The 139,109-nt window shown below is 43.3% G+C and overlaps 1 protein-coding gene across 4 annotated transcripts; it reads right to left on the bottom strand.

Annotated features, from left to right (window-relative positions):
* Window positions 1-19,887: 19,887 nt before the first annotated feature.
* On the bottom strand, window positions 19,888-129,239 carry TNRC6B (trinucleotide repeat containing adaptor 6B). Of its 4 annotated transcripts, none has more exons than XM_073644340.1 (24): window positions 129,115-129,239; window positions 126,446-126,529; window positions 122,987-123,082; window positions 71,169-71,256; window positions 59,975-60,344; window positions 53,204-55,624; window positions 48,650-48,808; window positions 47,829-48,004; window positions 46,674-46,748; window positions 46,154-46,199; window positions 45,878-46,026; window positions 44,774-44,944; window positions 43,189-43,314; window positions 42,961-43,092; window positions 42,622-42,720; window positions 38,439-38,601; window positions 38,056-38,181; window positions 37,179-37,355; window positions 36,026-36,172; window positions 35,428-35,511; window positions 35,089-35,325; window positions 30,155-30,225; window positions 29,917-30,056; window positions 19,888-27,465 (listed from the first exon to the last, which is right to left on the bottom strand). In XM_073644340.1, the coding sequence occupies exons 3-24, from the start codon at window positions 123,019-123,021 to the stop codon at window positions 27,096-27,098; spliced, it is 5,562 nt and encodes a 1,853-aa protein (XP_073500441.1). In that variant the 5' UTR covers window positions 123,022-123,082; window positions 126,446-126,529; window positions 129,115-129,239; the 3' UTR covers window positions 19,888-27,095. The 4 variants fall into 4 exon arrangements, with proteins under 4 accessions (XP_073500441.1, XP_073500443.1, XP_073500439.1 ...); XM_073644342.1 differs by having other exon boundaries at window positions 129,136-129,231; XM_073644338.1 differs by lacking the exons at window positions 122,987-123,082; window positions 126,446-126,529; window positions 129,115-129,239 and adding an exon at window positions 104,706-104,994.
* Between the last annotated feature and the right edge of the window lie 9,870 nt (window positions 129,240-139,109).

Raw genomic sequence — 139,109 nt, 5'->3', positions numbered from 1 at the left:
TAATAAATAATAATAGGGGTATTTAACTTTGCAATATAGCAGGGATTAGCTTAAAAAATTGTTTTTCGAGGTCAGACAAAAAGGATTAATAACCTACCTGAAAGCTGTTTATAATATGTTGAGGGGTGCAGTTTTTAAAATGTTATGACTTTTGGGTGGTTTCCAATATATAGGACCCCTAAAGTCACTTCAAAACTGAACAGGTCCCTATAAAAATAAGTTTTGCATATTTCCTTGAAAAAATTACTGCTCCATTTTTAAACCTTCTAAAATGCTAACACAATAAAACAACACTTTACAAATGGTGCTGATGTAAAGCAGACATGAGGGGAATGTTATGTATTAATGTTTTTGTGTGGTATGACTATTGGGATCAAAGGGATAATCATTCATAATGTGAAAATTGCAATTTTTAAAAAAAAATTGTCAAATTTCTGTCAAAATACATCAACCTCAATTTACCATTATTATAAAGTATCATGTGTCACAAAAAAACAGCCTCAAAATCAATAGGATATGTTGAAGCATTCCAGAGTTCTTACTACATGAAATGACACATGAGAATGGCAGTATATAAAGCGCATATATGTATATTATAGATTGTCCATATTGCTTACTGCCCACCTAGGACTCTCACTAAGGACAGATCATCCTGTATAGAAGAAGGGGGAGGCTGAAAGCCTGAATGATTGATCAAAAACGTCCATAAATGCAGACAGAGAAAAACTGTACTATTAAGATTCATACAGACAAGTGATGGGATAAAAAGACACATATGAAAGGTTAATATGTGAGAAAATCAGCACAGTAGGAAGAAGTATACATATGTATTCAAAGTCTTATCTAATCTCCCATGTAAATATATAGTTAAATCTTTGTACATACATGTACAGAGGACAACGTGGCTTCAGACTGACCATCTAGACTTAAGTATAGGCCATAGCAGCTAAAGCATAGTGCAGCACATAAGAGAGCTTTGTAGTTAATTACCTGCGGCAAGTGCCAGCCACTGAAGAGTCCCCACCCTGTGTGCGTCAACCCCGATGCGTGTTTCAGCACGAGCCTTTGTCAAATGACACATCAGATTTCAAAAATTGGTCGGGTCACTAAAGGATTAAAGAGGATGTCCACTACTTTTACACTGATAGCCATTCCTTAGGATAGGTCATCAACGTGTGATCGGCTGGGGTCCGACACCCGCCACCACCACCGATCAGCTGTTATCGGTGTCGGTGGCTGGAAGTACTCACTTGTGGAGCTGTTCCATCTTCTGATAGTGGCTGCCGCAGGGTACTACACATCCGCCTCCTATTGATTTGAATAGGAGGCATATGTGCAGCACCAAGCTTCAGCCACAACAAAAAAACGGCCAGCTCCACAAGTGAGTACTTCCAACCGCCGGCACCGATGACAACTGATTGGTGGTGGTGCCAGGTGTCGGACCCGCACCAGTATATGGTCTCACAAGGGGTCTGAGGATCTAATCTCGGTACCTAACGGCAGTCAGGCTACCTCTGACAAGCACATGGAGGTGTGCGGCCCTCCAAAGAAATGCCACCCCACACTATTACTGACCCACTACCAAACCAATCATGCTGAAGGATTTCACAGGCAGCAGATCGCTCTCCATGGCGTCTCCAGACTCTGTCACATCTATCACATGTGCTCTGTGAACCTGCTTTCATCTGTGAAGAGCACAGGGCGCCAGTGGCGACTTTGCCAATCCTGGTGTTCTGTGGCAAATGCCAAACGTCCTGCACGGTGTTGGGCTGTGAGCACAACCCCCCTCTGGACACTACGCTGACAGACACAGCAAACCTTCTTGCCACAGCTCGCATTGATGTGCCATCCTGGATGAGCTGCACTACCTGACCAACTTCTGTGGGTGGTAGAGTCCGTCTCATGCTACCACGAGTGTGAAAGCACAACCAACATTCAAAAGTGACCAAAACATCAGCCAGAAAGCATTGGTACTGAGATGTTGTCTGTGGTCCCCACCTGCAGAACCACTCCTTTATTGAGGGTGTCTTGATAATTGCCAATAATTTCCATCTATTGTCTATTCCATTTGCAGAACAGCATGTGAAATTGATTGTCAATCAGTGTTGCTTCCTAAGTGGACAGTTTGATTTCACAGAAGTTTGTCTTACTTGGAGTTATATTCTGTTGTTTAAGTGTTCCCTTTATTTTTTTTGAGCAGTGTATTTTTTTTATTTTCATGGCTCCATGTTATAAACTTCTGTAAAGCACCTGGTTAAAGGTGCTCACCACACATCTAGATAAGTTCCTTGAGGGGTCTAGTTTCCAAAATGGTGTCACTTGTGGGAGCTTTCCACTGTTTAGGCCCATCAGCTAATTATTCAAGCAAATTTTACATTCAAAAAGTCAAATGGCGCTCCTTCCCTTCCAAACCCTGCCGTACGCCCAAGCAGCTGATCAGCCCCAATGAACTTACCACCCTGCGAACATTCTTGCGAATGTTCCCTGGGTCAGGTGACCATCAGCTGATTGATGTCAGCGCAGGTCCTGGAAGCACAGTATGCTGTGCTTCCAGGACCTGCTCTCAGTGTACCGCTGGACACCGGGCTGAAGACATCGCCACCGGGGCCAGGAGTACATCGGGGGCCGCTGGACGGGTGAGTATAGAGGTTTTTTTTTATTTATTTATTTTTTTACTACCGCGGGCACATGGGCTTCGAAAAGCAGACTACTGCTCCTCCCATCCACGCTGCTCTTGCTGTTATCAGCCAGAGCGGCGTTCAGATGAAAGGAGTAATAGCCTCCTCTCCCTACCCGGGTACCACCCGCCGCAAATTCACGATTATTGACTGTCATTGAAACGCAGCAAATCCGCATGTATAGATATTATAACTGCGGGTTTGCTGCGATTCAATGCAAGTCAATGGGTGAAAATTCGCCGCGGAATCGAGCAATAAATGGTCCTGCTGCGGTTTTTGTCACAATGGTAATCCGGAGCAGCACATCCGGATTACCATTGTTATACATGGCAGACATATTAACAAGCGGTTTTAATGCGTTTCCGCAGCGGAAATGCATTAAAACCGCATCGTGTGCACATAGTATTATTGCATTTAGCTTGGCAAGTAAATCAGATTTCCTTTTCTAAGAGCAAGGAATGGATTGTCATATTCCTCATCAATTGAACAAATTAAAATACTGTCCAATATAATTTTTCTAGTATCCACTACTTTCAATGCCCTGCAGAGCTGAATTTACTCAACTAAGTGTCTTTCGCAATGATCAATCCCTCCTTACGGTTGTACTGGAGATTCCCAGAACTAGTGGTTTCAGCATCCATGACATGTGTGATATCTGCCATCACTATACGGACAATAATAACAAACATCACCTTCCTGTCGGCTGTTTCTTCCCACTCCGCGCAGAAGACCATATGATCAAGGCATACAGGACCATTTTTTATCTTTGCACTTAAAAAGTGTTTTGTGTCGCCATTTTCCGAGACCCGTAACTTCGTTTTTTCTGTCTAGCTTTGTGAAGGCTCAATTTTCATGTGCCAAGTAGTAGTGGGGTACATACGGAGGTTTAATCAGTTTATATTGCATTTTAACAGTAATAAAAGTGTCCAGTTCTAGTGATCAATGTGGGTCCCAGTGGTCAGACCCCAAACAACTAAAATTTATTTTCCATCCAGTCAATAGGTAATTACTTCAGTCTACTGGAATATCCCTTTAAGGGCTTATACAAACGACCGTAATTTTGGTCCGAGTGCGATCCATAAAAACATCGGCTCTCACTCGGACCAATGTTAGTCTATGGGGCCGATATTTTCCTCGGACTGAGATGTCCAAGGAAAAAAAAAATCACAGCACACACGATTTGCCTTCTATAATCAGATGACACTCGGCCATTCAGGTCTATGGGTCCGTGGAAAACTTCGGACCTCACTCGGATAACATCCCCGTGCGGTCCGATTTTCACTGAATACTGAATGGAGTAGTAACCTCAACATGGTAAAATAGAAAAGAAACGCACAATAATTAACTTTTTTTTTTTTTTAACCCTTTGCCTCTGTTCACATGTCCATCTATCTTCCCCGTTTAGAGGAGACAAACTGAATTGCCGTCCTCAGCATTCTTGCACAGGACGCAAATTCCATTTATGTTTCGTTTGTCTCTTATGAATGGATTGTACACAGTGCTTAAATGTAAGACTAGGGCTACATCGACTTTGGCCGCGACACCCTTGGCGTTACCAAAGTTGCAATGCTATACAAGTGAATGGGGTCACATCCAACAGCGGAGTCCAATTTTTTGCTACTTGCTTTTCAGGGCAGTGTAGGTGTCACAATGCGACCCCATTCACTGCCATAGTGCAGCGATATAGCAGCAGCACTAAGTGATGATTGGTCGCACCACAACTGTAGCAGGCAAAGTCACTGTGTACACTAGCCTTAATGAATTTGAAGGATTAATGTAAGATAAAATCTTTGGTAGGTTAGAAGCAATGAAAAATGTACGTCTTGAATATTAAGTTCACCTTTCATTCAATAAAACTCCCATGGTTGTTATGGATCAACATCCCCCTTGGCTGTATTTTTCTATAGGCTTTCTCTTTATCATATTATGTATGCATAATTAGTAAGTTCTCTTCACGCTTGGGCTTTGCATTCAAGACTTCGTCCAACATTTTAGGATGTCTATTGCTCAGGGGATCTACACAGGGATGTGAAACTCAAATACACTGAGCGCCAAAATTAAAAGCTTGGACAAAGTCGCGGACCAACCTTGATATTTATTAAACTCGTCTACAATTAAGGAACTTTTTCCTTATCAAATATAATGAACCTTTACAGATGGAAACAAACTTAAAGTGGTTGTCCCACGAAGAAAGTACACTTCAATAGATTTTACGAGTCAAATCGCAGGACCGGAGCATTGGATAGTTCCTTGGGAAAAGGGGCGTACATAGAAATCATGGGGCCCCATAGCAGACGTTCTAATTGACCCCTTTCAAACACCCCCACCCCCAACAAAAAACCTTAATAGTCGGTGGGGTCACAGAAAAGCAGCTTTCACAACTTTGCCGGGCTTACTAAGCAATTGTCATCCTATTGAAGCCCCTAGATTGCTATTTTATTGCCCCCACAAAATATGATGCCAATAAAAGTGCCGCCAAACACAGTATGATACCCTCAGTGAATTCCTCCACCAGCGAGTTCCTCCAGAACCATACACACGGACAATATGATGACTACACTGTCCTCCAGTCTAGTGGGCCCCCACACAGTATAATGGGCCCCCACAGTCCTCCATACAGTATAATGGGCCCCACACAGTCCTCCATACAGTATAATGGGCCCCACATAGTCCTCCATACAGTATAATGGTCACCACATAGTCCTCCATACAGTATAATGGGCCCCCACACAGTCCTCCATACAGTATAATGGGCCCCCACACAGTCCTCCATACAGTATAATGGGCACCCACACAGTCCTCCATACAGTATAATGGGCCCCCACACAGTCCTCCATACAGTATAATGGGCCCCCACACAGTATAATGGGCCCCCACACAGTCCTCCATACAGTATAATGGGCACCCACACAGTCCTCCATACAGTATAATGGGCCCCCACACAGTCCTCCATACAGTATAATGGGCCCCCACACAGTATAATGGGCCCCCACATAGTCCTCTATACAGCATAATGGGCCCCACACAGTCCTCCATACAGTATAATGGGCCCCCACACAGTCCTCAATACAGTATAATGGGACCCCACACAGTCCTCCATACAGTATAATGGGCCCCCACATAGTCCTCCATACAGTATAATGGGCCCCCACACAGTCCTCCATACAGTATAATGGGCCCCCACACAGTCCTCCACGCAGTATAATGGGCCTCCATACAGTATAATGGGCCTCCATACAGTATAATGGGCCCCACATAGTCCTCCATACAGTACAGGGTGGGCCATTTATATGGATACACCTAAATAAAATGGGAATGGTTGGTGATATCAACTTCCTGTTTGTGGCACATTAGTATATGGGAGGGGGAAAACTTTTCCAGATGGGTGGTGACCATGGCAGCCAATTTGAAGTCGGCCATTTTGGATCCAACTTTATTTTTTTCAATGGGAAGAGGGTCATGTGACACATCAAACTTATTCAGAATTCCATAAGAAAAACAATAGTGTGCTTGGTTTTAACGTAACTTTATTATTTCATGAGTTTTTTACAAGTTTATGACCACTTATAAAATGTGTTCAAAGTGCTGCCCATTGTGTTGGATATAATCACCATGCGGGCCAGAGTTTGACATGTAGGAATTAAATAGTGTAAGGACACATGTATGACATTGACAACTGTAGGGTGAAATTATTAAAAACATACAGCCTTGTATCAAATATATCTTAGACATAAGCACAGTATAAAGGCAAAAAAAAGAAATGTTGTCCTAGCCGTGCAGTTCTATATCCTAGTCACCAATAAGATGTGTCATGCTACAGCAGTTATTGCTTGCACTAAAGTTTTTGATGCGATTTTTGTTAGTTTTCAGTTCAAAATCCATGTTTCCCCACCTCTCTAACTTGCGCTTTCTATTCATTTTAATTAAAAACCCACATTGTAGTTTATACAGAAATTTTTGTTCACAACTTCGGCCGCAAGTTTCTTGTGGTACTGTGAGGAGCCTGTGCTCGGTGGACTGCAGCATCTCCGGACTCGTTTCCCATGGAACACATCTGGGCCGTCATCATTCGGCAATTGCAAAGGGAGCTGCCAGCAGTGGATCTTGATGATTTGCTGTCCAAGTGAGTGCATTCAGCGTGGCAGAGTATCCCAACAGACAACTATTAAATAAGCTCATTGATCACTGCTAAGACGTTTACGTGCAGGAGTTTACTTTTTATTTTTCTTACGCGATATTTATTTTTCATCATTTGCATGTTATTAAGATAGCTATCCATCCACTGATTTGTAGAAATTCCATGACTTTTCCTTCTTGGTGTTGCAAATTTTAGTTACTATTTAATGAAAAAAATGGAGCACATGGCGAAGATCTATGCATGGATGCTACTGCATGGTGCGTCCATCCAGCAACGTATTAAGGATTTTTAAAAATTTTTTTTTTTTAAATAGAAACAATGATCCTATAAGAAAATATTACTGGAATAGCCTTCAGATGAGTCATGTATACAAAATACATGGCACTTAAAAGTACAGAATGGTCCCATATACGTCTATGATATTACGACTGTGTACAATAATGGTCATGTGCAGAAAAGTCTTGCTGTAAATTGAAAAAGTTAAAAAACAAACATTTTTTTTTACTGGGAACAAAATGCATATGTAAACGTCAACTTATTAAGAAATGACAGGAGCCAATTTAATTAATGCTTTAGCAGCCAAACACATTTTAATAGACTTTGTATTCCAAGAACCCGCCCAAAAAATATCTTGTCGTAGTTATAATGTGAAGCAACAAAGTTGCACATAATACAATCAAATGTTTTTTTAAAACAAGAAAAAAAAAACTTGTTAAAAGCTCCCACATTTGTCCCCTTTGAAAAGTTAAAAAAAAAAAAAAAAACCTCAGTTTTCAGAAGACTCCACATGTAAATCCCTTTTCTACCAGACTCGCCCTTCGTATTAGGAGCCGCTGGTAGAGAATGGATAAATATATAACATCTGACAGGTATTTTGAGAAGTTACACAGACATTAACCAAAGCATCCAGAAAAATCCTGGCAACCCCACCCAATTCCCAATAATTTGGGTTGTTTTTTTTGTCTCTGAGTCATATGTAATGATACAGTACCAGCTGCTGCAAAACACGAAGAATTGTAAAATAATAACTACAGTCTCAGCTTATACACAACTTATAGAGTTACACATTTTTAGCTTGCAGGAACTGACGAACATAAATTTTCCTTCTTGTAAGTACCACAATACTATATAAGATTTAAAACATTGTCTACAGAAAACAAAACAAAAAAAAAATACAAAAAAAACAGAGGGGAACGCTGTACTAGATGGATATGCTGAAATGTGATTACTGGAATTGGAGTCTAAGCAGGAAAAATAATAAAATGATAAAAAAAAAAAAAAAACACAAAACATTTACCGTACACCCAACAATTCAGCCTGAGGACGTTAGATGATGTTGAAGAACCTGATTTTGTCAAAGAGTTTATTCGGCCAAGATTTGGCATAACCAGTAAAGGTAAAGCAAACAGCAACTTTCCCATTTAGGTTGCAGTGTCTAGAGCCGGCCATACACACTAGGTAGAAGCATTGTTCAGCTTCTGGATCTCATAGATGTGCTTGCTTGGATCGGCGGAGCATGCATGTTGTATACTATATAAGATCAGCAGCTACAAGACATATCTGGCTCTGCTTTTCTCCACATGAACAGGCGTGCTCGAAAAAGTTTATTCTTGATCTTTCTAAAGCAAAGACTGGAGGCCAGTCAGGCTGCCCCCTACACAGCACATCTGCCAACCAGTAACTGATGTATGGCCAGCTGAAGGCCACGGCTACACTTGTCATTCAGCCTTGACTGAGGTTATCCATCTTGTCCGCCCATCAGGCAGGTAATTGAGCAGAAGTGACCCTGACTACTAGGAGCATAACATATTCCATTTTTATCTGACAGTCAAGTCCTGAGCAATGTAAAATAGTGGAGGGTTGTCCTGTTACTTTGACAATGATGAAGTTGCCGATGGTGCAGTCTACATAGCTTGAGCCCTATGCACCGTTGTGCCAGATCGGAAGTTTCTGATATTACAATTCATGTTTATGGACAGATTTTTTTTTTAGGACTTTATTAGTTACCCTTTTCCCTGCATAGGAAAACTTGCTGGACATTCCACGTTTGGAAGCAAAATGTAGCGAGAGATCATGATGGTTAAGCATTGCACGTAAAGAACAGCCAAGGTATCGGAGGCCTGGCCATTGCTTACCGATCAAGACCTATAATGCTTTGCAAGATAGAGCAGGGCGTATTCAAGTATTAGTTTAGAACACTGAATTCTAGAAATCTGCAAATCTCTCGCCGCTCAAATATTCTGATCAGGCAGCAAAATATTCACGGGAACAAAACAAGACAAAGATGTGGAGGGTGAAATTACATTCTGACCAGGTATTTCTGTTACAGGTGCAAGACGTTACTGTAACCTTTCGACGGTGACAGAGGCACTGCACACATCTATTGCATTAGCTTTCTTTTAGCTATTGCAGTGGACCCATAGTTGTGCACACCTAGTTTATGACTCCTGAACCCTAAAGCCTCCCAAACCTGCCAGGTTTAGCCGACAGTAATGATTTTGGCCCTGGATAGAGGACTGCTGATCCTTTTGGTGTCTTAGCGATGAGCAGTTGCCAGAAATATCCTGGCAGCGACTCTCTCGTAGAGAATGGAAGATAGCTGCCGGCCGAATCAGTTAAGGTATATTTGTCTTAAGACTCATGAATCACATCATAGATAATGGGAAGGATATATCATGATTAACTGTGGCCTAGAGATCAAAATAAAAACCTTGCAAAGAAGGAATTTCTAACATGTATCGGTTACCTTAATATACGTAACTCTTGAAAATAATTAAGACATTTTCCAGATGGCGCTCCAGTTACAGACTTCACAATTTCAACATCCAAGCATCTACGCAGATTTCAAGATACATTTGGTCGGAGAACGAACATTCAGCAGTAAGAGCTCAAGAGTATAAACAGGTCAGAAACCAGTAACTGAATGAAAAGCTTCCATTAACGTGCTACCTTTGGCAACAGCAGGAAGAAAGGGGGGCACATATTAAATAAGGACTAGGAAAGGATGGTGCTGACCTGATGCACATTTATGGATTGTAAACAATGGACAGTCAGTTTTAATCCAATCCCTACCCCCATCATCGAGTATACAAATGTCTCTATTGCAGCTCCCTAAGGCTGTCGATGGTTGCAGAAATGGTGAAGCATTACAGAACAGAAGCCCCCTAAAAATGGCTTATTTGAAAACTCGGTGGAATGACAGCAACATATCGAAGATTACAAAATAAAAGAAAGACACCACACCATGTTTTAAAATAAGCATTACATTTCATGGTCTGCTTATCTCCTAACACTAAATGGCCGGGAAGGGGGACAGGCGGGATAATGGCTGGGAAGGATGGGGGGGGGGGGTCAGACGGGATAACGGCCGGGAACGGGAGGTCAGACGGGATAACGGCCGGGAACGGGGGCAGACGGGATAACATGTTCAAGTCCTAGGACTACCGGCCAACAACAGAAAATAATGTGGCCTTTACTCCAAATCTGACAAGTGAGACATTACAAGAGGAATTTATAACAATACATTTACATCATTTTTTTTTCTTTATTTTTCATTTTCTCCTTTTTTTTTATCTTTTCATTTTTGCTTATTTTGGTTAGTTGAGAAAGGTCCAAGTAACACAATTACGCACTATAAGAAACATTATCCCTCTTAAAACGCGGAGGATTTTTTTTTTATATTTGTTCCCTTCCTTGTCGATCTGAAATTTAGTTCAAAGCTCAGTACCCTCTTATAGGCGCAATCTTATAAAAATAATATATATAGTGCATTTTATTTTGGGATAAAATGTCAAATTTCAATAGCTTCAAACACCTATCTGATGTGATAAAATCCTAACAATTGCTTCAAAATGTCTAGAAGTTTGGCAAAATTGTACAGAATTTTTGATTCATAACTTCAGGTACGTGTTCCATAGAGGAATCTTCTATGGGTTAAACTAATAATTACATTTTTTTTTTATTACCAAAATATTCACAGTAGTTAGGCTAGGGATACATGTCCAATATTGGACAGTAGTGTTACTCTGCCGTACAAGAGTAATTCAACATTGTCCCCCACCAGGTGGCATCGTGCCGTGGCCATGACATGTGGAGGCACTCTGCTGCGTTGCCATCATGCGGCATACCTCTAAACATGCCTTGCCATGTAGCCCCAGCCATAATGTATTGCAGTTGAGCAATCCATTATATATTTTTTTTCTTCACTTGAGTTATAAAAATAAGTCATCTCAGACTGCAATTCTTGCATAAATCTTTAATTTACTAATGTTTTTTTTAAAAAAAACCACAGTACCAATAATTTAGCTATTTTACGAACAGGAAAAAAAATTTTTTTTTTTGCTATCAAAAACCTGTAATCTTAGTTTTACTTTCATTAATAGCAAGCAAAGCAACCAATTGTCATCCAATCCAGGACCCTCATTTACTTTTACAAATGTTACATTTTAATTACGACCGTAAACTATAGCATTTTACTAATATTCGCGATTAGAAATCTGTGCTTTTCTCAGATTCCTAAAACACTGATGGAAACAGAAAATCTAGGCAGCCTAAAAACAGCAGACAGACAGTTCTGAGACTGCAAATACCCCCTCACTCCTATCATCTATAGATGGGAAAAATGGGACCAGGTGCTATACAGTAAGATATGGAAGAGTTTAAAGAGAACCTGTCGTGTTGAAAATGGTATTTGATCTGTAGGCGGGACGTTATAGAGCAGGGGGAGCTGATCAGATCAATATATATGTTTTTGTAGGAAGTGTTGGTAAATCTTGCATATTAGTCATTGAAATCCCTATTTGTACATTAGTCCAGAGGGCGGTCCGATCACAGAGTAGGACCACCCCCTGGACTTATAATATACAAGCTATTAGTGTTGAGCGAGTATGTTCTGTTCCGAGTATGCTCGGGCCGAGCTCCGAGTAGTTACAGCTGCTCGGTGATATGGTTGAATCGCTCCCGTGTGCATGATTTGCAACTGTTTGACAGCTTTATTACATGTGAGGAATGTGTAAGAAATAGACATTCCTCACATGTATTAAAACTATCAAACAGTCGCAAATCATGCACACGGGAGCGATTTAACCTTATCACCGAGCAGCTATAAATACTCGGAGCTCGGCCCGAGCATACTCGGCGAAAGGGTTAATAGAACATACTCGCTCAACACTACAAGCTACACTATTTCTTTTTCAGTAAAGAAAGTAGAATCTGGCTCTAATGAACGAAATTCTTTATTCACATGGATGTAACAATGTTAAAGATATGTCAGTGCAATGTTAGAGCTATCTTAACATGGAGTTTTATTGTATGTCCTCTGTGTTACATCCTTGTGAATAAAGAAGATTGCTGTTTGTTAGAGCCGGATTCTCCTTCCTTTACTTTCCCAGCACGGGCCATGGCAGAGCAGTCATCTGAGCACCAAACAGAATAGGATTGAGTAATGGTAAACCGAAATACCTCCATTTCTTTTTTCAACAAACCTATACATTATCCTGCTCAGCTTCTCCTGCTGCTGTTCACAGATCGGACTGCATATAAAACGTGACAGGTCCCCTTTAAATTTGCATATGTATCCTTAAAGGCAGATTCTGGGACCAAGTTATAAAATGGACTTACGCCAAACATGTCCCCCTCTTTAGCGTACGTAATTGAGCAAGCTTGCCATACTTTCTTCATCACTTCCATGGAGAGAGTCTTGCAGCTACCTCTACTCGATGTTGCCGCCTAGCACAATGGGTGTCCTCTTTCTCCTGATAAATGTGTCACACAGAGGGTAGAACTTATGTCACATGCCCAAGATAAGTCAAATGTCTAAAGATTGGAGAACCCTTTCAAGAAGTACAAACAGATGTCACAAAGTTACAGCAGGATCAAAGACGTGTATACAATTTTAGAACCGCAGACCAGAATTAGGAAATTAACCACCTTCACATAATGAACAAGAAAACAGATGCATGGCTTATAGGTCACATGGGGAAAAAAAGAAATCCTTACAGGCATCAATGGAAGATGCATTACCTTCATTACTGATTAGGAGATAATGAGAGGTGATAAGCAATGTGCAAGACAACGTGGGAAAGCAAAGAGAGCGCCGCGGGCAAAACACTGGACAGTTACTGGAGGAAGAGACGAAGTCCTGGATAAAGCTCCTACACCCGCTACTGGAGAGGGTAACACCCGCTACAAGAGGGGGTAACACCCGCTACAAGAGGGGGTAACACCCGCTACAAGAGGGGGTAACACCCGCTACAAGAGGGGGTAACACCCACTACAAGAGGGGGTAACACCCAGCTATCAGATCTGTAAACATTTTGGAATGAGGTAAATACTTACAGCCGTTACTTGTTGCAAATGCCACAAGCGTTTTCAGAAAGCTCTTTACTAAGGACTCAAGCACGCCCATGGACAACCTTAGCAGCAGACACACTTTTGGACTATAAGGTAGCGCTACAAATAACGGCCATCTTGCACACTGATGACAGTCCTTCCTAAAGCAGACCCTTTATCTCCGTAAGGCCAAATATTGAACGTGATTGCAGGGGCCATCAGTGATGATGCTGGTACACTGATGGCATGCACACCCTTTTCAGGTAAACCTTGAAAATGCAATAGAAATAAAGGGGACACACAGACAATTTCAAAGTACAGCGGTAGACAGATTTTTCAAGCACTTTAAATAACACAGGCTTCATCTCAAATCAAATCCACTTTCCATAAAACTAAAATAAGTATGTTTATTAAAGGATGTATAAAACAAGGGTCCCTGTGACAACACTTCCTGTACTCCGATCACTTTTTTTTTTTTTTAGATTAGGACCATTTGTTTTGTCGTAACCAATCGGATTCTTACAAGTAACAGAAAAATAAAAGCGCAAGTCCTGATTGGTTGCCATGAGTCCAATGATTACTAACAGACAGTCAAGGGACAAAAAAAAGTTAAAGTAGAAATCTAGGAACAGAGGCTTTTCTTGCAGAAGGCTCGTACATTCAAGATCTTATGAAGCAGGAAAACAAAATAACTTACATTTTTTTTTATTATAGACACAGGAAAATAATGTTATGTTCCCATGTACAAAAACACAGCTTTTTTTTCCTACTCATGTTTATGCTTGGATTCTGCACTTACAGCTGATTTTTTTACATGTGGTTTTATCATTAGCCTATTGAGAAAAAAAAAAAAGCACAAAAAAACACACAGGTCAATAGTATCTTTAAATGCGCACTGGGAACAATGAGCTTTGATGAAATCCACATTGCTCCAGCTGTTAAACGCAGCGCACTTTCTCCAACAAAAAAAAGAAGTAGCGTTTATTCTAAGTGGGAACATGGCATTAGGGTACGTTTCATGCAGAATACTGGATGAGAGGCTCAGCATGGATATTAAATTGCAGCATGTCATATGTTGTGGTTTTTCACAGTGGATTTCACCTTTTTTATAATGCATACAGTGAAATCTGCTAGAAATGCACAGTGATATCTGTGACAGATATGATATGCATGTAAAGCACGAGAATTTTGGACAGATTCACTGCAGATTATTTCCACTCCATTTGTTCTGTGTGATGATATCCTAAACATCCAACTTCTGGTATTTACATTTAAAGGGGTTGTCGGGCACTTTTCTATTGATGGCCCACCTTAGGGAGAGGTGGTCAATACCTGATCGGTGGGAGTGTGACACCCGGCACCCCTGCGAACCAGCTGCTCCCGATGCCAGGCAGAAGTGCTCAGTTGTGGGGCTGCACTGCAGTCAACTATATGGTGGCCGCGGCCGGGTACTGCAGATCTGACCCCCTATTCTAATCAATGGGGACGGACGTGCAGTACACGGCCGTGGACACTATATTGTTGATTGAGCTGTACATCTCCGCAATTGAGCATTTCCACCGGCACCAAGAACAGCTGATTGGCACCCCCACCGATCAGATATTAATCATCTATCCTAAGGGTAGGCTATAAATGTAAAAGTCCCAGGACACCCCCTTTAATGGTTAGCTACAAATTAAAGTAAAAATTTAGATGCACTGTCAAATTGAAGAGGAGAAACTTTCAGTAATGCGGAAACAATAGGAGGTGGAGACGTTCCCCAGTTTGATAACAGAGGTATACAGGACACAGTCTCTGCCAGCCGGTTTACGAAAACTAGCAAAATCTGAAAGGATGCAAATTTCCAAATAGTGACAGGTAGTTTGGCTCTTTCAGGGGATCTGGATCATTTGGTTCTGCTCATTAAGAAAAGACAGTTCTTTTGGATCCTTATTAAATGTGTGTTCAACTGCAGGTGAACATATATTTAATATAAAATCCTGTGTCCGATGCGATTGAAACTCAGCAGGGTTAGGTGGTTTTTCATTGCATCCGAACATCGTCATTTTAACCTCAGTGAGAGCCATTCACAAACTGCAAGTGGCACTCGCTGTGTTGGATCGGTCGTGAATTACCCATCACCATTGCCAAAGATCTAGAGAAACAGAAGAACAAGGTTAAGGAAGATCAATCAGACAAGTATCAAATAGTATTTATAGTATGGTTGATCACTAAATGTTTGTCTGTTTCCTTCCGCACTTTTAGAAGACATTATTGCTGTCACTCTTTAGAACTCACAAAAACATACTAACGCAAAAAATTGAGAAAATGTGTTTGTTCGCCTTGTACATCTAATGCTGGTTACATACAGGAATTAGACACCTGGCCATTGATCAGTCTCTAGTCTGATAGAAGAATGGATTTAATCTGATATGAAGGGATGACTTCAGAAAAAGTTGCAAAACTTTGTATCACTTTTGCATCTATCAGTTTTTGTATAGTGTGTAAATGTATTGTGATGCTATTAGTTAAAAATACTGCTCCCCGCTCTCTGGCCAGCTTTACCCATCAAGTCTTTATTTTAAGATATTTACCAAATTTACTTGCACAATAAATCACCTTGTGTTACAGATGTGGCGCTCGTCAAGTTAATATTTGTGACGCACTTTACTGTTAACATAGGGTGTGCCTACCAGTGATGAGCACAAGTGCTGGTTACTAGAGTTTGTCTAGGGTGCTCAGGTATGCACCAAGTATCGTGACATGCTCCAGTCCCCGTATGTTTCACGGCTGTTAAGACAGATGCAAACCATGTGGTGATTGCCTGACGTACACGAACAATTCCCGCATGTTTTGTGGCTGCCTAACAGTCGTGAAACATGCGGGATGGGGGGTTGAACATGTCACTCGAGCACCCGCGATACTTGGTGCATACCTGATCACCCTAGACAAACTCTAGTAACGAGCACTGCGCTAACATTTGGGGTGATGAATCCTGCTGACAGATTCCCTTTGAACAATCTCAGCTATAAGAGGCGGCCTGTCAGCATAGTGCTGATTCCAACAGTCCGTTCTGAATGCATCTCATCAAATGTGAACAGTGTGCAGCACATGCGCGTCTTTAGCTATTCGCACATCTATATTATAGATAAATTAAATGTATTTTCAGCTATGATTATGTAAGCAGAATATCAAGCTAAACTTAACATGAGGAATGTAATATGTCAAAGAGGTAACACACAAAGTGGAGTTTATTTAAATATTAGGCAACTTTTGGTTTTGATTTTAGCTCAGGGTGGTCAATGTTTGCCTTTTGAACAATAATTATTTGGTTGAGTTCATTTTTCACAAAGATGAAAAGTCACCATCACTGCTGGAACGGTTTCGATGACTTCTCCCATTCCATTACATCCATTGTACAAATCTCTTACTTATAGGACTGTACACAAAAATTCCAAGCATTTTGGTAACAACTTGTTCATAAAAGAGCAATTTCCCCTTCTTTGGGATCGCTAGTTACTCCATTTGGCATGTATAGAAATTGTAAAAGGTTCTGTTCACACTTGTGTTTTTTTGTTTCCATCAGTGGTTTTGGAATTTTTGATAAGAATACTGCAGCACTTAGAATAATAAAAAACCCTAAATCTAATAAGCCCTTTTATACACCAACATGGTCTACCAGGATCCTATAAAAACAAACCTGTGAAAGTTATAATAATGGAAGCCAATAAGCCAACAGACACAACAAAACAGCAACTGTCAATAGGACAAGTGCTAACCGATAGGTGATCATTGACTTTATAGCACAGGGCAGCCGCACAGTTATAAGGGAAAACCAGTTACTCAGCTCTCCTGCAAATTAAAGGGGTCGTCAACATTTGGGGAGATTATTTTTTTTTTTAAAACTGATTAAATTATTTCTATTGTTTGGTCATTACCAGGGAGGCTTGTACGCATAAAAAATAATGTATATATTATACAATATATATATTATATACAAACATTTTCTTTTTATGTATTTGTACAAAGTCTCCGCTGTAATGACTAACAATACAAATAATTTAATCAGATTAAAAAAAAAAATTATATATTCTTTTATTTTTGTAATCAGATTACTATATATAAATATATATATATATTTTTAATCAGATTAAAATATATATTTTTTAATCAGATTAAAATATATATATTTTTTAATCAGATTAAAATATATATATTTTTTAATCAGATTAAAATATATATATATTTTTTAATCAGATTAAAATATATATATATATATATATATATATATAGTAATCTGATCAAAATAAATATATATATATATATATATATATATATATATAGTAATCAGATTAAAATATATATATAGTAATCAGATTAAAATATATATATAGTAATCAGATTAAAATATATATATAGTAATCAGATTAAAATATATATATAGTAATCAGATTAAAATATATATATATATATATATATAGTAATCAGATTAAAATATATATATATATATATATATAGTAATCAGATTAAAAAAAAAAATATATATATATATATATATATATAGTAATCAGATTAAAATATATATATAGTAATCAGATTAAAATATATATATATATATATATATATATATATATATATATATAGTAATCAGATTAAAATATATATATATATATATATATATATATATATATATAGTAATCAGATTAAAAAAAAAAATATATATATATAGTAATCAGATTAAAATATATATATAGTAATCAGATTAAAATATATATATAGTAATCAGATTAAAATATATATATATATATATATATATATATATATATATATATATATAGTAATCAGATTAAAATATATATATATATATAGTAATCAGATTAAAAAAAAAAAAAAATATATATATATATATATATATATATATATATATATATATATATATATATATATATATAGTAATCAGATTATATATATATATTATATATATACACACATACACACACAGTACAGACCAAAAGTTTGGACACACCTTCTCATTTAAAGAGATTTCTGTATTTTCATGACTTTGAAAATTGTACATTCACACTGAAGGCATCAAAACTATGAATTAACACATGTGGAATTATATACTTAACAAAAAAGTGTGAAACAACTGAAAATATGTCTTATATTCTAGGTTCTTCAAAGTAGCCACCTTTTGCTTTGATGACCGCTTTGCACACTCTTGGCATTCTCTTGATGAGCTTCACGAGGTAGTCACCGGAGATGGTTTTCACTTCACATGTGTGCCCTGTCAGGTTTAATAAGTGGGATTTCTTGCCTTATAAATGGGGTTGGGACCATCAGTTGTGTTGTGCAGAAGGCTGGTGGATACACAGCTGATAGTCCTACTGAATAGACTGTTAGAATTTGTATTATGGCAAGAAAAAAGCAGCTAAGTAAAGAAAAACTAGTGGCCATCATTACTTCACGAAATGAAGGTCAGTCAGTCTGAAAAATTGAGCAAACTTTTAAAGTGTCCCCAAGTGCAGCTGCAAAAACCATCAAGCGCTAAAAAGAAACTGGCTCACATAAGGACCGCCCCAGGAAAGGAAGACCAAGAGTCACCTCTGCTTCTGAGGATAAGTTTATCCGAGTCACCAGCCTCAGAAGTCGCAGGTTAACAGCAGCTCAGATTAGAGACCAGGTCAATGCCACACAGAGTTCTAGCAGCAGACACATCTCTACAACAACTATTAAGAGGAGACTTTGTGCAGCAGGCCTTCATGGTAAAATAGCTGCTAGGAAACTACTGCTAAGGACAGGCAACAAGCAGAAGAGACTTGTTTGGGCTAAAGAACACAAGGAATGGACATTAGACCAGTGGAAATCTGTGCTTTGGTCTGATGAGTCCAAATTTGAGATCTTTGGTTCCAACCACCGTGTTTTTGTGCGACGCAGAAAAGGTGAACGGATGGACTCTACATGCCTGGTTCCCACCGTGAAGCATGGAGGAGGAGGTGTGATGGTGTGGGGGTGCTTTGCTAGTGACACTGTTGGGGATTTATTCAAAATTGAAGGCATACTGAACCAGCATGGCTACCACAGCATCTTGCAGCGGCATGCTATTCCATCCGGTTTGCGTTTAGTTGGACCATCATTTACTTTTCAACAGGACAATGACCTCAAACACACCACCAGGCTGTGTAAGGGCTATTTGACCAAGAAGGAGAGTGATGGGGTGCTACGCCAGATGACCTGGTCTCCACAGTCACCAGACCTGAACCCAATCGAGATGGTTTGGTTGAGCTGGACCGCAGAGTGAAGGCAAAAGGGCCAACAAGTGCTAAGCATCTCTGGGAACTCCTTCAAGATTGTTGGAAGACCATTTCCGGTGACTACCTCTTGAAGCTCATCAAGAGAATGCCAAGAGTGTGCAAAGCAGTCATCAAAGCAAAAGGTGGCTACTTTGAAGAACCTAGAATATAAGACATATTTTCAGTTGTTTCACACTTTTTTGTTAAGTATATAATTCCACATGTGTTAATTCATAGTTTTGATGCCTTCAGTGTGAATGTACAATTTTCATAGTCATGAAAATACAGAAAAATCTTTAAATGAGGCGTGTCCAAACGTTTGGTCTGTACTATATATATATTTAATTATAATTTTTTAATCTGATCGATATATCTATCAGATTAAAAAATAAAAAACAATTATAAATCAAAATTTATATATATATATATATATATATATATATATATATATATATATATATATATATTATAGTATTTCTATTTATATATATTATAGTATTTCTTCCTTTTACCTAAATGAATGTATTTGGGGCTAAAATCATTCTTTTTTCCAACTGTGTTTCATTTATTTCATAAACATTTTCTGCATTCTATAGCCTCTGTTTTGCTGGCTGTAGAATGAGCTAACTGAATATCTGTCAGTGAGCCTGCTATAAAAAACATGATGTAATTCTTTTATGTCTTTTTTTTCTGGCCTGCTGATTAATGCCACAGCCCACATCAAAGTTTAGAGGGCAGGGAACCAAAGTGCCTGTAAAAGCAAAAGGTCTTCATGAAAAATAAATTATTTTTGTCCCCAAATACATACATTTAAGAAAAAAAAAATGGTGTTCCCAAAAAGGCAGACAACAGAGGTATGTAAAACCCAGTAACATAGGCTTTTCATAGATAGCACCATAATAAAAAAGGTTCTTTAAGAAATATGTGAAAATTTAAAGGCGGTCGCTGAACTAGAGGAATGGGGCAAGGGTGATTTAGATGTTACAAGGTCAAAAAAAAAGGGGGGGGGGTGGGGGGAGAACCCTACCCCCCCCCCCCCGCCAAAGTCTCTGGTTGCCCTAAGTAACACTACTATTTTCTTGCTATGGCTATAAGGATGCAGTTTGCTGTTGAACCTGTCAATCACAGAAGAGAGGATACACTAGGAGGAGTTTGGATGCCGCTCACAGTATACAAGAAGGCAGCGCCCTTACACGTACAGAAGGAAAACTATAATCATTTACTGACGAGCACCTTTTATTTGTAGACAGGTTATTCATGAGCTTGTGTCATTATATACAATGCAGCGTTTTAACATCACCTTTCTAATAGTAATATCCCTGTTAATGGAATCAACATTTGCAGCCGATGGTGGAAATTTAAAGTGGTACAGATATTTTATGTTTCCCTGAATTCTGCACATATTAGCTGGGGCATTTAAAAAAAAAAAGAAAAAGAAAAGAAGCTAAAACGTCAACTACAGATTATAAGATGAGGGTAGAAGTGTGCGCATGTTCATCCACATGAAGAGGTATTCACCATAATAAAGTGCATCCTGCACCTACACACAGTGGAGTCCGTCAGTATGCACAAGAATACCAACTACTAAGTCAGGAGGAAGCCTTACGGGATCAGCGATCTTCCCGAGTATCGCTTGTGCTCGCGCAATGGTTGCCTCCAATGTGTTCAGGAGGTGACTGGTATAATCGGTCCCTTCCTTCCGAATGACAAAATCGGACTTTGATGTACAATATATATATATATATATATATATCTTAAAATGCAAAATGATTCTGTATGCCCCTAGGTATAAAGAGAAGACGCAATAGCTATAAACAGGGTACACTGTCCCTTTAAATGCATAATATATGACTAATAAGATTCTTTCAAACAACAAAATACACAAGGAAAATTAGCAGCACATAGAAAGTAATGTAACTTCTGCTGGAAAGACACAGCCTCTTACATATCTGTACAGAGCACGAATGGCAATGAGAGGGGATAAATGTATCCCGGCCTGTTGGTTACATGGTGAGTGATGGCATGGGTGGCATGATAACGCTATGACTGACCTCCTGGAGAAATACAGTCTTTATTGGAAGGGACTTTAAATACATCGGTGGAAAGAAAGAACTTCTTCCCTATACATGGCATCGAGTGGGAGACACATACAGGGACGCTCGCAGCACAATCAATCATCCGGGAGCAGCTTTTATTACATCTTTGCAGTATGCTATTCCTCCGTTATTCCTCCTGGAAAAGGAAGAAGAAATTGACAGCTGGGCATTAATCAATCTCCTTTCCTCCACTGGGCTTACCCCCAATCTGTTCTGCCAGTGTAAGACTGAGGAGGGGGATACTATGCACCTTTGTCAACAAGATGCTCGGCTGTCAATTCATTCCTACATTTCCAAAAGGAACATCACAAGACGTTACCCAGAAAGGCATGCAAGTGTTCTCAAAAAAGTCATGTTTCACAGAAAGTAATGAGCTAGTAAATATAGCAGACATTATCTTACATCTCTAATGGGTTCCTACCGCTCATCCGTCTGTACGTCAGTGATTTCTTAAAGGGAATTTGTCAGCAACTATTTAATATGTAATCTGAGAGAAGCATGATGTAGGGATACATAGCCCGATTCCAGTCATGTGTCACTTACTGGGCTTCTTGTTATTCTTTCAATAAAAGCAGCGTTTTATCAGCAGGAGATCACTACAGGACTAGTTGTCTCATGCCATGTAGTCCTTCACATTCATAAGCGCAGTACAACTCCGTCCCCACCACTGATTGGCAGCTTACTGTGCATAGGCAAAAACCTGCCAATCAGTGGTGTGGGCGGGGTTATACAGAGCTCAGTATTCAGAGAACTGATAGATCTGCAGCAGAGAAAACTGATTTTATCAAAACTACAGCAAGCAGCCCAATAAGTGACACATCGCTGGAATCCAGGTCTCTGCCCCTACATCATAATGCTATTAGATTAGACAGCAAAAACGTAGTGACAGATTCCCTTTAAGAGGATTTTAGATAAATGACGCAAGGATCCGATCAGTGATAGCACTTGCAGGTCTTTCTTACTCCCATTCATCTCTATAGAGAACTGTGCATTTAATAATAGCTGATGGCATATATCTGGGACCCCACTGATTCTGACTGAAGGGTCTTCCTTCACAGATCTTCCCTGCACGGTAATGACACGGCTGTGTTGCAGTTCCCTGAATAGCGGGTTGCTAGGACTGGAGCTGTGCAAGAGCTAGAGAAAGGATATCTCTATACCCTGCGTTCATGATCAGAGGGGGGTCCCAGAGTTTGGATTCCCACCTGTCATCAGGATATAACATACAATGATTAGATGGGAGCAAGTAGTGACATTCTGAACCATGTTGTAAAAATATACTTATAAATATAACAGACAATGACAGAAAACACTGCAAATGGGACTGAAACCAAAGGCTGTTCTAGGAGTTACACCTATACGATACTTTGGATACTTTCTAGTCAGGAATGGTTGAAATGTTCTGGATATACTGGTATTGATTTCTGCTGGGCACAATATGGAGCGTCCCCATGGACAGATATTAGCTGATCACATAGATCTGTACCCCTAGTCATATGATGTGTTATTTCCACCAGAGCTCTGTGCTCGCATCCTACAGTATAGGGGTGTCACTCCAGCAATGCAATTTATTTCCCCAAACTCCTGGCAAAAGATGACATTCCCTGCTCAGATGACCCTGAAGGACAATTACTAGTATAAGTGCATAAGGTGAATTAATCCACGGCCAGCAGTAAGACGTGCAAAGCAATCATGGCGAATGGCTTGTTGACTGCTGAGCAATGCTGCATATTTTCTCCGTGGTCAGAATATCCATGTCGGGAGTCAAAAACAAGAAGCAAATAAACAAAAATCTTATATACTAAAAAGTTACCAAAAAACACATGAGAACGTCAGCCTCCGATTCAGTCTTACACACGCACAGCCAACAGTGCCAAGCAGCTTGACCACAATTACTACAGCGTGACCAGCCAATAATGCATAGATGCAGCCCATACTGACCGGCCACAGACCCAGCACCTTCATAGTCTACTCGTTTACTGACCCTCAACACTAGGAAGCGGCCATTATCAGGATCCACTGTAATGATCCACTTCACGATAACTTGGTCCACAATACTGACATCTTGTATATGTGTCGGTGATGGCGCACTATGGATCTCGTGTCGCTTCCAGCAGGTTATGTAAGGGATGAGATGTCACATTGTGTGTGTGAACAGCGAGCCAAGCATGGTTTAAGGGATAAGTGCTGAGAAGGATTGTGAAGAAACCAAATAGGCTTGTTCTTACCGCTACACAAATGGCATGTCCCCCATAGGTATCCATGGGCCTGCTCTCCAGTTATAGGAAGAGCTGGACATCACAATGCAAGTCGGGCCTGGGAGTCATAGGACCCAATAAAGGGTCTCCATCCATCTATGGCTGGGGAGGGTGGGCTATAGTCCTTCATGTAGGTGAGGGTATACAGAGCTGGATGAGCGGACATGTCAGCTTGGAGTGCGCTTAAGAGATTAACATGGCAAACTAAATACTGGACTTCAGCCGCACACTTCTCCGAGCAAGTCCAGCACTTGGGATGATAACAAAAAGATAAGCTCAATAATAATAAAAGCACGCCAACAACCAGTAAAATGCCAGACGGTAACAGTATGAAAAAAGTACATCGGTAACTCTGATCTAGACGTCCGCTCTCGTCCGCAGGCGGTGTCAGGTATTGCAGCTTAGTCACGTTCATGTTAATGGGGTTGAAGCTGCAATACCGGATACAACGCTAATCTCAGAGACCCCTATAATAAGGGGTACCCTTCATGCTTTCGTACATACCGCACCGGTTAGTTGTTAACCATTTCATTACAATGACAAGTACACATGGACACTGTGGTACTGGCACATACTGAAGGGTGGGGGGCACAATAACCATATTCTACGCAGACCACCAGCAAGATTCATCTTTATTGGACTGCCATCTAGATCACAGAAGAGATTGGCATTGTACGGGAATGATTGTGGTGTTAGCAAACGGGGATTTACAGATTAAAGAGACTGCCAACAGACAAATCAGGAAGTCTCCTAGATGTTAGCCAAGAACAGAAACCTAAATGTGTCAGTAAGCCAAGGGGGATCATGTGTCCATCCCCCATCACAAGACCCCCAGCGTGTGATCGTCTTGGATCACAAGTTCAGCAGCCGTTACTTCATGGTCATGAGGGAGCCTAATGGAGATGGGTCTGGTAACAAGGTCTCTAAATTAGAAATGGCCAGGTTTTTTGTAGGTGTCATACCTACTGAAATATTTAAAGGGAATACAATTCAGATGCTATCAATGGGACTCAGTGCACATCTGTATTGTAGGATTTATGACAAATCACACACCTATGGAATTATATATATCTTCCCCTTTATACCAACACTCAGTGTAATAGGTTAACTTTCAGGGGTTATTCTCATTTTCTGTGCCATAAAAGCTCAGCAATGTCCAGAGTCCCCATAGAAATAGATGGGGGGAGAGGTGTGCCCCATTCTTGAGATAGCGGTGATGCCGGCCTCTATCGTACATTTATGGCTCATCCGGTGGGAATAACCCTGTAAAGATGCAGATCAGGTTATGAAACAGGAGCAATACACTTAGCAGCAGGTTATACAATATGGTTTTTATGTTACCTTTGCCTGTAAAACTGTATTCATTCGCAAACAGTTACTTACTAAGGCCCAAGGGCAAGTTTAGACAAGATGGATCATTTCTGTTGCAGATTTTGCAGCGGAATTTGGCTTGGACTTCATCCGATGCAATGAGAATCGCAGCGTGTCCACATTTCTCCTTTCGTTTTAAAACCCTCCCATCGATGTACCGCAAATCTGCAGCAATTACGGCATATCTGATCTTACCCTGAGGCTTTCATAGGGCTGGATTTTGGGAGTTTTACAGGCCTGAAACTAAAAACATTGGATACACAGTGCGGTTTACTTGTAGATTCGGCCTGCTGCAGGGATACAAAGATCGGTGTTGGTGGAGGTGGAAACAGAAGCTCGGTTTGGGTACAGGTATCTAGGCTGGCAGTGCAATATATGCAGCAACTACAGAAGGCTTGTAAACCAGGCCTAGAATAATCGGTTTCTGTGCATTGCTGTCACTTCAGTTTATCTCAGAAATCCAATGCAGAATTAACCTATAGACGAGTGCCAGGTGCAGTTCTTGCATTTGTGGAAGTCCTCTGTGCCACTGGCCATCTTCTAAAATTGCATTTTTTATTGACACCGACATCCAAGAATCAACGAGGCGACAATCAACTAGAAACTGTAAGTGCCACCAATAAAGGAGATCAGAGTTCAGACATTGACCCTTCTGTTACCAGAACATCTAGAAAATGAAGGCCTCTCTGGCAGCAAATATAACTTATGGATCCTGTGGACGTAATGCACTGTAATATGCGAGATTCCCAGGAACATAACAAATAAAGGGGTTAAACACAAAAAAACCCACAATCCAACACATTAGGGGTATGTCGTCGTCGCCACCTAACAAAGAGCCTGAGCCCCTTTTTCCCCCCGGCAGGATGTTTTGTGTGTTGCAGATGTCTGAGGAATACCATAGAAGTTCTCTTGGATATTTACAATAAATCTTTGAAGGTGTACCCAACACGGGCAACCGGATGAAAGGGAAAGACAAAAAAGTAAAGTCCTGACTGTCACAGTACAATACAAGATGAGCAGAATGCAATTTGGTTTTCTTTGCCAGCCATGCCGCCCCCCCACCCGTCCCGAGCTGGGAAAGAAATAGGTGCTTACGTTGCCACGTTTTACCTTGAAATGTTCATTCAATGCAATGTTAGAGGAGCATTTTACTCACTTACCCTGAAGACAAACAGCTCTATTAATGGGTAAAGCACTTTGCTACCAGTGAGAACTTTAGTGCATTAATGTGCAACATGTCACAGCCCGCTCTGGCAGCAAACTGGATCTTTTTATTTAGTTTTTTTTTCGATTTTTAAATACCTCTCTTCCCTGCATCTTCAAAAAAAAAAAAAAACTTTTGCACCAACATAATTTGTTTTCAGCAGTCCCAAAATGCCATGTAAAATAAAACAAAAAACACCCCACTCTGAACCCCACCCCCCCAGCACAAAATGACTCTTAAATGGTAGGTTTTGTGAATTCACATTGTCTTTCAACATTGGCTTTCATTATTCAAGTATTTCAAGACTGATATGTGTTTTTGTCCTTTTTTTTTTTTTCTTTTCTTTCATTTTCTACGTCTCCCTCCCCCCCAAGACCATTTCTTTCAGGACCTCCTCCCCCCCCCCCCCCTCTTACTTCTGATCTCCGATAGGGGGGGCGGAGGAGAAGGAAGGAAACTGCAAGCACAAAAAATGAAAAAAAATATATAGGAAAAAAATTGAAAAAGGAAAATAAAAAAAAAAAAACCAACCACTTTGAAAGTGACCGCAGGCGTTTGTAACATTGGCGATCAGGAGTCTTAACTTAATCCCACCTGATTTAGCTTTCTGTTTTCTTCTTTTAAGATAAAAAAAAATTACTTATTGCAAGTTTTGAAAAGAAAAAATTAAAATAAAGTAAAAAAAAAAAGGTCAAGTTAGTGCTGCTGCTCTGAAAGGTCACGAGGTCAGAGTTGAAAGTTCAAAAGTTCATATTGAGTCAGTCCCTCCTCCCAATAGATCACCGGGTAGTAAAGGGGTGGGGCTGCCCATCCGATGGGCGTCCTCTGTGCTGGGCACCCCCCACAGGCTGGATGTGTAGCTTGGTGTACCCCACAGAGATACACCTGGCAGGTCACTACCACCACCGCCACTGCTCCATTGTCCCAGCCCTGTGGTTCCTCCGAAAAGGTTAAGGGCTGGTCCTACCGGTTCAGCCTGATGGTTTTGTCCCACTTCCAAAGGCTGCCAGCCTGCGCCAGGAGCAGAGGGAGTTGGCGGCTGAGCTTGTGCAAGGTAACGGCTCACCTCCTCATCCGTTGCAAATTCTGCCAGGATGGTCGTATTACCCAAAACGCACCTGGGTTGTGAAGAGAGATAGATACAATGAATATACATAATTTTATAATACTTCATTACCTGGCAATAATAAGGGATTAGAATAAAAGGTAAAACTGCAAGGCAGCGCCAACTATAAGGGACGTTCATGCGTTTCATGACAGGCGTCATGTATATTACATTTTTTTGTCAGGAAACAGAATGCTGCACATGTTGTGAAGATTCTTTTGTCTGTAGGGGGCATGCTGAAGCCGCTTACTAGTTACACTTGTGGATGTAGAGAGCAGCGACCACATATTGGCAGACATCAGAGTGCACACGTCGAGTGCCCGCCGCTGGGTCTTCCAGTGTCAGTCCACAAGTGCAGGAATGTGTCTAAGTTTAGGCAGGGAGCGCTGTCAATCAAGATCACAGACAGTGCTGGAGATGCAAATTCTAGAGCATAACAGGGCAAAGAGTCCAGTGGCCAGATCAAGGGTGCACCAAAGCACCCTCACTTGCATACAAAATAAATTGATTTATTTGTTCCTAAAATGTATATTACTGGAATGATTTTTAGAGGGGCCAAGTCCCTTATATAGATGTTTAAGTAGCTTAACTTGTATTTTGCGGGGTGACAGACTCGCTTTAATTTACAACAACAATGCTACTGTGAATCTGAAGAACTGGGATGCATGGTACATAATACTGTGGAAACAATAAGGCATTCACCGATTCTCCAAGCCTGGATGAACCTGGTGTAAGCAAGGTTACTGCTAATTTCAGCAGAGAGAGACTAAGAGCAGTGGGCTTTCTTATGTATTGCAGTACAAGAACAAGTCAGGCTCAGGTGGATGATATTAGACTGGTTGACTTCATGAGCATAATTCTACAGAGCACTGTGTGTGACTGCAGACTGATGAATCCCGCCAGCTCACGCACTGTGCGCTGCGAGGATTCGTCAGTTTCAGAGCCGAGAACGGCGGTGATGTATGCGATATGCACACTCCCAGGCAGAAGGCGTCCGCGAGTGTGCATATCGCATATATCACCGCTGTTCCCAGCTCATAAACCAGCGAATCCTCGCAGCGCACAGTGCGCGAGCTGGGGGGATTCATCAGTCTGCAGTCACACACAGTGCTCTGTAGAATTATGCTCATGAATCGTTGCGGTCCAACAAATCTGACCAGAAATATTAGACCAGACAACCCTTTTAACAAGATGATAGTGCTCTGGCCAATTCTACTTGGTAACAGAATATAAAGGGTCAGTGTGTGCGAGCTTGTAGGCCTTTATTCACTGGAGTCATTGGTGGCAATAAGGTGCTGAAAGCTACAAAATCAAATTCATTATGAATTTCCCCCCAAAAATTAATATTCAGTGGGCTCCCATTTGTTAGATTTTACTAAGGACCAGGAAAGGTAAAAGCATAAAAAAAAAACCTTTATACTCACCTGTTCTCACCAGCTCTTCTGCCAAGTCCACACCAGTCTATTTTATCATTCCATTCCAATCGGAGGTCTTTGATTGGCATCATGCAGTCCCATGGTTGGGGACACACGTCATGACTAGCGATGAGCGAGTATGAATTATTAACCCTTTCGGCGAGCACGCTGCTAGTCATCGATGAAAGTGTCGCCGTGGTTGTATGTGTCACATCTGTCATACACCTGTGACACATGCAGGGATCGCCTGTTTGTCAGGCAATCCATGCATGTGTCACAGCTGTATAACAGCAGTGACACTTGCAGCCACGGCGACAGTGAAAGAAATGCAGAGCACGCCAAAATACTCGGCGGGCACCCAAGCGTGCTGTTTAAAGGGATAAACTCGCTCATCACTAGTCATGACGGTCTCAACTCTTCCCCCACCAAGTGACTGCATGAAGTCAGACTTCAAATAATAATGATATTTATTTTTTTATATAGCGCTAACATATTCCGCAGCGCTTTACATACATTATCGTTGCTGTCCCCATTGGGGCTCACAATCTAGATTCCCTATCAGTATGTTTTTGGAGTGTGGGAGGAAACTGGAGAACCCGGAGGAAACCCATGCAAACACAGGGAGAACATACAAACTCCTTGCAGATGTTGTCCTTGTTGGGATTTGAACCCAGGACCCCAGTGCTGCAAGGCTGCAGTGCTAACCACTGAACCACCGTGCCGCCCTACAAAACGGTCTCTGTGCCAAACCAGAGCAACGGATCACGGATGAAAAGACCAGTATGGAGGATTGGAGCTGGGGTGGTCAGGCAGGTGAGGAAAGTGGAGTATAAAAAAGTGATTTTTTTTTTTTTTTTAAATCCTTTTACCGTTTCTTTGGGCAATTTCACATCTGTCATCCAAAAATCAAGCAAATCTACAGGAAACAAAATGTCGAGACATTCTCTCATCTCTTAACTTAGACAGAATATCTGCTCCCCCTGGCTCAAACTTGGACCTGGAAGCATAGGTAGGCCTGTGTGAACACATTGGCAGCACTTCGTACTTACATGTGCAGGGCATTCTGGGCCTTGGCTGCCTCCTGTTTGGTGCTGTATCGGATGAGAGCTGTGCCCTGGGTGAGGTTGAGATGGAATGTCAGCAGGGGGCCATGCTGCATGCAGATCGTCCGCAGCGTAGAGCCGTCGATCTAGACAGATGAAAGCAAATAAAATCAAAGAAAATGTTTTAAAAAAAAAATAAAATAATTTGACACTCATCTGTATAATAAACAACATGTGATCGTACCTGTGGTGTAAGATTAAGAAGGATGAGCCAATAGCTAGGGCGCACAGAACTGCCATCGCTCCAGGTAGAGCCTAGGAAAGGTCAAAAGTAGCTTAGTAATTGCCATATAAAATACATCCATAAAAACACTTGTCGCTGCTTATATTTGCTGTGGGTGTTCTGCTCATTAGTACAGGGGCTGTATCGTGGTCAGACACGCACACTACAGCTCCATCTGTAGCCTATTGTACACAAAAGCAGGTTGTCCTGATCGGTGGGACCATACAAACACCTATCCTGTGTACAGCTAATAAGCACTGCTGAGGACTCTTCCAGGGAACAGAGGATGAGGCATGCTAAAATCCAACATGCTCCATTGTTCTTTCCCATTCAAACCCCTGTCATAAGGGTGCTGCAAAAAGTTGCTCCTAGTTAATATTCTTTTCTGCTGTCTACACATCAGACTGTCGGCTGAAGCCAGAGATATCAACAGGTTTGGCCCACTGTCGGGATAGATGTCGATCAAGCATGTCTGATTACGGACTGTTGATCGCATTGTTCTCCCAGAGATAAGACGCCGATGTGTTAGCCAGCAGCTTCTCATAGAGAACACAAACGCTTGGCCGAGCAACGCAATGATTAAAAATGTGAGTGTCTGAAACGAGTTTGCTTTACCATCATGGTTGTTGTAGCTGTGATTTTTATTTAAAAAAATAATTCAACACACATTTTGTCCCTGAAAGCTGGATTTATTCTTACATTGGCCAAGGCATGGTGTGGCCGACAGCCATTTAATGTGCAAGGTCAACCTAAGGAGACTAACTGGCTTAAAGGGGTGCCAAGTTAAGATGTATGCAAAGGTTTGTTTTTCTAATTAGAGACATAAAGGAGGTTGTCCACTTTAGGGAACTTTTTTTGTTTTTACTAAAATGCATTTAGTTTGGATGAAAAACGATTTTTGCCATTGGATTGCATTAACAATTTTGCATTGTTTGCCTTCTATAATCTGTGCCTCATGGTCTATTGCTTTCTGCAGAACGAGTTACCTGAGGATCCATAAGTGAGCTCGTTCTGACAGTCAGGCTATGTGCCCACGATGCAGAAATGAAGCAGAAAATTTCTGCAGCATTTCTGCATCTCCCTGGCAGAAAAAACGCATGCGGATTGTACATGCGGATTGTACATGCGTTTTCCTGCAGAATACATGCGGATCCACATGCGTTTCCGCATGCAGATTGACAAACGCTTTCCAGGCGATAGCATCACTTGGAAAGTGCTTGACAACTAGGTCACACTGTATAAATCCATGCAAACAGCATGGATTTAGACAGTGTGAACCGTAAGAATAAAATAAAATAAAGCTATACTCACCCCCGATGCCCGGCGTGGCTGCAGCGCTGCTTCCTGGCTGGTTCCCGGCTGCCGGCATATCGCGAGACAGAGCGGTGAAGGGCCTGCGGTCACATGACTGTGACGTCACCGAAGGTCCTTCAGCGATGCCGGCATGCAGAGAAGCCTTTGGAAAGGTGAGTATAAACTTTATTTTTTATTTTATTCTTTTTTTACAGGTACAATGGTACCCAGGCCTGGAGGAGAGTCTCCTCTCCTCCAGACTTGAGTACCATCCGCACATTGAAACACATATAGAATCCACTTGTCAAATGTACAGACGCGCATTCTATGCAAGTCAATGGCGGGAGTTCCGCTGCGCTTCCGCAAAATTAAATGACATGCTGCGGATTTTTGTACGCAGCATAAACGCTGCGGAAAAATCCACAGCATGTGCATAGAACATGCGGAATCCCCTTGGGGACCATGGGGGGCGGATTACCTAGCGTTTCACAAGCGTTTCCGCTGCGGAAATTCCACAGCATAAACGTTTGAAAAACGCTATGTGGGCACCCAGCCTCAAAGTCAAAACTGAGAGCTATGACCATATCAAGTTCAATGTGCAGATAAACACTGTAAAAGCCAAACTGTGAAAAATGTACAAAACCCACTTGCAAAAATCAGATTTAGCTCCAATTACATAAAATACACTGCTCAAAAAATAAAGGGAACACTTAAACAACAGAATATAACTCCAAGTAAGACAAACTTCTGTGAAATCAAACTGTCCACTTAGGAAGCAACACTGATTGACAATCAATTTCACATGCTGTTGTGCAAATGGAATAGACAATAGATGGAAATTATTGGCAATTATCAAGACACCCTCAATAAAGGAGTGGTTCTGCAGGTGGGGATCACAGACCACATCTCAGTACCAATGCTTTCTGGCTGATGTTTTGGTCACTTTTGAATGTTGGTTGTGCTTTCACACTTATAGTAGCATAAGACGGACTCTACAACCCACAGAAGTTGCTCAGGTAGTGCAGCTCATCCAGGATGGCACACCAATGCGAGCTGTGGCAAGAAGGTTTGCTGTGTCTGTCAGCGTAGTGTCCAGAGGCTGGAGGCGCTACCAGGAAACAGGCCAGTACACCAGGAGACGTGGAGGGAGCCGTAGGAGGGCAACAACCCAGCAGCAGGTCCGCTACCTACGCCTTTGTGCAAGGAGGAGCAGGAGGAGCACTGCCAGAGCCCTGCAAAATGACCTCCAGCAGGCCACAAATGTGCATGTGTCTGTACAAATGGATAGAAACCGACTCCATGAGGGTTGTATGAGGGCCCGACGTCCACAGATGGGGGTTGTGCTCACAGCCCAACACCGTGCAGGATGCTTGGCATTTCCCACAGAACACCAGGGCGCCATTGGCGCCCTGTGCTCTTCACAGATGAAAGCAGGTTCACACTGAGCACATGTGACAGACATGAGAGTCTGGAGGCACCGTGGAGAGCGATCTGCTGCCTGCAACATCCTTCAGCATGACCGGTTTGGCAGTGGGTCAGTAATGGTGTGGGTTCTCAAAGTATTCAATGAGAGTATTTCATTCATTCAGATCTAGGATGTGTTATTTGAGTGTTCCCTTTATTTTTTTGAGCAGTATATATATATCTCCACATAAAATGTCCCAAAAGGAGGAGCACCTCTTTAATAGGCGTGGGTCTGTTTTGCATTATACTCACAGCCCTCTGAGGTGAAGGGGCGCTGTGTAAGGTCTCCCTTACCCCTGTGGTTGTGCTGGAGAAAAAAAAAACATGTCCTACAAGGTTTATCCACAGATTACACCACAATGCTGGGGTTCCCAGCAGGGGGATACTTTGCCATCCGCTTGTCCAGCCACAGTATACACCAGTGGCCCCCAACCTTTCTTACCTTGAGAAGCAAATTCAGCTCTGAGAGTGTCACAAGCCACATCCAAAAGCGTTGTCATTGAGGCCTCCCCCCAGTAGTCCCATTATTGGCATGACAAACAAAATGTTCCCACAGAAATCACACCAAGGCAGTGTACCTTCATGCAGGGGTTCCCCACTTTCCCCCCATTCGGTATTCTTGCATCAAGCACCCCCTCCCCTACACTGTCACATCCAGCTTTAGGCAACTCCTCTGACCGGTATCCTCTCCAGATCACCATACGTCAGTCAGTTATCTCTCCATCTCCCAGACCAGTACATGCACACCCAGATCTGCTGTTCTGTGCTACTCACAAGAGTCACCATCTGAGGACCTGCTCTTCATAGCCGTTTGCTAGACCAAGCCAGCAGACAGCCGCGAGTCACAGGCTGGGGACCCCAATATATATCATAAATGTCTAATAGATGGGGGCTCACATATAGAAATCATCCACAAAATCAACAAAAGGTTGCTCTCCTAAAGTCAAGGGTAGTTACAGCAAGCAGTGCCAACCTTTCCGTAAAGGATAATGCAAAGTCCCCTCTGGCAGCCACTCTACATCAGCAAATGGGGGTCAGGAGGTTCTGGTTCTTCCAGTATTTGGGGTTTCCATGATCTATTAGGCCTTCCTGCCATGCACAATAATGTTATGTTGCGGGAGTCGCACAGTTATTGTAAGCCTAAACCATTAGTGCGCAGTGATGGCGCGGACACCATCACTTGCAGGTGCAGGCTGTGTTATACAGACAGCAACCCTGCTCTAATGGACAGAGTCTGCGGCATCTAAGCAGTTAGAGGAAGGGTGTTCACTATTTTACCCCATTGATGACCCCTGATACGATTCTGTACATTTGGATAAAAAAAAATTACTGATTGAACTTCTAGACCATTTCCCTTATTCAGCAGCGTTTTATCATTTCCTATAAATTTGTATATTTTTTTTTTTTGGAATGATATAATCCTAGAGTGCCACTAGTTTGGTGGGGACTAACAATGGCTTCCCACGTTTGCAGAACTATTACAGTGTGTGACATGGGTGGTAAGAATTTAATTAAAAGCTTAAAAAAAGTTTAACAAAAAAAAAAAAAAGTTTTAAAGCGGCATCTTTAAAAAGTCCAAACCATGCCAAAATACTTAAGGAATAGTGATGAGCGAGCATGCTTGTTTCAGCCGAGAATGCTTGAGTGCTTGCCGAGTATCTTCGGCGTGCTCGTATATTATGTTGAGTCCCAGTGTCTGCATGATTTAAGACAGTCTGAAAACATGAGGATTCCCTAACAAACAAGCAATCCCTGCATGTGTTCACACTGTCTTACAGCTGTAAATCATGCAGAAGCAGGAACTCAAACATAATATACAAGCATGCCGAAGATACTCGACAAGCACCCGAGCATGCTCGGCTAAAGGGTTAAACGAGCATGCTCGCTCATCACTGGTAAGGACTTCAAGACTAAAAGCAAAAAATGGGGGGAGGGGGGGGACAAAGTACACAAAAGGTTGAAAGAGTGCTTTTAGTGAATGCAATTCTGCATCCTAATAAATATAAAATCTGAAGGGTGGTGGACAGTGACTTGGAATCATCATAACGGTGTCTTACTTGGTGAGAGAGATGAGCTATCATTACATGGTGGTAAATGAGAGGACATTGCATGACAGACAAGGACCATTAGACATTTACCAGATGAGATCCTGGAGTCCTGTGCCCCCCATCCTCTGGCAGACCGAGGGGCTGTGCTGTTCCAAGGGGAGTTGGTGGCTTTGTGGTTGTTGGTGAGCCCTGGAGGGGGGCGAGGCAGCCCAGGGCTATTCCTGGACATCTGATTCTTCCACATCTTGTTAGAATGATGCGAGGGGTTGTGTCCAATGGGGTCTGGTGACCAGGTGGATTTATAGTCTCCAAACTTTGCTGAGAGTGCTAAAAAAACAAAAACAACAATATATATATTTTTTTGTGAAAGCCATGTTTCATAAAACATCATATTCCACATCAAACCGTGTCTCTATAGAGGGCAAATACCTGAAGTGCTGTGGATATTCTCTGAGGCACTGTAGGGCCAGGCACCAGGTGAAGGCAGCGAGGTGTTGAGGGAAGAAGTGGACCCTAGAATGTGAAATACCAGGAGATACTAGTTCTAGTAACACAGACTTCTTTTTTTTTTTTTTACTGCAAAATATGTAAAATACAAGACAAGCGAGGTTACACTGCCCTCCTGTGGTGAAACCAAGAATACACTGTGGTCACTTAAATACCAAGTGCAGTTACTGGAACCACATATTAGTTGCGACTGTCAGTTTGTGGCCGTACACTGACCACAATGTGTGACCCCCCCCCCCCTCCCTAGCCGAAATGTCTCCATAAAATTGCCATTAATTAATTCATTAAAACGAGGACATTATGTATTTGCTGGAAATCGTGAACAGGAGCAACTTTATATAAATCAGCATTTATAACTTGGGTTCTGTTTGCATCACACTTTTGCGCTTTAACGTGTACACTGGAAATGCTCTCCGCAATCCGTTAAATAGATATTAGTCTAGGATTGAGCTTCCATTTATGATGTATCAGCATACAAAAGTAAATGGAAACCAAAAAAGTATTGTAAACCCAGCCTTACCTGTTGGGGTGTCCTGCAGTAGCTGGTGGTCAGTATCTACGATGGGAGATGGGGCTGGACCCCCTAGCACACTGCCAGGGGTAACGTAAGGGTCGGATTCTGGGTCAATATTCTGAATTCCTTTCCATGGCACGCCTGGTTGAAACTCTGCAAAATAAAATAATAAAAAGCATGTAGACAGTGATTTCCATTATAATTAGTGTGGATGCAGCATCATTTTCCAGTCTTAACATCTACATTTAATAAATGATAACGAGGAAAATTACTAACCTTCCTCCTACAAAGAACAAAAAATACTGCCAACTCCATGAATCCATCCATGCACATCTATGATGATTTGCTTACACTTTGCAGCTGTCACGGTTTTGTGCCAACTTATTTATCGTGGGGGTCTGACTATTAGGAAAGGGGCACTTAGAATGGACTGGCAGTGTCCATGCTCGACCGCAGCTCCAATCATTCCCAATGGGGCTGCCAAGCGCTGCACTCGTATTTTTCCAAGAGCCACATAGAGAATAAATGGAGCGATGTCATGCAAATCCCAGTGGTCAGTAAGTTATCACCTATCCTGGGAATGGGCGATAGCTTGTTTTCACCGGACAACCCACTTAAGCCCTGAAAATGGTTGCTAATGAAGGATCATGTCACCTGACAGGTCCACCAGTAACCTTGCAACTCCAAGGAGACTTTGCACAATTGCAGGTTTCCTGGATATACAGAACCAGGGCAGAATTACATGTTTGTCTTGCTTGTCTCAGCAGAAGGCTTTGCCCATCACGGCGGCATGGCTTTCTACACTAAGACGCAAGCCCAGAATTATACGGCTATGTTCAGAATGCACCAGTCTCTTCTCTTCCACAGATGAGACAGCACTAGCACAAATGGCGGACAACTCCTGCGCCCTTCTGCCACGTGGACAAGCTCACTGAGCTGCACACGGGCATGGCTGGTCTGAGAATGCTGATGTTTGTGTAAAATCAGCCTAAAAATTGTAGTATGCTGCCTATATATAGCTATTGTGTTGTCTGTAAAAATTATAGTATACAGCGCAAATGGAATATCAACTGGTTGGCGTCAAATTCTGTAAAAACTGTTTATAGAGCAGCAGTCAGAGGATTGAAAACGAATCTGTACAATGATCCCTGGCACCCACCTGGAGGCCAGCTGGTATTGATGGACTTGCTTCCCATTTTGCTTGAAGGAGGTGATTTGGCAGGTAACCAGCTGTCACCCGTTGGCCCTCCATGCAGTCCCACAGGATCTCCAGACATCATGTCAAACTGGTTGTAGGGAGAACCACCACGATTCTTCCCAGGAGGTGCAATGGAGCCTGAGGGCAAAAATAAAGGCAATTAGAAAAATACTTCCAACTCTTTTCTTTAAAAGGGGTTTTCCAGGTAGAAGTTTTTATTGGCTATGGGCTTCCTATAAGTTAAAATCACAAACTCCGCTGCTACTCGCCCTTCCCTGCCCCAGTGACACCTCTTTGCTTCTGCTCCCATCTTTGCAGACAGGCTGCACAATGATATCATGACTTTAGCGCACATGACCATAGTAGCCAATTATTAAACTCAGTAGTCTTGTGGCGATTACCTCGGCATCTTTGCTGAGCCCATTGATTGGCTGCAGCTGGCAAGCAACTGTTCGCCATGATGTCAAGGCTGCAGGCAACAAAGGCAGGAGCAGCAGAGGACAAGCATCGAGTCAGTGAGCAACATCAGTTTATTTTATTTCTCCCAACCTAATGCAAATCTACAGCCACTAAAAACCTAAACCTGGAAACCTTGTTCATTTTGCACCTAGCTGAAACCCCCGAACAACCACAATGATCCTGTAATCTCCCCTGGCATTGCCTAGATTCCCTTCATTTGATATATGGCCCAATTTATGTCACCAGAAAACCAGGTTTGATAAAAGGTGTTAGCCTCCAAATGTAGTTTTTTTCTTTAAATATCTTTCTTGAAAATCTATATACTTTCTCTACCTTGCAGAAGTATATACTAATATAATAACGCAAGACAAACACTTACCATTTTTAGGTAGACTAACATCTTGAGACACTGATGAAGGCAACCCATCCATCATGGATGTCCACTGCTTAAATCGGGATTCCACCCCAGCCTCCTTTCCATAATCAACTCCACTTGAGCTGAAGCCTAGAAATGACAGAAAATCATTTTTGTAAAAGGTAAGAAATAAATCAGTTGCTACTTTCCAAATTAATTTTCACCAAGACAAAATCAATCATTTATTTTTTAAATGGCACCATCATCCCAAACCAGAATCTTTAGGGTCGGTCGTGCAAGCCAAAGAGGGTCTGTGAGGAACCATCTAGAGGTCACTACACCCAAATATATTCTGCAGTGTGAGCTTTCGTTTCTTACACCCCTACCTCCAAGAGTTAAGCACTAACCTGATCCATATCCAGGCATGTGCCCTTTGGACTGCATGTCTGAGAGCCCTACAGGATCCAGATGAGACTTGGGACCAGCCGGATGAGAGGGAGAGTGCTTCATACCCGGCTGCCTCTGTTGCTGCTGCTGCTGCTGGAGGGCACTTACCATTCGAGCCAATTGCTAAAAAAAAGCAGGAACAAGAAAATCAATGACGTACAATAATGCTGCAGATGTAGAACTGATCCGTAAGGATACAGAAGACAACTAATAAGAAGCAAATTAATAATATTAGCCGACTAGTTAATTAAACCCTTAGATGTCCCGACCAACAGCAAGAGTGGCAACTAAGTGGTCAGATTGATGGCGGTAGCGCCCTTTGTCACCTGACTGGCACAGTGATGGCTTCCTATGGCAGCTATGGGCCTACTGAAGACCAAGATATGTCTGTGATCCTAAAAGGTGGACCAACAAGGCCAAACCAACCATTTACAACAGGGAGGAAAAGGGATCTGCTGAGATGTCTGGCAGTGGCTTTTTACTCATTGAAAATACATGCATGCGTATGAGAAATAGCTGTCAGCAAGCCTGTGGTCGACAGCTAATGAAGATGCATTGCAGGCATAGTAAACTGAAAGAGCTCAGGCTTCAAAGTTGTCAATAATACCTTTAATTCACATGCAAATGATGGGGCTTTGAGGATGCAGAATGGTGCACATTTTGCATTTTGAGGGCATTTCCTATTTTCGCTTCCCAGCGTGAGCAATGTCTGAACCTTGCCCGCATGTGTGCACATGCACACGGACACCGCCTGAACCCGGTCACCTTTGTCCGTCACTACCTGCCCATACCCCCCTGGATAAGATCATCCCTCTCCTTATGTGCCTGAGTGAGTCTTATGTTGGTTAACTGGTCATTGTAACAAAATACTTGTACCTCAGGCATACATTCAGATGTATGGGACTCCTCTTGCATGCCCTGCACTTTGCTAATACACTGCTCAAAAAAATAAAGGGAACACTTAAACAACAGAATATAACTCCAAGTAAGACAAACTTCTGTGAAATCAAACTGTCCACTTAGGAAGCAACACTGAAGAACAATCAATTTCACATGCTGTTGTGCAAATGGAATAGACCAGGGTTCCCCAACTCCGGTCCTCAAGGCCCACCAACAGGTCATGTTTTCAGGATTTCCTTAGTATTGTACAGGTGGTGTAATTATTACCTGTGCAGGTGATGCAGTTATCACCTGAGCAATAGTAAGGAAATCCTGAAAACATGATCTGTTGGTGGGCCTTGAGGACTGGAGTTGGGGAACCCTGGAATAGACAATAGATGGAAATTATTGGCAATTATCAAGACACACTCAATAAAGGAGTGGTTCTGCAGGTGGGGACCACAGACCACATCTCAGTACCAATGCTTTCTGGCTGATGTTTTGGTCACTTTTGAATGTTGGTTGTGCTTTCACACTCGTAGTAGCATGAGACGGATTCTACAACCCACAGAAGTTGCTCAGGTAGTGCAGCTCATCCAGGATGGCACATCAATGCGAGCTGTGACAAGAAGGTTTACTGTGTCTGTCAGGGTAGTGTACAGAGGCTGGAGGCGCTACCAGGAGACAGGCCAGTACACCAGGAGACGTGGAGGGGGCCATAGGAGGGCAACAGCCCAGCAGCAGGTCCGCTACCTCCTCCTTTGTGCAAGGAGGAACAGGAGGAGCACTGCCAGAGCCCTGCAAAATGACCTCCAGCAGGCCACAAATGTGCATGTGTCTGCACAAACGGTTATAAACCGACTCCATGAGGGTGGTATGAGAGCCCGACGTCCACAGATGGGGTTGTGCTCACAGCCCAACACCGTGCAGGACGCTTGGCATTTGCCACAGAACACCAGTATTGGCAAAGTTGCCACTGGCGCCCTGTGCTCTTCACAGATGAAAGCAGGTTCACACTGAGCACGTGACAGATGAGACAGAGTCTGGAGACGCCGTGGAGAGCGATCTGCTGCCTGAAACATCCTTCAGCATGACCGGTTTGGCAGTGGGGTGGCATTTCTTTGGAGGGCCGCACAGCCCTCCATGTGCTCGCCAGAGGTAGCCTGACTGCCATTAGGTACCGAGATGAGATCCTCAGACCCCTTGTGAGACCATATGCTGGTGCGGTTGGCCCTGGGTTCCTCCTAATGCCGGACAATGCCAGACCTCATGTGGCTGGAGTGTGTCAGCAGTTCCTGCAAGATGAAGGCATTGAAGCTATGGACTGGCCCGCCCGTTCCCCAGACCTGAATCCGATTGAGCACATCTGGGACATCATGTCTCGCTCCATCCACCAACGTCACGTTGCACCACAGAATGTCCAGGAGTTGGCGGATGCTTTAGTCCAGGTCTGGGAGAAGATCCCACAGTAGACCATCCGCAACCTCATCAGGAGCATGCCCAGGCGTTGTAGGGAGGTCATACAGGCACGTGGAGGCCACACACAATACTGAGCCTCATTTTGACTTATTTTAAGGACATTACATCAAAATTGGATCAGCCTGTAGTGTGTTTTTCCACTTTAACTTTGGGGGTGACTCCAAATCCAGGCCTCCATTAGTTAATAAATTTGATTTCCATTGATTATTTTTGTGTGATTTTGTTGTCAGCACATTCAACTTTGTACAGAACAAAGTATTCAATGAGAATATTTCATTCATTCAGATCTAGGATGTGTTATTTGAGTGTTCCCTTTATTCTTTTGAGCAGTGTATAAATATTATTGGTGTTTGGGGGGAATTGTGGTAGGCTGTCACTTTTGTCTAACTGTCATGTCACCAATTAAATGTATATTTTTGTAACTGAAAATGGAGTTTAACTTATTTATCAATAAAAATGTGTTTTTATACCAGTATAACTCAGTTTCCTCCGAATCTATAATGCCAAATAAGAATTGGTATTATTCGGTGTCTGAGTGCCAATTGGTGCCAGCCTCACCGAAGAACAAATAAACAATCGGCCTATTATGTATTTAAGCGTCAGTGCTCATGCGCACACACGTGGGCTGAGTTCAGACAGGGTTCGCTCTAGGAAGCAAGCGTTATCAATCAGAAGCGGGAAAAGGCCTTCCACATGCAAAATGAAAGGGTGGTAGGAAGCACCAAGCTTTTGACCACTCCAATGGTGCAAAGAAGCCCCCTCATTTGCAAGTACATTAAAAGTATTTTTCTCAAGCACTGTACCAATAAGAGATGCAGTGCTAGTATGATTTTTTATAGGGGATAATCACTGATTGCTTAAAATTGATTTTGCGAGTGACAGACTCCCTTTAGAGTTTTATGGTTAACAGTAGAGTATTCCCATCTCCGAGATCCTATTATTTGTAATAATAATATTAGCAAATACCTCCAATTTGAAATGTAGTATAGTTCTTCTGATTCGCTATGTCTCTTTCCTCATGTGCAGGGCATAGCTTACAACCACTCATCTAGTGACAGTTAGTTGTTAGTGGTCGTAACCATGGATACCTAACAACTAACTCACTATATGAGTGGCCGAAAGCCATGCCCTGCACATGAGGAAAGAGACATAGCGAATCAGAAAAACTATACTACATTTCTAATTGGAGGTATTTGCTAATATTATTATTACAAATACTACATATTGGGATAGGATCTTGCAGATGGGAATACCCCTTTAAACCAATAAGCACGTCACACCTTAGTATATTCAGTGTATATGGCTTCTGAAATAAAAAAAATTTCATTGATTCATTCCCCACAATCGAGCTGCTTTGCATGGCATGAAGTTGCCCTCTAACAATAATGGACATCATGCACCACAACCTGTGCAGACCTATCTTATCACCCGCAGCAGTGATGACACTGACTACAGGCAGCATAGAATAAGAGTTCATCTATCTAATCAAGGGCTATATAGAAAATACTGTCTACATATAGACACATTCATAAACACTGTACGTGCTTTTAAGAGGTTCTCTTGCAGCTCAGAATGGATTAATAGAATAAGTCATACTCTCCTAACTGATCCCGTGGGATGTCATCGCTGCAACAGGACCATTGTTGAAACAGCAGCGGGGAATCGGTAAGGTGAATATTTATTTTTTTTGCTCATTATTTTATCCCATTCTGAGTTAATCATTATTCTTTGTCCGACCCCTTTAGTGGATTGGAAGTACATTTCAACCACAAGTGTAATAGTTACCTGCTGTTCTTGCTGCTGCCTGACGGCCTGTGAGATCTTCCTCTGATTCTGTAGTAGCTGCTGCTGCTGCTGTTGTTGCTGTAAGAGGAGCTGACAGGCCTGTACAGAGACATGCAAAAAGCAAATAGTAATGCAAATATACCCAGGGGCAAGAGGTAAAGCTGAACCTAGTAAAATAGTGATGCATTCAATAATAAGGGGCTGGATGTGGTGCAGGGAGCTTCGCCAGCTGCATAGGGTAACAAGTGAACAATAAATTTTGTAGCAAAGTTTTGCAAACTCTGGATTACTGGAGGACTGTGTGTACAGACTTTGGTGGCATTGCATTCATCTACTCACCAGCTGAAACTGCTGGATTTGAGGGAGCTGGCTCAGCATGGCAATCTGCTGAGGAGAGAGTTGGGGCCCCATGTTGAACAGTCCTGGGTTCATGTTGCTGTTAGGGAACTGTTTCAGCATAGAGGCCGAGACCTGAGAAAATAAAAGGATAAAAAAAAAAGGTAAAACAAAAATGTTATAAAAATGCTGCCACCTAAATAAAATACAAATAAATAAATTCAACATTACCTGGGGAGAAAGGAACTGGGGAGGCACTTGTGCCCGGAGGTTGGGAGATGAGTTGAGCGATGGCACAGGGTTGTGCATGCCTCGCGATTGTGCACCGCTGTTCCCGAACAGACCGTGATTGCCACCCTACATATCAAAAGTAGAAGGATTATTGAGTTTTAGATTTGGCAAGTGTACTTTACCCTTTTAGTGCTCAGCAATACATTATTAATCATAAATGGGTACAATTGCAAGGTGCAACTTGCCTCTAAAAATTATTTCCATTCTCAAGAATGGAGGGATTTTTAAGTTTATTGCTTACTGTTGCTCACTGCGTAGTATACAGGCCACTGCTGCGGTTTATCAGAGGTGGCCGATTTTCTAGGTAAGCAGCGTGTGCTAGTAAGATCTTTTTCTATAGAGCTTGCAAGTTAAGTTCTGAGCTACCCGGATGGCTGGATTAGGCCAGCGGCAGCGCCCGTGCGCTACACAGGTAAAACAGCTTCCGATTGCAGTATGGGAAAGCAAGCTATCTGGAGCAGTGGCTCAGCCATCCGGCCGGCCCAGAACTATCAATCTCCAGGAGTGCACTAACCCCCAACAAGCAAGAAGCCATAAGGCAGAGGAGTGGTTTTGGTGCGCTCCTGAAGAGAGATAACAATAACCCTCAATTTTCTGCTTGGGTGTCCCCATTATACCACATTACAGGAGAGAGAAAATGCATAAAGAAAAAAACGAGAATTTGAAGCAATCATTAAGTAAATCAACGAATAACCTCCAACTTTGGAAACAAACCCAAAGCAGTGCTCAGACGTTGCAGCCTTGCTGTGTTTTTCGTGCCACAATTTTGGAAAGTCACGGGAAAAGAAGCATTCTGCGAATACAGCCCGAGGCAAACAACAAGATTGGTACATTGTCAGGCCAGGGATGCAAGTCTCTGCTAGCATGAAGCTTGTAGACAACAAAAGTACCATTTTTATGAATGGAGCCATCGTAGCTTTGTCAGAACATTTTTTTTAATATAGATCCTAGTGACTTCTAGTGGGTCCACCAGACTTCTATTATTTTTTATGGCTGAAGTTAGTGCTAGCTGTCAAATGGAGCCAGGGCAAACCAGCGGAGTTAGGAGTGCTGTACTCGGCTATGGCTAGGTGATAACTTACTGAGCTGGGACAATACCTTTAAGTGAAGAAGTAGTTTTAGCATTTAAAAACAAAGAAAATTGAGAACATGCATGTATGTATGGGCATTGGATTCCTCCCACAATGAAAACATAGATGGGTGAATTTCATGTGAAACCAGATAACCTTAGTGTGCATCAGACAGGGAAATTAGATTGCAAGCCCTGCTGGGGACATGTACTAATGAGAATCACTGAGGAATATGATGGCACTATATATAACAATATAGAAAAAAAAAAAAACATCAAATGATTGGCACTGGCTGGTCCCCAAATTTATAAAGTGAGTTACTGCCATCATTAATTCAGTGTCAAGGAGATCATGCCCTCTTGCAGATACATAAAATGGGCCCAAACTAACCAACTAATTATATCACTGTAAAGATAGGCTGCCTAAACAGGTGATCCAAAGCACACAACTCTTACTTGTCTAGCAGCGAAGGTTTGGGGGTTGAGGCCCGAACCAATAGCCCCCAGGCCCACGGATGGGAGCGAGGAGCCGGAGGGAGATAGCTTGTAGCTGGGGGAGGGAGAAAAGGGAGAGCACGGAGCCTCGTCCCCAAGGCACCCGTCTTGATTGGAGAAAGGCAAAGTCAGCTAAAGCCAGTCAAGGGGTGTTGGTTAGTGATGCAGCAGAAGGCGAGAGGGAAAAGGAGAGACAGACACAGAAATTCTATTGAGTGCAAATGAAAGACGCGTCAGTCTTCTGCCAATCACATTAATTTAGTGGAGAAAAATCTTTCTTACGTAGACCGCGTGCAAATCAGTTTGGAAAATAACACTCAGAAATAGCTTCACTAAATAATAAAGAGGTTGTCCAAAACAGAAAAAAATTACAAGGCATGGATGGGTTTAAAAAGTGGCAGAAATCTCCTAGCGTTGGAGGTAAATGGCTCTCTCCGTTCGGAAATAACAGGGCCACTGCAGCCCATGATTGGCTGCAGCAGTCAGGTGACTAGAGCGTGTCATAAGCCTGATAATGTGCTATTCTAGTCACTTGACCGCTACAGCCAATCACAGGCTGCAGTGGTAATGTCACTTCAGGCATCACTTTAGGAGTTGAAGAAGACCTCCACTGGAAGGTGAGGATGCCACCATTTTTTTATTTTTTATTTCAAACCCATCCAAGCCTTAATTTTTTTTTAACCCTGTATTGGACAACCCCTTTAAGTTCATGAACCAAATAGGAACTATACTTCACTTCATATAATAATCTAAATGCATTATCAGACATGAAATCTATACATATGGAGTGGGCAATTCACAGAACTGTGAATCCCAGTGTTTGTCTATCCTTTGTCAAGTAGACAATGCCAAAATATGACATAACCACACCAAAATCTAGTACCAAGAAAACAAAAGCTGGGGCAAGTCCCAAGTCAAAGGTGAATTGGGACAGACTAACAGGCTTACATGATATATATTTTATGGATACAATAATGGCATGTAAACTATTTCATCCTTGATCATGGTAGGGAAGGATTTATTTTGGGACATTCTTAAGAGTGGACTGCAAAGATAAATCCTCACCTTCTCAAAATAAGGCCCGCTGTCTGCGGCTCCCATCTCTTTGGAATTGGGCAGACGGAAGCCTGACCGGTCCTTCCGCATCATATCATTGAAATCCCCGAGATTCACACCCCTTTTGTCCGCCTCAAACTTCTTTTCTGGAAGAACACCTGTGGGCAAAAATAAAAAAAAGGGGGAAAAATGTTGACCTTGCAATTCAATAACCGGAAGTTGAACGTGAACGAGTCATGTTATATCTCATAAAGAGGATGGAAGGTAAAATGTAAATCTCCTCACCAACAGGGTGGTCCATCTTACTAGCAGATGAGTCATCCACTTGGCTCTACACAACACAAAAAGAAATTCACAACAGATCAATTAATGTCCTGGAGAGCAAGAGATGGCAGACTGTTCAGGTATAAAGTGCCCAAAACCACTCACTTGAGTAAAACTGCACACATACAATATAGGTAAAGCAAAAAAAAAAAAATCACAAATGCACTGATTCATCAGTTTTCATAAACTTCTGATAAATTGGAGCCAGAGACGCTAAAAATATACCCCCTGGCCTAATCACATCAAAACAGGAGAAGAGGTCCAAGGAGATCAAAAGTCCAAGGAGATCAAGTTATCAGGACCGGTTCTCTTCGACAAAGTCAGCGGACCCCTGTATTCTGTCACGGAGGTGACGGCTGTTGAGTAATTCAGCAAATTTGCATGACTAAAGCCCAGTATAAAGCGAGGAAAAGAAGGTCGAGGTGACATTCAGATGCCACACACACGAGGACATACATGCATTAGAGGAAATGTGGCTTACCAGTAATCCGATGTTTGAGAACTGCTTGGACAATGGGTTTATCCAGGAATCATTGTTTCCCCCTTTTAGGGAACCCTGAAATTAAGAAGATATTGCAGTTTTCAGTGAATGGGTAGGTTATAACCACAGGTGTTGATTTACATAGAAATGTATACATGCTTACTTAATGAGCAGGTCTAACATCTGTTCAAGAGCACACGGCGTCCGCTTGCTTGACAGTTTGTAGCACCTAGCAAATGAAGGCTCCTCGGTGCACCCTTGGCATGGCCAAGGGCTCGGTACACAACTCTGCTTCTCTATCAACATGCCATGCACCTCTCTTTAGAGTGTGGCCTGAAACAAATCTGCATGCTCGCACTGACACTACAGGAGCAGAATAGGTGGCCGCACACACACAGTATCAGTACAGGGACGTTGTCATCCCTCTCTCTAGTCTGCAGCATCCGCGACTTGCACACAGGCTTACACAGTGGCAAGGTGCTGCGTGATCCTTTGTGCAGTGAGCGGTTGCTGCAGACAGGAGAGATAGATGAGAGCACACCCGCGCGGACACCTGTTCGGCTCCGGTCGTGTCAAGTGTGGGACTCCAAAGCCAGGAATGTGATTCAGGCGACACTCGCTCTGGGCAAATGAGCAATCAAGCTAAGGGGTGTTGAATGGCATATGGTGGCAAAATAGTGCAATAAGCACTTGGCCATGCCAAGGGTGCACCGAGGAGCCCTCATTTGCAGACTCCAAATCTCCCCATACACCTTAGACTAATGTTGCCGAAATCACATGTATCAATGGGTTCGGCCGACAATCTAATGTGTATGGAGGCTGACAAATGTCGGGGGCTTTAAAAATCTGGCCTGCCTACTTTGTACTGCCGATCTTTGTTTTCCTGAAGATGAGCAACATGTCTGTTGGTGGTTTTCTCATAGAGAACCAAGGAGTGGTCGGCCAAAAGAGTACGCTGTGTATGGGAGAGTCAGCGGAGATGGCTGCCAGCCGAACGATAGTCCAACCACTGTTCTGCCGACAGCTATTTAATGTGCATGGCCGGCTTTGAGCTGGCCATGTCCAACGGACAGCTGCCGAATCAATCTCTCCCCTGACCAAAAGGTGGTGTTCATGGCATACAGCCAACACTACAGTAAGGGAACAGAGCCTCACCTTGATCTGTGGTTTCTTTCCTTGGCCCCACCCTGCCGAATTGTGGGAGGAGCCGCTTCCCTGAGATCCTGCGCTATTCCAGACACCACCCTCCTCTTCCTCATCCCAGCTGCTGTGACGCGTCCCTGCCCCCGGTCCTTCAGTCTCTCCCCAGCCGTCTTGCATAGTTTTTGTACCTGCAAAGAAGAGAAAATGTTTTTACCTCTGATCACGGTACATATATCCTAGCACCGCTGTGCAGCATGTGCTACATGTGTAGAAATAGAGCACGGAAATCAAAATCTTCAGAATATAACCCTAAACATTAGACGTGTAATACAAGCTGCGCTCTTGGGCTATGTTCACACATGTTGGGTTTTTCATCGTATTTTGCTGCAGATTTTTATGCAAATTTTCAGCTGCGTTTTTCAGTATCAGCAAAGTCTATGAGAAACCAGAATTCTCTGTTCACACATGTTTTTTTTTTTTGCTGCACATTTTGCGCCTTGGTTGGGTTTTTGGAAAATAGAGCAATTCACTTCTTTCAGCATTTTTTCACCCATAGGAAGTACTGGGTGGTGAAAAAAAACGCACCAAAAAAAGCAGGTAAATTTTTTCAGTGTTTTTGATAGCAAAATAGAATGGGGTTCTTTTTTTCACAGAACTTTATGTACATGCATAAATAGAGACGGAAGGACAGTGAAAAAAATGCTGGAAAAACTTATCAAAAAACGCAGCAAAACCTGATTTCCTGCCAGAGATCAGTTTTGCTGCAGATTTCTGATGTAAAAAAAACCACAACATGTGGGAACATAGCCTTAGTCTTTGCTATGGGGACTCACCAGTTTTCATGGTACTGGGAGCTACAGGGGCTGCATTACCCCACCCTGGGGTAGGAGGTCCTGGCTCCTCTCCTTCGCCCCATGTGGAGGCAGGCTCAGACGGCTCACCCCAGGCCGATGTCCCATTATCAGCTGAAGGACCCTTATTCTTGTTCCAAACTGTGGACATAAATAAAAATAGAAATCTGGTAGAAAACACATGATGCAGCAAAACTGCTTTTAAGGAGGGAAGGGTTTGGAGCATGCAATCTCAATAGCCACACGTTAGCGGCACTACACAAGCATCTTAGTGGTGGCCTCCAACTGATACACAATGACATGTCACACTGGGGGTATAATCATCTTACATGGATGTAAATGCTCAGATAACAGAGGAAAATAAGCGCATAAACATCGGTAAAAATTACCTGCATAGGAACATTTTGCAAATGCATTTATTACAGAGAGGACAGAAGCCCATACAGTTCAGAAACGCAACCTTACCTGCCTACAAGGGATGACAAATGGTTATTACAGGGGTTATTCTGTCCATCTGACAATACAGTCATTTAGGCTTATCCTTTATCGGTCTTAGCAGCTTTTTATTTATTTTAAGACCACACCATCTCATAGTACATCTTATATGTGTGAGTTGAGAGAGGTTGAGGACTCCAGATATCAATGTTTTAGAACATAAACAGTCATGTTGAAAACAGTATATAACCTGCAGGTGGAAAGTTATACAGGAGGGGGAGCTGAACACATTCATATTTTTTGTAGGAAAAGTTTCAGTAAAACTTGTATTTTATTATCTGAAATCCCTGGTGTACACAGGGCGGTCCTATTCCATGATTGACAGTCTTCTCTATCAGTGTGCATGCGGTGATAGCAGTCAATCACTAGTGGCAGCACCCACTGGACTCCCATACATACAGAAATTTCAGTGAATAAAATACAATTTATACAGAATCTTCTCTAACAAACCTATATACCATTCTGCTCCGCTTCTTCTCTATACCGTGCTCATCACAGATCGTTCCCTTTTACCCAGTTTTTACCAACCTTCACAAATAAAACTTCCAACAAAATCTGACGGGCGTGCTGGAACATATACGGTAGGTTGGAGAACACTGGATAAACTTTGGACACTGTCTCAGGCCGCATTCACATGTTCAGTATTTTACATCAGTATTTGTATTTCTATGATACTTTTCCTCTGATTGTTCCACCTCTGGTTTTGGCTTATAAATACTGATGTGATGTAAAATACTGACCAAATACAGAACGTGACCTTAGTGTGCAATTCCAGACCAACATCACAGTCTTCAGTTACATGCATATTCAACGCTCAATTCTGCAAAATCCCTCAATCTTAATCAACACAACGTGATAATATAAATCCCACTGGGTGTGAACTTTTTTTTTTTATTGCTTTTAACAGACTTTTAATGGTCAAAAGGTGAAAAATGACACTTTTTAGATGGGGAGACATAACTAAAAAAAAAAGATTGGGCCATACCGACCAAGACATAGTCAACTCACCAGTTCAGTGCAGCATGCAAACAGGCCCCAATGGTTATATGTTGGATGTAGATGCTTTGTATTATAGATGCACACAAAGTGTTATTTTTTCAATTAATTGCTTTTTAATGTAGGGACTCTTAAAACAATGATGACTCTTGGATGTAGGTTGTGAGCTTGGGTATTTTGGCCAAAATATAAAAAGGATACCATACGAATGGTCTCATCTTCACAGGATGAAGCCAGGCCCGCTAAGGTCGGTGGGGAAAATAATGTGCCCGTCCTTGTGGGGTGCACTTACTTAGTGCTGGGCTGCCCACCTGATAAATTTATGGACTTGACCAATAGGCTTCAAACCAACAAGACGAACGCAATGGTCCAAAAGGGGGTGTCCTCCAGCACCGAAGTAGTTAAAACTTAGCCTTTAATCATATAGGATCAAAAAATTAGTAAAATGGACACACATTAAAAAAAAAAGCATATAATGCCTATGCATTTCAGGAAGAAGAACCCTTAATCAAGCATGGCACACTACATGTGCCCTATATAAGGTTTCTCTGTGCACATTTATAATACTAAACATCCGTCCTCTTCCATGGATGATGGGGGTGTGAGTGGTCGCTCATCCGTACATTGTTGCTGTGCTACCCTCCATCATACTATACCACTGGCCAGTCTGCATCCTGAACTGAAGCCTTTTTCTCAGTGATGTGTTGTCGATTTGGTGTCCTTTTCAGTGAATTCTTGTAACATGGGAAAGGGTTAAACGAACGTCTGATCACTAGAGGGGGTCCTGACCCCCCAACCTCCTCACTGTCCTTGTAACTGAATGGAGCAGCTTGGTCAAGCATTACCACTGTGACTATATTCAGTGTCTATAGGGCCAGAGAAGGTAGCAGAGTACAACGCTCTGCTATCGGTCAGTCCCACAGACACCAACAGAGCAGCCATGATCATGATCGACAATGTCACTTCATTCAATTACGACCAAAGTAAGGGGAAATGGGGGATCTAGAGCCGTGAATGTGTTTTGTGGTCAAACCCCTTTACGCATTGCTTCTAGGGGAGACTTTGTACAAGTCATCCTACAAAAGGAGTTAAGAGTCATCCATAGTCTACAGTTTCGGGACCAACAAAGGGTTACACATAGAAATTACAATATGATTTAAAAGCAAAACAGAAAACAAACCCCATGTCATTTGACTTGCACATTTATCAGACTTTTCCCACTCGTGTACTGCTGCTTGGAGAGGCAGACACTTTACCATCCACAACAGAATATCGAGTGAAAGAGGTTGTCCATGCGAGTAGGTTTTCACCAAGAGTTACAGCTTGCCAAATCCTAACAATCTGTAATGTACTCACCTTTAAGCCACAGCCCCACTATCAGTATTCGGTCAGTATTTTTTCTCAGGAATGGGAGCCAAAAGCAGAAAATACTGACCAAATACTGATAGTGGGGCCGTGGCCTTAGGCTTGGCATCGGACTGCCGGTCCTAGCAGTCATCACTCAACCTTATGAGTGCGATTTGCAGACTTGTGGTCACGTACCCATTAGTCTCTTAGCGGCTTCTTTATTATTTGAAGCCTCAGACTCTGGTTAGCGTGTGAAGTCTGCAATTCCCACACTTGTCGTCTCGTGACGACTACTGGAGCTGGCAACTCCGAAAGGTGTGTATATTACACACTGTTAGGATTTGAAAAGCAACATAGCCTGCAAAAAATGTACTCAGGAGTGGACTACCACTTTCATCTCAAAAGTAATGGTCACTAGGATAGAACAAGACAAGGATTTCCAGATGATACTCTAAAGGCCCAGTTCGATTTCTCTCCATAAACAAGTGCTCATAGTCTACAAACAAGTCAGGTGGCACTGGTTTATGGTTATGTTCACACGTACAGAAAAAAACAACCTTATTTTGATTGTTTTGTCCATATGAGACTGTCCATGTTGACAGCACAGCCCATTTACATAGGGAGATTGTGCTGTTGATAAATTACAGGCCAGCATAAATGATCTAATTATCTGCCAAACATGCATTTTGCTGGTTTATCGGCTGCATATATACATGGGTCAATGATCGGGAAAAAGTGCCCTTATAAACGCTTAATAAGTCTGCAGGTCCGTACACCGGTCTGTGAGGAGGACAGTGTATGTACCCAAAGGTATACTATTAAGCCCCTAAAGCACACTTCACAGTGATGTTTTGTGTGATCCGTGTGGGTCCCAGGACCTGGACCCCACTGATTGGCAACTGTTTGCAGTGCCTATTAAATATACGGTGTGCTTGTATCTATGGTTATAAGGAGAAAGACTGGCACACTGTCTTTCTGAAAGAATTGCGTGCTTGAGGAAGGGACTCGTGGTCCAGCCTTATTGAGGTTGGAACCTCAGCACTGTGGGTCCAGCTGCAGTGTAAATTTATTTTGATCCAGCAAGGAGTCAAAAACAGATTTGGTCCAACGTTTTGACCAGGAGCAGTCTGTCAAGGACATCTGTTGCGGGTGCAGGTAGGCACAAATCTAGTAGACCAAATGCGGCTTACACCCCGCATTTCCTGTTTCCCGGCTCCTGCTCCACACAGGCCCTCCTGTGACATGAAAGAGATCTTACGTTTTAAGTTATTGCTCTACTAGATTTCTGCCTATCAGCACCCGTAGCAGATGTCCTTGACAAAAACCGCTCCTGGTCGAAACGTTGGACTAAATCTGTTGACTCCTTGCTAGATCAAAATAAGTTTACACTGCAGCAAGACCCAGTGTCCCCTAAGCCGGCTCCATGGTGCCAGACAGGGAGTGGGTTTGTGGAATAACCCAGTGTCGCACCAATCTGCAGTTCACTCAGCCTCCCTGTCTGGCATGCGTCAGGGCCGTTTAGTGAATATAATCACACGCACTTAAAAAAATAAAAATCCACTGCTTCAAAAATACTCAATTACCAATAGGCAAAATCATAAAATAAAGTCCTCAATGTAGTGTTTCCAGAACTTTTCTTAAAGAAGTAAAATATACATATGCAATGGTTACAACATTTTACAACGAATTTACCCATACCTGATGGCGCTGCCTTGTTGGCTACTGACCCTGGCATGCCCTGCTCCCGTGGCATCTGACCAGGGTTTCCTTGCGCATTTTTGTCCCACAAGCTAACATTCTTGTAATTGTAATTGGTAGGATCCCCCCAGGCCGCTGTACCATCATCAATGTCCATTTTACGTCCAATGGATTGCGGTGTTGGCTCCTCCCAGCCACTTGGCTCATCATCCTTCGACACTGTAGGTGTAGGTCCACCTTTCCATCCTGGGTTGGGTGGTTGCCGCCCATTTCCAGGTGTTGGAGCCTGAGGGCCCCAAGAGCCAGAAGACTGCACAGCCGGTGTAGCTTCCTGCTGCTTGTTCCAGGGTACGGGAGGCCGAGGTGCTTCTCCCCAATTACCTCCTCCAGGAGGCCTTTTACTCTCCTCCCAACCACTTCGAGAAGCTGGGTTAGCATTTGGCCCATTACCCCAAGAGCCAACATCATTTTGCCCTACTTCTCCCCAGCCAGAGGAAGCTTTGTTTCCTGAACCATCCCAGCCAACAGGGCCTTTGGGTGGCTCCATGTCCTCACTGTTGCTTCCTCCCCATCCATTCTTTCCAGCAGACCATCCACTTCCAGAATTCAGTTGTCGAGTGCCCCAACCTTGCTCAGTACTTGAACCATTATCATTGTTCCATCCAGGACCTGCCTTTTCCTCTTGTCGTCCACCAACCCCACCCCCATTTCCCCCACCACCACTTCCTCCTCCTCCACCACCACCACCCCAACCAGATGGGCTATTTTTATAGTCATTCCAGCTAGTTGCTTTTGTGTCCTTCCATTCCTGACCAGACGAAACCGGTGCATGGGCTTCTCCCCAACCAGACTTATTTTGATTGCTTTGGCTGGGGGCATCCCCCCAACCCCCTGAGCTCTTTGCTTGTGATGTATTTTCCCAGCCTTCAGTGCCACGGTCTGCTTTACCGTCAGGTCGAGCTTTAACTTCCTCTGTGTCCCATGCTGCATCTTGCTTTATCTGGGTTTGGCCCCAGCCAGAGTTGGAAAGTACTCTGGGATCTAAGTCTGTTCGATTCAGCAGGGTCTTCAAAACATCCTGACTATCTGGGAGAGTAGGTCTATGTGACCGCCGATTACAAGAGTTCAAGCTGTCTCCACTACCCCCAGCCTTGGGGTTGCTTCCAGTGCTTTGCCCACCCGCCTCACTTCCTGCAGAGCTGGGAGATCGGCCCCAGCAGGCCGATGATGACGAGTTGCCCTGGTTCTCGGATAGTGAGTGGCCCTTCTGATTGTCCCATGCTCCAGTGCTAGAATTTCCTTGGCTTGAACCCCCCCAATCTCCAACTTTTAAATCCTCTTGTCCAGACGGCTGCTTCCATTCTCCCTGAGACACCCCACCTGCCACCATTTTGTTCCCTTCACCCCACTTTACTTCACTGGGGTCTGCCTGTGGGCCATATCCCCAAGAACCATTTCCACCACTTTTGTTGTCCCAAGAATCTCCCCTGGACCCATTGGGCCTATGAGATGAAGACACTTTCCTTGCATCATCCCTCTCTCGTCCATTATTTCCAGAATTGCCATGTCCACTATTGGCATCTCCTGTGACAGACTGACCCCTTGCTGTCCCCCAAGTGCCCACCCCTCCATTCTTTCTTTCTCCAGTGCTTTGAGCAGAGAGGTCAGAACCTCGGCAGGCATCCCCTGCCCCAAAGGCAGTTCCCTTGTTGTCAAGGGGAATTGAAGAATTTGAGTTCATAGAGTTAGTGTTTCCATTTTTTGGTCCGTCAGTGTGATGGGTTGTTGCCGGCTCTCTGCCTGAGGCTCCAAAACCGGCACCCGCATTTTCCATCTTTGACTGCTGCTCCCGAGAGGGTGGACCCGTGGGGCCAAGCTGTGCGCTGGAGAAGCTGCCATCTGGCTCTGGGTTCCCTTTCCTGCTGCTTTCCTGAACCAGGGCCGGCCAGGCCGACGGGTTGGTATTTGGGTTAAAATTGCTGAAACTAGAGGCAGGTCCCGTTCGTTCAGACCCACCCATATTCCTCCAGTTTCCTAGTCTATTAACGCCCTCTGTAGCAGGGTTGGAAGACGGGACGGGCTTAGCCTTGGGGTCAGCTTTCCATACCCCCTGAATACATTCACTGCCAGGCTGCTGCTGTTGTTGGCCTTGGCCCCCCCTTCCTTTGTGATTAGTGGCGCTTCCTTGTGGGGGACCCTTCTCCGAGGCTGGGTTCGAGGCACTGTTGTTGTCTGTGGCGTTGTCGGAAGGGGGCTCTGCGTCCACGCCGGCTATGCAAGGCCACTCTTCCATATCCGACCCGTCTACAATCACTTTGTCCCAGGCGTGGGGAGGGTTTGCGTTAGGGCCGCTGCTGGATGGGGCTCCCGAGCCCCAAGTGGAATTTGCATAATTTGAAGTAGCAGCTGCCCCTGACGAATCTGGAAAAGAAAAATATGTAAAGTAAAATTAGATTCAACATTAAATAAACCATGAAGTATTAACTAATATATATATACACATCTATCTGATGTAGGATATAATATATTGTACATGCCATGTTCATTAAAGGAATTGTCTGAATAGGTCATAAACATCGGGCCGGTGGGGGTGTGATGCTCGGCACCCCCGCAGATGAGCTGCGGAGCTTAACAGAACAGCTTAGTCAATAGTATAGTGGCTGTGGCAGAGTACTGCACATCTGCCCCCTATTGATTTGAACAGGGGGGTGAATGTGCAGTACTCTGACACAGCCACTATACAGTTGATGGAGATGGCAGCCCCACAACTGAGCAGATTTGACCGCCACCAGACCCGGGAACAGCTGATCGGCAGGGGTGCCGGGTGTCGTATCCCCACCAATCAGATATTGGTGAGCTATCTAAAGGCCATGTTCACAAATCCAGTATTTTACATCAGTATTTGTAAGCCAAAACCAGGAGTGGAACAAGCAGAGGAAACATATAATAGAAACACGTCACCACTTCTGAATTTATCACCCACTCCTGGTTTTGGCTTACAGATACTGATAGGATATACTGACCAAATACTAAATGTGTGAACATGGCCTAAGGATAGGCAATAGGGATGAGAGAGCATGCTCGGATATGGAGTTATCGGACTGTGCTCGGGTTCGGATAGAGGAGCCGGCGTGCTCGCGTCAAATGCATTCTCCACATGTTTAGTGGCCACGATACATGCGGCCATGGCTACCCGAGCATTTGACTCGAGCATGCTGGCTCCTCTATCCGAACCAGAGCACGTTCGGATAACTCCATATCAGAGTATGCTCGCTCATCCCTAATAGGCAATTAATGTAAAAGTCACAGACAATCCCTTTAAAAAGAGTTTTAAACATTATTAGCATATAAGCCAAAGTTTACAATGGTGAGAAAATAGACAGGATTAGTAAAATCTTTTCCCAAAGTTTATTTAAAAAAAAAACAAAACCAAAAAAAACACTATCATATGATTTATTGCTTAGAGAGTATAAAAAAATTGCAGGAATCAGGGAGGAGAAAAATATTTTTTGCCCGTTTTCTACTTACATTTGTGAAATTTTTACTTATTAAAAAATAGAGAATGGCCATATGGGCACCTAAAGTTACCGAACTGAATAGTATTTGGGCAGCACAGAAAGGATGTGTGTACAATGCCATACTGCAGTTCAGAAGAACCCCATATGGTTCTTGGCGATGCAAATAAGCCCACATTACAACCATATACAACCTATACATGATCCCATAAGGAATGTATACGGCTGCAGCTGAAGGCTCCGGCCCTCTGACATGTAATCCCCCATCTGATCAAGAGGATAAAATGGGCCGCAGCGCATCCTAAGTGGCCTAGGTTCGCACTAACTTTACCCACATTGTTATTGTTAATGAGAAGCCCTTGTATTTTTGCATAGAAGTTCACAGATACACACAAAAAACCCTGGTAAATGCCTCCCTGCCAGTACAAAACACAGATTTAAACCATTATTCTGCAGAAAACGTTAATTTACTAAGAAAAGAACAAATCCCACATATAATAAAATTGTTCGTGTAGAGGTCTCCCCGGGTACACACACATCATTGGAGAGCTGTTTCTGTTTCCACTCTGAAGGATAGAAGCCAAGTTTCTGGACCTACATAAGAGTCTACAGATGTCTGGACAGAAGTCTTGGACACCACAAGAGTTGCCCCTCAAGAGGCCTCAATACGTGAAAGAGATTCTTACAGCCTGAAAAGCTATTCCAGAACACCATGTACACTGCTAGTTTTCCACAGAAAGGGGCCTTTGTGTTCCTGAAGAGACCCTGCCACATACAGAGAAGAGTGCGCTCCTATTCCTAGTCCTGAACGGATTTGATATATCCTACATCACATCACTACTGCAGAGACGGAGCCTGACAATTCTCCAACTTAAAGATTTTATCTCCAATTTGTCAAAACATTCACAGAGCCACATAATAATTAAGTCTTACCCACACTCCGTCATAAAAATACACATGATGAAAAAAACATAGCAAAACAAAAAAACAAATCCTCATTGCGTTAGCAGAGGATACACTAGTGTTTCCCAGCGTGGGCCTCCCAGCTGCATGCAAAACCACATCGCTGGTAGTTTCCACCAGGGCAAAAGCCAGAAGTTCTAATCTGACTCGCTCCCCCCTGTGCCTCAACATCAGCTCTCTTATGTGAATGACATTTTTGACGTTTATTGGGTCTTAAAGGAAACCTATCAGAAGGTTTTTGCCCCCATAGTGCCACCACATGAGCTTTCTCTTCCTTCAGTCGCCAAAGTTGACCTTCGTAGCACTAAATAATATATTTAGCACTTGGGAAAAAAAAACCTTCCATCAATCCAACAATGTATCAAACATGTGTAAGTTGTGCACTACAGTACAAGAACCACCAAGAAGTAAATCAAGCATAAATCGGACACATACAATCAGTTGTGTTTTGCCATCCAGCACTCTTACCCTTCATACCCTTCTCCAAATTATATAACATTTATACAGAAGTCACAATTCTAACCTTTGTTACAACTACTGCAATCCGGTCCCTAAATCTAAGACTGTTATTCTTACAACTGATCCAGGTGAGGGGTCATTTTAATAAAAATAAATTTCCATAACCTCGTGTCATATTCTAATAAAAGTCTGTCCGTTCAAAGAGGCCGAGACACTACAGAGACAAGTCAAATTGTCCACACCTTATTCCAGCCGGCTTTAGATGTCTCTGAAGACCAGCAATGTCATTACAAAACCTTGAGATATCCATTAAGTCAAGTAGTGTGGGAATAAGCAGGACTTTGCCAAAACTCCACCTCCTTGACAGAATTAGTGGTATATGAAGCGAGAGGACATGAAACACTTTTTATCAAACTGATGCATTGACTGGGGCTACGAAGGACACCGGGGAAGACTGCAGGTCGTGGTGACACTTTGGCAAAAACCTTCTGGCAGGTTTCCCTTAAAATAGCAATAAAATTAAAGTAAACCAAACCAATGATCCACTGTGTACGAAAGCCCTTCTATGGGTCCCATAAAACGGATGTTAGGGATAGTAGATTTTACAAGTATTGGGTATATTTAGATGGTTGGAATCCTTTGAGGTCTCACAGACATAAAAATTAATGCAAAGTAAACCTCTGACTGTCAAAGTTTTTGTAATATATCTTACTACCAATGCGGCCAAACTGTATCTTAAGAACCTTGTGAGGCACCTTGAACAACTATGGGGTAAAATAAATAATTAAAATGTCCATAATACTGGTAGATGTATTCCTAGTGCTGTCCTAGAGGTAACGTCAGAGAGGACATCAATTATATATCACTTCTCCCCATTTAACTTCTTCACAGCTGGTCTCTGACAGCCAAGTTTGACGCATTCACGCTATCAAGTCACAGCGGAGACAAAAAGTATCCTACAGGGGCACGGTCATGGGCACTGCAGTAGCAGTAGCTATACCGTGTGCACTACTAAATGATTTTATGGGCACTGTTATGTGGTTGGCACTATAGTAGGGATGACCAGGCGTTGAGGTCCTTCCATGCTGACACTACAGGGGATTATAACTTAAAGAGTGGGGAGAGAGAACCTCTGCTGTGAGCTTCACAACCTGGAACAATTTAGGAGAATAATATGACTATCTTGGGCAATTTAATGGAACAAAATATTTTCATGAAATTACAAACAAGATAAGTTTCGGATGAGTTGCCAGGGAGTAAGGAGTGTAACTAACCGACATGGGCAAATCTGAGTAAAACTGAATTCTACTCAAATTTTACAACCCCCCCAGAACTCCAAAATATGATTTTTTTTATTCGCTCTGTGTGAATGCAGCAAAATGGCGGTCAATCCCATAAAGTGTCGGCAAAAGGTTAAGTGTATTTGCTTTAGGATGGAACTCCGTTGCGACCATGACCAGGCCTCAGAGGTCACTGCAAGTCCTGACGTCAGGACATGTGCCACATCAACACACTGCACAGGGTCTGGTCATGGACGGAAATGCCCTTCCTAGAGACTGGATATGAAGCACTCAACGGTGGGAAAAAAAGCTGCGGATAACCGGAAACCCTGTAGTGACCAACGTGGGTGGCCAGACTGGTGAGCGCAGAGTATTTGTTTTGTTTTTTAACATTCTACATTTATTACGCTCTGGGGTTTGGAAAAACCATAGAGCCTAAAAAGAAACACTCAAGTTGCGGCAGAAAGCTTTCCAGCGGATGGATGTGAAATTTATCAGATCCGCAGGTTTAGTTTGAGATTAATTAAATTAGACGGCATAAGAATTTTGCTTACCTGTAGCGGGTCCGCTCTCCCCCGGCAGCAGTGCTCCTGTCCCTGGCTGTGCGTTGCCTGGGCTAGTCCCTGGTGCAGAGGAGGAGGGGGGAGTCCCTGCTCCTCCCCCCAGCAGCATACAGGACGCTGGAGGGGGCTGCCCACGTTTCAGTAACACTTTGTGGTCCTGCTGGCAGCGGAATCGCGGTGGCACCTCCCGAGGCATGTAGCGGGCGGTGCTGGGCGGTTGTCCGTTCGGCACTGCCACCCTTTTGGCATTGTTGCCACCATTTACTGGTGGCGAGGGGGAACTGCCAGGTAGGCTGGCGGCCGTCGCTTGGCTTGAACTTGGTTTCGTCACTTCGGGCACTTTGGTTTTTTGTTCTGTGACCTAAGGGAAAAAAAAAAAGTAAATGAATAAACTAAAACCCTCATCGCGGTTTCATTAACACAGGAAAAACACACAATGTCTTTTTTGACAGGGTAAAAATAGTCCCCTTCTCATGGATTCATTACCAGATCGACATCAGTAGCAGCTTCGAATGAACAGTCAGAGGCGACAATGAGGAAAGAAGACACTGACTATTTCAGGTGAGGCATGAAGGACCATTACTAACAGGACAAAGAGGAGGAGATTACATTTTCAACAAAATATTTTGTCTTTCAACTCTGAATTCTGAACTGAAAGCAGGGTATAGACAATGTGCTACTAAAAAATGGTTATGAATAATCTATTTATCCATGAAACAGACCACCATCTCATCAGGGCAGACAGGTTACACTTCGTTAAATTAAAAATAACTGTGACGAGGTATAAAGAAGAGTCTTCATGTTTATTTGCAATTAGCAAAAACTCTCGTCTTTTTATATCTGAGAATCTGATACACGAGAGGCGATATATGGGACCACTACTATTAACGTAATCACGCCAACAAAAGACACTTGCTGCCAGGCACTATATTTGTATCTGTTCTCATCAATTTGTATCTAAAAGATTTCAACTTATTTTCAGAAAATTGTTTGTTTTTTTTGCTTTTGAGCTATACCTCTGGAGGTTAAAAGGGTTATTTGCAACAAGAGGTCTTCAGATTTTCCCAAAGAAAAACAAAAAGTAGTACAAGCAAAATGTGCTTTACGTACAGTTTTAGTTTCATTGCAAACTTTAATATAATGATCCAGCGATGACCGATTATGAAGTCCCAAACCAGATAATGTGGCCAACATAGGTCAGGTTTACGGTTGGGCAGGCATGTCACACACAGTCCTCCATACAGTAGCATGGGGCCCCACAGAGTCCTCCATACAGTAGCATGGGGCCCCACAGAGTCCTCCATACAGTAGCATGGGGCCCCACAGAGTCCTCCATACAGTAGCATGGGGCCCCACAGAGTCCTCCATACAGTAGCATGGGGCCCCACAGAGTCCTCCATACAGTAGCATGGGGCCCCACAGAGTCCTCCATACAGTAGCATGGGGCCCCACAGAGTCCTCCATACAGTAGCATGGGGCCCCACAGAGTCCTCCATACAGTAGCATGGGGCCCCACAGAGTCCTCCATACAGTAGCATGGGGCCCCACAGAGTCCTCCATACAGTAGCATGGGGCCCCACAGAGTCCTCCATACAGTAGCATGGGGCCCCACAGAGTCCTCCATACAGTAGCATGGGGCCCCACAGAGTCCTCCATACAGTAGCATGGGGCCCCACAGAGTCCTCCATACAGTAGCATGGGGCCCCACAGAGTCCTCCATACAGTAGCATGGGGCCCCACAGAGTCCTCCATACAGTAGCATGGGGCCCCACAGAGTCCTCCATACAGTATCATGGGGCCCCACAGAGTCCTCCATACAGTATCATGGGGCCCCACATAGTCCTCCATACAGTATCATGGGGCCCCACATAGTCCTCCATACAGTATCATGGGGCCCCACATAGTCCTCCATACAGTATCATGGGGCCCCACATAGTCCTCCATACAGTATCATGGGGCCCCACATAGTCCTCCATACAGTATCATGGGGCCCCACAGAGTCCTCCATACAGTATCATCGGGCCCCACATACTCCTCCATACAGTATCATGGGGCCCCACAGAGTCCTCCATACAGTATCATGGGGCCCCACATACTCCTCCATACAGTATCATGGGGCCCCACATAATCCTCCATATAGTATAATGGTCCTAACATAGGGGTGGTGGTTCTGGTGTCGCGGGCCAAATAAAACCACCTTCCGGGCCAGAGTTTGACATGTATGGCTTAGGGAAAGACGAATAAACTACGGTTTGTCAAATTTCACAAATATTTTTAAAAAGAGGAGGTAGAAATTTTGATTACAGTTTTTTTCCTTTGCAAAAAGACATTTATAATTAATTAATCCCTTAAAGGGAATCTGTCAGCATTCTTTAACTACCTAATCTGAGAGCAGTATAAATTAGGGCCAGAGATCCTGATTCCAGTGATGTGTCACTTACTAGGCTGCTTGTTGTAGTTTTGATAAAAATCACAGTTTTATCAGCAGGAGATCATCATTAGAGGTCTAATAAACCTGCTGCCACGTAACCTTCACATTCATTAAATCTGTATAACCGCGCCCCGATCATGGATTGGCAGCTTTCTGCCTATGCAGAGTGTACAAAGAAAGCAGCCAATCAGTGGTGTGAGCAGGGACAGCAGCAGCTCAGTAAGTGACACATCGCTGGAATAAGAGTCTGGCCCTCGTCATCATGCTGCTCTCACATGGATTAGCAAAAATCCTGTGACAGATACGAATGACTAAACAGATTTTTTTTTGCCCTTTCATGGTTCCATACAATGAGTCGTTATTTTTTCAATCGGTGTGGATGTATGCCGGCTCGTTTTTTGTGGGATGAGTTTTATTAATTCGTGGCACCAGCTTGAGATGCATACAACGTGATAACTATATTTTATTATTTCTTTATGGGAATTAAAAAAACTTCACCAAAATTGCTAGTTTTTCCTGACACATTAAATTTTAAACTATTCACATGCTGCATGAATACGGTTTTCTGTGTCAGCATGATTAAGGCGGTGCCATATTAAAGTTTTTTTTTTTATTAATTTTGCACAATACATTAAAAAAAACAAATCATCTCAACTTTGTGACTCCACATCCTAAGAGCCATACGTTTTACAATTTTTTGTCAACAGAGCTGTGTAAGGGCTTATATTTCGGTGTCAAAACGTAGCTTTTATTGGTACATAACTTTTTGATCACTTATTACTACACCTTTTGTAGGACGAATGTACAATAAAAAATTCCACTAATTTTGAACGTTTCTTTTTCCTTTTTAAACATGGTTCATTATGCAGTATAGTAGACATGGTAACGGCTTCAATACAATAATGAAAATGCCAAATTTATATTATAATCCTATTCCAAAAAGTAAACAAATAATAAAATTAATCACTATAAAATAAGCTGTTTGATTTTTTTCGCCATATTCTGAGACCCAAGCTGTAGACTGTGCCACCTTGGTTAAAAAAAAACACTTTTGGTCATTTTTTATTTCGTTCTCTCTTTCATAAAATAAGACTTAAAAATAAAAAAACAGCAATTCTGGTATTGTTTTTCAGCATCTTCCTTTTACAGCATTCGCCATGCAAGTTAATGATATACGGTATTTCTTAATTCAGGTCAACATGATCAAGGTGATACTCAATTTCTAGAGTGTTTTTTTTTTTTAATTAACACTTTACTACTTTCCACAAGAATCATGTTTTGGGGTAGTTATATTTTGAAAGCCAAAACTTTTTCAAGAGATTCGGTTTTATTATGGGATTCATTTGACTTGATAACTTTTTACGTCTTTTCTTTATTTGTTAGAAAAGATGAACAAATAACTGCAATTCTGACATGATTTTTTTTTTTTTTTACAACAATCACTGTGAAGTATCTTTTTATAGTATGGATTATTACGGATATGACCATAATACATGGCTTTTTTCTTGCAGCTTTGTTTTTTCCCCAGATTAAACCTTTTTTTTATTGGGAAATTAGGATTTTTTATTGTTTTATAATGTTCATTAGTTCCACAAGGAAACCTGAATATAGAAAATACACTGAACTACTGAAGTAGTGCAGTGCATTATCTCAGTCTGCCAGTGTTCTCCTGACTGATCACTCATTACATTGCTGCCTCTGGCAGGATCTGGCAGACTTTGATCTGTGGCAGACCGCAAGGCCATTCTTAGGCCTCCAATTGCCATAGTAAGCAATCGCTTGACAGAAGTAGCTTGCTCTGTCCAACTCTTTACATGCGGCAGTCACTATTGCCCAGGTAAGGTGATAGATGGTAAATGTATAGCCACCTTTCATTTCTAGGGCGGAGGTTTGCTTTAAAGATGTTGCTTGAGCAATTAGCAGGAGAAATGTAATGGCAACCATTCAAGTGAATAGGCAATCATGTAATACACAAGTGGGTAGGCCTCACAACAGCAGGAGCCGCAGTTACTTAAGATCAAGAGTGCTGCTAAGAGGGTGACCCTGCTGTATAATGTCTTCATGTCCCAATAGGCACAATGCAACATTTCACAGATGGCTTGCACAGTATAACTCACTGCGGCTTCAATAATTTAAAGAAAAGCTGAAAACTTATAAAACCTCCTAATAAAGTTTGACATTAAAATGCCCCTGCACTTATAAGATGACATATAGTACACAGAGAGCCAGGGCATGGATAACAACTAGTGGACGCCGAATTGAAGCGGTGAGAAGCCAATAACCAGGAAAAACAAGGCGAATATGAATTGGGCATTAATTCTTGCTGGGATAAGTCTGAGGAGTAGGGCTCTATATCAATGAGTTTGAGGTTTTCAAGCTGAAGTGCTTTCACGTCAGTCTTTAATTGCCTGTCCCAAGGGGAGGAGGGTTGTGAAAGGAAGTGATCATACAAAAGAAGGCAGGCATCTTAAGGCCCCGTCACACTAAGCGATATCGCTAGCGAGATCGCTGCTGTGTCACGGTTTTGGTGACTCACCAGCGACCTCACCAGCGATGTCGCTATGTGTGACCAGCGGGACCAACGATCTGGCTGGTAACCATGGTAAATATCGGGTTACTAGGGGCAAGCGCGCACTTAGTAACCCGCTGTTTACCATAGATACCACTCTGCTACGGTGAGCGGAGGCTCCAGCGCACCGTAGCAGAGTGGTATCCATGGTAAACAGCGGGTTACTAGGGGCACACGCGCACTTAGTAACCCGATATTTACCATAGTTACCAGCCTGCTCCTGCTTAAGCAGCAGGCTGGTAACGGGAGCAGGACATCGTGGAACGATTCTTTCCACGATATCGCTGCTCCCCTGATCGCTGGTGAGCCGGCCTGTTTGACAGCTCACCAGCGATGTATTAGCGATGCAGCAACGATCCCTGACCGGTCGTATGGTTGTCGGGATCGCTGCTGCATCGCTTAGTGTGACGGGGCCTTTACACACAGTTCAAGTATAAGACTTGGGAGAAACTCTGCAGCACGGGTATGGATGTTAACTCCTTACTATGAAAACAGGTTTCTGTCTCGATTTTTATTAACTTACCTAAATAATGTGAAAAGCGGTGAGTGTGCTGAATTAAGCGTACGAGTCCAGGCAGTATGCTAAGGAAGGCTTCCCTTCCCCGACGTAAACCAGCAAGGCTAACCTGCACTGAAAGGTCAACGGAGCGGCCTGCAGGGAGTTGTTTGGTTGGTGTATTTTCAAAAAGTTGCTTGAGAGCAGGAATGGTTATAAAATAATACAAGTATTACTTTCTTGTTCAATCACCCTCTGCTACAGCGCCGCCACTCTGATGATCTCCACCGGTCCAGAAGTGAAGACATCACATCCATTGGTCACATGATAGCTGCAGCCAATCACTGGCTTTAGTGGTCACAGCTGAGGCCAGTGACTGGCTGATGCAGCCCTGTGACTGATAACACCGTCAGAGCAGTTGTGCTAGAGCAGAGATGGGCTGAATAGGCAAGAAAGGGGTCTTTATTATTTTGTATCGATATCCACCACTGGGCAACATTTTGAAAATCCTGGACATCCCCCTTTTAAAGGTCTATTAATTAGATGACACAATTATGCTGACTGGCCGAGGGTATCAATAACAACAGGAAAGCTGCACTTTGGGAACTTTGGTGTAAGGACCTTTACAGGGGTCCAGCTGCCACAACTAGAATGCATATAGAGAAACTTATTTCAAAGCCGAATTTAAGGCGGTCTTGTGAAAAACACACCGTTCATACTGTGCAACTGGTATTCAATAGAGCAAAGAGATGAGGAGGACTACATGCATGCCCCATTGTCACTGCTGCACAAGAGTACCCCATAGGTTCTGTTCATAAAAGCTTTTTTGACGCTTTCAAAAACAAAGGATTTTTCAAGTGAAAATTTTCCTATTTTGGGAAGTTTACCTTTCCTGAACGCAGTTCTGAAAGTTTATATCTCAAAACTTTTGATAGTGCCTAGTTAATGGCAGATTTCATTGGGATCTGCTTGAGTGAATTCACATGCATTTTTTTCCAACCAGGCCTACTTCAAAATCTCTATAAAAAAAAACAAAACAAAACAAAACAAAACAAAACAAAAAAACAAACCTCCTCACATGAACCGTAAGGCGGTGTGTGTTTTTCCGCATGGAAATGGGCCAAAAACGGTAGGGAATCCTTGTGCCAGCTAATGCAATGACAATCCTGAAGTCCTGTGCACATGATCAGGAATTTTCCTTTCGGGATTGTCATTGCTTTTAAATCTGCAGCATGTCAATTATTTTGGCGTTTTTGAATTGTTTTTCACCCATTAACTTGAACTGAGTCAGTCAAATCCGCAGCAAAAACGCAGGTATAAAAATATGTGCGGATTTGCTGCAGATTCTTGCTGCATATTTGACTGACTCAATTCAAGTCAATAAGTCAAAAACGCGGCAAAAATGCACAAAGAATTGCCTGCGGGAGACTACTCCACCCATCAGCCTACGGCCGCTCCCACTGATAATAGCGAGGGCAGGCGCCGCTGTGGGGAGAAGTAGTCTCCTCAGCCGGCTTCTGTGCTCAGTGTTGAAATAAAATCGATATTAAAATAAAAAAAATTTTATACTCACCTATCCGCCGTAATCCCAATGCTCCACGGCGATCCAATCACCCAGCAGCACGCTATACACTGACAGGAGCGCGATCGCTCTCGGCAGCGTATAGTGCTGAGCCACCGGGATAGAGGTCACTGCAGTTCAATCAGCTGATGAGCCCCGGTGACCTCATCAGATGATTGAACTCAAGTGACCTCCGTCCCGGCAGCTCAACGCTACACACTGACAAGAGTGATTATACTCCTGTCGGTGTATAGAGTGCTTTCCTCTAGAGCAGTCACATCAGTGATTGCTGATGTGACTGCTCTAGAAGTATCCCAGATCTTCATGGGACACTCTGATATCCCTCACCTGTCCGACGTGATGACATAACCCAATGTTTTTTTTTACAGGTGACAATGGCTTCAGTGGATTAGGCGTTATACTCACCTAACAGTGTTTTTTTATTTTTTAATAAATGATTAAAACCATGAGGAATTTTAATTAAAATAAAATAATTTATTCTTGTTGTGTCTTTATTTCTAAACCTTTACTATGTGATTAGAAATGGGGGCATCTTCTAGACGCCCTCCGTACCTAAATTGGGCTTCATGTCAGCTGCCAACACAAGGCTGACATGAACCCCAACTCTATTACCCCACTTGCCACCACACCAGGGCAAGTGGGAAGAGCCGAGCCTAAGTGCCAGATTTTGCACATCTTAAGGATGCATTATTTCTGGGGCCGCTGGGGGCTGATATTTTTAGCCTCAGAGTGGGCCAGGATCCATAACCTCTTCCATGGCTATTATCAGCCCGCAGCGGTCTGCCTAGCCTTTGCTGGTAGGGGGACCCTACATAATTTTTTTTCTGGGGTCCCCATGTAATCTAGCCAGTAAAGGCTAAGCAAACAGCTGTGAGCTGTTATTAATAGCCAGGGAACATCTTTGGCTAATGGCTAGTAATATCAGCCCCCAGTGGTTGGCTTTCCCTCCGCTGGTTATGAAAATGATGGGGAGCCCACGCCATTTTTTTAATTTTAAGCTATGTGCCCATGGATCTGGACGTAGCAGCGCTTTGGACGCAGCATATTTTTGCTGAGTCCAAAACGCTGCTTTCTATTGAAAGCAGGTAAATATGCATGTGTTCACTGAATCATGCAGATTTACCGCATTCAAAACATTCTAGTCATCAAATTTCTGTTGCGGAGACTAGCAACTCTGCAAGAGAAATTTACATGTGTGGTCCTGACAGATGTGCCGCATGTCAGTGTCTGCGGGTGATCCGCAGCCTCAGCTGCACGCATAGTGGACATGGGATTTCTAGACATCCCAATCCACTATGCTGTAACATCTGGCCGCTGCGGGTTTAAAGAAGTATAAATATGCTGCATCAAACCTGCAGCATTTTCTGATCATGGGAACGTACCCAAGCTCACCCGCAGCATGTCAATTTCTGTAGCGGAGACCCTAGTCTCTGCTGCAGATTTTGACCAATTGAAATGTCATTATATGCTGTGGTTCCGCATGTACTGACAAAACAAGTGCGGCATTAGGAGTAATGGGACTAGGTGTCACTGACACCTAACCCTAGCTTTAGTAATAAAGAGGCGTCAACCAGACAACCTTATTACTAAACCTGTAAGTAAAGAATAAAACACACACACACACAGACACACACACACTAAAACACTTTATTTGAAATAAAAACAGACATTCTTTAATCATTTACATTAACCAATATACTCACCCTAGGTCCGACGGTAATCCAAGCGTTAAAGCGATGTCTCACTTTTCTTTTTCAAATTTCTTTATTTAGCTCCAAAAAAGCATTCATTGCTGTACAAAAACACATCGAAACACGCAGCAAAATCAAGGAAAAATGCGTGTTTTTGCTGCCAAGAGATGAAGAAACCTTGCAGAAATTTCTGCAATCAGATACTGAATGTGCGCTCATAGCCTAAAGTCGATTTCCCATAGAAATGACTAGGAAGAGTTTTCCAAGCATTTTTGAAGAGGAATTTGGAGCCGACCGGCTTCATCTGAGCACAGCCTTGGCGTGATGGCTTCTTTGCGGTGCCCTGTTTTGTGTGGGTTTCCTCCCACACTTCATAAACATACTGGCAAATTAATTGGCTTCCTGGATTATTGGCCCGAATATGTGTGATAGGAAGATGAGTATTATTATTGGGAGACAGGGCTTGATGTGAATGGTGACCAATTCTGTACAGCGCTGCAGAATATGTAGACACTATCAGCAGGCTAGATTGTATTTCTTTAGCTGTGCAATAAACCAAAGAAATGCAGGCATTACGGCAGTGCCATTTACATAGAGATGTTGTTCTCCTCTGGTTTTTCTTATGACCCTTCAAGATTGCGGCAGGTCCCAGATAAGTTTTTATTTTGATGCAGCAAGAAGTTTATGCAATCTGATAAGTAGCCACTCTGACATCAGGTACATTTGCTATTGTAGGCAGATTTAATGCACACATACAACACCATTTTTGTGTAGAACCTGTTAAAACCCTGAAAAACCAAGGATACAAAATCCCCGACAGTGGGAAGAAATGAATTGAAAGTATGTGCAATATGCAGATTGTCCATCTGCCCACGGTTCATTTCATGCCGTGATGTAAGGCATGAGGATTGCAGGAGCTGCAGCAATACTAGCACTCTCCAGAAGCCAGAACACATACTTACATAAGATCTGCTCACACCTGCACTTTGAGTTGCTTTTCTCTGTTCTACAAACAGAGAAACAGAATACATACAGAAATAGGCAGAAGGATGTAGAGACAGAAGGGCCCCATTAAAGGGCATGTCACGTGAAGTCTACATGGAATATACATCCATTAAAATTAGTGCCCGGTTTTGTAAATACATTACATCTTTATTTGTGGTAGCGCCCCCTGCTGATTCTCCTGTGGCCAGAATGTGGCCCCCACAGACCAGAGCGGCCGGAGTAGCCCCCACAGACCAGAGCGGCCAAGCCAGGAAATAATTTAGCAAAAGCTGCCTACAGTGCATTCACTTTTTCCATATGCCCCTTTAAGGCTGCGTGCCCACTATGCGTTTTTCAAGCCTTTTTGCAGCGGAATTTCCGCAGCGAAAACGCTTAAAAAACGCTTGGTAATACGTGCCCCATGGTCCCCAATGATAATCCGCATGTGCTCTGCACATGCTGTGGAAATTTCTGCTGTGGATTATCATTGCGGAAAAATACGCAGCATGTCCATTAATTTTGCGGACATGCAGCGTAATTGCCGCCATTGACTTGCATTAAATTGCTTAATATCCGCATGACTACATGTGCACATGCGGATATTAAGCGATTCAATGTGCGGATGGTACCCGGGTCTGGAGAAGAGGAGACTCTCATCCAGACCCGGGTACCATAGTAAAAAAAAAGAATTTAAAAATAAAAAATATACATTATACTCACCTTCTGATGGCCAGCGGTCTCCTCTATGGTGCATCCTGGCTCCCAGGTGGCTCGCAATGGTGTAAAAGGACCTGCTGACGTTGGTCATTTTTTTTATACCATTTTTATTCTTTTTTTTTAACTATTAACTTGGTCACACTATATAAACCCATGCCGATTGCATGGATTTATATAGTGTGACCAAGTTGTCAAGCACTTTTCCAAGTGATTCTAAAAATCGCTTGGAAAAGCACTTCATAACCCGCAAGAAATTCATGCAAAAATGCTTGACAAACGCTTCTACCTGGCAGGAAAAACGCATGTAAAATTTGCATGCGTTTTTCCTGCCAGGGAGATGCAGAAAAAATCAGCAGCATTTCTGCATCATGGGCACTTGGCCTCAATATAATGGGGTCCATCATTATAGAATGCAACAAAAAAGTGTTGTGTGCTGTCTGTAACAAATCTAATTTCAACAATAATCCAATTTCTCTGCTGCAAGAACAGAACAGAGAAATGGAACTAAAAACACTGGTGTGAACAGAGCCTCATTCCGCTTCAAGTCCCGGAGGGGGGCAATATATCATATTCAACAGATTTGCTCTCTTTCAAAACAAATGGTGAAGAGGAGAAGACATGCTGCTATTTGACATACAAAATGAACATAAGTTTCAGGGTCAGATTTTTCCAGAGAAAACCTGAAATAATCAGCATGGCAGCTGGAAAGGGCTACCTTCTGAGCAGCGTCTTTCTTCTTCTTATCCTCTTTCTTCCTTTTCTTGTCTTCCATTAACTGTTCTTCCCTTTCTTGCTCCTTCTCTCTGTAAAAGCAAAAAGGAGGACAGCATTTAGAAGAGCATACAGTTTACTCCTATACTGGTTTCTGATTCACAACACTCTTTCTATGGCGTATTAAACAATAGCAACAAAGGAATAAGAACAGATGTGACCAAAGCATCAAAAAGGACTAGAATAGCCAAATAAATTTTTCCGACTGCCATATACATGTTGGAACAAAATACAGGTTGCATCTGTGGGTTTGGATGGAAGGGGTCAGCGAGGGAAAAAGCAGAGGGGATCTGCACACCATTAAAGGGGCTCTATTTTCCGGTGCTGGGGGCGATGCGCTTCTTATGACTGACAGATCAGGCTGCACCGCGTACCCAAACTGTGCACACTCCAATGATGTAGGCAAAGGCAGCTTTGCCTCTACAGCAGGGATGTCAAAGTCAAACACACAGAGGGCCAAAATGAAAAACTTGGACAAAGTCGCGGGCCAACCAGTATACACTGTAACGGGCCCCGCATAGTGCTCCATACAGAGTAACGGGCCCCGCATAGTGCTCCATACAGAGTAACGGGCCCCGCATAGTGCTCCATACAGAGTAACGGGCCCCGCATAGTGCTCCATACAGAGTAACGGGCCCCGCATAGTGCTCCATACAGAGTAACGGGCCCCGCATAGTGCTCCATACAGAGTAACGGGCCCCGCATAGTGCTCCATACAGAGTAACGGGCCCCGCATAGTGCTCCATACAGAGTAACGGGCCCCGCATAGTGCTCCATACAGAGTAACGGGCCCCGCATAGTGCTCCATACAGAGTAACGGGCCCCGCATAGTGCTCCATACAGTGTAACGGGCCCCGCATAGTGCTCCATACAGTATAACGGGCCCAACATAGTGCTCCATACAGTATAACGGGCCCAACATAGTGCTCCATACAGTATAACGGGCGGCGCATAGTGCTCCATACAGTATAACGGGCGGCGCATAGTGCTCCATACAGTATAACGGGCCGCGCATAGTGCTCCATACAGAATAACGGGCCGCGCATAGTGCTCCATACAGAATAACGGGCCGCGCATAGTGCTCCATACAGAATAACGGGCCCCGCATAGTGCTCCATACAGAATAACGGGCCCCGCATAGTGCTCCATACAGAATAACGGGCCCCGCATAGTGCTCCATACAGTATAACGGGCCCCACATAGTGCTCCATACAGTATAACGGGCCCCACATAGTGCTCCATACAGTATAACGGGCCCCACATAGTGCTCCATACAGTATAACGGGCCCCACATAGTGCTCCATACAGTATAACGGGCCCCACATAGTGCTCCATACAGTATAACGGGCCCCACATAGTGCTCCATACAGTATAACGGGCCCCACATAGTGCTCCATACAGTATAACGGGCCCCACATAGTGCTCCATACAGTATAACGGGCCCCACATAGTGCTCCATACAGTATAACGGGCCCCACATAGTGCTCCATACAGTATAACGGGCCCCACATAGTGCTCCATACAGTATAACGGGCCCCACATAGTGCTCCATACAGTATAACGGGCCCCACATAGTGCTCCATACAGTATAACGGGCCCCACATAGTGCTCCATACAGTATAACGGGCCCCACATAGTGCTCCATACAGTATAACGGGCCCCACATAGTGCTCCATACAGTATAACGGGCCCCACATAGTGCTCCATACAGTATAACGGGCCCCACATAGTGCTCCATACAGTATAACGGGCCCCACATAGTGCTCCATACAGTATAACGGGCCCCACATAGTGCTCCATACAGTATAACGGGCCCCACATAGTGCTCCATACAGTATAACGGGCCCCACATAGTGCTCCATACAGTATAATGGGCCCCACATAGTGCTCCATACAGTATAATGGGCCCCACATAGTGCTCCATACAGTATAATGGGCCCCACATAGTGCTCCATACAGTATAATGGGCCCCACATAGTGCTCCATACAGTATAATGGGCCCCACATAGTGCTCCATACAGTATAATGGGCCACATAGTGGTGGTGGTTCTGGTGTCGCGGGCCAAATAAAACCATAGATTTGGCCCACGGGCCATAGTTTGACATGCATGCTCTACAGCACCGGAGGAGTGCAAGGTCTCCGAGTAGCGCTTGTAAGCTCTATGGCAAAGAGACTGTCCACCTCAGACTGCAGAAGTGGCTAGTAACCAAGGCAACAAGCTGCACATCAATTAAGAATCCCTCAGTTCTTTAGAACTAACGGGATTTTAAATAAGAGGTAAATTGCAAAGATGCTTGTTTTTACAAGCACTTTGCAAATGCATCCATTTAATAAGATGATATAACCCCTTTAAAAACTACTGACTGACATTATGACATTAATACCTCCAACTTTGAGAAGGCAATGCGGAAATCCAAAAAGATTACGATGGGAAGAACGCCTTAAAAGTAAACCCTTCACAATTACGGAAATGGACATTACTTTCTGAGTCTTTCTGGCGATATTCCAACAAGAGGCAGTGGTTTCTACCCAACAGCTCGCCACTAAATGACTTTGTATGGCAGACTGTAATAAGGTATTAGACCTTATATCCAAACGCATAAATGCATGAGTACTCTTCCCAGCAAGTCTATCAGCTACATCTAATTTTGCAGGAGCTGGACTGAGGAGACCTATGGTCCAGTAAACAACAAGTGCCTGGATTTTATTAGCTTCAGGTGGTACCTTATGGAGGGATGCCAGCTAGTGCAGACTATGGTTTGACTTTTATACATTTTTACAGTTAAAAACATTATAAAGCTTTGACTAAAATATTAAAATGTTGGGAGCTGTGCATAGAAACCAGCTGTCATTTTGGTGGTCCCATTAATTGGCTAAGTAACCAGCCCACGTTTGACCACAGCAATCAGATAGAAATATGTAATTTGGGAGATGCACCATGAAGCCTTAAATATAAGTCAAACTTGCATGTTCTTGGGGAATGGGGGGGAATGAAAAGTAAAAATTGCTGATAATGGTCTCATGTGTATGGCCGGCTTCAGCTCATACATTACTAAGTCCTTACTGCAGAGAGTTTATATATTATCTCCATTTCTACAGATCAGCCTGCGTTGGTAGATTACACAGGAGTAACCGCACCCAACCGTCTGGGGCAGACTCAATGGAGGAGTGTTTCAGTGTACTCCGCATCAACTGAGGTCACCACACAACATGCCAAACAAGGTTTACCATCCAAATTGCCCCAGGCTAGTAGACAGATCGTATCGTCACTCACTGCCGCCTCTCTTCCAGGAGTTGTTATAAGAACTCTACAGATACATTGATGATGATGATACTTAAGAATTTTTCTTCGAAAGTTCCAATGTAAAAAAATTTGGTCAAGCTGCCAAATATCACAGACTAAAAAAGGCAAAAAAAAATAAAAAAATTATAATTTCAGTCGAACTGAAAACAAATATAGGGCAAGATTTAGGCTTTTGACAACAATGGGTTATAGTTTTAAAATGGATTCTTGGAACAGAACTATTGCATCCTGCACAACAAAAAACTCAGAAGGAACGGACAGATGATCTGCAGACGTCTCTTCTGCCAGGCTGATCCGTCAGTAATGACCATAAACATTATATTTTCTTCTCTTCTTTCCTTTTTATTTCATTCATTTTTCTCCTTTTTTCTCCCCATTCCCCCCCCCACACTCTTTCCTTCCACCCCCCCCCTCCCCCTCCTCAATTCTTTTTTCTATTTTTCCTTTTTTGTTTCCTTCCCTTTTCTCTTTCTTTTTTCACTCCACTTTCTCTTTTTTCATCCCATTCCCTTCTCACTGACTTTTTAGACTTGCCACCCTGGTATTACTTTTTCATTAATTTTGTATGTTCTGTGTTTATTTTATTTTTATCTAGAAGTTTCCTTTTTATGTTGCCCGCCATCAATCCCGTTTCCTTGTGTCTGACTCTCCTGTGTCCATCATGGAAAAGCAACTTTAATACCATCAGCGGCAGTACTTCATTTTCTATGATTGGACATCATGTGTAAACTGTACATCAATTTCTGCCGATTGTATGTACTAAACTCTTATTCTGTTGGTATGCACAATCTGGCATTTTTGCACTGTATTTAACATACATATTGTTTCGGATTCCCTTAGTGTAAGGGTGTCCGCATATTGTTCTTGTAATGTATATCCAGAAATTCTGTCAGGCACACTGTACCTTTATGTGCGGTATCATCAGGGTGCGCATGCGCGCGGTATTTCCCACACGTCCTGCCCCCAATGGCATCAGTACGGCGCGATGCGTGTCATTGACGTCACAGGAAGTATTCTTCCTGACATGCACCGCTCACGTGATCTGCTGAACGGGACGGAAGTGACGTTGGAGACTCCAACCCATGCGCTGCGTCAGTACCTGATATCGAACACGTCTTTGGTGGCAAATATAAACCTACCTGGCACATAGAACACACAGGCCCCCCGACGAAGCCTACGCGAAACGCGCGTAGGGGCTGCTGTTTTCTTGACCAACTTGGCACTGCAGCACTTTATGGGTGAGTCTACTGACTATGGATACCATTATGTTTCCCTGGATATACGGCCATTCTGGCTAGCCGGGGTTGCATTAACATTCATTCATTGTTGTAGGGACTTTATAATTGGTTCTACATATACTCTTAGATTATTTTCCTTACATGGAATATGTCCCACTTGATTTCCTTATATGTCTAGAAACCCTATGTGCAATACTACATTTCATTACATAGTAGTGCCAAATTTGTCACACGTTTGTGTCTTTTATTATTTACATTTCACCATCATGATTGTAATTAACTCTGTTTTTTAATTGATTCAATAAAGGTCATTATGTTTTACATGCAACACTGTTTTTGATTGTCTTCTGGGTCGTAACGCCCTGTTTTTCCGTATTGTTCCTAATGACCATAAACATTACATATAGATGCACAGAATCAGGCACATATCCATGTAAGTCTTACTGAAGAGCACAGTGATTTTTTGCTAGGCACAGGCAGATTATGCCATCTTGTGAACACATACGTTTGACAAATTCCAGCTTTAGAGTTGCTCTGGTCAACAGTGTTGTGGAGTGGAAAAATCAATGTGCAAAAACAATTAAAGCACAGACGCTGATAGCTGGGACATGCAACCCACCGACCTATGGCAAAATAATAATTTTGCAGGAATATTATAAAATATATATATATATATTTTATTTATTTTTTATTTTTTTACACACACACTTTTTTTTCACATAAAAATGTAAAACAAGTTATATATTCCCAACTGAGCTACAAAATCCCCCCCGGAGGAAGAGCTCTCATGGGAGATTGAAAGTATACCTTAAAATTACAAGTTTTGTAAATGTATTCTACATGTGATACCCCCTCCAATGTGCTATACATGTGCCACAATTGGATGTGTTAAAAAATAAATGTTCTCATACTGTGCCCCGGCTATGTAGTGTGTAAGGGCTGTGTCTGACCATGCTGGAACATGGCCTTACACAGCACATAGCAGGGGCACGGTTATAAGATTATCTCAACACAGGAACATACATACATACATACCGTATATTCCGGCGTATAAGACGACCTGGTGTATAAGACGACCCCCCTACTTGCCTGTTAAAATATAGAGTTTAGGATATATTCACCGTATAAGACTACCCCTTTTCCAACGCATACCAAACACCGGTAAAAATTAAAAAAAAAAACAGATTTGAATTTAACATGGTCCTTTTTTAATTTAAATTCTTATGACATGCAGGTATATAGCAGGAAAACTGTCACTCATAAACATATTAAAATAGGGGGGACCCCACGTCATTTTTTTTGGGGGGTCCCCCATTTTAATAGCTAGTAAAGGCTATGTATTCAGCTGGGGGCTGATATTAGTAGCCTGGGAAGCTCCGTGGGTATTACCCCCTTCCCAGACTTCAAACATCTGCCCCAGCCGTCTGCTTAACCTCCGCTAGAGACTATAATGATGGTGGATCCCACGCCAATTTTCTTTTTAAAAAATCCTTTATTTTAACACTAAATGACAATTGAGGGGTTAATAAAGATGCAGTCCCTAAATTATTATTAATTTTGTAATTAATTTTTCCCAAAAATGTTGACGTGGGCTTCGCCATATTTTTGTGTCCAGCCAGGTACAGCAGGCAGGAACGGGCTGCCCCCAACCACCAGCTGCCTATTTGTACCTGGCCGGACACAACAATATAGGGAAGCCCTTTTTTTTTTTTAATTATTTCATGAAATAATTAAAAAAAAAAGACGTGGGGCTTCGCCCTATTTTTGTGTCCAGCCAGGTACAACTAGGCAGCTGGGGGCTGGAATCTGCAGCGCAGGGAGACCCAAGCTTTCTGGGCCCCCCCCGCTGCAAATTGCAGTCCGCAGCCACCCCGGAAAATGGCGCGTTCATAGAAGCGCCATCTTCTGGCGCTGTACCCAACTCATCCAGGGCCCTGGTGCGGTGGCTCACTGGGTAATAAAGGGGTTAGGGCCAGCTTGGCATTATCAGCTGGCCCTAAGCCCGAAATTCATGGGGTCACGCCAATATTAGACATGACCACCATGAATTTCTAGTAAAGTAATTAAAAAAAACACAACACCCAGAATAAAGTCCTTTAATTGAAATAAAGACACAATTTTTTAATGTTCTAAATTAAACCATACTTACCATCACACCCATTCCAGCTGAAGCCAACGATCTCCTGCAATAAAAGAAAAATAATAAAGCAACCTCATCCTTACCTTTCCATGGTTCCCAGGACCGGTCCAGCTCTGCTACATTCACATGACAGGCTGCACCGCAGCAGAACGCTGCCGTTCAGCTTGCCATGCGGCAGACACTGAGAAGCGCAGGCATGCTTGTGCTCCTCAGTGTCTGACTGTGACGGCATCCAGATGAGCCGAGATCATGTCCAATGAACTCGGCTCACCTCATGCACGTCACTGACAGCGTGGGAAAATTCTCCTGCTCCCCGCATGCGCAGTAGAAGTTTCCCACGCTGTCAGTGACGGACGTCCAGGAGGTGAGCTGAGTTCATTGTCGGCTCATCTGGATGCAGTCACAGCCAGACACTGCAGAGCGCAAGCGTGCCTGCGCTTCTCAGTGTCTGCGGGATGACAGGCTGGATGGCGGCGTTCTGCTGCGGTCCAGCCTGTCATCTCGATGTAGCAGAGCTGAAGCTGTCGTGGGAACCATGGAAAGGTAAGGATGATGTTGGTTTATTATTTTTCTTTTATTGCAGGAGATCGTTGGCTTCAGCTGGAATGGGCGTGATGGTAAGTATGGTTTAATTTAGAACAATAAAGAATTGTGTCTTTATTTCAATTAAAGGACTTTATTCTGGGTGTTTGTGTTTTTTTTAACTTTTACTATGGGGTTAGTAATGGGGGTGTCTTATAGACGCCTCTCCATTACTAACCTGGGCTTGATGTCAGCTGGCATTATAAGCTGACATCAACCCCAACCCTATTACCCCCTGCCACCGCACCAGGGCAGCGTGGAAGAGCGAGGCTAAGTGCCAGAATTGGCGCATCCTATGGATGCGCCATTTCTGGGGCGGCTGACGGCTGGTGTTTCTAGCCTGGGAGGGGGCCAATATTCATGGCTCCCTTCCTGGGCTATTAATATCAGCCCCCAGCTGTCTGCCTAGCCTTTGCTAGCTATTAAATTAGGGGGGACCCCACGTCATTTTTTTGGGGGGGGGTCCCCAATTTTAATAGCTAGTAAAGGCTATGTATTCAGCTGGGGGCTGATATTAGTAGCCTGGGAAGCTCCGTGGGTATTACCCCCTTCCCAGGCTTCAAACATCTGCCCCAGCCGTCTGCTTAACCTCCGCTAGAGACTAAAATTAAGGGGAACCCCACGCCAATTTTTTTTTAAATAAATCCTTTATTTTAACACTAGATGACAAGTACAGTAACCAACACTATCACTGTACTTCATATATATGTGACTGACATGTTTCTATCTATCTAATCTATGTGTGAAGCTCTATTCTGTCTGTTATAAATTGTCGGGTACAGATGCTGAATTGCCGGCCGGCTTTTTTAAAGAGACGGTGCATGAAAACACTATTATTTGTTTTAATAAATCCTTTACACTAAATGACAAGTACAGTAAGCAATACTGTCACTGTACTTCATATATATGTGACTGACATGTTTCTATCTATCTAATCTATGTGTGAAGCTCTATTCTTTCTATTCTAAATTGTCGGGTGCCGGCTTATGCCGCTGCTGAATTGCCGGCTTTTCATATATTGTCACAGAAGCGATGCGAACTTCCCAGCTCCGGACACAGCGCCGCGCTTCTGTGACAAGTGAAAGCTGTCGGCACAGAAGCCCTGCGCTGTGTCCGGAGCTGGGAATACGCAGCGATGTGTCAGTTTCAGCACAGAAGCGCTGACTGTCTGGACCTACCGCCGCCGTATTTTAACTCCCTCCACCTTATATTAACTCCGACATGGCAGGGATACGGTCACGGCAGCTTATTAACACCCCCAGAGTATCCCCGCATGTCAATTTCTGAAAGTTCAAAAGCATTACCGGCGTATAAGACGACCCCAGACTAGACAGAAGATTTTTCAGTCTTCAAAAGTCGTCTTATACGCCGGAATATACGGTACATACATATATATACAGTTTTTTTTTTTTAACACATCCAATTATGGACCTTTGTTTTAATCAATATATAGAAATAAAAATAACTTTGTTCATGGGAAAACCCCTTTAACTTTGGCTCCTTGAGTTAGAGGGGTGTCCCTCTCTAAGACCAAGATTGATATTTATCATGTTGGCAATTATATAAGCACAAATTGCTTAAAATGGTGTGTGATTTAAGGAGAATCTGTCAACAGGTTTTTGCTACCCCACCTGAGAGCAGCATGCTACATAGACCCTGATTCCAGTGATGTGTCAATTACTGGGCTGCTTTTTGCAATTTTGATAAAATCACCGTTTTCTCTGCTGCAGATTTAGCAGTGCCCTAATGATGAGCTATATATAACCCCGCCCACACCACTTATTGGCAGCTTTCTGTGTATCCTGTGCATAGGCAGAAAGCTGTCAATCAGTTGTAGGGGTGGAGTTATGCACAGTTCATGATATGGAGGACTGCCTGACAGCAGGTTTACTAGTCCTCTAGCGATAATCTCCTGCTGATAAAACAATGATTTTATTAAAGCTACAGCATGCAGCCCAGTAAAGGACATCGCTGGAATCAAGGTCTCTGTCTCTACATTATGTGGCTCTCAGGTTAGGTGGCAAAAATCTAGTGACAAAATCCTTCAAGACTACTAAATGAGAACGAATACCCAACAGAGCAGCATCACGGCCATCAAGATAGCGTAATCTATATGATAAAAGGCAAGAACCCAGAAACGGCTGTTTGGTTTGGCTACTATCACTAATTATGGCTCAGACATTGATGTACAGGATGGCTACATATATGCGGCACTAGAGAGAGTTTTCTTCTTTCTAGATGGCGTTTTTATTTCAGATTTGTATAGTGCTGTGGAATATGCTGGAGCCATAAATACATTTATTATTCCATAGCCATAAGGAGAAAACATCCTAAAAAGGTTTGAAGCCACCCAGATAGTTCTGGGCACAGGGCTGTAGAGATTTATAAGAAAAGAGAAATAATGTACTACTTTAGCTTATTAGATGAATTAGCAGCTCATCTTTTAATACTAAAATCCATGCATTAAATGCATAAACTTTTCCTGCCTCCAGGCTTCACACATATGTACAGATCATACACTCACACACAAACTTCTCCATCACAATCACCAACTACGATGATGACAAAGTACATGCACCTCGGCCAGTTATGATTGAGTAAAGCACTGCAGATATAGTGGCAATGAAATTACAGAAAAAAACAGGGTTATATTCTATCGTTAAATAAGCAAACATTACATGTTGTTATCTACTGCATTATCTGGATCACAGGTTACCTTGTCTTCTGTGTCAGCAGAGCAAGAAAACACCAGTACTGGTGCCAGACAACACTATACTTTGGACATGAGTGTATTTACCCCCAGGTAAGATAACACCTATACTCACCTCCAGTGCTGTTCCAGCGTTGTCAGCACTTGTGCTCCCGGGATCGTGTGAGATTATGTCATGCGAGCCCTGCAGCCAATCAGTGCTGGCTTCACTCTCCTCACCTTCGGACAAATCAAACATCAAGAGGAAGTGAAAGGCCAGTGGCAGCTCTGACTTCCTCTTGATGTCTGATTTCTCCGAAGGTGAGAGGAGTGAAGCCAGCACTGATTGGCTGCAGGGCTCGCATGACATAATCTCACACAATTCCCGGGAGAGCGAGTGCCGACAATGCTGGAATATCACCGGCACCAGAGAGGAGTATAAGGCTATGTGCGCACGATGCGTATTTGAAGCAGAAATTTCCTGAGCATTTCTACATCTCCATGGCAGGAAAAACACATGCTTTTTTTGGTGTGTTTTTTACATGCGTTTTTTTTAAGCGTTTTTTTGTACATCAATGAATGCTTTTTGGAGCTAAATAAATTTATTTGGTGGGACATTGCTTAAACCCTTGGATTACCATCAGAACTGGGGTGAGTATATTGGTTCATTTAAATGATTAAAGAATGTGTATGTTGTATTTCAAATAAAGTGTTTATTCTGTGTGTTTATTTAACTCTTTACTTTAATTACGTTTGGTCATGAAAAGGTCTGATTGACACCTTGACATAACCAAACAAAAGAGCTGGGTGTCAGCTAGTTCCATTCACCCAATCTTCATTAGCATTTCTATTCATGTAATTTATGCAGCTACTGTGAGCTGTTATTTTTAGCCTGGGAAGGTGCCATTAGGCAAACGTTTTCCCTGGCCATACTTAACATCTCACAGCTGGTTCGTTAGCCGCTAGGTCCCCCCGATCAGCAACAAGCAGCACTTTGGACGCAGAATATTTTTGTTGCGTCCAAAACGCTGTGTTCTAATGCCGCACATTTGTTGTTGGTACATGTGAATCCACCACATATGACACTTCCAATCGGTCAAAATCTACAGCGGAGACTAGCATGTCCGCTAGAGAAATTGACATGCTGCGGGTGAGTTTGGGTACGTGGCCACGATCAGGAGCCGCTGCAGGTTAGACGCTGCGTGTTTATATAGCGTCAAACCCACAGCGTCCAGATGTTACAGCATAGTGGATGGGATCTCTAGAAATCCCATGTCCACCATGCGTGTATCAGAGGCTGCGAATCACCCACGGACATGGGGCGCGTCTTTCAGGACCGCAGCATGTCAAATTCTCTTGTGGAGTCGCTGGTCTCCGCAACAGAAATTTAACAACTAGAAAGTATAAAATGCGGTAAATCTGCATGGTTCAGTGAACACATGTGGATTTACCTGCATTCAATAGAAAGCAACGTTTTGGACGCAGCAAAAAATATGCGTCCAAAGCGCTGCTACGTCCGGATCGTGGGCATAGAGCCTAAAATAAATGAAAAAAAAAAAAAAAGGGGTGGGCTCCTGCGTATTTTTATCACCAGCAAAAGGAAAGCCAACCGCTGGGGGCTGATATTATTAGCTGGGGAAGGGGCAATTAGCCAACAATGTTTCCTGGCTATTAATATCAGCCCACAGCTGTTTGCTTAGCCTTTACTGGCTAGATTACAGAGGGACCCTGGAAAAAAAAAATTGACATGGGGTCCCCCTATAAAATCTAACCAGCAAAGGCTAAACTAGACAGCTGCGGGCTGATATTAATAGCCAGGGAAGGGGCCATGGATACTAGCCCCCTCTGCGGCTATTAATATCACCCCTCAGCCATCCCAGAAACGGCGCATCCATAAAATGTGCCAAATCTGGCGCTTAGCTAGGTAAAAAAAAAAAAAAAAAGTTATAGCACGCAAGCTGACATAAATCACAAGAATAGTGCTTTAATATTAAAGATGTGCAATAAAACCTCAATAAAGTAGCTCCAATCTACAAAACCCACAGGCTGCATATTCTAGAAATAGTGGACATAAACCATAAGCAGGGTAGACACTAAGTGCTCTCATATGATGCACCAGGATAATCCTAGTCCAAAACAGAATGAAAATGCTGCCACCATAGCCGGAGATTTACAATGACTAGATCAAGTGTGACTTTTATGCGGCAGTGAAAGAATTTTGCATGTTCGATCAAGTGTGTGGCGCACATCATGACTAATGACTAGCATCAAAAAATTAATGTTGCTGTAGCAACGACACTTAGAAAAAGCTACGGCTCAGCTCCTTATACAAAGACGTTCTATCTCCTGCATTTACATACCCGGCCTGGCAAACACAACAGCCATAAACACAATGTTCAGGTGAATGCAGAGGAGCTTGCTAAAAGCTAGACATTGAATCCCTTTGTGTGATTCGAGCACTGGGTGTCCCCACATTGGCTCAACTTTCAGCACTGGGCACGGTGAGGTCAGATGCCCCGCTCTATTTTCAGACCACTCACGTAGCTCCTTTCATTTGCACGCTGTATTAGGGAACTGCGGCTGAAGAAATCTCCTGGGATAAGGGGAGCGAGTGCCTGGTACTACTACTCACAAAGCACTTTTCCTCTTTTATAATCTGTGTAGAAAACACACCAGTGTCACACCTTACACCCCCCCCCTCCAACTCAATCACTACTGGCAGGCGTTTCCCCACCACCTCAAAAGAAGAAAAATAAACTGAGGTTTGCCGTCCCCACGCACCCCTCCAAAGAAGAAAAACTGTGAGGTTTTAGTTACATGTTCCTCTGAAAGTTTTTTCTTTCTCCACATACATCAGAGGGGTTGTCCCATCTGGAAGACTTCTAGTTTAGTGATCGGATCTTCCACACATGACCAATACCTGCTGGGCACTCGCTTGGTAATTTTTGGAGCTTCCAAAGAAATTACTATACAGTCACCTTCATTCTAGCCCACCTGACCTGGGGTCCCATCTTTGAGACATCCGCTGGTCCCAGAGGTGGGGCCTAAATATGCACAGCAGAAGCAAAGATAGGGCATGTTAGATTGCAACATGCGCGATTCTACTTTTTCCTTACATTTGTGAGGTCAGACACTGAGGTTGGATGAGATGATCTGGCCTGCAATCTCCATTCTAGCTCAACACAACTTTGATGCGGCTGTGCAGTCAGTCATGATCTTCCACACCAAACTGGCCCAACCATGCCTTTATGGACCCTGCTATGAGCACTCGCCCAACCATGCCTTTATGGACCCTGCTATGAGCACTCGCCCAACCATGCCTTTATGGACCCCGCGTTTAGCACTCTGCCAACCATGCCTTTATGGACCCCGCTTTGAGCACTCTGCCAACCATGCCTTTATGGACCCCGCTTTGAGCACTCTGCCAACCATGCCTTTATGGACCCCGCTTTGAGCACTCACTCAACCATGCCTTTATGGACCCCGCTTTTAGCACTCGCCCAACCATGCCTTTATGGATGCTGCTTTGAGCACTCACCCAACCATGCCTTTATGGACCACGCTTTGAACACTCGGCCAACCATGCCTTTATGGACGCTGCTTTGAGCACTCGGCCAACCAAGCCTTTATGGACCCCGCTTTCCGCACTCGCCCAACCATGCCTTTATGGACCCTGCTATGAGCACTCTGCCAACCATGCCTTTATGGACCCCGCTTTTAGCACTCGGCCAACCATGCTATGAGCACTCACCCAACCATGCCTTTATGAACCCTGCTATGAGCACTCGGCCAACCATGCCTTTATGGACCCTCCTTTGAGCACTGGGGCACAGTTATGCTGGAACACACAAAGTTGGAAGCATATAATAAGGTGAAGTGTTAAAATTTCCCTTCACTGGAACCAAAGTACCTAGGCCAACCCCTGAAAGGGAACCCCATAGAATGCCTCTTCTACCAAACTTTACAGCTGGCACAATGCAGCCAGACAGGTAGTGTGCTCCAGGTATTCACCAAACTCATCCATCACATACCAGATAGAGAAGAGTGACCTGTCCACTGCACAGAACACGTTTCCACTGCTCCAGAGTTGGCCGTTTTATACCATTACATCCAATGCTAGGTGGTGTGCTTGGTGATGCAAGGCTTGCATGTTAGGCCATGGAACACCTGTGTCATGAAGCTTCAGTCACACATTTTTTGTGCTGATTTTAATGTCAGAGGTTTGGATTCTGCAGTCAGTAGAGCATCGGTGACTTATGTACTATGCCCCTTACCACTTAACAACTCTGCTCTGTAATGTTACGCGATCTCCACTTAGGAACTCGGCCCAATTAGCTATGAGAGGTTTTATTGAAAATTAGAAGAGTTTACGTTTCCAATTTTCAATAAAACCACTCCGTTGATTGTGAAAGGTCTTCCCTCCTAAATATTCCAAGGACTGACTTGTTACACTGGTGACCTCCTATTACAGCAGCGCACTAGTATCATAGAGCTCCTTAGAACCATCCATCCTTTTATACGTTAGCAATGGCAGACGGCATGGCGAGAGGATGGATTTTTGCACCTTTGGCAATGAGACAGAATGAAAACCGAACTCAAAGATTAAGAAATGTGCATCACAATACTTTTGTCCCTGTAGTGTATGTTGCAATGCTGAAACCTGCATAAACCACTCCCTATACAATGTGAAATACCTGTAGTTTGCAAATAGCAAACCACTGCTATTGTTGTCCTACTCCAGCTAAGTAACCGGCTGCCAAACAAACCTTTGATGAAGGCTGGTTTTATACCATGAAAGCTTATAGCATTATTGGAGTAAGGTTACAACGTCAAGTTTATGGAGGAGACAGATTAGGATGTAAAACGAGGCTGATTTACAAGGGTGACATAACTAATGCTTCAGTAACATGTGGTCAAACCAATAACTTCTTCAGGACCAGCATATTTGGATTGCATTACAGGAGCCAAACCTTTCGTTTTGCTATTAGCTTAGCTGCAAGAAAGCTTGATTTTTATGCAGAACGAGTTACATTTTAAAGCACCATTGCCAGTGTTTTATTTTTTATTGCAAGTTTTTTTTTTTATTGCAGTGCTGGAGAGGTGTAACTAATCCAAGTTCCCTGTCCCTTGTATTATACTTACCAGCCGCTGTCTTCATCCTTTACCAGTGCCACTCCGGTCGTCTTCTGCAGGTTGTGACCTACCGGATTGCTCCAGTGTTTGCTGTGCGATCTGGAGGTCACTTCTCAATGTAAGTCTATGGGAGCCAGAACAAGTCTCTCAGACCTTCACCGAGAGATTCTGACCGTTACTTTTGATGTCCAGTCAGTCAGAAGTTACGGTCACAAGAAGGCGGTGAAGGACCAAAGTGGCGCTGAAGAAGGCGGCGGGTAAGTATAATACTAGAGTCAGGGAAGTTACATTAGTAGCACCTCTCCAGCGCTGAAATAAAAAAAAAAAAATGCTGGAGTGGTGATTTAAATGGTACCAATTAAATATATCTGCGATTTTATGAATTTATTTTCGGGAAAAGAGGGAAAAAAAAATAAATAATTCTGGATTTTTGCTTTACTTCTTTATTTGCAAGATCAATATATTATACATATATAAAATTATATATCAGACCAGTTGACCCCCTCAAACCCTTTGTATTGACATGTTGCTCTTTGAATGATAATGTCATCCATACTTTTACTGCAGCAATCTGTTGCTGCCAGACTGAAAAAAAAAACAAGCCTTTAATTCATATGCAAATGAGGATTATGTGCTCCAAACATGATCCAAGCACTTCCCAAACCTCTGCCTCCCTGGCTCCGCTCCTCACCTTCCTCTGCTGTGCAGCCAGCATCTGTCAATCAAACAAACAGAGGAAGGTGGGGCTGGGCCGGAGAATAGAGCCAGGGAGGTAAAGACTTGGGAAGTGCTTTGATACCACCCAGAGCACTGAAGCCTAATTTGAATAAAAAAAAATGTTTCTTCAGTCAATGAGCAACAGATAGTATAAGTAAATATATGGATGACCTGATCTTTCCGATAGTAACATGGAAACAGTTTGGAGGGCTGGATTGTTGACAGATTTCCGTTAAAATTAATATTTTACAAGTCCAACTGTAGTTCTCTCGTCTGATAATAAAAATGCTCATTTTAATATCAGGATTGAACAGCTATTCGGACATGAATTGAAAAAGTAAGTACATCAGCCTCATCAGATCTAGTAGATCTACTCCGTATTAGACTATTATTTTAATCCCATTATGGGACTTGACTGCAGCCCACTGCCTTTATTAACAATCCAAAAATAGAGATGTAGACATGGGGGGGCAATGTTAGGCCCACAACAGCTATGAGGAAAGATAGGTCCTCCCCACAGTCGCTTCGTAGAGATGCCAATGGGGTAGCAGAGGAAGTCTCTCTTGTTAAAACGTCTAAGATGCCATGATTGCTATTCACCGCAGCGGTCTGGGATCAGAGTAATCTTCAATCCCAGCAGTTTATGTAGGATTTTGGCTTTATGTTACCTGCTTAGATGTATATGAAACGCCTATATCAGGAAATGCAGAAGGCAGAGCATGGAGACCATCTCTCCTGTTAAATCGGTCATAGCCCCACTCGGGATGGGCAATAGCGATAACTCTGTTCTGGGGATACGAGAGTCCTAGAAGTAAGACTTGCATCTAGGCTGGGTGCAGACCGTTTGTGGCCACCTTTTGGGCGCACAGTCAAAAGTATGCACCCAGCAGTAGCCACAGTCTGAATGGATGCTTAGGGATCTGCCTGCCATTAAACATACACTACCACAAGGCACACTTTTTGCCATTGTCCTCTGTTTAAAAAAAGCACTCTCTGCATTTATTTTCTGCACAGCTAATTAAACAAATATGCAGATACATATGGCCAGGGAGAAGTCCAAAAGAACACATTTTTGGCCTCAATCTGACATATAAACACCTCTGGCAGCATTAAAGGGATAGTCCGGTAGAAAAGGAAAAGACTGCAGTCGCTATGTGAATGCAGTCTGCCAAATTGTGACATTGTGATTTGAGCACACAGTCCCGATTCCCTTGTTATGCCCTGTGCGGATGGGTACACAACCGCATTAATGCAATTTCAATACTTGTGGTCACGTACAGACCAGTCTCAACTGGCTAGTGTGAGTCTATAGTAGGCACATGACTGCAAGTATGTGCCTGCTAGGCTAAGACTTCTTCTGAGACCGGATAACCCCTTTAAAAGTAAAGGTCAGTAAAAGCTTCTGACGTATACTTTATGCTAAGTGTTCGGACGCACTAAGCCTTGAGATAGCAAGAGACATCCCTTTAAGGTTTAGTCAATATATTTGAGAAATTGTTACAAATGGTGAGAAAAGTGATATTTTTTCAGTATTAAAATTTCTATATTCCAGAAGATTTTCTTCCAGGTTTTTTCATACGGAGGCCTCAGCAGTTTCTTGCTCTCGTTCTTTGCTGTGATCTGTAGTGTAACTGTATGTTGGCCACAACAAAAACAGCAGATATTGATCCCGTGGTTTTCTGTCTCTCTTTGTTGCCCCATTATTGCACCTTTTGTACTCGTTGCGGCGTGAGGTGTACATGACGTCGCAGCAAGCCAGCTAACCAAAAGAACAGCCGCGGATGCCAGGAAGCGGCTCTCAGGACTCCTGGCCAGCGGCCACAGATTAACCTGGTCGGTGGACCGAGTGCTGTGGATCAACTCTCACCAATTCTAGTGGATATACTTTTGTCAAGTATTTTGGATACAGATTGGAAGGTGAACTGTGATCATACTCTTCTGGATGTGATGTACAACAAACCAATGAAAAAAAACATCAAATAGAAAAAATAACACAGAAATAAAAAGCAGCCATACTTACCAATACCTGGTCACAATACTGACGCAGTACAGGATGCAGCAGGTCCCAATGATAAAAAAATATATATAATATACAGGTGTATGGATATAATATGTAATAATAACATATATATTTTTTTTATCATGGGGACCTGGTGCATCCTGTACTGCGTCGGTATTGTGACCAGGTATTGATAAGTATGGCTACCTTTTTTTACCGTGAATATGAAAAAAATAAAATAAATATATATATTATATATATATATATATATATATATATATATAAAATTATACACATACAATCTCTATCTGTGGGGTTAAATTGTGGCTTGTACATTGACACATACAAAAAATTATGATGTGTGTATATATAACATGCGTGTGTGTTTTTATATTTAAATGTATAATTTTTTGTATGCATGTGTCAATGTACAACAAGCCACAATTTAACCCCAGAGATAGAGATTAGATGTTTGTATATATTTATTTTTTTTCTCAGTGCTAGTTAGGAGATCTACGGCTGAGTTTACACTACAACTCTCATAATTCCCATTTACAAGAAATACAAGCGTTTTCTAGATCAGAATGGAGCTTGCCATTGTGTCAATATGCACAATCCAAACAAATTGAGGATCCCTAACGTAGACCCTCCACTATGTACCCAGAAACCCAATAATTGGCCATATGAGAAGTTTCCAAATGGGAGAGAGGAGCAGCACTAAATATTTTACACGTGGCGTATTTTGTTTGGGATTTTGTGTCGTTTCTGAACCAAAAATCCTCCACAAAACCTGTCTCCACTCTGGAGGTGCCGATTCTGTGTAAATATTTGCATTCTCCATGTAGAGACAAATCAGCGCATAGTCTTAAAAATCTACGTTGTTCGGTTTCTGTTATTCCGCCTAGAGAAGTGTGGAGCCTACTGCTGGGTGTGGATGCAAACTATTTCTAACATACTGACTGCTGCAAAAACAGATTTTGTGAACCCCTTTGTAGACCTAGGGCTGTATTATTTAGAAAATTGCATTGCTGACATAATAAAATATCACCATCATGTAGTAAATAATTGCGACCAGTGTATATAACGTAGTGCTCACCTCCATCATCACATCATACGCTGCACTATTTACAGCCATGTAATAGACCAAACAAAGTCCTAGAAAGAACAATAGATCTGTCTAGCATTACACAGCTCAGAAAATCAGCGGGACAGAAACATAACGTTTCCGAGAATTGCAACTCTATAGTGACTTCCAAATCGCCCACCTCCTTCAAGACATATTATAAGGGGGGAAAGAAAAAAAAAAATAGAAAAATTGTGATTCCTGTTGCTTTCCATAAAATAAGCGGAAAGTGCCTTTTATGCAGTGGGCCTCACTGCTGATCATCAGTGAATAGGAGATCACATGGCAGGGAGCTGTCAGCGTGTATAGCGTGTATAGGAAGCTGCTAAATTATGTATTCTCAGAGGCCCAGACTGGGGCACAACCCATAATGAAAAGCAGATGAGCAGGTCTATTAGCACTCAGCATATACTCTAATCCAGGGTTCCCCAACTCCGGTCCTCAAGGCCCACCAACAGGTCATGTTTTCAGGATTTCCTTAGTATTGTACAGGTGGTGTAATTATTACCTGTGCAGGTGATGCAGTTATCACCTGAGCAATAGTAAGGAAATCCTGAAAACATGACCTGTTGGTGGGCCTTGAGGACTGGAGTTGGGGAACCCTGCTCTAATCAACGCTTTCTGAAACATGGGACAGACCTGGTAGGTGCAGACGTTTTAGGAGGCCTAGCAACTATGGAAAAAGGATACGAGGTTTCTTCCACATTTTTGCACTGGTAACAATTCAACTTGCGACAGATTTCACTGAGATTTTTCTCCAGGACACTTTGTATACGTGGTTTAATGTGCAACAAGAATTAAAGGGGTAGTCCACTACAAAAAGTCTCGCTGCCCTATTATTCAGGATAGGGGTGGGAACCTTCTTTCAGGTAAGGGCCATTTGGATACCATCCTTCGGGGGCCATACAAATCAGGTGGTAACTGCCCCCACAGAGTACGTCCTGACGCTGGCACTGGGGTCAGGATGTTCTCTTTCACTGCACGCGCCTCAGCGCTCAGTAGTGAACACTGCATGCGTGTGTTCACAGAGCAAGGTGAAATTAAAGGGCTGGCGGCCGTCAAAATACAGTCTGCGGTCCTCGGGAATCTGTCTGGGGGCCGGGTAAAAGGTCATTGAGGGGCTAAATTGGCCACTGGCCTGAGGTTCCCCATCCCTGCATTAGATGATTGTCAGCAAACCCCTGCTGACCATTTAATGTGTATGGGGGTATCATCTACTGACCCCTGATGGCAGTAGGATCAGACATGTTGGATCCATCATGCACGATCCTTTTTTTCCCTTCACAGTAAGCTGCCACCAGCGGTGTCTGGCAGGGGTTTACTTGCCACTCTCCATTGAGAACACATGTACACTCCATGTCCCCCCATGTCCTCAAAAAAATAAAAATAAATAAATAAATAAATGACATGGGAGAGTACTTGTAACTCCATTATGCATCTTCTACTTCGTGCCCACTATTCCTTGGAGAACACCTATACTGTGGGCAGAATAGGAAAGGCGGCTGGTCTGAATTTAATTTTAAAGTTTTCCCGAAATTTCCTTGATGTTAAAAAATAATAAAATTAACTGTTACACACTCTCCCCAGGACCAGAGCTGTGTGCCACTGCTGCTCTGGTTGGTTTACAATCTGCAGCAGTTCTATCAAGTCAGCAGCGCTGCAGCCAATCAATAGGTTCAGTGGCTCGTGTTAGCTAACCTTACAGTGCTGCTAAACCCAGTATTGACTGCAGCGCTGTAGGCGCGACATTACCTCTGCAGCCTGGAAAAAAAATCAATAGAGCTTCGGCAGAGATAACTCTGGACCGAGGGAGGATGAGTAAAAGATAAGTTTTTTTGTTTTTTAATAAGGGAACAATGCTATACAAAAAGTTGAAAAAGGGAAAAACAACTTTATTTCACTAAATGTGTTGGGGACAGGTCATTGTGACACTTTTCAAGCTATAAGTACTTGTTAGAGCCAACTTCCTCACCGCTCTCCTGACCACAATATGGCTGCTGGTGGAGGAGCATGTGATCCGACCTGTCCATCCGCCTCCTCCAAGTGAAAAACAATGCACATCGGAAAGCGGATTTTTTTTCAATTGGAGGCGGGTTGATGGACAAGTCTGGTCACAAGCTCCTCCATCAGCAGACGTTCTGTGGACATGAGCTCTGTGCAATCTTGGAGGAAGGAGGAGAATCTGTAATACTTATGCATTAGTAAGTGGCACAAAATCATGACCCCAACACATCTGGCAAAATAGAGATAAGGCGAACAAACCCTTAAATCTTGATTACTATAATGCTGCTTTATAGTCCTGAAGTAAACGGATTGGTGCAGCAGTCTATTAAGGTGCGGTGGGCAAGATACTGTATGACATTGATACAATTAAAAGGTGGCTCAGTGGTCAGTAATGTTGCTTTGCAGTGCAGGGGTCGTGGTTTAACCCCTTCACGACCTTGTGATTTTCCAGTTTTTGTTTTTTGCTCCCCTTCTTCTCAGCAATAACTTATTTTTTCGTCAGTATGGGTAGGGTTTGAGAGGCTCTTCTGGCGCAATAATGTTAAATGCCGCTGTCAGAGATTGACAGCGGCATTTAAAATGTTAACAGCCGGACACATGTCAGCTGATCAATCAGCTGTCATGTGCTAGAAAAAATGCGGGCTCAGCGCCGGAGCCTGCATCAAAAGGGGAATACACCTACCTATTTATTTTACTAACTTATATAGCGCCATTAATTCCATAGCGCTTTACAGACATTGTGAGCCCCGAGAGGGACAGTGCCCATAATCTAAATTCCCTATCAGTATGTCTCTGGCGTGTGGGAAGAAACCGGAGACCCCGGATGAAACCCACGCAAACATGGGAAGAACAAACTCCTTGCAGATGTTGTCCTTGGTGGGATTTGAACCCAGGACCCCAGCACTGGAAGACTGCAGTGCTAACCACTGAGCCACCGTGCTGCCCATATGTCATATAGATATGTCATAGGTCGTGAAGGGGTTAAATCCCACCAAGGACGACATCAGCAAGGAGTGTGTGTATTTTCATCCTAGTGAAGTCAGGCTGTAAACTTTATTTCCAGCCATTTAGCTTGATTGAGAGCTCCATTCATTGTCTTCACTGCTCCCCCTGCTGAAATCGTGCACATGCTCAGAAGCAGCTGCAGTCACCGTAGCACTACGGTAAGGAAGAGCCCCCGTGTTTCAGCAGCACTTTCAGTGTGTGATAACACCATCTGCAGCAAAAAATTAAGTTCACCGAGGAGAACTCCCCATGTATGTACATTATGTCTATGGCAGATTTTCCCTGACGTGAGGAAGGCCTTGGCTGTCAATCATAGTGCTGGGGTCTGGAGGGAGGAGATGAATCTGAATATTAAGTACAAGCCTACTCAACTTGCCTCTAAAAGCCCCAATCCGTTTTGTTGTTTATTCACCCCTAGAGTGGGCATCACTAATGACTGTTCCATGCCTGTAGTAAAATAGTTACCAGTCGCAGTCTTCTGCTCTTCCCAGCGCCACTCCGGTCTCGCACCATCTGACTGACCGGAAGTCACTAATGGTCACAAACGCTCAATGTAAGGCTATGGTCGCCTTGTTGTAGCTCTTACTGACTTACACTGAAAAGTAACTTCCAGCCTGCCAAACACTGGAGCGATCCGGCAGGTCACAACTAGCAGAAGACCGACGGGAGCGGCACCAAGACCAGAAGATGACGGCGACTGGTGAGTATTTTACTACAGGCAGGGAACAAGCATTATTGGTACCACTCCCGGGGTGAAATAAAAATGAAACACTGTAGGGGTGCTTCACAGAAAACCTGTTAGTATCATAACCCCAGCACAAGCTAGAGCGAGATATGACAGATGCCCATTACAGCGCATTCTGCTGCACCACAATTCGACTATTGATATGCAAATTAGGTCTGCAAGTGTACTGGTGAGCTTGTCAATGCACTTGCAGTCTTGGGCTCTTTTTTGCTTTTTCCAGCCAGCGCTGTCCCCACTGCTTCACAACATTAACACAATAGTTTACACAGGAAGATTTGCTGCAGAGACCGACTATTAATAACTAGCCTGTTTAGACAAGCAAATAGATGGGAATCGATCGTCCCTAAGGACACTCGTTCCAAATTATCAGCTTGTCTAAATGAGCATTTATTCTGAGCGGCTAAGATGGGAATAGCTCCCCCTTTTAATAATATTTTAAATATATGTATTTGCCTTTGTACCACAAACTGTGGCGTCAAAAAAATTATAAAAAAAAGCAAAAATGTAAGCTTTTAGTTAATTTTGTGCAGCCTCCAAACATTTCAAAAGTAAATTCCGCCATTAACATGAAAGACCTGCAGCACTGCTCCTAAAACCTCAGAACATATTAGGCTCAAAGTGGAAGACAAATGACGTTTCAGACCACCAGCGATACAGCCAACACAGTAACCATCACTGTGACATTCTCCTGCTCCAGCCGAGAGGACACACAAGGGCCTGGCTTTACGTTTATGATGCATTGCTTCACAATGGAATCTGATATCATACAAGTGCTTCTCACTAAATTAGAATATCATCAAAAAGTTAATTTATTTCAGTTCTTCAATACAAAAAGTGAAACTCATATCATATATAGTCATTGCAAACAGAGTGATCTATTTCAAGTGTTTATTTCTGTTAATGTTGATGATTATGGTTTACAGCCAATGAAAACACAAACGTCATCTCAGTAAATTAGAATAATTAACAAAAAACACCTGCAAAGGCTTCCTAAGCCTTTAAAAAGGTCCCTAAGTCTGTTTCAGTAGGCTCCATAATCATGGGGAAGACTGCTGACTTGACAGATGTCCAGAAGGAAATCATTGATACACTCCATAAGGAGGGTAAGCCACAAAAGGTCATTGCTAAAGAAGCTGGCTGTTCACAGAGTGCTGTATCCAAGCATATTAATGGACAGTTGTGTGGAAGGAAAAAGTCTGGTAGAAAAAGGTGAACAAGCAACCAGGATAACCGCAGCCTTGAAAGGATTGTTAAGAAAAGGCCATTCAAAAATTTGGGGGAGATTCACAAGGAGTGGACTGCTGCTGGAGTCATTGCTTCAAGAGCCACCACACGCAGACGTATCTAGGACATGGGCTACAAGTGTCGCATTCCTTGTGTCAAGCCACTCGTGACCAATAGACAACACCAGAAGCGTCTTACCTGGGCCAAAGAGAAAAAGACCTGGACTGTTGCTGAGTGGTCCAAGGTGTTGTTTTCAGATGAAAGTAAATTTTGCATTTCATTTGGAAATCAAGGTCCCAGAGTCTGGAGGAAGAGTGGAGAGGCCACAATCCAAGCTGCTTGAGGTCTAGTGTGAAGTTTCCACAATCAGTGATGGTTTGGGGAGCCATGTCATCTGCTGCTGTAGGAGCCCCAACCAAGTATTGAGGGCATTTACTGAACATACATTTCAGTAGGACATTTTGGATTTTAAAACCATTTTTCAATCTGTTATAAAGTATTCTAATTTACGGAGATAGACTTTTGTGTTTTCATTGGCTGTAAGCCATAATCATCAACATTAACAGAAAAAACCTCTTGAAATAGATCACTGTTTGTAATGACTATACATACAATATATGTGTTTCACTTTTTGTATTGAAAAACTGAAATAAATTAACTTTTTGATGATATTCTAATTTAGTGAGAAGCACTTGTATATTCACCAAATCAAAATTTAGGAAACACATTTTTGTCTGCAGTAATTTCCATAAGTGCAGCCATTTTGGTGTAATTGCAAAACTTGCAATGTAAAGAACTCTCCGGTAAATATACATGCAAAACAAGGTCCAAGAAACGTACTTTACTCCAATTTCTGTCAACAGTACATAAATAATGCTCGACAGGTGTGAGTGACTACAGGATGAGAATAACGCGCTTCAAGTTCAGCAATTCGTTTACAGCACAATACACAGAAAATGTCACACGACGTCACGGATGAGGTGGGAATGCAAATCCCTATATCCACGTCGTACAGTGGGTACAGAAAGTATTCAGACCCCTTTAAATTTTTCACTCTGTTTCATTGCAGCCATTTGGTAAATTCTAAAAAGTTCATTTTTTTTTCTCATTAAAGTACACTCTGCACCCCATCTTGACTGAAAAAAACAAACGTAAGAAATTTTTGCAAATTTATTAAAAAAGAAAACTGAAATATCACATGGTCATAAGTTAAAATTTAAAGGGGTCTGAATACTTCCCATACCCACTGTAAATCAGCCGCTGTGACACAAGCACCTGGCACCAGGGTATACCTCTGGACGTCACGGGAAGTGGACAGACATGGGAGATATCATATAAAGGACATATGGCCATAAAAGAGATTAAAAACTGGCAGATGACATCAGTGCGATCATCATCAGCAGCTCAAACCACATGGAGTAACCAACCGGAAGCAGACGGGAAGATGGTGTCTGAAGTGTCACTGTTACGTATCTGGGTCTACAATTTCACAAAATACACCCTTGTAAAGGTTTTAAGAAGATGCCAGGACAACAGTACAGCCATGTTTTGGATATATCTACATGCATATGTGAAGGAAAAGCTCCACGGTGAAAGCTCTTACAAGAACATGACAAGAACAAACATAAAAGAACTTAAAGCAAATCAATTACAAGATTTCACAATACAAACTGCATGCACTATTAAATATGGTTCGTGGACCTGATGAGGCTCGAGTATTCACTTTGAAAAAACAATGATAGAATGGCTGTATAATACTTTATTAGACTCCTTAAAATGCTCATTTTAACCCCTTCTTGATTGGGCAATTTTTTTTTGTTGTTTCTGCGCCTTCATTTTCTCCTGCTTTTCTTACAAAGAGCCATAACTTTTTCACTTTTTTTTTTTGCTGGCATACACGTGTGAGAACACTTTTTTTTGCAGGATGGGTTATAGTTTTAAATGACATCATTAACTTGACACCATAAATTTATATATTTTGAAAAATTGGAGTTTTATGGACACAAAAATAAGTTTGCATTTTTATTATATTTCTAATTTCTTTATTTTTAAGTTGGGAAAAAGGGGGATGATTTACACCTTTTTGTACTTAGTTTTTAAACTTTCTATTAAAAATGCTTGATTTATTTATTTTGTCCCTTGGAGGATTAGAACCTACATTCCTTTGGTCCCTCATACTACAGTATACACTGCAATTCAATACTGTTGTATACAGTGCAACTCCTGATCTATGAAGCCCAGCTACAGGGTGGGTTTTATAGAAGCCTCAGTATGGCGGTCTTCAGTAGGCCTCCGTCTGTCATGGCCACCATTTGGCTTCCTCCAATCTCTTCATAAGGAGTGTGCTTTCAGAATGATTAGACCATGCAGCTGTCAGATGGAAATCATTGTTAAATAGCAGTGAAGAGAGCTAGCTCTGGTGGCTGCTGTTTGAGGCGGGTGCCAGCTATATATATCAGTTGCCACCCGTCATGTGTGGAGCAGCCTCAGCTCTAGAGTCCGCTCCATACACCCAATCTGCCAGTATGACCTATCCCAGGAAGGGGTTGAATATCGGATTACATAGCCATTGTAACATTTTCAAAGTGAGCACACCAGCCTCATCAGATCTCAATCTCATGCAACTTGTACTGTGAAATCTGATGACAGATCCACTGTAATATGAACAGCGAAGCGACAGCCACTGTGAATCGTTCACAGTCAATGCTGGTAAGGGGCAGCATCATTCTGAGAAGATGCTGGGCACGATGATGGAAGGGATCCTTTTCCGTTTTCTATTTTCCAACCATAAGTAGGAACTTAAAGGGAATCTGTCAGCAGGTTTTTGCTACCTCATCAGAGCAGCATGATGAAGGCAAAGAGAAGATGAATCCAACGACATATCACTTAGATTACTGGGTGCAGCCGTTCTGACACAGAGCTTTTAGATTTTGAATGAAGCAGAGCTGAGAAAGCTAGCCCCGCCCACACCAGGTTCTCAGAGTGCAAAGTCTATACACAGTGACCTGCTTATCAGGGGCGTTGCCGGACTAGTCCAGCAATGTTAATCTTTTAGTGACAAATCCTTCACAGTTAGTAAACTACAGCATGTACTTTGACAAGTGACACATTCCTGAATTCTGTGTTTCAGCCTCTATCTCCTGCTGCCTTCAGATTACATAGGAAAAACTAGCTGACAGATTCCCTTTAACTACTGGACCTGGCATTGGTTCTCAAAAAAGCTTAAGATCTTATTCACACATTAGGTAATGTTCACTGCCATTTTGTTTAACAAACACAATGTGTGAATAAGGCCTAAAACTCAAGTCATTTGTGCTAGTAATACGTTGCAAAAAGCTCATTTTTACACCGTAAAACTTTTTAGGAAACCTTTACCAAAAGTGAAACTTCATGCAGTAGTACTTTATATCTAAGAGAAGCAATAAATGCTCCATGAAACAAAGTAAAAGCAACATCCACCGATGTGTAGAAAAGTGAGTGAAGACAAATACAGTTAAAAGACTTTAATAACTTTTTTTTTTTGGGCAGTCTTTGCCGAGATCATGGAAATGCTGTTACATAAAGTGCTGGCTGACAAAGAAGTCATGTGTGATCATTCAGCTAAAACCTGATCGCTACCAAATGAGTTTCCAGAACTTCGCTTTCATAAGAACTGTCAGCAATGAAAGCTCCAGATTTATCAGTCCCAAGGCTGTTCCTGGACAGTCACACAATCCCATACATCACGGACATCACAATAAGCGGCTGATTGTTCCCCTGGCATTGCATTAATCATTTACAACAAACCGGTTACCAAATACATTGTGTTGTGCCAGCAGAGTGCATCTCCCCGCAGTACATGGCAGGCTATTGGAGAGACCCATTCAGTCTTGAAACCAGGTGCTGAGAACATGTTCTTTGCATTTGACACTGTGGCAGTCTGCACCCATAAACGTGCTCTGTTCTCCACCTCTGTATCTCCACTTCCAATGTTTTTGCCTCAATTCAGGTTGAGAGTCTGAGTAGGAATTGTCCTCAAAATGGAAAATCAGTATTGTCATTTTGGCTGGTGCAGAAAACTGCCCAACTGTTGTCTGTGGGAGGGGGGATGCCGTTGCGCTCCAGATTGTGCATTCAGACCAGCGGTCCACACTGTGCACTCTGATGCTTAAAGCAGAGCATTTAAGCATTAGTGAGCAGGCTGGATACCATTACTTTTAAAGAACAGTTTGCAAGTTCTTAAGTCACGAGCTTGTAAGCACTTTTTTGCAAGTTCTAAAGTAAGTGCTCTGCACTTTGCTGAGCAAACAGCCATCGCTGATCAGTTACCGGCCACCTTTGCAGTCTTGGAAAAAAAGCAGTAAACAAAATTAAAAATGCCATTGTTATTAAAAGGGCACTTTACAATTTTACCCATTTATGATAGTGTTATTCATGTGTTAATGGGTGAAATTGCTAAGTGCTCATGGAAACAAGCAACTTTGTAACTTACTTGTTAAAAATCCCTCCACTCTTCGGAATAAAGAAACTTTTTATATTTTTATTAGGTTCATTGTCAAGTTCACCAGCCACCGTGGTAGTCTGGGAGCGGTGGCCGATCATAAACAGCGCTAACAAAACATTTCCAAGAAGCTTATAAGGACCACTTTAGCACACTTTTAGCTCCAGAACTAACCAGCGTCAGGTGCAACTGTACAGCCCTGATGCTACAGAAGAACAGCTGCTTCTTACAGCAGCATTGGGAGTGCACCAATCAATCAAACCTATGATGATGCCGTTGGTCCGGACTGTCAAACAGGAGCAGAAAGCAGCCCAACAAGCACGGGGGAGCAGTGCGCTCCTGCAGAAGATGAGACAACCCCTTTAAAAGGAGACTTCAAAGAGAATACTTTTTTTTACTCTGCTGGGCATTACTATCAGAATGATCCTCGCTGTTAACTGGGAGGAAACTAGAAGAGGAGCATCATTTTTGCCCATCATGTACTAAGCAGCAATGCCTATTTTAAAGCGTTGGCCTATGTTCACACATCATGTTTTTTTCTGAGTTTTTTTAATGCAAATCATCAGATGAATTTTGCAGTACCAGAAAAGTCTATGAGATTCCAGAAATCTCATGAACACATCATGGGTTTTTTTTTGTTCAGGATTTTGTGCTTTGCATGTTTTTTTTGCAAAATAGATCATGTCACTTCTTTCAGCGTTTTGTTTCACCCATTGGAAGTAATGGGTGGTGCCAAAATTTTCACTGAACTTTATGTACATGCATAAAAGGGACAAAAAGGACAGTGAAAAAAAACTAGCAAAAAAGCAAGAAGAATCATGATCAACCTCTTGGCAAGAGATCAGGTTTTGCTGCAGAAAAGAAACACTGAAAAAAACCATGATGTGTGAACACAGCCTTAGTCTTACTACAAAGAGAACCTGTCACAACGATTTTACTACTGAAACTAGTGGTATGGCTGTAAAGGACCTAGTACAGCAATAAAAATGATAAAGGTTTCTGCAGTAATCTAAAGTGCCAGTGCTGAGAAATTAAAATTTTGAAGCCGCTTGCAAATTACCTTGAAAGTACCCTTAACGCAATTATTTATTATGCTAGCTTATATATCGTCAACACATCTTACAGTGCTTTATAAGGAGTCTGTCACCCCCAAAATGAACAACTTAAACATTTATGCAGCCTCTTTAAAAAAAAATCGACTACATTTTTATGAAAGTGGGTCACTTTGGTGCACCCTTGGCATGGCACCGATATGCCCTTAATGTGCACTTTCATCACTCAACCTGGTCCTTATTGAAACAGCTCACTTCTTGAACTCAATCTGCAATCCTGCACACTGACTTCACAGTGTGGGTGCGTCTGCGCTCTGATCCTTGGCTTCAGTCTATGGCCGCCACTCGTTACACCTGGAAGTGTAGCGAGTAAGCGGCTTCAGAGAGAAAGAAGGTAGAGAACATCTCTTCCGTGCGGCTCCTGATGTTATTCCATGAACACGCAGGGATGCAGATCGAGTTCTGGCAGCGTTTCTATCAACCAGGATCTGGGAGAGTGCTAAAAAGGCAAACTGGGGGGCAGAACTGTGCATGGAGCCCTTGGGCAGTAGAAGGTGCACTGAAGCCCCGTCACTTGAATACGAGCTAAATGTCAATTTCACAGCCACTGATGCACTAAAATGTATACTGGCATGATAAAATGCTGGCATGATTTTTATAGGGGCCAAGTCTTCTGTAGAACTATTTTGCATTTGGGGGTGGTAACAGACTCCCTTTAAAGCGCACCTGTCAGCAGGATTGTGCTCAGTAAACTACATACACAGTCAGGTGGGCGACATTACACTGATTAAAATAATACCTTGGTTAATGAAATCCATCCTGTGGTTCTTGTGTAATCTTTACTTTCAGTTTGGAGATAATGATATGCTCATGCTATGGGGTGGCCTTTAGGGGGGCGCTCTATTTGGTGCTCTGCTTACATATTCATCTATATGTTCTTATGACAGCTTACTGTGCATTCACTGACCTGCCTCCTATTTTACCTAGCCCCGCACTACTAGATGCATTATGTAAAATAGGAGACAGGTCAGTGAACGATCAGTAAGCTGTCATAACAGCATACAGATGAATATGTAAGCAGAGCACCAGATAGAGCGCCCCCCGACAGGCCACCCTGAAGCACGAGCATATCATTATCTCCAAACTGAAAGTAAAGATTACACAAGAACCACAGGACGGATTTCATCAACCAAGGTATCATCTTAAATCAGTTTAACGTCGCTTTCCTGACTGTGTATGTGGTTTACTGAGCACAATCCTGCTGACAGGTGTGCTTTAAATATATGGTTATCACTAACTGTCCCCATCGGATCTCAAAACATAAGTATGCAAGTGGGAATGTTGCGGAAGTTTGAATACTCAAAGAAAACTCACTCAAACATGGGGAGAACATACACGTTTTCCTTGGACGGATTGAATCCAGGACTCCAAAGCTGCAAAGAAACCACTGAGCCACCATACACTTCTAGATATTTTGCAGGTGGCTTCAAAAGCTTAAAGGGGTTCATTTTAATCAATAGATCTCGGTATGATAATAACTTCCACAACTGAATAAAATGTTCCTGTGCTGAGATAATCTTATAAATGTGCCCCTGCTGTGTACTGTGTAATGGCTGTGTCTGACCGTGCAGGAACATGGTCTGATCATGCCACATCTCCTGGGCAGGGGAGGAAGCAAAAGAGAGTATACAGACAGGACAGCAGGAGATCGCAAATGATTCTTTCTTTGAAGTAAAACATTGATTAAAACAGGCAGGGAAATGTTTTACCTCACAAAAAGAATCAGTTGTGATCCCCAGCTGTCCTGTCTGTATACTCTCTTTTGCTTCCTCCCCTGCCCAGGAGCTGTGGTATGATCAGACCATGTTCTTGTATGGTCAGACACAGCCATTACACAGTACACAGCAGGGGCACATTTATAAGATTATCTCAGCGCAGGGACATTATATTTAAACACATCCAATTGTGGAAGTTCTTGTTATTCCAAGATCTATTGATTAAAATTAACTTTCGTTCGTGGGAAAACCCCTTTAAATTTCTCAGCAATGGCACACTGGATCACTACAAAACAGATATTCTTATTGTTGTACTAAGACTATTACAGTCATACATAATTGTCCTGGCAAGTCCCCTTTAAGGTCTCAACACCAACATTTATTCAACATCAGCATAAAAAAAAAAGTTAGAAATTGTGTTTTTCATAGCTTTTCATTTTTGTTATATAAAGTGTTTTTTTTTCTTGTTTAAAATGTAGCAAACAGAAAAAAAAACGTAAAGTTTTCTTTTCTTGACGCTGTTAAGTCCTAAACTGAAGCCATACCTAGAACATGCAACGTTTTTATGGGAAATGAAGAAATAATTTACAATTCAAAAGCAACAAAACCCCACGAATAAAAACACTACACTATACTATATAACGTAATAGTACTGAAAAAATGGATGAGATTTTAAAATTAAACCTCATGCACAGACAACATGGGGGGAAAAAAATAATTAAAATCTGCAGCAAATTTCATCTTTCGCCATGAAGCAGGAGGAATCTGCAGAATAATCTCAACTACATCCAACAGCATTTTCTGCCGCTGCATATCGACCCTAAAGAAATTTTCATCATTCCTATTTTACACTTGAGATTTTGTAGAAAAATTTTGTAAAAATTATAAGTTTCAAGAGCACTGTGTGAACCAGGCCTTGGAAAAAAAAAAAAGAATACTACTAGAACGAGCACCAAAAAGGGAAGGCAGAAGTAATTTAGTAAAAAATAAATAAATTAGGACCCTAACAAATGAATAAGGACCACAGTGCCTAGGATGAGGAATAGCCAGGCCCGCTTTACCCCTTACACTGCATTTTGATTCCTAATATTGCACATTACCTTCCTCGATGCAAGTGAGATATCACCTAAACACAGAAGCCAAAAAATACTTACAAAAAAGCGGAATGCCCTGGAAGCCGATTCTATGGGATTGCACTGGAAAGTCCATGCCGGGCTGTCACGGCCGGGTCACTCCATAGGTAGGAGTCTCTTCCAGAACACCTAGACCTGCCCATTGTACCAGGATCTGTACTGACAACAGATGCCATGTACAGCGACCACCACACAAACTAAACGTCAAAACTACACGCCATCAATCCTGGTAATGGTACAGTCTATTAACCCCGCGCACGCACACAAATGAAACATTTTTATTATTAAAGAAGGAACACTGCCTGCATAGCAAAAATAACGAAGTGCGACATTTCCATAATCGAATTAACCAGCGACCTGCGGACGTGAATGTCGACATTTTTTTCCCCTTTTACCAGAAAGGAAGAGGTTAAGTTGCACACATACACAGAAGAGAGTATGTGACACCGCTCTCAAAACAATAATTAGCACCCTTTTTTCCCAAGCACAGAGCGAGCAAAAAACACACACCCCTCTGAGCCTTCAAAAATAAAATCCCGAGTAGACGCAGATCACAAACATTGCAGATGCCTGCAGTTTGCATATATACAGTAGCTCGTACGCATTCGGAAAAAAAAAAATGCCCCCAACCCCCACCATACTGTGTCTCTCCTCCTCCCCCTCCCTTCCTTCCTTCTCTCCCCTCCTGTTAGGCCTTCCGTGGCTTAGAAAATGCAAATCCGTTGATATTTCGGAAACATTCACTGCAGCTTTCGATATACGGAAAATGACAAGGAGCACAAAAGCAGTCACCCGAGCCCCCGTGTGCGCTCATACGGGGGGCACCGCCTGGATATTTTTTATATACATTTTTTTTTTACTATTTATTTGCATAAATAAAATCCAGCTGGTAAAACAAGGCTAATAATTGCATTTAATCCGATATTGTGAGGATGGGGTGAAGTTCCCCTTCATACACTGCAGCAAATCATCTGGAGGTTTTCCTCTCTCCCGTACGGAGGATATAAACAATGTGTACAACAAAAGCATAAAAAAACATAACCAAACCACACAAATGCCCAGACGGCAAACAGCAGGTCGCTGTGCTGTGACGGCTGCCGAAAATGACACTGCAACACCGGCGATCACGGTACTGACCTTATAAAGTGCAACTGTGCTATAATCCAGCGATTTGAGGCATACAAGGTAAATCCAGTACAAAAAAAACAAACAAACCAAAAACATAAAAAGAAAAAATAGACGGAATTGCAAAAAGACAACAACAATAATAAATCCCAAGACACACTCCTGCGTTCTCGTCTTCTTTTTAAAGGTAAATGTGCAGAAACCAGAGACTGGCAGCCATTTTGCATTGATCGTTCTCTCTGCTCTCTCCTCCCTCTCGCTCTCTCTCCCTCTCTGAAGGAAGCAGCTTTTTTGTGACCTTCAAATAGAGGCAGGTCATGTGACCAGGGCTAGACTTGTCAATCAGGAGAGCAAGTGGAGAGAAAAAAAAAAAGGAGGGGGGAGGGCGCTCGGTCTTAAAGGGCCGGCAGCTAGTTTTATCAGCCTGGTTACCGAGATTTCTTAGTAACAGGATACAGGAGAGACACAAACACTGAGCGCTTTCCCTTCGCGTATGTCGCATACTACACACATTTATGAACTTATACTTGCATTATATTTTATTCTAAACTTCATTTTTTTTTTTCTTCTTCTTTAAAATACAAAAAGGAGAAATATCTCAAATAAATATTATAGGCAAAAAAAAAAACTCCTAAAGCAACGGTATTAAAATTTACAAAAGTCTGACGCACTGACATCTTGTAAAATTAATTTGCATCACTGTTCACACGATGCTATTTTTTATGGGCGGAAAAACGCATCAAAACAAAACGAGATTTCTAAAACCTCATTCAGAAGGTGCGGTTTTTAACCCCTTCAGGACCAGAAGATTTTTTAATTTTTTTTGCATTTTTGTTTTTCCCTCCCCTTCTTCCACGAGCAATCATTTTTTTATGCTTTTGTCGACAGACTTAAGAGGGCTTTTTTTTGGGGGACGGGATGAGATGTAGTTCTGAATGATACGGATGTGGCAAACAGTGATTGCTGTAGTTATGGGCAGAGGCCGGCTATGCATTACAGCTGGTGCGTGCCCTGTATGGACAGGGCACAGCACGAGTTCTCACCATACACGTGCACCCTGACAATGACGTACATGTGTGGAAGGGTGCACAAAGGGGTTAAAAAATGCAGCATGACAAGTTTTTCGGCAGTTTTTCCCACTGAGATCAAAATAACTTTGTGCCAAAATTAAACCCACACATAATGTAAGCTGCAGTTTTCTGGCAATTAACTGCGTGTTTTTTGATGCAGAAAAAAAACCTGCATCAGAAACGCCATGTGTGAACATACCCTTACAGCTGTAAGCTGCATTATTTTAGAAGATGAAAATAGCATAAATTGAAAAATAACCATGAAAAAGGTCTGACATTTGGTGCAACAAACTAGATGCTAAACATGTCGCTCTTTTTTAGGTAAGGTCCATATGACCGTATTGTACCCATAAAGTCTAGTCTGTATTTTGACTGCAATTTCTGACCCGACAGCGGCTTGTGCCTAGAATGTCATTAGTTCAAATCATAAAACCAGCGGTCCGGATCACAAAGTATCTGAAATACGGCCCTGTTAGTTCCGGTCACGAGATCTGAGGTCAGGTCAGTAATTGCAGCCCTTATACAGAGGAGAAAATACAGCTGCAATATGGTCATATGAACCTCCCCTTACCGCTGATTGTTTCCTTTACACATCCACTATTTGGGCCAACCCCTTCTTAAAGGGAATCTGTCCGCCAATTTATGTTCGCCAAGTCACGGGCAGCATGGGTCACACACTGTCTGTCGGACTGGAGTCTGGTATATATTTCTCTGGAACGCACCAGCTTTTCTTATTTTACTCGCTCATTTAAAGGGAACCTGTCAGCTGATTCATGCTGCCCGTGGTTTGGGTAGAGTCTGGCTGTACGATTGCATGTTTCTCTGAAATTTCAAAAGGAAATATTGTAGTTTGAAGATCCGGCTGGAGACTAGGGACATCTAGCATAGTTTCTGCCTGGCTTTTTCCAGCGGTACTCCAGGTGATTGACAGGCACCTGTATATATACACACATGGGAGAGACCTGTCAATCACCTAGAGCGGTGCAGGGAGAAGCCAAAAAGGGCAACACCGGACTACTCTCCTCTCTGGCTATAGTCTACAGCAGGGTCTTCAAAATAAATTTTCTTTGAAACACCGGAGTAAAAAATATACTTGGCTGTAACCAGGCTCTGCCCAAACCACAAGCAGCATGAATCAGCCGGCAGGTTCCCATTAAATGCCTCAGTCCCTTGAGAAAGATAAGAAAATCTTATACCGCACCAGTGATGGTCCAGCGATGTTGGTGCTGGCGTGACATTATGCTTTGTGAGCACTACAGACAATCAGCGGACGCGGACCGCTGCAGCCTTTGCCATTTCATCAAAGTGAACGCCCGCTCTGATGCAATACTTACAGACAGCAGCCTATTAGCGTCTGCCGATTGGCTGCAGCGCTCACGAAGCATAATGTCACGCCAGCACCGACATCGCTGAAACATCACTGGTGAAGTAGGCGAGTATAAAGCTTTTCTTATTTTACTCAGGCATTCAGCAAGGGGTTGTCCAAGACGTCTGTATAATCCCTTTAACAGACTTGTTTAACCTGGCTAATTACTGCTATGATTCGCTTGTCTCTGGTCAATGTGAATGAGGCCAAAGTTCCATAAATTTATTTGCATTAGTTTACTGATCACGTGTGTGCCCGGCAAAATGCACATGAATCGCACGTGTACAAGTCTGTCAGCTCAAAAAATTGTGCAAAGCCATTTAAATCCATACTTACTACTAATACAGGCGGCATCGAACACGTGCTGCAATATCGCTCTAACCTACACAACACATTGGCCCATATTTAATAAAAATGTGGTATTCGCCCCCTCCAGAGGGCCTGAAAACTTGTATGACCAGCCACAGGTCAAAAGCTGGACTTTTTTTTTTTTTTTTTGCTTTCGAGATATTGTCAATCCACTTACGAGGAAACCCAAAACATGTAAAGAACTACTTAATTCTCAAAAATTACCTCTATCAGCATATTTTGCCTACAAGCAAATAAATCAAATATTTTTCAACAGCTATGAGATCGGTTGGTTCTCCTATTCCCTAGCAGTTTGCATACCTTTGCTCTAGCACAGGGATGTCAAACACAAATACAGAGGGTCAACATTAAAAACTTGGGCAAAGTTGAGGGCCAACCTAGATATTTATTAAAAACATGTCTACAATTGAGGAAGTTTTTCCTTATCATTCCATACAGTATAAGGGGCCCCACAGAGTCCTCCATACAGTATAAGGGGCCCCACAGAGTCCTCCATACAGTATAAGGGGCCCCACAGAGTCCTCCATACAGTATAAGGGGCCCCACAGAGTCCTCCATACAGTATAAGGGGCCCCACAGATTCCTCCATACAGTATAAGGGGCCCCACAGATTCCTCCATGCAGAATAATGGGCCCCACAGAGTCCTCCATGCAGAATAATGGGCCCCACAGAGTCCTCCATGCAGAATAATGGGCCCCACAGAGTCCTCCATGCAGAATAATGGGCCCCACAGAGTCCTCCATGCAGAATAATGGGCCCCACAGAGTCCTCCATGCAGAATAATGGGCCCCACAGAGTCCTCCATGCAGAATAATGGGCCCCACAGAGTCCTCCATGCAGAATAATGGGCCCCACAGAGTCCTCCATGCAGAATAATGGGCCCCACAGAGTCCTCCATGCAGAATAATGGGCCCCACAGAGTCCCCCATGCAGAATAATGGGCCCCACAGAGTCCTCCATGCAGAATAATGGGCCCCACAGAGTCCTCCATGCAGAATAATGGGCCCCACAGAGTCCCCCATGCAGAATAATGGGCCCCACAGAGTCCTCCATGCAGAATAATGGGCCCCACAGAGTCCTCCATGCAGAATAATGGGCCCCACAGAGTCCTCCATGCAGAATAATGGGCCCCACAGAGTCCTCCATGCAGAATAATGGGCCCCACAGAGTCCTCCATGCAGAATAATGGGCCCCACATTAAAAAAATAAATTGCATCTACCCCAGTACCCCTCTGCTTTGGTCTCTGCAGCACTGCACTGCTCAACACAGCGGGCACGAAAAAGTGACATCATCGCTCCCACTACACTGAGACGTCACATGGAGAAGGAGAATGATGGAGGTGGGAATGTCCGCTGACTGGCCCCCTCTTCCATCATTGCTTCATAATCACCCTGAAGGCCAAATTTGGTCCAGAGTTTGACATGTCTGCTCTAGGGGCTCTTCTACCAAAGGACTAACATCAAATATTTATTCACTTAATTATAACACAATCATAAACATCCATATATGCGGAGGTAGGAAGGCTGGGTAGACAGATACCATTGCACCTGTGGTAGGTGATATGGTCCAGGTCATTTAGGTCTATTAATACGCTTTACAAAGAAAACCCAAATTAAAATATACTCATGACCTGGTATCACACTCCTGAGCTTTTACCCAAGTTTAACCCTGCAATAGCAGATACATGCTGGAGATGTAATTCAGGAAGGGGCTTCCTCTACCACATATTTTGGACTTGCCCCCTGATATCCAACTTCTGGAAGGAGGTTGAGAGTCTTGTCAGATGTGTACTACATAAACACATTCCTAGACCCTATCACAGTTACTAAATGTCTTCCCGAGGGACTTGGATAAACCTAGAGCTAGACTTTTAATTCAACTTTCGACTGCAGCGAAAGGTTTGGTTTCCTTGTTTTGGAAAGAAGAAAAAAAAAACAAAAACAAAAAAAAAAAAAAACTGTCCCCGCCTCTACAATCGGACTTGTATAGAGTAATAAAGGACATTTGTCTGATAGAACATCTGACAGCTATGCTTCATAATTCTGTAGACAAATGCATACACACCTGGATGTCTTGGGACCTTTACACAGAACACCTACAGATTCAGTTATAAATCCAGCTCTTCTCTCAAGAACAAGTTATATTAATCAAATGTTTTCTAGCTTTACACAGTGGATGATATTGATGTTCTTGTATTATTGACAATATAGCATGCACAGTCTATAAACACATGCTGTAATGAGTTATACTAAAAAAAGGTTTATTTTTCTTCTGATTTAAAAATAAAGTTGAAAACAAAGGCAATTTGCATCAACTCTTGAGTGCACTCTCTTTATCCATCACTCCATCTAGAATCTTGTGCGCTATAACGCCACGGTACTTCTGGTGTGTGTGAACATGGCCTTACATTTTTTTTGCTTGATGTGGCCTAATTTGAAGTTGCCAAATTTGGAATTAAGGTGCAACATTTGATCTAGATTCTAGATCAAACGTTGCACCTTAATTCCAAATTTGGCGCAGCTCACACCTGTGCAGCTTTAAGCACTGCACTACACTTCTCAATGCTGGATATTAGTAATAAATGGGTTAACACGCTGAATAAATTTGTCTTACGCATTTCTGACAACACAATCGTTGCAAAAATTTTGGCACAAACGCAATGATAAATGTCCCACGCAAGGCACAGTATAATGCTGTGAACCCCTGGCCTGAATTACTGTCATCAGTGGTGACTTTTCCGCTTAGTTCCGCCACTTAGCATACGGCACAGGCGAGGACTGCCACCAGACAATGATGGCACTCCTCAGTCAGCAGCAAAAATCAGCGTGACGACAATGACCATTACATACGGTAACATCGGTACTGACATCATATACTATCGATCGTTCATCACTGGTTCGAAAAACTATTGTGCATTCAGGGACCTTAATTTTGGCACACTTTACCGGCACGCTCAGAGTCGGACCAGTCCGTACTAGTCTTACCTGTAAGGTTGTGAACAAGGATCGGATATGCAGCGGATTGTGTTGGGTGCTAGATGCTTCGAGGGAGAAAGCTACAGTGCACCAGTCATGGCAAGTATAATCAAGAAAGCCCTGGCGCCAGTGCCAACAATGCCTTATTGATAACACATGGCGCAATGGTTATATTTCTTAGAACAACAGCTTGTAAAACTCCAAGTACCATGAGAAATAAACAGTGCTGTGATCTTACTCCCCCGTCCACCTATCACTTTTTTCATTTACATCAGGCAAACACAGCAGACAATGCTACGTCACCAGCCATCATACAGGCATAGTGCACGGTTTCCTCAGATCTCAATTACTACGGTTTACACGACTACACCACCCATTATATCCCTCTAGCCCGAGAACAAAATGAAAATCCCTCGGGTCACTCTTCAAAAAAAAAAAAAAATAAAACATCACAGAGTGTAAAATGGCACATTTTGGGTACACAATGCAATATCCCCTATTGTACAGTCTATACAAGGCCACATCAAGCAAAAAAATGTAAGGCCATGTTCACACACAGCAGAGGTACCGTGGTGTTATAGCGCACAATCTGCAGCGTGAAGCTTCAGATTTACAGGACAATACATGCAAGATTATATTGCAAAACATAAATTCACATAGATTTTCAAACAGTTATGCCACGTGAGAAGGTACTCTAAATTGGGTGGTTTTGAAGAGATTGCTCCAGCATATAGGACTTAAAGGGGTTTTCCCACGAACAAAAGTTCATTTTAATCAATAGATCTTGGAATCATAATAATTTCCACAATTGGATGCGTTTGAAAAAAAAATGTTCCTATGTTGAGATAATCTTATAAATGTTCCCCTGTGTAATGGCTGTGTCTGACCGTACAGGATCATGGTTTGATGATACCACATCTCCTGGTCAGGGGAGGAAGGAAAAGAGTATACAGACATTACAGCAGGGGATCACAGCTGATTCTGGTTCTGAGGCAAAACATTTCCTGCCTGTTTTTAAACAAATGTTTTACCTTAAGGCTGTGTGCCCACGATGCGTTTTTAATGCGTTTCTGCAGTGTTTTTGCAGCTGCGGAAACGCATTAAAAACGCATGGTAGAAGGCCTGCCATGTTCCCCAATGATAATCCGCATGTTGTGTGCACATGCTGCGGAAATTTCCGCTGCAGATTATCATTGCGGAAAAAAACGCAGCACTAACAATTATTTTGCGGAAGAGCTGCGTCTTCGCCGCCATTTACTTGCATTAGAACGAGTCAATTCTGCAAAACTGCATCTGTACTTGCGTAATTGGTGCGTTCTAATGTACGGATGGTACCCGGGTGTAGAGGAGAGTCTCATCCACACCCAGGTACCATTAAAAAAGCTGTAAAAAAAGAATAAAATAAAAAATAAATGTATACTTACCTTCCGGCGGCCGCGGTGCGCTCCTCCTTGCTTCCCGGCACTTCGCGATGGAATGAAGGACCTGCGCTGAAGTCAGAGTCATGTGACGGGTCACGCGACGCTGACGTCGGCAGGTCCTTCAATCCACCGCTGCCGGGATGGTGAAGCAAGCCAGCGCGGGCCATCGGAGGGTAAGTATACATTTATTTTTAACCACTCTCTCCGGTCACACTATATAAATCCATGCTGTTTGCATGGATTTATATAGTGTGACCTAGTTGTCACAAGCACTTTCCAAGTGATGCTAATCGCTTGGAAAGCGCTCATCAATCCGCATGTGGAAATGTCAGTGAATAACGCTCCATTTCCGCATGTCCCTGGCAGGAAAACGCATGTACAATCCGCATGCGTTTTTTTCTGCCAGGGAGATGCAGAAACGCTCAGGAAAAAATCCTGAGCATTTCTGCATCGTGGGCACATAGCCTAAAGAAAGAATCAGCTGTGATCCCCTGCTGTAATATCTGTATACTCTTTTGCTTCCTCCCCTGCCCAGGAGATGTGGTATGATCAGACCATGTTCCTGCACAGTCAGGCACAGCCATTACACAGTACACAGCAGGGGCACATTTATAAGATTATCTCAGCGCAGGAACATTTTATTTAAACACATCCAATTGTGGAAGTTATCATTCCAAGATCTATTGATTAAAATTAACTTTTGTTTGTGGGAAAACCCCTTTAACAATTTAATAAACTGATGGGAGTCCGGCCGGGTTCACACGTACGCTTCTGTTATTGGTACTCCTGCAAAAAAAGGCACCAGTCCTATGATAGATATAAACAGCATCAGACGGCCTCTAGTCACTGTAATGCGGCCACTTGTGCTTCTGTTCGGGAGGCCGTCATTTTAACAGGAAAAAAACAACAAAGCAGAATGTTACTCTTTCTTCTGTAAAAAATGATTGGAAAGCTTTGAAGTAAAAGTGAACCTAGCCTTAATTTGTCAGATTTAATATAAAAAAAGGGGGTGGGGGGAATGGTCTTTGCAGATCAAGCAGTGATGGCCTCAGTGGTCAAATGCAAGCGACACTGGTTGCAGCAGTCACGTGATTGATGGACAGATGAGGGATTACATAGAATTATCCAATATGCAATATTAGCCTGACACAATTTTTACGATTTCTGTAGTGATTCTCCTTCTGGATCATGTTCCTTATATCCTTTGACAACAGCTGTATAGCTCTGCTTGTAATGAGCTTTTCACTACAGTCCTCTGGGCCTTTTACACGAGGCGATGATGGTCTGAACAATCATTCATCTAAACAAGCGTGCCCAGAGGTCACACAAGCGATCATTCGTGTCTCCTACAATGACATAAAAATGCACACAACACAGGCTTTCATGTACACAGCAGTGTGAACAAAGGCCTGATAACTAAAATTTATGAATGCACTTAACTAGTGCTGACCAGCTCTCACTATGGCCATCTACCTGCGGAAAAGGACCTTTAAAGGCAATATTTTTAGCCTAACAAAGTAAATTTGTTGTGTCCATACTTGCATGTGAGGGACTACATGGTATGTTTTTACTTATGGATTTTTGCTACCTTTTTATGCCCTATGTTTTAAAACAATCACTAAAATCACCAGCAAGTCTCCGCTGCTGCCCTGATCTGTGTTTGGCTGTTGCAGTGACATCATGTCAATGGCACTGCAGCCAATCACTAAGATTAGTTGCTATAGATGGCACAAGCTGCTGCGCTTAGCGATTGGCTGCAGCACTGTCAACATGGCCTCGTTGTTACAGCCATTGGGGCAGCAGCGGAGACACAGTGGAATGATGGAGGTTATAAAAAAACACAACCACAGAAACTATGCTTTAAGTTTTCTAAAAAAGTGAGAACCCCTTTTAGGGCAGGTTCAGACGGTTGTATTGAAAAACGAGCCAATCTTGTCCACAGATTCAGACAAGCTCCGTGAGCACGTCTGTATTGTGGATGGCTGCCAGAGCTGCCATTACATGACATGTGTTATTCTGGTCCGTATATTGGACCACAAAAGTGCATGCATTCCCACAAGGACAAGCGTTCCAAGTGGAGAATCGGCCATGTGCTCCAAGACACTGGATATGATTGGTGTGCGTGTGGTGCACACGGACCTAATGTAATCTTGTATGAATGAGATGGAGTGGCCCTTGGCTGAGTGACGATAGTGTTACTAGGGTAAGCGTGGACATCAGTCAATAGGGAAATCGCTCAGGAAAAGTATCTAAAATATCATATGAGCTAATAGTGTGACTGTGGACCGATATGTGATCCAATACAGATGGGAGGGAACAAAGTTCTGTATATTTGTACACCAGGATTACCTTACTACTCCGGCTCCCATCACCCCCAACAAATTGCTAATTTTGGCAGTGAAAGCTGCGAACAGCTGGACACTGCTGCATTACATTTTCAGATGACTGTACTACATAGACGTCTGAAAACCATCAGAGAGGGTCTGTGTTCTGGCTCATAGAGGCGACAGATAGGGGAGGTCTTCATACTACTTTCTAATATAGATTATGCATTGTTTCGTTACACCTTTGTCCCACTGGCTACTATAACATGCCAAAGCCTCATGTCCACATGCTGGGAATCACTTGACGTCTTGATGCTGAAGTGATTGCCATCCTGCAGGTATTTATTCTGCCCCGAGTAAAGCAGTCTTTATCTGCTAAAGAAGAAACACTTTGCAATGAAGCAATTGACATTTAATAAAATTTTAGTCTCAAAGTAATACAAGTGAGGAGTTTTCCCACACACAGAAAGCAATCTGGCTTACCAGCACATTACATAAGACTGCACATTAATTCTGACATTACATGGGTTAAGCCTGTGAAGAACATGTTCAAGTAACTCAAAAATATATCAGCCAAACAAGATTACACGCCTGAGCGCCCTCCAATCTGCCAGGGATGGGAAATGCCCGATGCTCCCAGGAAGGTTGCTAATTACAAAATACAAAGTCACATGTTCTCCAGAGAGGATTTAACCCGCAAGCCACGGCGCTGCCGATGGCTGTGACGCTCCAGACCATTTATCCCACCAAAGGATAAAAAGAGCAGAGGCAAACCTCATGTTTGTAACGAGAGTCAAGATTTGGGGATGAACTCTTGCTTAGAAGTTATATGAAGTGATATATGGTGAATAAAGCAGCAATCTCTTTGTAAGACTTTGGTCAACATAACACGGTGGCCGCATAACGATTCCAGGAGTGACGGCACCACGGTGCCATACAAGTCCGTATACAGGGGAAGCCTGAACTGAAACTACAAAATTGTCATAAGTTTTAGGTCTAAGTCATAGTAGAGAAAACACACTTTCCAAAATGATGTATGCCATGACTGTGGTCAAAGAGGCTGTCCAGTTGTTGGAAATAAAAAGCAGTAAATGGATCTAAAAAAATAACTACTCATCTCTTTACCCACCCTGCTGACCCACTGCAGATACCCTCCTCGGTAGGCCTATGTTTACTAGCAGGGCTGTGGAGTCGGTGGCCATCTTGGAGGAGTAGGAGTTGGAGTAGGTATAAAATGGACCGACTCGGACTCCTAAAATATATAATAAATTGGGTACAGTCGTTCAATGCAGGATGTGCTGGAAATGTTTCCATAAGAATTTGGGAAAGTTATGAAATGTCCTATAAATGTCTGTCCTATTCCTGATCTAAGGGTCTAGACTTTTAGCTGAGATGAATCTGTGCTATAGTAAATTTATCACTTAAACATGAGCCATGTATGAGGGAGTCGGAGTCAAAAGGTTTGGCTCACCGACTCCACAGCCCTGTTTACTAGTGGTGGTGCCACCAGCATGGCACCTGATCATTGAGGGTTCCAACTAGCTGCAGTGTTCATCAGGCGCCATAATTATCGCTAACAGCTTGTAAACAAAGATCAGGGGGGGGGGGGGTAGATCACAGCCAGGTCCATAGAACTTCAGCACATCGTCGTGTGGATCCCAATCACTCTGCACACCCAGTGTTTCACATACACAACTTTCCCCACATAAGTCAGTTTAGAAAATTCATGAAGATTGTGATTTAGATCCGAGAAGTCTCCACATGGATCAGAAGTCCCCCTATCTCCGTACTCATGGTAAGAATGGCTGCATGGATTTCCTACAGTGAAGGTTGTCAGTGGACTAGAGCTGTGTTCAGTGCAGCAATGCTATGTGGTGGCTTCTCAGGGGAACAATAACAATCCTTGTCAATGACTGTTTACCAATAGCACTGCACAGATCCTGCACTCCGGCAATGCACGAGCCGCTGATAAGCAAAACTAAGGAGGAGTTCACCTTTGCAACATAACGCATGATAAAAGATGAAAGGCCAATAAAACAAGTTCAAGCCAATCAAAAAGGTCACAGAAATCTGCATTTGGTGGAATTTATTTAATGGTGTTTCAGATAACATTAGGTCTGTCGAGCCAATACTCAATAAAACTGATCGGTAAGGGCCCTTTATGATGTCTATACATCGCACAATCTCTTCCAATCTTTGTCCATACCATAATGTCCTGAACAAATTTCTTATAACTTAGTGAAGAAATACAACGCATTTGACAGGTATATTTTATTTTAAAATGTGGTGTTTCTGAGAAAATGTAAATTGAAAGTGGGCGAGCCATAAACTGCTCCAGTGACTAGCAGGGCTGTGGAGTCGGTGTCCATTTTGGTGGAGCCGGTATAAAATGGACCGACTCAGACTCCTAAAATATATAATAAATTGGATACAGTAGTACAATGCAGGATGTGCTGGAAATGCTTTGATAAGAATTTGGGAAAATTGTGAAATGTCCTATAAATGTCTGTTCTGTTCCTGATCTAAGGATCTCGGCTGTTAGTAGAGATGAATCTGTGCTGCACTTTATGTACACGCTCAGTAGTGACCAGGGCTGTGGGGTCAGAAGTCAGGGAAACTGAGGAGTCGGAGGTGTCGCTGACTGACTGCACGGCCCTGGTAGTGCGGTACACTCGTGGCTTTCCTCACCCCCCTTTCAATGCCATGTGGAACCCTCGTGGCTTACACTCCCCACGCCAGGGGCAGCATGGCGTACACGTGACCTACACACCCCCGGGGCATTGCAGCGCGCTTAGCTCAAGCCCCCAGGGCAATGTGATGCACTCGTGGCTTAACCCCCCCCCCACCCCCGGGCACTGTAGCACACTCGTGGCTTAAACCCCCCCCCCCCCCCCCGGGGCACTGTTGCGCATACGTAGCTTAATTCCCCCGGGGCACTATAGCGCACATGTAGCTTAGTCCTCGGGGCACTGTAGTGGACTTTTAGTTATCCCACCTGCAGTTAGAAGATTGTCTCCCCTCCTTTTACATGATTACCGCTGTATTGGATGTCCAAGTGTGTATGAAATAAAGGACTTTTAGCCAACGGACATGGCGAGTGTTGCTGTTCTACTTGTCTTCAATATTGAGAAGCTGCAGTGTCAAGTGTCCAGGTAGTGCGCCACACCTTCCTCAGGGTAAAGCCACGAATACGCACATTAAGGGCTCGCTCACACTAGCATACATAAATAAAATCGGTCCTATTCTCATCTAGGAAAGTGGGACGAGTTTTTCTCACTTGTCATCAGTCTGCAATATTTTTTTTTTTTTACTTGTCCGACTTATACGCTAGTGTGAGCGAGCCCTACAAGGAGATCTATCATAGAGAAAGGTCTACCTAAATTCATTTAGATTTGGCAGCATAGTGGCAGAATATTTTAGTGGGAGACTGTTCTGCAGTGAGCAATGTATGGCTACAGTGGATCAATTCCTCCTTCCATACATTCAACGTCTTATCCAATTTTGGACATTCTGGCAAATCCACAGCTTGTATCTTGAGAACTGGGTCTTTTTGAGGGCACGCGTGGCTCTCTCCACTGATTAATATAGGAGGGCTGAAAATATTGAGAAGGTTTCTTGAAATCTTGATACAAGTGAATAGGGAGAGAGCTGAAATACACTGCTACCTCTCCATTCCTGGCTGCAGAACATTTTTAGGTAGAGGGTAAAAGAAAGTTACAAAGGTGGGATGCAAATAGACATTTATAGCATATCCTGTATATAAACCATAAATGTTCAGGATGGAAATTACCCTCAAACTCTATGGACATTTTTGGTATAATGTAATATTTGAGGAGAAGGTTTGTATTAAAGGGAACCAGACAGCTGATAAATGCTGCCCAAACCATAGGCAGATCAGACACGGTTCTATCATTTAGCCAAGTATGTTTTACTCAAACACTGCTCTTCCAAAGAAAACCATGTATTTAAAATCTGGCCAGGGACCATGCTGCTCTGGTAAATAGTCCAAGAGGCCAGGTCCACTGTTGCTTCTCCCCTCCCCACTCCCCTTGAGTGACAGGTTTCCCTCTACACAAACAAATAGGGAAAAATCTGTCACTCCAGTGGTGGAGGGCAGGAAGAAGTCACTGGGGGCCGGCCTCTTGGACTAGTCACTAATGCAGCATGGTCCCCGATGGCTTTTAAATGTAGTTTTGTTTTCTGAAATGCACCAGTTTCAGTCAAGCATACATGGCTGACATCATGCAGCCATATCTGAAGATATTTGGACCGATTTTATAGTATTTGGGGACCATGAAAATTACATTACATTAATGGGAATATTCGGGATTATACAAGTAGCTCTGCAGATTACCATTCACATTGAAGAAAATGGGATGATCTTCATTCAGTACCAGGCTCAGCGGCTTGTCTTGTTTAAATAAGAAGGGGAGCATGCGCAGCCCCCAGGGAGCATGCGCAGCAGATTTTCCCGCCCAATAAAGCATGTGGAAAATCATTTGCGTATTAGAATTGCAGCATTGAGGATGAAATGTTATCAACTCTCTTCCACGAGTTGCATAGAAAATCCACACAGCCAATTTACCGATGCTGTGGAATTGAAATCTAGGGCATGCAGCAGATTTCTCTACAGAATTCACCCTTTCAAAGCAAAGGGTAGAAATAGGAAGAAAACTTCAACCATTTACACAACATCATCTGCAGTGGATATGTCAGGAGGGTATATACTCATATTGTCACTATTTGCTTATATACTAGTAATTGTAACAACGACAGTTCAGTGTGAATGCAGGACAAGATAAATGAAAAACTATTTTTATTGCTGATTGATTGCATTGATGCAAAAATACTAATCAAAGGTAACATTCAGCAAATGCCCCGCTGCACTAAGCAAGAAGGATAGTCTGCTGACTGGAGGAAAGCAGGCAGTACGGAGAATCTCAAAAGATGGAAAAGTCCATGAGATCTCAAGAGATGGTGCAAACTGGTTTGCAGGACCCAGTGGCCGTGCCAGTGATATTTGGCTGATGGACGGAAGCCCTGTGAACTACCTCTTACCTGACAGTATCCTCGGCTCTTCTTTTGATCATCCAGCATGACGCAATGGCATCATTATGGCATGATGCAAATGTGATGTGGCACCAAGCTGCCTTCAAGAGAGAAGTGGGGCATGCTGGCAAGTAGGACGAAGTTTGTAGGTCTTCCGTCAGTCAGCTGTAAAAAAACAGGAATGGCCTCTACACCAGATCCTGCAAATCAATTCGCACCATCTTGTTCATTGTGAGAATTTAACCCCTTTAAAGCCCATGACATATTAATACGCGTCTGTGCCCTGGGCTTTAAGAGCCTGACCCGTATTAATACATCATTGCGATCGCGCGCGCACACAGGCTGTGCGGGCGCGATCGCCGCCGGATGTCAGCTGATTGTCACAGCTGACACCCGGTACTATGTGCAGGGAGTGGTCCCGCACCGCTCCCGGCACATTAACCCCCGCAATGCTGCGATCAAAGTCGATCGCAGCATTGCGGTGGCTAAGGGGAGGTGATCGCAATACTCACTTCCTCTTCCGGCCTCCAGCGCTGTCTGCAGCGGCTTCCCGGATGTTGCCATGTCGTCATGACAACATCCGGGTCACCAGACAGCAGGAAGATTTTTTGGTCATGCGCAGTGCATGACCAAACTATCTTCTCACTGTGCAGCGCTGACAGCCTGCATGGCACAGGGATGGTGCTCCATCCCTATGCTATGCAGGCGATCAGAATGAAAAAAAAGTGAAAGTCCCATAGTGGGACAAAGTATAAAAATAAAAAAACTGTCAGAAAGTGGAAAAAAAATAAAAATAAAAAAAAATTGTAAAAATATATAAAAAATAAAATAAAAACAATAATCCACCAAAAATAAAAATATAATGTACCCATCAATAAATATTATGAAAAAAAAAACAAAACAATAAAAGTACACATATTTGGTATCGCCGCGTCCGGATCGACCTGACCTATAAAATTGTCCCACTAGTTAACCCCTTCAGTAAAAATAAATAAATAAAAACGGAGCAAACAACAATGCTTTATCATCATACCGCCAAACAAAAAATGAAATAACACGCGATCAAAAAAAACGAATATAAATAAAAATGGTAAAGCTGAAAACGTCATCTTGTCCCCCAAAAAACAAGCCACCATACAGCTCAATCATCCGAAAAATCAAAAAAGTTATAGCTCTCAAAATAAAGCGATGCAAAAATATATTTTTTTTCTATAAAATAGCTTTTATTGTGTAAAAGAGCCAAAACATAGAAAAATGATATAAATGTGGTACCGCTGTAAAAGTACTGACCTGAAGAATAAAGCTACCTTATCAATTTTACCACACGTGGAGCAGAATAAAAAAAATGTAAAAAAAACACAATTCCTGAATTGTTGTTTGTTTATTCTGCCCCCCAAAAATCGGAATAGAAAGCAATCAAAAAATGTCACGTGCCTGAAAATGGTACCAATAAAAACGTCAACTCATCCCGCAAAAAACAAGCCGTCACATGACTGTCGGCCAAAATATGGAAAGTTATAGCTCTCAAAATATGGCGATGCAAAAACTAGATTTTACAAAAAAATGCGTCTTTTAGTGTGTGACAGCTGTCAATCATAAAAACCCATATGATTCTGGTATCTCAGTAGTCGCACCGACCCGGAGAATAAAGTCGTCTAATCACTTATACCGCACTAGGAACGGAGTAAAAAATAAACGCTAGGGCTGGGGTTGGGCTAGGGTTGGGGTTGGTTGTTTTTCTAAAGTAAAAAAAAAAAAAAAAATAGATTATGATATGGCGACTAGTGTTGAGCACAAGTGCTCGTTATTTAAGTTTGCATCGGGTGCTTGGGTATGCACAGAGTATCGCGAGTGCTCGAGTGACATGCTCGAGTCTCCGCTCCATATGCTTTGCGGCCAAAAAAAACTCGCGGGGATTGCCTGCCATTCAAGAACGATCCCAGCATGTTTTTTTTTGGGTGTCTAATAACCGTGAAACATGCGGGCGGGGACTTGAGCATGTCACTCGAGCACCCGCGATACTTGGTGCATACCTGAGTACCCGATGCAAACTCAAGTAGCGAGCACTTGCACTCAAGACTAATGACAACTTATTCAATATGATGACCTAATGTTATCAAATTCTGTGTCGTACCACTGGGTTCAAAATGTTCACTATACTGCTTGATAAAATCCTTGAGGGGTGCAGTTTCCAAAATGGGGTCACTTGTGGGGAGTTTCCACTATTTAGGCACATCAGGGGCTCTCCAAAAGCGACATGGCGTCCACTCTCGATTCCAGCCGATTTTGCGTTCAAAAAGTCACACAATGCTCCTTCCCTTCTGAACCGTGCTGTGCGCCCAAACACTCTATTTTGCCCACATATGGGGTATTGACGTACTCAGGAGAAATTGCACAGAAGTTTTTGGGGTCCATTTTCTCCTCTTACCCTTGTGAAAATAAAAATATTGGGGCTAAAACAATTTTTGTGGAAAAAGTTTGATTTTTTTATATTCACGGCTCCATGTTATAAACTTCTGTAAAGGACTTGGGGGTTCAAGGTGCTCACTACACATCTAGATAAGTTCCCTGAGGGGTCTAGTTTCCAAAATGGTGTCACTTGTGGGGGTTCCACTGTTTAGGCACATCAGGGGCTCCCCAAATGCAACATGGCGTCCACTAATTATTCAAGCAAATTTTACATTCAAATAGTCAAATGGCGCTCCTTCCCTTCCGAACCCTGCCGTGCGCCCAAACAGTGTTTTTTCCCCACATATGGGGTATCTGCGTGCCCAGGGGAAATTGCACAACAAATTTTGCGGTCCATTTTTTCCCGTTACCCCTGCGAAAATAAAAAAAAATTGGGTCTAAAGTAACATTTTTGTGAAAAAAGTTAAATGTTCATTTTTTTCTTCCACATTCCAAAAATTCCTGTGAAGCACCTGAAGGGTTAATAAAGTTCTTGAATGTGGTTTTGAGCACCTTGAGGGGTGCAGTTTTTAGAATGGTGTCACTTTTGGGTATTTTCTGTCATAAAGACCCCTCAAAGTGACTTCAAATATGATGTGGTCCCTAAAAAAATGGTTTTGTAAATTTTGTTGGAAAAATGAGAAATCGCTGGTCAACTTTTAACCCTTATAGCTCCCCAATAAAAAAAATTTGGGTTCCAAAATTGTGCTGATCTAAAGTAGACATGTGGAAAATGTTATTTATTAACTATTTTGTGTGACATATCTCTCTGATTTAAGGGCATAAAAATTAAAATTTTGAAGATTGCAAAATTTTCACCAAATTTCTGTTTTTTTTCACAAAAACAAGTGATATCGAAGAAATTTTACCACAATCATGAAGTACAATATGTCACGAAAAAACAATCTCAGAATCAGGGGGATCCGTTGAAGCGTTCCAGAGTAATTACCTCATAAAGTGACAGTGGTCAGAATTGTAAAAATTGGCTTGGTCATTAATGTGCAAACCACCTTGGGTTGTAAAAGGGTTAAAAAAAAAAAAAAAAAAAACACGTGCGAGGGGTCTTTAAGACAGATTTCTCCCTGTGGCAGATTCTTACATGTGAGTGTGCCATTTTTTTTTTTTTTCTTCAAAGCAACTAAATCAGCTCACACTTAAAGGAAAAGAAGCTGCTTATAACTTTTATATACTGCGATGTTTCCACATTGCTTCATTACAAGACTTCAAGCCTTATCTTGTGCAAACCTCCAAACCGCTCCATGCACTGACCTTGGGACAGCTTTCCTTAAGTGTTTCTCCCTCATTCGTCTGCATGGGAAAGAAAAATGGTGTGCAAAATGGTGAAGAATCACACGCAGGTATTGCCTGCAAGCAAAAACAGATAAAGAATATGTTGTGATCGGTGCGTAGATCATGTGCAATTGTTACAACCAAACTACATGCAAAGGTCACATACATGCATATATTTACATGTAAAAATCAATACAGATTGTGCTTAAATACAGATTAACTAAAAATGCATGGGCAATCCAGGTCATGGCTCATGCAGAATACGTAGGGTATACTGGGTTTAGTCCTGTGACCCATCAGGATCACTGCAGGCTCCAGACCATGTATCTTATGAAAAAAACTCAGCAGTGACAAAGCCCATTTTTACAGTTCCTAACCTGAGAATAACAGTTAAATATTCTGCCAGTTTCCTGGTATTGGCTGTAGACTGTACAGGCAACCTAAAGTGTGCAGACCTCTAGGTCTACACTGACACTAAACCCATAGGTTACATCACTATTGGCTAGAAAATGAGCATTTTGTCCTTCATTTGAGTGGCATCACAGGCTGCTCTTTGGGGCACAGAAAGCACCCAATGATTGTCATTCAATGACAGTTCTGAATCCTCCTCCTGTCTATGACTTCTTTGACTGGTGGAGGGTATTGGGATGCTGGAGGGTACTGGGAAAAGGGTAGTGAAGGACATTTTCGTTTCTACCAGTGAGGGTGACAGACACTGCAGTGGGAACTAATCAGGGCAGCTCCATTTACCTGTACGCTCTGCTGCACATGTTGCCACGGAACTGATTTGAATTGGAAAGGGTGAAATCCGTGGCATAAACTCACATGCTCTGAATGTTTGACATTGCTCGTTAATTTCTATTGCAGTTTTTTTTTTCTGCCAGTGCATAGATGAGATTTTTTGCTACACTCATTGAACATTGCAAGTGTTTTGGAAGCAAATCAGAAGGAGAAAAAAAAAATAGGCAGCTAATACGCCACAAGCTTTGTGGAAATTGTCCTATGTGGAGGTCCAGTTTGGACAAGGTCTTAAAAAAGCTTAAATAGGACCTGTCATGTCATTTGTAGCATCTAAACGGTCTTGACTGCGTTGCAATGTGCATCACTAACACTTTTTTTCATTAAAAACAGCGATGTAACCATGTTTAAAAAGCACTTTAAATAGTTATATCATACCTGCTCATTTAGTCATAGGGGTGTGCTTCATTTCGTTCAGTCACGGTTGTCGCCATCCACACAATTTGAATGATGTTGCCGGGGTTGTGCCAACGTCACTCTAATCCGCTCTGAAATCCTGTGCTTGCGCAGTGTGTATCGTGGAGCTGCGCTTGTGCAGTGTCAATCGGGGAGCCGCGAATGCACAGTGACGAGGGCCTCTCACGCATGCGCACTTAAGCTGTGTGCAGTACCCAGCTTTACGGACTGTGAGCATGCGCGAGCGCCACAGTCTCTCCGAGTTCCTCGTAGTCACTGCGCAAGCGCGGCTCTACGATTCACACTGCGCAAGAGCGGCTCTACGGTTCACACTGCGCAAGCGCGGCTCTACGGTTCACACTGCGCAAGCGCGGCTCTACGGTTCACACTGCGCAAGCGCGGCTCTAAGATTCACACTGCGCAAGCGCGGCTCTAAGATTCACACTGCGCAAGCGCGGCTCTAAGATTCACACTGCGCAAGCGCGGCTCTAAGATTCACACTGCGCAAGCGCGGCTCTACGGTTCACACTGCGCAAGCGCGGCTCTACGGTTCACACTGCGCAAGCGCGGCTCTACGGTTCACACTGCGCAAGCGCGGCTCTAAGATTCACACTGCGCAAGCGCGGCTCTAAGATTCACACTGCGCAAGCGCGGCTCTAAGATTCACACTGCGCAAGCGCGGCTCTAAGATTCACACTGCGCAAGCGCGGGATTTCAAAGTGGATTTGAGTGACGTTGACGCAACATCGGAAACATCATTCAAATTGCGTGGGCGGCGACAACCGTGACTGAACGAAATGAATCACACCCCTATGACTAAATGAGCAGGAACGATATAACTATATAAAGTGCTTTTTGCATATGATTACAGCGCTGTTTTTAATGAAAAAAAGTGTTAGTGATACACATTGCATCACTAACAACGCAATGGGGACAGTTTAGACGCTAAAAATGACGTGACAGGTTCCCTTTAAAAAAGCTTGAAAACAGTAACAAAGCAGATCAAGTTAGGCTTTGCAGTCGACCCTATCTAGACACAGCGAAATATAGAGGTGGGTAGACAACATGTAGGACCTTCTTAGACATGGTGTGGCCAGCTTTAAAAGACAGAATTTTATGGTCAGCACACGGACCGACCGCAGTTCTCCAGTCCCAAACTTCCAGCCTCATAGGCATATATGAGGGAGGACAGTCCATTCATTGTGGTCCGTATGGTACTCAGACATCACTGATTTTCCTCACACACAAAAAAATAGTCCAAATATCATCAATGTTTTTGATTGGAGTCATCAGAGTTTGCTTAGTCAGTTTTTAATATCAGAGTTTCATAAGTTTTTCTTGCATGAAAAAACCAAACAAGGAAGGTTTCTCAAACTTCTTCTATCACAGTCTGTGAAAAATAGACAGCACATAGATGGAACACAGATGGCATCCAAGTGCTCTCGGATTTTTTCCATGGACCCATAAATTTACATTGGCGAGTTTGATCCAAGTCTCAGGTCAAAATCAGACACGTCTGTGATTTTGTGTGGACTGCTCATTTACAAAAATACATGGACCCGTGAACAGCTCCATAAATTTTAGTAGGTACTAGCTCTGCAAAAAACATAGATGTACGTTGTACGTGAAAAACTTGATGTCTGAATGAGACCCAAGATATAACCTAGCAGGGGATGGGGAGGTAGAAGCACAACTCACATTCTCATCAGAAGACTTGCAATACAGAAATTATTCTAATACACATCTATAAATATCTACCTGTACAGTTAAAAAAGATGTGACATGTATGGGAAAATGTCTCAAAGTGGAGGGAACAAGAGACCACAACGACATGCCATTTTAAGCACTTTTGTGTGCTAAATAAATGCAGCACAGTGTCTGACAAGGCCTAAAATGTATCTGAAATGTGCCATACCACAAAAGATAAATAAATATCCATGGACATGGTACCAGTATATGGGAGAATGTCAGACTGATTTATTATGTTTTACCTAGGACAGGCAACCAGGCCTTTGCTTAATGTGGTGATCTATCATTTGGAATACATAATAGTAATACATAATGTTTTTAGTAAGGCTTTTTATTGTAATTACAAAATGTTGTTGAGTTAAAAGAAAAAAAAAAAAGCAGACTCCGCTAGAAATCTTTCATTATTAAAAAAAAAAGCCATTGCCGTTGTTAACACTTTGTTGGTCTGAATGGTTTTGCTGATGCGCCCGGTGGGATGTGAATGAGTGATCGTACCTTTCACCAGCTCTGTGTGTGACAACAGCCAGCAAGGTGTCAAATCCTGGGTAGAGTCAGTGCACAGGGTAAGAGACAAAAGACCTGCAAATAAAAGGAAAACCAGAGATAAGCAATGTTACAGAATCAAGCCTCTGACCTGCTAGAATGGGGAACCTGACCTCAAATCTGCTGCAATACACACAAGTGGACACACTGCGGACCAACCTATTTATACACACACGAGATATCCTGTACCAACTGCACAGCACCGACAACTGCGCGCGCCAGTAATACAGCAGCGTGAGCGCCTACAGCTCAATGTAAGGGAACCTACCCCTTAATCAATACACTGCCAGGAAATGTAATTGGGGCTCAGCATGTCAGCCACAAGCACTGACCCGATGGTGTGCCTGATAACCCAAGCTAAAAGTATCATGAGGGTCTATAGTGCTGTTTATTCAGGTTTAGGTCAACGCTCATATCTTCAGGACCAAACAATTTGAAAGATTGGGACCATGGTCTTCAGGCCAGGAAAAACCAAAATCCCATTTCTGGCGAGTGGTTGGATCCACCCGATCTATCCATTGGGTGAGTGATTACTTACTTTGACCGGAGTACCTCTTTAAGATAGCAGCTTTTTTTTTTTATTCTATTTCTTGATGGAGTACTGCAGATATTTACCTGAATATGGGACAAAGAGCTGATCTGCAGCAGCGGGAACTAAAAGGTGAGATGGGGCTGTACTGTTCCTCTCCACACACAGTTTACGTCTGTGCTAATGATCTGATATTGATGACAAATCCAAAATGTAGTCAAATTTATATTTTTTTGTGGCAAAAAGACTAGATACTTTATCAAGGGATCTAAAAAGGGCACGAGACTTGAGAGTCTAAAAATGTGCTAGTTTTTAGGCACTAAAGAAATGGCTTAAAGTAAAAGATGGTACAAGAGTCTAACTTTATGCAATATGGGTCTAAACTAACGTTGCTTCAAGATGATGCCCTGTGAGTATTAGACATTATAAGTACATTAGGAACAATGTGATTGTGTAAAGCATTTCCCATACAATCATAAGGACATGACTGATGTATAGCTGTCGTGAGCGCCTCTATGGGATGAACAGATATCTGTTAGTGGAGGGAGCTTTCTCTGGTGTATATGCTGGACACTAAAGGGGCAGAATAATAAACTGCGCTGGCTGAAAAAAAAATATAAAATAATAATAAAAAAAAACAAAACTGAACAGACCCATTAAAAACAAATGTTTCATTAGGATCTGTTATGTAACATATCTGTCATGGCATGTGTGATGTCAAAAAACCATGATGCCATTGTGAGCAGAGGCTCTTCAGACAGCCCCTTGCTATATGCCCACTTAGGGTATATCGAAAAAACAGGTAATAAAAGGTCCCTGTTCAGGAACCACATATATTGGTCAGACCAGGACCATCGGGCATGTCCTGTATCATAGGAGTGCCCACAAATCTCTACTGCTGTCATGCAGGGCTGGTACTAATTCCCAGCAAACCCAGGCATGAGCCATAGCCCCAATAAGCAACATCCAATGTGCAAGGACCGAGTCAAGTGCCAGTGATGTTATACAGCGGAGATCAGAGCTGGTATTTTCAGGAGCCCATGGCTCCCGATATCCAGCTTTGCTGTTGGTACTGGTAGTACGTGCCTGAATATTGACAGCTCAGATCAGCAGCATGGAGGCACCGCTGGTACCAATTGTGCCCTCTGCCAGGAAGCTTTTCCTCTGCAGTAGAGGAATGAGTTGATTTGTAGGACCCAGTCCATCAGCCTTATCTGTAATCTGTGCCCTGAGAATCACCTCTTGCCTCCTGGCATCCATGACTCCTTTTGATTAGTCGACCTGGTACAACGTCATGGCTGCGATGTGACGTTGCACCAGGCTGGCTAATCAAAAGAAGAGCTGTATACATGGGGAGGTCGTAGACGGTTCTCATTGCTCCGTCCAGCAGCCAGGAATCACTGATGGATTTACAGGACCAGGTCCTGTGAATCAATTTGCACCAACTCTGAACGCACAGGGGCCGGAGCAAAGATCCTGCTTGTGCGGCACTCTCCTCACCAGCATTGCCAGGACTGCAGGGTGGTCGGCAACACTATAAAATTAAACATTTTAAATAAATGGGTAACTTGCAAAAGTTGCTTATTTTTACAACTTGCCCCATTTATGGCCACAATACAATTTTTAACCTCTTAGATGCTGTCAGTCATAACAGCAGCAATCAAGAAGCTGTTAGTGGGAGGGGTCCCTGCCAAACCCCATCACTGCAGGCTGCCATGTTCGTACACCCTCCGGCCCTGCCCAGGCTCCATATATTGGCACCTGTACACACCCTGCGATATGACAGGACGGTTGGGCATTGTACATGGGGGACTGCAGGCCCAAGAGGGAGCAGGCCGGCGGTGAGCAGCTTCAGCCTGGGGAGAGGGGCACACAGCACACGTCAGTCACACATCACCAGTGTAAGGCCGCACCGTGTGCACACAGCGCTACAGGTCCTGCACCGCACACTCTGCCTCAGCGGTAGGCCCTGCGCGCGCACCGCTCGTCCCCGTCGCCTCACACACAGCCGGCCATACCCCCACATACCAGCTGCGAGCAGCCATGATATATAACGCTTAAACCCCCAACACGCCCCGTCGTTCCCTCTCACCGGTCTCCCGGTAACTCCCACCTCCGCCAACTCCGCGCTCCCCTGCCTGACTGCACCACAGCCCGCTCCGCCCTCTGGCAACAACACCACAACATGACTCGACACGAACACACCCCTACTCTGCTACCATTGGACCGCAGCTTATAAATTTCAACGTCTGATTGGTTGTGTCGGCTGTCAATCACAAAGCTCCGCCTTTCTTTAGCCCGAGCTCCTTATTGGGCCTGTGGTGAGCACGCCCTTCCGAGCGTCTTTCTGGCGCGATTGCGTCACTACGTAGGAGTGTATGCGGGTCAAGCCTCGATTTACACTGTTACTGCGGGAATGAAGTCATTTCTGGAGGCTTCTGTACTGCCAACCAAAGGCTGAGAACTGGCTGCCAATAGTAGCGCTTCTCCGCTGCGGCGCCATAGCAATGGCCGTGACGAGCGGCAGGGGCCATGTTTATATTTATACACTGGTGATATTGTGTGGACGTGTATTCCGTGGTGTGTGGCTGCTGCTCGGTTGCTGTCTGGTTCATATAGTAATGAAAGGGGACGTTCCCACCCGAATTGTGAAATTAGAATTATCGCCTGAGTTACCATAGTGACTGGTGTTGCTAGGGTTGTGGCTTCTCTATAGGAAGTATATTGGATGATGGCCGCTTATCCTGCACCAGTATGGCCGCCCTGCCTGGTGTGTGGTTTGCCATAATGGTGGCCATATTGGATGATGGCTGCCTGTCTTGCACCAGTATGGCCGCCCTGCCTGTTGTGTGGTTTGCAATAATGGCGGCCATATTGGATGATGGCTGCCTGTCTTGCACCAGTATGGCCGCCCTGCCTGGTGTGTGGTTTGCCATAATGGCGGTCATATTGGATGATGGCTGCCTGTCTTGCACCAGTATGGCCGCCCTGCCTGGTGTGTGGTTTGCCATAATGGCGGTCATATTGGATGATGGCAGCTTGTCCTGCACCAGTATGGCCGCCCTGCCTGGTGTGTGGTTTGCCATAATGGTGGCCATATTGGATGATGGCAGCTTGTCCTGCACCAGTATGGCCGCCCTGCCTGGTGTGTGGTTTGCCATAATGGTGGCCATATTGGATGATGGCAGCCTGTCCTGCACAAGTATGGCTGCCCTGCCTGGTGTGTGGTTTGCCATAATGGTGGCCATATTGGATGATGGCTGCCTGTCTTGCACCACTATGGCCGCCCTGCCTGGTGTGTGGTTTGCATAATGGCGGCCATGACAAGAACACTGCCAATGGTCGCTTTTGCCAAGCTGGTTTTATCCACTCATCGACATGGCCATACGTGCACTTGTAGTTTTATCAGGATGAGTTGGAAAGCCGCCCTCTCAAGAAATTGTTTCCCTAAACCCATGTGCATGTATAAGTGCGGTAATATAATCTCCAAGCGCCATCTTCCCCGTTTCCAGTGCCGCTCTCATGACTGGAAATCCATTTTACCGGATCACTCTGGGCTCTGTGTAAGCCAGGCGTTGCTTTTACAATGCAAGAATATTTTCACGCAGTTTTTTTTTTTTTTTTTCTGCATGAAAACCACAGTGCGTTGGTAAAACCTTGTGTACATTACATGCGGTTTCCATGTGTTTTATGCATTCAGTTGAATGGATAAAAATACACAAATAATTGACATGCAGTGGATTTAAAGCACCACTCCAGCGTGGTGCTGCTAATCTGGTTCCCTATACCCAATATCCTACTTATCAGCTGACGTCTTCATCTGTTCTCAGTGCCTCTCCGGTCAGTCTCAAGCAGTTTGCGACCTGCTGGATGGCTCCAGTGTTTGCTGGGTGATCCGGAAGTCACAAATCAATGTAAGTCTAGGAGAGCCAGAATGAAACCAGACCAAGGTTCTCATAGACTTACACTGAGAGCTTGTGACCGTTTCCTCTGATCTATATAAAAAAAAACTGACCATCACTTCCCAAACAAAAAACTGGTGTGTACAGGTGCTTACTAAGAGCAGCCATCTCCATATACAACTAACAAAGTAGCACTCTAACGCTAAGTATGCACACATGAAATGTATGAAATTTGAATAGTAATACTGCTCAAGAAAATAGAAATAAATGAGAAATCTTAGTGTGTAAATTGGCCAATTCATGTTTACCTGGTAGCCACAGTAAGGCATTTCTCATTGCCAGGCTGGCAACTTTCATATATTTTACATATTTGCATACTTAGCGTTAGAGTGCTACTTTATTAGTTACCTCTGACAGGTCAGTGAAAAGTTGTGGTTTAAAAATGACGGCGCAGGACAGGAGCGGCACTGGAAAGAGTCGAAAACTGTAGCTGCCAAGTATAATACTAGGAGCAGGGAATTTAACATTAGTAGCCCCACTCCTCGCTGGAATAAAATTGCTGGAGTGGTGCTTCAAAAAACAAACAAAAAAAAACCCGCCCTGCAGCTCAATAGGTGTTTTTTTTTTTTGGTGGAAAAAAGGGACATTTTATTGGGGCCAGTCCCTTGATTCCTAAGCAAAAGGAAACCCAAATAACCCTTGGTAGTCTGGAGTTAGATGATCAAGGGGTGCATTTATCTTCAACCTGCAGTTCTCGGTTTGTCCTGACAGCAGAGGTGGTGCTAGAGAGCAAGACTGAGAAAATTTCTGTGTTTGTTGAGAGTGGAGCTGGAGTCAGCATGGTTGATGCTGAGTTTGTGAGAACTCATGGTCTTGCTTGCTGTACTTTAGCGAAGCCCATTCCCATTTTCGCCATCGACTCGGCGCCACTTGCACTCGCACAGAAAGCTCTAACTCAGATTGTACATAATGTAAAACTGAGGGTGGGGTTGGTACATTGTGAGATAACCCCTTGCTATGTCATGGATGGTCTTCCCAGTCCAATTGTGCTAGGTCTACCCTGGTTGGTGAAACATAATCTGTTGGTGGATTGGCAATCCAGAGAGCGCATTCAGTGGGGAGATTACTGCCATGAGAACTGTTTAAACATTTCCCTTTCTGCAGTCTCTACAGAGAAGTTGCCTGCATTTTTATCTGGTTTTGATGACTTTTTTTTTCTGAGAAGGGGTGTCAGGACTTGCCTCCTAATCGTGCTTATGACTGTCCTATTAACCTGACCCCCGGAGCTAAACTACGGAAGTCCAGACTGTATAATCTTTCTGGCCCTGAGAGACAAGCCATGAAGGATTTCATTGCAGAATGTCTGGAAAAAAGACATATCAGACCCTCCTCTTCTCCAGTGGCGGCAGGGTTCTTCTTCGTGAAGTAAAAAGATGGTGACCTACGTCCCTGTTTAGATTTCCGGGAATTAAAATTACTATCCGTGATCCATACCCTCTTCCTCTGATTCCAGATTTGTTTAGCCATGTTGTGGGACCTAAGCAGGGGTGGATTAAGAGTAGCAAGGGCCCCGGGCAGTTTAGAAGGCGCGGGCCCCCCCACACCTGATTTATCACGTGACATGTCACATGATCCCCTGTGATAGTTCACAGGAAATTAATTTGGCACAATATTAATTGTGCTGCCTCATCTGAGAGCAGCACAATATAGGGGCAGATACCCTGATTCCAGCGATGTGTCACTTTTTCAGCTGCTTGTTGTCATTTTGATAAAATCAGTGTTTTATCTGCTGCAGATCTAGCAGCTCTCTGAATGCTGCGCTCTGTATAGCCCCACCCACACCACTGATTGGCAGCTTTCTGCCCATGCTCAGTGTACACAGAAATCTACTGATCAGTGATGGGGGTGGGGTCCTACAGAACTTACTAGTGATCTAGTGATAATTACCTTCTGACAAATCAATGATTTTATCAAAACAACACTAAGCAGCCCAGTAAGTGACACATTACTGGAATCAGTGCCTCTAACCCTACATTATGCTGCTCTCAGATTAGGTGGCAAAAACCTGATGACAGATTCCCTTTAAAGGAGCTGTAAACACAAAAAAGTTTGTATTAAAAAAAATACAAGCCATTTGTGAAATTAACTTTTTTTCATTGTTAATTCACATTAGACTGTATCTTCAACACTTTTGTCAGCAGGTCTTATTACAGACTCTGAATAGGGCAGCTCTCTCCCTCTCCCTCAGCAGAAAGTCACAGCATGGTTAAAAAACGGGATCTTTTATGATTTTCTCATAATAAATAAAAAAGGACATGCAAGTCCTCCAAACTATTTTCCGTTTCTCTATAGGGGTGGTCCTAAATCTTGTTCTTTAGTTGATCACATGTCAAAAAGGCAAAGCATTTACTATGAACTCGCCTAATACACTTGGAGAGTAATATCATCTTCTGCATGTAAATATTCCTTGACTCTAAGGGCTCGCTCACACTGTCGTATAACACGGCCGAATGCTATGTGATGTTTTATCGGATAGGACTCGGCCCTATGTTATACTATGGGACAGTGCAGATCTGCGATTATTGGCATGAGAAAATAATCTCATTCGATATTCGGACCATGTGCACGCATACAAGTCTATGGGTGCACGTAAAACATTGGACTGCACTCGGATGTCATCCAAGTGCAGTCCGATGAACACTCACAGAGACTATGGAGAAGATGGAGAAAGTAAGTTCTCCATCTTCTCCATATCTGTGCTGCGAGAGAATCGGATCACACTGAGTTGAAGCTCTGACAGAGTTTGAGCCGAGTGTCATTAGCATAATTGGCCCTATTCTCTTGCATGAGAGCACATATGGCTTAGTGAGCTGACCCTAAAACTGAATAGTAGTGACAGACAGGCACCTCACAAGTGGGATCCATGTAGCTCTCAGATGTCATGTAGGTAGGGCTTCATTCCATGGGGTAGGGCTTAATTTCAAGGTATATAAAAAAAATGGACTTCAAATAAAAATTAAATGAACACAAAAAGCACTAATTGAATTATTTTTTTCGTATTTATGTTTGCAGCCCCTTTAAAAACCCTTTGAGGACCAAGGCACATATATGTCCCATAGTTTTAAACTGTAAAAAAATTTGATTGAATACAATTTAAGGTCCTCGAAGGTTTAAGTAGGTCATAAATTCATATGAATACTTGCTCATACAATTGCACATGCCATAAGATGAAGAAGAACAGAATCAAAAATATGACATTAAGTGGAGCACTTACAGGTATTCAAGGTGAAAGAGACCAGCAAAGGCATCGTCTCGAATGACAGTAAATGAGTTAGAATTCAGCAAGCTGAAAATGAAGACGGCAGGTTAGAAGCGAACCAGACTTTATGGTGCTCAGAATTAGTCAAGCAGAATTTATTGACTGCTCTTGCAAAGCACTGAGACTCCCGCTGTGTATAGATGGTGCCGTGTGGCCTCCCGCTGTGTATAGATGGCGCCGTGCGGCCTCCCGCTGTGTATAGATGGCGCCGTATAGATGGCTATGTGCGGCCTCCTGCTGAGTATACGTGTATAGATGGCTACGTGCGGCCTCCTGCTGAGTATAGATGCCGCACGGCGCTCCCCCCAGAGACAGCAGGAGGCCGCACAGCGCCATCTATACTCAGCGGGAGGCCGCACGTAGCCATCTATACACAGCAGGAGGCCGCACGGCGACATCTATACTCAGCGGGGGGCCGCACGTAGCCATCTATACACAGCGGGGGGCCGCACGTAGCCATCTATACACAGCGGGGGGCCGCACGTAGCCATCTATACACAGCGGGGGCCGCACGTAGCCGTCTATACACAGCGGGGGGCCGCACGTAGCCGTCTATACACAGCGGGGGGGCCGCACGTAGCCGTCTATACACAGCGGGGGGCCGCACGTAGCCATCTATACACAGCGGGAGGCCGCACGGCACCCCCCCCAGAGACATCAGGAGGCCGCACGGCGCCAACTATACTCAGCAGGAGGCCGCATGCAGTCATGCACACACACAAACATACAGACACGCATAAACACATTTGAAACACAAAAATACATACAAACAGACATCACAGACAGACATCACACACACACCTGCCCACACACACACATCTGTGTGTGTGTGTGTATGTATAGTGTGTGTGTGTATAATTTGTGTGTGTGTGTATTTTTTTTAAGTTAAAAACAAGTAAAATGCATGTGGCATCAATATCAAGACTCCAGATATAAGGGCCTATTCACACTGAATTTTGCAATGCATTCATCTACTCTTTCCAGGCTTCTATCTAAATCCCTGAAAAATGGCATTCAGATGTGCCTTGACATAGCCATTGATTTGAACAAAGGCAAACCGAGGCTAAAGTCTGAATCTTTAGGCTCCATTTGCTTGGCTTTCAGATGTCTCATTTCAGACAGCACAATCCTGAATTTCAGGGATTCTGTTGTAAGCCTTGTGTAAAGACCTGAATGCAGCGCTGAATGTAGTGTGAATAGGTCCTTACATCATACACCACCTCAGGGGATTGTTGTTATGGAGTATTGCCCCTGGGTGGCCGCAGTTATGACCATCACCAGGGCTCGCAGTCACCCACCCTAGCTTTGGTATTCTGGGGAGCTGGTATAATGAATATCTGAGAAGAGCCCTAGAGAAGCAAGAACATTGGACAACCAAGAGGTGGTGGCCTCAAGTCAGGTGTAGTGTTCAACAGGGCAAGACTTTCTAACCTACACACACACACACCTGCCCCCCCCACACACACACACCTGCCCCCCCCACACACACACACCTGCCCCCCCCACACACACACACCTGCCCCCCCCACACACACACACCTGCCCCCCCCCCCCACACACACACACCTTCCCCCACACACACACCTCCCCCACACACACCTGCCCCCCCACACACACACACCTGCCCCCCCCCACACACACACCTGCCCCCCCCACACACACACCTGCCCCCCCCCACACACACACCTGCCCCCCCACACACACACACACCTGCCCCCCCCACACACACACCTGCCCGCCCACACACACACCTGCCCACACACACACACCTGCCCACACACACCAGCCCCCACACACACACACACCAGCCCCCACACACACACACACCTGCCCCCACACACACACACACCTGCCCCCACACACACACACACCTGCCCCCACACACACACACACACACCTGCCCCCACACACACACACACACACCTGCCCCCCCCCCACACACACACCTGCCCCCCCCCCACACACACACCTGCCCCCCCCCCACACACACCTGCCCCCCCCCCACACACACCTGCCCCCCCCACACACACACCTGCCCCCCACACACACACACCTGCCCCCACACACACACACCTGCCCCCCCCCACACACCTGCCCCCCCCACACACACCTGCCCCCCCCACACACACCTGCCCACACACACACCTGCCCCCACACACACACACCTGCCCACACACACACACACCTGCCCCCCCCCACACACACCTGCCCACACAGACACACACAGACATACACACTCACCGGCTCCATTCCTCCTGCCTGCTCTCTCTCTCTTCTCCGTTTCAGCAGTGCAGGCCGGGGCGGACTGCTTGACGTCAGAGCTAGGAGACACGGCCGCGCACAGGGCCGTGTCTCCTAGCAGTGACGCAGCCGGGCCAGCACAGGGAAGTTAACTGCTGCAGTGCTGGCCCGGCCGATGAAGAAGTAGCGGCGGCCGCTGCTGGGGGAGCGCTCCGGGCCGCCCCCCTCCCGCCACTGCTACCGGTATTTGCCGCGGCGGCCTGCACATATAATGAGGGCAATCCGGCATTAGACACCCTGCCCGGAGCCGCGGGCCCCCTGCATGCTCGGGGCCCCGGGCGGTCGCCCGGATTGCCCTCATTATAATCCGCCTATGGACCTAAGGTATTCTCCAAGTTGGATTTAAGGGGAGCCTACAATCTGGTTAGAATCAGAGAGGGGGACGAATGGAAGACAGCATTCAATACCCCGGAAGGACATTTCGAGAGTCTGCTTATGCCTTTCGGTTTGACCAATGTACCTGCGGTGTTCCAACATTTCATTAATGATATTTACCATCATTTGGTGGACAGGTTTGTGGTGGTCTATCTGTATGATATTTTAGTTTACTCACCTGATTTTGAGACACATCGGGGGCATGTTAAGCAGGTGCTTCAAATATTAAGGGATAACAAACTACAGTGGGTACGGAAAGTATTCAGACCCTTTTAAATTTTTCACTCTGTTTCATTGCAGCCATTTGGTAAATTCTAAAAAGTTCATTTTTTTTCTCATTAAAGTACACTCTGCACTCCATCTTGACTGGAAAAAAACAGAAATGTAGAATTTTTTGCAAATTTATTAAGAAAGAAAAACTGAAATATCACATGGTCATAGGTATTCAAACCCTTTGCTCAGTATTGAGTAGAAGCACCCTTTTGAGATAGTACAGCCATGAGTCTTCTTGGGAATGATGCGACAAGTTTTTCACACCTGGATTTGGGGATCCTCTGCCATTCTTCTTTGCAGATCCTCTCCAATTCCGTCAGGTTGGATGGTGAATGTTGGTGGACAGCCATTTTCAGGTCTCTCCAGAGATGCTCAATTGGGTTTAGGTCAGGGCTCTGGCTGGGCCAGTCAAGAATGGTCACAGAGTTGTTCTGAAGCCGCGCCTTTGTTATTTTAGCTGTGTGCTTAGGGTCATTTTCTTGTTGGAAGGTGAACCTTCGGCCAAGTCTGAGGTCCAGAGCACTCTGGAAGAGGTTTTCATCCAGGATATCTCTGTACTTGGCCGCATTCATGTTTCCTTCAATTGAAACCAGTTGTCCTGTCCCTGCAGCTGAAAAACACCCCCATAGCATGATGCTGCCACCACCATGTTTCACTGTTGGGATTGTATTGGGCAGGTGATGAGCAGTGCCTGGTTTTCTCCACACATACCACTTAGAATTATCACCAAAAAGTTCTATCTTCGCCTCATCAGACCAGAGAATCTTATTTCTCATAGTCTGGGAGTCCTTCATGTGTTTTTGAACAAACTCTATGCAGGCTTTCATATGTCTTGCACTAATGAGAGGCTTCCGTCAGGCCACTCTGCCATAAAGGCCCGACTGGTGGAGGGCTGCAGTGATAGTTGACTTTGTGGAACTTTCTCCCATCTCCCTACTGCTTCTCTGGAGCTCAGCCACAGTGATCTTGGGGTTCTTCTTTACCTCTCTCACGACTGCTCAGTTTGACTGGACGGCCAGGTCTAGGAAGACTTCTGGTGGTCCCAAACTTCTTCCATTTAAGGATTATGGAGGCCACTGTGCTCTTAGCAACCTTGAGTAATGCAGAAATTCTTTTGTAACCTTGCCTCAATTCTGTCTCTGAGCTCCTTGGGCAGTTCCTTTGAGCTCATGATTCTCATTTGGTCTGACATTCACTGTGAGCTGTAAGGTCTTATATAGACAGGTGTATGCCTTTCCAAATCAAGTCCTATCAGTTTAATTAAACACAGCTGGACTCCAATGAAGGAGTAGAACCATATCATGGAGGATCACAAGGAAATGGACAGTATGGAACTTAAATATGAGTGTCTGAGCAAAGGGTCTGAATACTTATGACCATATTTCAGTTTTTCTATTTTAATAAATATACAAAAATTTCTATGTTTGTTTTTTTTTAGTCAAGATGGGGTGCAGAGTGTACTTTAGTGAGAAAAAAAATGAACTTTTTATAATTTACCAAATGGCTACAATGAAACAAAGAGTGAAAAATGTAAAGGGGTCTGAATACTTTCCGTACCCACTGTATACTCAGTCAACCCGATGTTTCCCAATCCTTAATTGTGGCAGTTGATGAGTCGGAGGTGGGGGTTGGGGCTGTGTTGTCTCAGTGTCCGTTGCCTGGTAAATGGTGTCCATGCACTTTCTTTTCTAAGAAATTATCTTCGGCTGAGAGAAATTATGAAGTGGGGTAATAGGGAACTTTTGTCGATCAAATTGGCATTTGAGGAATGGTGACACTGGTTGGGGGGGGCTGTCCATCCTATTAATGTTATTACTGACCATAAGAACCTGTCATATGTCCAGTCAGCTAAACTTCTCAACCATAGGCAAGCCAGATGGTCCCTGTTTTTTCTAGGTTCAATATTGTCACTTTCCG

Source organism: Phyllobates terribilis, unplaced genomic scaffold (assembly GCF_046119375.1).
Source record: "Phyllobates terribilis strain yellow unplaced genomic scaffold, ASM4611937v1 Scaffold_8__6_contigs__length_399053987, whole genome shotgun sequence".
Classification (NCBI taxonomy): Eukaryota; Metazoa; Chordata; class Amphibia; order Anura; family Dendrobatidae; genus Phyllobates; species Phyllobates terribilis.
The sequence above is the reverse complement of the archived record's forward strand: the minus strand, read 5'-3'. Positions and strand labels throughout refer to the sequence as shown.

Bases quoted from the DNA above. Each gene is read 5' to 3' on its own strand.
- TNRC6B (XM_073644338.1), bottom strand. From the start codon at position 104,920: ATGCAAAATGGCTGCCAGTCTCTGGTTTCTGCACATTTACCTTTAAAA. The intron at 71,257-104,705 runs GTCAGTACCGTG...TTGCTTTTACAG, and splicing joins GCACAGTTGCACTTTATAAG to AGAGAAGGAGCAAGAAAGGG. The intron at 46,200-46,673 runs GTAAGCCACATT...TGTGTTGTGTAG, and splicing joins TCTCAAACATCGGATTACTG to AGCCAAGTGGATGACTCATC.